Consider the following 143,542-nt stretch of genomic DNA (forward strand, 5'->3'; position numbering starts at 1 on the left):
CTCATTTACTAGAAATCGTGGCTGCAGCTCAACAACTTCAACCCCAATTCTCGTTGGAAGAGCGTATTTTTATGGTTGTGACATTCGGTAGCGCATGGGGTCAATCAGTAAGATCACGTCTTCCATCAAGGCATACAATTACATATAACTATGAGAAGTATGTAAAAAGTATGAGAAATTTGTTAACAGAAATGCTGGCAATAGTGGTCGCCCCAGAACAGCTAGAAGCCCAGCTGAACTTAATTTCAAAATTTTATCGTTGTGTACTTTATGGATAAAAAAACTGTTCTCAGTTTTACCAATGATATCTCAGGGATATGAGAAATTACTTTATCTATAAGATAATTTGAAAGAATTTTCATGACTTCATTTATAGAGTTAAAGAAATATCATATTACTTGTTATTAAGTTGGTGTTAATAATACGAAGAAACACCACTTATAATTCTATTGTGTCAGTTCTTTGATGTTTAATGCACGATAAGCATATCTACGCGGTTCAAACTTGATATATGCACAAACATGGCAAAAGTGGCCCAACACGTTTTCTGGACAATTTAATTAATCGGACATAACTTTTGAACCCAATCTAGTAAAGAGACCAACTAAACTTCTTCTTTTAGCCAAGATATTACTGATTGTATTGCATATAACATTTGTGCTTTAAGGGGTGTGTAAATGTTTAAAAAAATTGTCCAGAAACGAGAGAAATTTGCCATGTTTGCTGTGAATTTTTGACTAGCAATATTGATCATAGGTTCAAAATTGATGGTGCATATCAATGACCAAACTCTCTAGTTTTATATTTGAGCCTGATCACTTGTGTAAGGTCTTAGGAAATTATGTAAATAGGCCTGTATATATAATGTTCCACATCGGCTCACGCACTTTTTTCACTCAGTCGAGATTTCATAACCTTTTCTCGGGCCGATCTCCGTGTCATTTGGCTAGAATATGTTGGACACTCCCTAGAAAGAATTATGATACTTATTTGGGTCTTCGGACCTCAACATATGCCTTAATATATTTTGTCTAAGCAGACAATGTCATGTGATTTTGCAGGGTCAGAAACGACAATGTCTACATGCTATTTTGTCAATCAAAATTCGCGAATTTCCCCACTTTTAAAACGAAAAAGACTTCTCTGGTAATGGTCACAGCTAGGAAAATCAAATTTGCGTGCATTCATAACCTACTTCATGCTCAAGTCTTTCAATTAAGTGGCGAGTTCTGCTGATATGTCATATCTACAGAATTCGCGTAACGGAAATTTTGAGCATGAATTCATTCATTAAACCCTTACCTTTTCAACTTCTCCTCACAAAATTGGACACGTAAGAAGCCCAACACAAGCCTTGCACTGTGGTTATATTCATATTTCCGATTGGTATCTTCTGTTAGATATATTCCATATTTTGCTGGCAAAGGTTCCTCGCAATACTTCGTAAATGGCACCAACTGTCAGTATAACAAGTTATTCAATCTCAATTTCATCATTTCAAGGGTTCTCATTGTAGGTTGTCGATGTACGCTTAATGTTACTGAACTTAGTATCTGGTGGTGATACTAAAAGAAAGATTAGAAATATTTTCTTATAGCATTGCGACTGACACATCGACTAATCGCGCGGGACCGTCGTTTTCTATACAGTTATTGTGATATGTGCCAAGGAACAATGGGAAAGCGTGTATAGCTTTGAAGATCTATTCAAGTATAAACCCGCCCGATCTAAATCAGTAAGTGAGAAGGACAGATATGCTAGTTTAAAACGACAGTAAAATTCCGTATTTCATCATGTATAGTTTTTAGTGACGAGTTATTAATAGAGTTAGAGCAGAGTGGGGGTATTTGGGGGATAGGAGTGTGTTTGTCGATGGACTGTGGATTTGTTGATGTGGGTGCTGCGGGGTACCGGTATGTGAGGTACACGTGTGTGTGTTAGGGGCTGTGCAATAATTATGAGCCCTGGGGAGGGTAAAATTGGGGGGGCAAGAAATTTTGGCGAGCCGAAAGGGGGGGGCAAGCAATTTTGGCAAGCCGAGAGGGGGGCAAGCGATTTTTGGCACACATTCACGGGCGCCTTTTTAATAAAATGCTCTAAAAAGGCTTAAGAAAACAGTACGGAAACGCTTAAATATGCAAATTTTCCTGCTCGCTGCGCTCGCAACATACATATTGACCATTTAAAGTTTGCAAATTGGGATCCCAAAAATTTGGCATGTTCAAAGGGGGGGGGCAAAGATTTTTTGGCGGGCCGAGAGGGGGGGCAAGCGATTTTTGGCGGGCCGAGAGGGGGGGCAAGCGATTTTTGGCGAGCCGTTTGGAAATTTTACCCCCCCGGGGCTAATAATTATTGCACAGCCCCTTAGGGGATTGGCATTTTCTTCGGAAAGGGGGTCCCGGTGAGCGGAGTCAATATTTTATGACACCCCCCCTGATAACACAATGCCGTCGGCCCGACGTTGGCGACTGGTCGGCGAAGTCGGCAAGGGGTCGGGGTCCTGCTGAAGTAGTCGGGCGGACATCGGCCCTACGTCACTAAGTGAACGTCGGCCTGCTGACTTCGGGGGCGACGTCGCACAGTGTCGACTTCCTATTCGATAAATATAAATTTAATACTCCATTGGTGAGCGACGGGCGACTGGTATTTCACCGAACGCAAGAAAAGGAGTTCTATCTGATTGGCTAGCAATCGATCGCTTAGGTCGCTTAGTAGTCAACTACAAACTCAAAACTGAGCATCGTATTCAATTCGATTGAAATCGATATTCTATTATTGCCGTAGATAAAGAGAGTGATAGTGTGTCAATAATGTACATTGCAGCTGGATTTTACATGCATTCTTTTATATAAATTTTTTCTCAAAGAGTTGAATGTGATCAAAATTTTGACTCAGGATTTCAAATTTTTTACCCGCAAATTGCAGTTAAACATATCCACAGCAAAATACCGGTCCTCACTAATTAGTGTATTTAATTTCCAGTTAGTGTATTTAAGATAAAACCTGACAACAAATAAAATTTTCTTGCAATAGAAATATCATATGGGATACTGATATGGTAGGCCGCAACCGCCACAACGTGGAGCTGCTACGCGTAGCTGACTTTTTGCTCCGTGGAGCCAAATTGACCAATCATGATCATGTTAGAGTTTTTCATTACTCGGAGGTAAAACTGACGACTTACTCATTACGTGAAGCGAATTTATTCATTAAGAATTTGCCAGACGAGCGTCACGTAGTTGCAAGATATCCTCGGTCACGAAAGTTATGATTCAAAAAGTAGTTTATGAAAAGTACGAACTGACTTATTATTAAGATGGACATGCACTCATAAGAAACTCATACAGTATTGTACATAACTATATAGCTAGGCAGAGTGGTGGTAAACTATGCACACAGTTCTGCGATCTGCAGTGTATCGCCGGGAGCTAATTTGTATAACTTGCGCGGTGTCCCTGCGGAATTCGACCTTCAGCAAACTGCAAACCAGTTCGGATTTACTTTATATGCTAGTAGTAGGCCATACATACTGTAGTTACTGTCCGTTTTCCTATACACAATACTCAGTGCGCTCACCATTGACGCGTGACCTCTACAAATAGTGTATGTTAGAAGTATAGGCCATTGCCTAGTTGACGTCACTACTGTGTAAAAAATAACCGGCCAATATTTAAAGTATTCTCTGAAATTCTAGAAAATATAGTTTTGTAACATGTCCTAAATTTTTAGCTAATTTAGGTGTTTGGAAATATTAGTACTTTTGTACCAAAAAATATGAAGAAATTATTTTTAAACCGTGTTAAGTCATTAAGCTTCTCATTTTCAAGAACGCTGGTTAACAATAAGCAGACTATTGTCTCATTTCGTAAACAAAAGCCCACAGTATTGTTACTTTGCGTTCGCTTTATAATCGTTCACCCAACTGAAACTATAATACCAGCTCATTGCTCATTGCACAGGTAAAACAGACACAAGTGCAGTGTGTATTTAACCAGAGAAGATCTGATGTAACATAGTTGAGCCGTTTTCATTGAGTGTTATCTTGGTTTAATAGCTTTTAATAGGCTTTAAGTCCTTCAAAGGTCGTGGTGAGTTCTACTGTAGATATGACTGCATCATGATTATTTTTAAGTCAACAACATTCAACAATATGATCACCGTGATAGTATGAGAGTATCAGTACCGTGGGTGTCAGTGATCCTGGCCTGACACAGTAGACAAACAAACAAACAAACACGCCACACACATTACACATGCATGCAAGGTAACATTGACTATACACTAATCAAACAATGGTATTGATCCTGTACAACTGGTCGTGGTTTATTTACAATCGATTCATTTAAAATCCCCATAGTAAACATTAATGTTGGCAAGAGTTTTCTCTCTCTGGAACGAGGATGCATCCACTGGCTCCGCGTAATGAAAAGATCTAACATGATTGGTCAATTTAGCTCCGCGAAGCGAAAAGTAAGCTACGCGTAGCAGCTCCACGTTGTGGCGGTTACGGCCAGCCATATATTGATCATGCGAAAATCGTAAAACATAGAATAGAAACAGTGTGGCTGGCGCTCAAAATCTCAAATTGTATGCTTAGCCTGAGTTGCACGGCCTATCTCGAATAAAATCACCATGCGTAGTTGTTGAAAAACGTGAGGATTCATCGTACTATCACGGCAATTTTTAACACGAAGATATAGGGATGATGACGGTGTGCGTCGGGTTGAGGTCGGTGAAATTCCGGTGAATGAGTGCCGACCTATAACGTTGTATGGACGTCGTGCCGACGTCCATGACAGAAGCAAAGATGATAGGGGCCTATATATATTTATTATTATTATTATTATTATTATTATTATTATTGTTCTTTAATAATTAATGTTATTATTATATTAGTGTTAATTATTATTATTTTTAATTATTATCGTTGTTGTTTTTCTTGTGAATTGTTCTCTTATTTTTTTTATTGACCTTAAAATTGCGTGTGATATGGTTATACGTGTTGGGCCAATGTTATTAATCCATCCATTGACCAAATTTTTTATACCTCGGTAGCTCAATCGGTAGAGCACCAGATTTATAAACCGAAGGTCCCTGGTTCGAATCCCGGTAGGTCCATTAAGGTAAGTGACTTGTGTAAATTAAGCTAGGAAATTTGTGTTCGTTGTAAAATAGAGAGTAGGTAAGTGTAAGACTCGGTGTAAGCAGAGTATACGCTACTAAATAATATTTTTGGTTTTTTTTTCATGATTTTCGTCTCATTGGGCTAACTTGCCAATCGTTGGATCGACGTTGGATAATGGTTGGTCCAACGTAGTTCCAGGGTCGGGCCGACGTTGTTGAAGTCGGGTTAGGGTCGGCACCGGCTTTTAAGCAGTCGGCATTACGTCGGCCGGTAGTCGAACCGAAGTCGGGCCGACCTCGTCGGCAGGACATATACCCAATGAGCAGCCGACATCTGAGCCGACGTTCAGCCACCGTCCATGGCGACCAATACCCGACGTCGGGCCAACCTCTTTGTGTTCATAGGGCCTGCACTTTGGCTCGTTTTTTGCAGGTTTACATGGTCCAATAATCACAAGATGACTGACATGTGGTAACAAAGGAAGCAGTCACTGCAATTTGATTATGTCCCATATGATTGGCCATTCAAGACACCCATGTGAATATACTATAGCGGCATTTTCAAAATATAATACCTGTTTGCTTGATTGCATTGACAATACCCGGGAACAATAGGCCTACACACAGTATATGCATGGACAAACTTTTTACAATAAGCATGATAAGTGATTTTGTGACCTCCAGATTTATACATCGTTCGTCTCGCACACTGACAACATTTGATTGAATGGACTGTAGGCTACTGCGCCGTGATTACGGTGAAGGACACTTTTCAAATCCTTTGTTTGGAGCCAATCAATAAAAGCATGCAGGGCCTAACCTATGTCTTGAATACGCTGGCAAAGTTATGTAATAATCGGATTAATACTATATATAGCAGTAGGTAAAAACAAGTTTTGAATAATCCGCGCTACAAAGTCCCATTCAGTGATCCCAGCGAAAGTGAAAAAAAAATCAAATTGTTACGTTTTATAAATTTTGTTAATGAAAAACAAATGGCAAAAAAACAAAACAGGAAAACGACAGTATTGACGAAGTTGAAGTCCCATTCAAATACATGTAGCTAATTTATATACTGTCAGTACCGGTATATAAATTACAGACTCACGTAAATGCATTATGTTTTGCCTTAGACACACGGCTTTCGGCTGAACCACTGCACTAGAAAGCTTTGTTAGCACATCTATGACAATGACGAAAGGTACAAAATCAGCCATATAAGGCCTTTAGATAGCAGAAGACACCAAATGACCAAATTGGTGTTTTATGACCTTTGACATTCTTTTGTGGCGAGTGACATGGTCTTTCAATTCACGCCGAGTGTCCTTGACAGGTTTGAATATGCTTCAGTGGTCATGAAAGAATTCAAAAGATAACCTCTGCCCCAATAATCCCAAGCAATTGTCTGAAACTGCTCCTCGGATCATAAGAACTCAGTCCTCAAATGATAGTCATAGTAATGTCCAAAATATAAAAATTACTGACTATCATTGAAGACCGAGTTCCGCAGTCTAGTATCCAAAATCTGAATTTTGATGATTTTTACGATCGTCGGGATGAAACAAAATAAAAATCACTGAATATTCCTTTAGTTCCCTCCTCTCCTTACCCTGGCAATATAAATCAAAGAAAAATAAATAAAACAAGAAAAGAAAAAAAAAGACAAAGAAAATTTACCAAATTAAAGACTTAATGTACGATCATTATATACTCAAAATGCTGAAATAATACTAGTAATTATTATCGGGAATGGTTTCTGTTAATTTTGAGCTGAAATAATAAGGTAAAGTGAAAGAAACACTGCTTGTTATTTTGGCCGTTTAACACGCAGTTCTATGGGAGGACATTATGACTTTATGTCGAACTTTGCTCTATTTACCTACAAACACAAGCAATTTGGCTGATTCCATTTAGGTGCAAGTTGTAAACATTACAAATATGCTAAAAAATTAGGTTTGAAAAAAATTAACCAAATTCATATTATAAGATCGTAGGCCTACATTATGACTTTAAGGGATCTGGAATGAGCGTTTTGAGCGTTTCGATAGTATTGTTTGTGGGACATGAGAGCACATCAGACATATCGAATTGCATTCTGAATACGAAGAGCCTTTCTGATATCAAATAAATTTCATTGAAATTTATGATATAATACAAATTTTATGACAAATTATTAAAATATGATATTTTTCACATTTTTGATATATAACAGTCCTCGAAGTAAATATCATAAATCTAATGATATATTCTTAAGCAGTCCCTGGTATACCATACATGTATAGTCCTATGTATAGTAATTTTGTTTTATCAAGAAAATTGGAATTTACTACTACTACTACTAGCACCAAAGAATGTTATACGATTGTAAAACGGTACGATCCTTTGGGTGTGTCTGTGTAGGTGTGCGTATATGTGTGTCCTGCACGCGTATTTTTTTCTGTAACTATAATGGGACGCAATACGATACCGGTATGTTATAAGAATCAAACTTACAAGAAAAATGGCTCTTGTCAAATCCTACAATTCTGTCAGAGAAAATATGCATATTTGCATTAAATTTTAATTAATTGACATAATTGATTAATTAATAAATATTTTATTTAATGATTTACCATAATTCCAAACATGTCAAACAATGTGTCAAATTAAAGCTAATGAAATGCTTTATAAATTGGTCAGATAGAGCACATTTTGCAGAATGCATTTAGTATTTTAGTTACATGACTCCAAACATTCTATTCCAATTTTTTGCTATACACGCATAGGAGCTGTACTTTTAAAATCCGCGCCTTATCAATAATAATAGTCTTTCCCTCCACTGTCAAACCTAGAGTGTGGTGGTTTGTAGCAGATGACAGTGCTCATTCAAGCCTGTCAAGGTCAGTTAGTAGCCACTTGCTGAATGGATGGCCATTACCAGCTATCAAAGAGATGCCTTGTACAGCTGCCAATCACAGTAGAGGTTTGATAACATTAATTTTGTTTAAAACCCAAATGTGATATAAGGACAAAGCTGTGCATGTTGGTACTTAATTGTTTCGATTCTTATGTTGAAATGCCCTTGTATTAGTATTTTTATGTGTAGTGTATATTGTTCATAAATTATATAGCTTTTAAATTATGGGCATTTTTGCTCTGTTGATGCACTGTACCATTATGGAATATGAGCAAATCAATTACCGACACAAGCAGGTATACAGTGCATTATTTTATTTTTATTTCGTATCTCAGGAGCACAGCTCACTTGGTAAGGCATCAGAATTTTGTTCACGAGCGCTTCGAACTTTAAATCGGAAGGTGGTGAGTTCGAGCCTCATCATGGTCACATTAATTTTATAAACCAAATATTGTTCGAACTTTTCATATTTGTTTTTCTTTTATTGTTTCTTTTCTTTGTCTTTTTTTTTTTCTTGTTTTATTTATTTATTTATTTATTTTTCTTTGATTCATATTGCCAAGGTAAGGAGAGGAGGGAACTAACGGCCCATTCAGTGATTTTTTCATCCGGACGATCGTAAAAATCATCAAAATTCAGATTGTGTACTGCGGAACTCAGTCTTCAATGATATAGTAGTCAGTAATAATCTTTTGGTCATTATACGACTATCATCATTTGACGACTGATCTTATGATACATCATCCGAAAAGCAGTTTCAGACTATTGCTTGGGATTGTTGGGGCAGAGGTTATCTTTTGAATTCTTTCATGACCACTGAAGCAGAGTCAAACCTGTCAAGGACACTCGGCGTGAATTGAACTGACCATGTCACTCGCCAAAAAAAGAATGTCAAAGGTCATAAAACATCAATTTGGTGTCTTCTGCTAGTGGTTCAGCCAAAAGCCGTGTAGGCCTATTTAAGACAAAAATAAAGCATTTACGTGAATCTGTAATTACAGACAGTATATAAATTAGCTACATGTAGGCCTATTTGAATGGGGCTTCAACTTCGTCGATACTGCCGTTTTCTTGGGTTTTTGCCAATTTTTTCATTAAAATTTTATAAAAGTAACAATTTGATTTTTTTTTTCACTTTCGCTGGGATCACTGAATTGGGCTTTGCAACGCGATAGGCCTATATTCAATACTTGTATTCACCTACTGTTATAGCATTAATCCGATTATTACACAACTTCGCCAGCGTATTCAAGACATCCAATGCAAATAATCACATAGATTATGACGTAGCATACCGTAAATATGGCGGAGTACTCAAATTCATTCAACAAAAGCATGATTACAAGCTATTGCAATCTACCGCGACAGCTCGTCTCACACACATAACAAATGCACTATACGATCAAATAGGTTGACGACAACGTTTGATTGAATGCACTGCATTGCGCCATGATTACGATGAAGGACACCGGTTCAAATCCTTTGTATGGAGCCAATCAATAATTTCACGCACATCCTCTATTATTGCCAAATTATTGCCCGAGATGATTGCACACTGTAAAAGAGCTATTGTTATAATGTTTGATGAAATCGTGTTTAACTATTTGCTTAAGAACGGCACAATACAGATAAAGCAGACAGATTTACTACATGTGGTACATGTATTTACATAATAGGGAATGTGTGTGAGTCGAGTATTACCTAATTATAATAGGGGCGTATCCAAAAATGAATTCACGCCCCTTTCAAATGTCGAGCCAAAGTGCAGGCCCTATGTATCAGGGCCCCTATATATCGCGGGCAAAAGTTTTTTACGACCCCCCCCATCTTGGGTCGAAAATTTGTGTGACCCCCCTGTGCTATTTCACAACAAAGGGTACATCATACAGATAAGGGCGCCCTGCCCGCGCCCATCACCCATCACCATTTATAGGCCCTACGCCACATGAACATGCTACAACACACATAATACGGCCGTATTTTATTTTTAAAACGTAGTTTAAAAACTCTGCAAAGTAAATCACAACTCACCAATACTATATTCCACAAAATTGGACATTAATGTATTCGAATCACTGAGGTGTGTCCAAATGTATATCAATTTCTTTTGGCCTGAACTCAGCAATTGTTATACCGTTACGGTTGGTTCATTCAGTGATAGACATGGAATAGTTTTAAGGTGACAGAGAACAGGTGTGTAGTTCGATTCCAAAACCATTCATACCTATCACCTGTTTTTATCTGTATTATCATGCGATTGGCCCGTGGTACCTTATACGACTGTCAAAATTTTATTTCAATGAATATGATGAGATTGACTGTGCCATGAGTGACATTGTATTGTATACCCTCTATTGCTTTAGACTTGACCAAGTCTTTTGACATGGTTAGAACAGTAAACTTGATTTTCAATTGAAAATTCATGTAGACTGTATTATAATAGGCCTATGCCTAAATTACTAAAGTTATAATGGGTGTGCGACATTATCATTATCAAGATATCATAGGCCTATTATTTTGTATTTAACATATAGGCTCTACTTTACAGTTAACATAGTAGGCCTACTTTATGAAGTAGTGTCAATGAATTATCAAAAATGAAAATTCATGTAGGCCTATATACCAAAATTATTAAGTTCAAAATCTTCCAAACAAGATATAAAAGGTAGGCCTATAACTTACAAGGGTACTATTTTGGTGCCACAGCTGCATGCATGTATAAATCTAAGACCAATTGTAGGATATTGAGTTTGGATCTATGATTTGGTCAGTTTCCTAAAACTTGTGAGTACACTATTTTTGGTCCTACTTGTATGTAATCTAACAGTATGGAAAGTGGTGCCAGGTGCAATGCCAGCCATTTACATGTAAACACTAAAGAAACCACCATGAGGTAATATCAGCACATTTAGACCTATATTTATTGCAAGCTGGATTTGACCAGAGATATGAGACAACACAACGTGGGGGGGGGGGGCATATAAAGCAATTGTTGAATAGGCCTATATTGTGTGCTTTCCTGTGACTTATAGACCCAAAGCCTTGGGCCAAGGCTACTATAATTGCTTTAAGCAATGCGTAATGTAAAGCCAAAATATATATTAGTCAAGGTCTGGCCGTCTGTTAACGACATGACAACAGACACGCCCCCAGTACAAATAGTTGCAGCTTGTAAAAGATACTGTTTATGGCAAAAACATTAAAAATGATACTTTAAGGTATTGTTTTGTTAATTTTTGTATGGCACATCATACATACACATGCATGTGCTGAGGTCAAAAAGGTAACAATTTTGTTTTTGACCCCTGACTCACCTGCCATTCCAAAACACCCCTTAACTCTTTTAGTTTGCAATTGTACACATTTTATTGTTACGCCCTGTACGTGACTTGCGTAATTGGTACTACAAGTTCGTGGATTTTCTTTGCGATGCAGAAGTTTGCATTTTAATATTAATAACCGTATAGTATATTAGGCCTATTACCCGGATAATTCTTACGGTAACTCATACACAAAGCATGATGCTTGAACCACAATAATAGACCCAATATTGATATTATGAATAAGTAAATATAATCTACTCGAACAAAGTTTATTTCCACTTTCACATGATTACTTTAAAGGTGATGTGAAACTCATCAGCGGTTTTTGCCGGGTCGAGAGGGGGCGATTTTTGGCGGGCCTTTCGGAAATCCCCCCTCCCACTGGGAGGGCTCATAACTATTGCACAGACCCTCATCCTAAATTATTACTTGCTTTTGTCATGCGTAAGAAATGAAATGTACTGTTACTTCTAATCACAGCTTTTTGAATTTTTCAAATCAACAGAATAGGCAAAATGCAAGTTATGCAAAAAAAATGATTTGTAATTTTAGGGTGGGAGTATTTCGTTTGAACCCTGTACAGTACCTTTAATTATTGCGGTAAAGAGCCGGAGTATGCATGACTTATCACGTTTATTGACTTAAATCATGAAATAGCTGTACAATCGTCAATTTATAGCAATTATTATGTGGGTTTCAAATATTGATTCAAATAATCTTTTGCATGCGACATGATTTGATTTTCCTTACTTTCCAGTGTTATAAAATAAAATTAAGATATACAAGGGTATATTATTACTTAATTCGTTCTTATTTCGTTCTATTTTTTTTTTTTCGAGGGGGGTTCCTCTTGCCAAATTTAAGGGGCGGGCGTGTGCCGTATGTGCTGATTTTAGGTGCAAACCATAATAATAGTTTATTATTTAGGCATACTCGTAGGCCTTACTTTTCATATACTTAATTTGTGAATTTTGTTTTGTTAAAAATGTAAATGTTTGGTCGAGTGTTTGAGAACAACGCGGGAATTCAAACATAGACAGTGCAGTGGGAGGTTCTCCGTCTAGGCCTATATATGTTTCAACGGACCGCACACATCAACGAAGATAAAGACAATTCTGCCAGAATGATATTCGCATAGTCAGGGCTAGCAATGTAGGCCTACCAGTCCCGCTACCAGTAAAGGGTTAATACATATCATTAATTCAATGACTGGTATTAAAGTAAACCGCTGCCACCGATGATTACGTCAATTAAAAGTGCAATCCAAACGAACATAGTCACACTGCAAAATTTTGTCACTGGCATTGGATCGATTAATAGGGACATGGCTTTGATGTGAACCCTAGAGGTAGTAGGCCTATAGCGTAGGAGCTTGAACTGTTGACTGTTGAAGAGCCGTATTGACTGATATTTAATTAAATCTCTGCATTGCAATATGGCTTTCCAATTTCGTTTGAATTTGCGTTCACAAATCTTGGCCCCAACTTTGACTGTACTACTGTTAGCACTACCACAAATATTACAGGCCTACGATTTAACAATTCTTCATACAAACGATGTTCACGATCGTATGGAACAGTTTGATGTAGGTGGTGGATCTTGCAGTGAGGACGAAGCTCTTAATGGAGAGTGTTATGGCGGAGTTGCACGGAGAGCAACAATGATAAATAACATACGGGGAACTGTTGACAATGTGTTGTTTTTGGATGCTGGTGATCAATTCCAAGGAACGAATTGGTTCTTCCTTTACCAAGGATCGGCGACGTCTTATTTCATGAATAAGCTTGGATATGATGCACAGGTAAGAGCAGGCCGTATATATTGCACACAGCGCCAGGGAAGGGGGTGGTTGGAGGGGAGAAAAACAAAACTTCAGTTTTTCCCCGGTTGCCCTCCCTCCGGCCCCGGCCCCAGTCAGAACTAAGCATCATCGAAAATCCCACTTTTTTGGGGGGACTCTAAATTTTATTTTAACGGATAGGCCCAACTCGTCACCCCGGCTCGTCACAAGCGTACTTTCATCGTGGAAAAATGCAAAAATGGTAGGGCCTACGTTTATGCCATTTCTTGTTTGATTTTACCGTGACTTCTTCTTCGGTAAGCCCGTAAGCCTAAGCTGGCGAATGACGTACAAAGACGTAAAAAATAGGGGTCTTGTTTTGTTGTTGTTGTTTCTTTGGATACCATGTAGTGGTATTTTATATTGTTTAAAGCCCGATAAACGATTTCTGTCTAATTTCAAATTGGTTACTCTTTGCCAAATATTATAAAATATTATTAGTGGCAACTGGTAGGAAAGTTTTCTGGTCATTTTAAGCCAAACTAAAACTAACTAGGCCTATGTTGATTATTAGCCGCTTAATGTGGTGTTCTATGGGTAATTTAAAAGTCATATAATTATGACTTTTAATTCAAACATGCTATGTTGTCCTGAAAGCACCGTGAATTTGGTTGAATCCTATTACATTAGTGTAACTTGAGACATGTGTAAATATTACAAATATCCCCCAAAAAATCAATTTTAAAAAAGAAAAGAAATTACAAAACTCATTTTAAATGATCGTTTATGGCTTTATAATTTGTCATTATATCTCAGATCAACAATTTGAAATTAGAGGTTAAAGTCCGGATTAAACAAGTACCTTATTTGTTTAGCCAACACTGCGTAATTAGACAGCCTATTATCACAGATAAAACATTATTTTTGTATCGTTGTTCAGAAGAGTAAATAAAACGTGTCCTACTTCTGGCCGATCGTTTTACACATATGCAAAGTGTCATCAAAATATACCTAATCTTTTGCATATTCCGGTCCGCAACTTCAAGGTCAAGATGTCTTCACACGGTCCGGTGATGTTTGAAGTGTCACGATATTGGCTATGCCGAAAGCCTCAAACGAAACTGACATCCACACGGTTCGAAACCTGTGCATTCATGCGGGGACACCCCATCAGTCAGAAGCACCGTCAATCCGAACCCCCGTCAGTCCGAAAACCCATTAGGACCCTAACCCTAACCCTTACCCTAACCCTAACCATAACCATAATCCTAACCCTTAGGCCTATACCTTATCCCTAATCCTAACGGGTTTTCGGACCGACTGGGGTTCGGATTGACGGTGTTTCGGTCTGACGGGGAGACACCATTCATGCATGTGTGTTTCCCTTTGTTCACCAACAGGCTCTTGGTAATCACGAATTTGACTTGACACCCGACGGTTTGGCGCCGTTTTTGAAGGACGTACAGTTCCCCGTGATCAGCTGTAATACTGATGCATCGGAAGAGCCTGTAATCGATGGGTTGTTCAACAAAAGTGTCGTACTAACTGTAGGAGGCGAACAGATCGGTGTTGTGGGATACACGTACTCAAGAACTAGCGAAATTTCACAAAGTCGTAAGTTTTTATTCACATTTTTGCTTTGCTGGACCCACAGGTTCAGCCTAGAAATAGCGTCTGTTACTTACTTATTTGCTTATTCCAAATCCTCATAATATGCCTCATAATACAATATAAATCGATTTGAAATCCTCATGAAACAAAGTCAAACTTAAGAATCCACTTTTTCGAGATGCTTCAAGATATTTCAAATCCTCATCGCTTCCCTCACAATACAACTTATAAAAAAAGAAATAGATTTTGAAACAAAACAAAGTCAATTTTGTTTATTTCCATCATAATACACACCAAAAGATACGCGGGTTTTAAAACCCTCATTAAACAAAGTCAAACATAAGATAATTTTTTTTTTGGAGGCGTGTTATTTCAATTCCTCATAAAATTCCCTCATAATACAATACAAAAAGAAAGAAATAGATTTTGAAAGTTAAGTTAAGGTTTTTTTTATTATTATATTGTGAGGGAAATTATCAGAATCCGCTTTTTAGAGATGTTTAATATTTCAAATCCTCATAGCTTCCCTCACAATACAACTTATAAAGGAAATAGATTTCGAATCCCTTACAAAACAAAGTCAATCATATACGAATAATTTTTGAGAAACTTATTTTAATTTCTCATAATTTCCGGTGTACTCAAGCTACAGGAACTGAGCTAGTCAATGCCAAGAGTGTACATTGTGTACAGTGTTTGTAGGAAAGTAGACCATTCAGGCCATTCCCGCCCGATGTAAATCGCCACACGGGGGTTGATAATTCCCGTGCATTCATTTCGTAGCATCAAAGTCCAGATGAGCTGCGCTTTTGATTTGTTCGTGTAAGGGTACACTTCCCGCATGAAATTCCGCTCTTTGATTCTCTCATAACGCCATTTTCCTTTTGATATCCAGTTATGAAAGATGCAACAATAATCATCTTTATTCGGTTTGACGTCACACCAGGGTCCTGATCCGACCAGGCCTGCTTTGATGGGAGGTTTTATTGCAGGTGGCCTATATGTGACTTCCTTTACTCCTCGTCGATCCAACTTTTTCTTTTTCAACCGCTCTTCGATGTTGGATTTCTTTGCTTGTATTTGATCCTGTACTGTTTCATCGCGTTGTATTTTACGCGAATAGATGTCAGATTTTACCATGAGTTTCTTATGTTTACCTTGCTTGGCGAGTTTCGAGTTGAAGTGAAGATCTTTCAGCTGCTTTTGTGATTTAGGTGGATTAGTCTTTCCCTCAGACTGGTGTTGGTTTCCACGCATATACATTTCCGCTATTAATTCACAGTCCTCATCCCAACAAAGGGTTGATACAGGCCGCTGATGAGATGATGAAATTGCGATATAGTCTTTGGCATTAAATATGTCTTCTTTGACTTCATCAGGATCGTATCCGTCATCTTTTATTGTAAAACACAACAAATTGTTCGCCGGTTTAAACTTCTTCTTCTTCTTCTTTGACTCATCGTCTTCCAGTTTCCCCATGGTTGTGACACGCTGTTTTCTGTTTAGCTTTGATGAATGACTTTGTTTCCTAGCCAACATGTGTGGGCGAATCCCTTGATGTGGGAAATTCCCGTAATATGATAATTCCCTAATTGCTCGCCGGAGTCGCCGATTCGCCACTTTCGCATTCGCTTCGTTGAGCTATGTCCTCCGCCCTCCGGTAAATATGTTGCTGTCCGAGGCTACTTTTGGGACGCTGACTGCCCTCATCAAAATAATCTAGGCCTACTTTTCGATTGATTTTATTAATAATTGCACCACACGCGTGTAACATTCGGAGCTATTCAGCGATGAGTTCATTGCTGTTCATGCTCGTCAGTGAGTAATGGCGCTATTACACTATCTGGACGGCATCAGGTGGCATCGGATGTGCGGTCGCAATTTCCATTTTATCACATTGGTATTACAGCATGTGTCGTAAACGTTAAACGTACGCTCTCATTATATTATCTAGACTGACATGATAATGTCCCATGTTATGCCTATACCAAAATATTGGTTAGATCATACGTTATTAATTAATCTACTCGTAGGCCTATATAGGCCAGATACAATTTTTGATGTTCATATCAAAACGTTAGGGTACATGATGCAGTCATGTCTACAGTAGAATTCATCTCGACCTTTGCAGGACTTAACCCCATTAAAAGCTATTAAACCAAGATAACACTCATTGAAACAGCTCAACTGATTAAATCGGATCTTCTCATTTGTGCACAAGTGACTGTTTTCATGTGCGATATATATTTAAAACATGTTGAGAATGTCATAAGGATCATTGCATTTAAATTTCAGCTCAATTGGAGCATTTAAAAAAACTTGACCTTTGACCCATTTATGACCCCGTAATGACCTTAAATGAATTTTTGAAACATTTTAAACATGTTTTTGAATGTCATAAGGATCATTGCATTTAAATTTCAGCTCAATTGGAGCATTTTAAAAAACTTGACCTTTGACCCATTTATGACCCCTTAATGACCTTAAATGAATTTTGAAATATTTTCAAAATGTTTAGAATGTCATATGGTGATTTGCATTTAAATGTCAGCTACATTGGAGCATTTTGAAAAACTTGACCTTTGACCCCTTTATGACCCCTTAATGACCTTAAATGAATTTTGAAATGTTTTCAAAATGTTTAGAATGTCATAAGGATTATTGCATTTAAATTTCAGCTAAATTGGAGCATTTTAAATAACTTGACCTTTGACCCCTTTATGACCCTTAATGACCTTAAATGAATTTCAAAATCTTTTTAAAATGTTTAGGATGTCATAAGGATCATTGCATTTAAATTTCAGCTCAATTGAAGCATTTTGAAAAACTTGACCTTTGACCCCTTTATGACCCCCTTAATGACCTTAAATACATTTTAAAATATTTTAAACGTGTTTAGAATGTCATAAGGATCATTGCATATAAATTTCAGCTCAATTGGAGTATTTTCGGTTAAGATGACCTTTTTTGACCCCTGTGACCCCTTGGATGACCTCTGACGTTAAACAACCCATACCTCTTGTAGCCAGCTACCCAATACTGCTTGTGACTGAGTTTGGTCGAAATCCGATCAACGATGTGGAAGTAGTAGCAAATTGTGAGAAGAAAGAAGAAAGAGGAAGAAAGAGGAAGAAAGAAATGGCAACTAGAGCAACTGTGCCCTTGGCAAGGGCACGAGGTAAGTTAGGCGGATGACTGTGACGATCTGATCCAGCAGCCAATGTGCTGGATTGTATTAATTTTAATAAGACTGTTTCGTTAATTGCCGTTTTAATATACCTTGATCGTGGAAAGCTGGCATTTTGAAAACTTTTAAAATATTTAAAACATGTTAAGAATGTCATAAGAATCATTGCATTTAAATTTCAGCTCAATTAGAGCATTTTGAAACACTTGACCTTTGACCCCTTTATGACCCCTTAATGACCTTAAATAAATTTTAAAATATTTTCAAAATGTTTAAAATGTCATAAGGATCATTGCATTTGAATTTCAGTTCAATTGGAACATTTTGGAAACTTGACCTTTGACACCTTTATGACCCCTTAATGACCTTAAATGAATCTTACAATGTTTTTAAAATGTTTAGAATGTCATAAGGATCATTGTATACAAATTTCAGCTCAATCAGAGCATTTAAAAAATTGACCTTTGACCCCTTTATGACCTTAAATGAATTTTAAAATATTTGTCAAATGTTTAGAATGTCATAAGGATCATTGCATTTAAATTTCAGCTCAATTGGACCATTTTGAAAAATTTGACCTTTGACCCCTTTATGACCCCTTAATGACCTTAAATAAATTTTAAAATGTTTTAAACATGTTTAGAATGTCATAAGGATCATTGCATTTAAATTTCAGCCCAATCGCAGCATTTTCGGTTAAAATGACCTTTTGTGACCCCTGTGACCCCTGAATGACCTCTGACATTAAACAAATCCATAAGTTTTGTAGCCAGCTACCCAATACTGCTTGTGACTGAGTTTGGTCGAAATCCGATCAAGGATGTGGAAGAAGTAGCAAATTGTGAGAAAGAAAGAGGAAAGAAGAAAGAACTAGAGCAACTGTGCCCTTTGCAAGGGCACGAGGTAAGTTAGGCGGATGATTGTGATGATCTGATGAAGCAGCAATACTGTGCTGGATAAGATAAGGATCATTGCATTTAAATTTCAGCTCAATTGAAGCATTTTGAAAACTTGACCTTTGACCCTTTATTGCCCCCTAATGACCTTAAATGAATCTTAAACTATTTTAAACATGTTTAGAATGTCATAAGGATCATTGCATTTAAATTTCAGCTCAATTGGAGCATTTTGAAAATCTTGACCTTTGACCCCTTTGTCCCCTTAATGACCTTAAATGAATTAGAAATATGTTTAAATTGTTTAGAATGTCATAAGGATCATAGCATTTAAATTCCAGCTCAATTGGAGCATTTTCAAAAACTTGACCTTTGACCCCTTTATGACCCTTAATGACATTAAATGAATATTAAAATATTTTAAGCATGTTTAGAATGTCATAAGGATCATTGCATATAAATTTCAGCTCAATTGGAGTATTTTCGGTTAACATGACCTTTTTGACCCCTGTGACCCCTTGGATGACCTCCGACATTAAACAACCCATAACTTTTGTAGCCAGCTACCCAATACTGCTTGTGACTGAGTTTAGTCGAAATCCGATCAAGGATGTGGAAGTAGTAGCAAATTGTGAGAAGAAAGAAAGAAAGAAAGAAGAAACTAGAGCAACTGTGCCCTTTGCAAGGGCACGAGGTAAGTTAGGCGGATGACTGTGACGATCTGATCCAGCAGCAACACTGTGCTGAATGGATAGTATTAATTTTAATAAGACTGTTTCATTAATTGCCGTTTTAATATACCTTGATCGTGGAAAGCTGGTATTTTGAAAACTTGACCTTTGACCTCTGTATGACATCCTTAATGACCTTAAATGAATTTTAAAATATTTAAAACATGTTAAGAATGTCATAAGGATCATTGCATTTAAATTTCAGCTCAATTGAAGCATTTTAAAAAACTTGACCTTTGACCCCTTTATGACCCCTTAATGACCTTAAATGAATTTCAAAATATTTTCAACATGTTTAGAATGTCATAAGGATCATTGCATTTAAATTTCAGCTCAATTGAAGCATTTAAAAAAAACTTGACCTTTGACCCCTTTATGACCCCTTAATGACCTTAAATAAATTTTAAAATATTTTAAACATGTTTAGAATGTCATAAGGATCATTGCATATAAATTTCAGCTCGATTGGAGTATTTTGGGTTAAAATGACCTTTTTTTTACCCCTGTGACCCCTTGGATGACCTCTGACTTTAAACAACCCATAACTTTTGTAGCCAGCTACCCAATACTGCTTGTGACTGAGTTTGGTCGAAATCCGATCAAGGATGTGGAAGTAGTAGCAAATTGTGAGAAGAAAGAAGAAAGAAAGAAAGAAAGAAAGAAAAAGAAATCGCAAGAAAGAAATAAGTTAGGCTGCCCGCCTAACTTAAGAAGAAAGAAATGGCAAGAAAGAAATAAGTTAGGCTGCCCGCCTAACTTAACTAGAGCAACTGTGCCCTTGGCAAGGGCACGAGGTAAGTTAGGCGCATGACTGTGACGATCTGATCCAGCAGCCAATGTGCTGGATTGTATTAATTTTAATAAGACTGTTTCGTTAATTGCCGTTTTAGGGGTTTTAATATACCTTGATCGTGGAAAGCTGGCATTTTGAAAACTTTTAAAATATTTAAAACATGTTAAGAATGTCATAAGAATCATTGCATTTAAATTTCAGCTCAATTAGAGCATTTTGAAACACTTGACCTTTGACCCCTTTATGACCCCTTAATGACCTTAAATAAATTTTAAAATATTTTCAAAATGTTTAAAATGTCATAAGGATCATTGCATTTGAATTTCAGTTCAAACTGGAACATTTTGGAAACTTGACCTTTGACCCCTTTATGACCCCTTAATGACCTTAAATGAATCTTACAATGTTTTTAAAATGTTTAGAATGTCATAAGGATCATTGTATACAAATTTCAGCTCAATCAGAGCATTAAAAAAATTGACCTTTGACCCCTTTATGACCTTAAATGAATTTTAAAATATTTGTCAAATGTTTAGAATGTCATAAGGATCATTGCATTTAAATTTCAGCTCAATTGGACCATTTTGAAACATTTGACCTTTGACCCCTTTATGACCCCTTAATGACCTTAAATAAATTTTAAAATGTTTTAAACATGTTTAGAATGTCATAAGGATCATTGCATTTAAATTTCAGCCCAATCGCAGCATTTTCGGTTAAAATTACCTTTTGTGACCCCTGTGACCCCTGAATGACCTCTGACATTAAACAAATCCATAAGTTTTGTAGCCAGCTACCCAATACTGCTTGTGACTGAGTTTGGTCGAAATCCGATCAAGGATGTGGAAGAAGTAGCAAATTGTGAGAAAGAAAGAGGAAAGAAGAAAGAAGAAAGAAATGGCAACTAGAGCAACTGTGCCCTTTGCAAGGGCACGAGGTAAGTTAGGCGGATGACTGTGACGATCTGATCAAGCAGCAATACTGTGCTGGATAGTATTAATTTTAATAAGACTGTTTCATTAATTGCCGTTTTAATATACCTTGATCGTGGAAAGCTGGCATTTTGAAAACTTGACCTTTGACCTCTGTATGGCCCCCTTAATGACATTAAATGAATTTTAAAATATTTAAAACATGTTCAGAATGTCATAAGGATCATTGCATTTAAATTTCAGCTCAATTGAAGCATTTTGAAAACTTGACCTTTGACCCCTTTATTGCCCCTTAATGACCTTAAATGAATTTTAGAATATTTTCAACATGTTTAGAATGTCATAAGGATCATTGCATTTAAATTTCGGCTCAATCGGAGCATTTGGAAAACTTGACCTTTGACCCCTTTATGACCCCTTAATGACCTTAAATAAATTTTAAAATGTTTTAAACATGTTTAGAATATGTCATCAGGATCATTGCATTTAAATTTCAGCTCAATCGGAGCATTTTCGGTTAAAATGACCTTTTTTGACCCCTGTGACCCCTGGATGACCTCTGACGTTAAACAAATCCATAAATTTTGTAGCCAGCTACCCAATACTGCTTGTGACTGAGTTTGGTAAAAATCCGATTAAGGATGTGGAAGTAGTAGCAAATTGTGAGAAGAAAGAAAGAATGATTGTGACGATCTGATAAAGCAGCAATAGGCCTACTGTGCTGGATAGTATTAATTTTAATAAGACTGTTTCATTAATTGCCATTTTAATATACCTTGATCGTGGAAAGCTGGTATTTTGAAAACTTGACCTTTGACCCCTTAATGACCTTAAATGAATTTCAAAATATTTAAAACATGTTAAGAATGTCATAAGGATCATTGCATTTAAATTTCAGCTCAATTGAAGCATTTTGAAAACTTGACCTTTGACCCCTTTATTGCCCCTTAATGACCTGAAATGAATTTAAAAATATTTTCAACATGTTTAGAATGTCATAAGGCTAATTGCATTTAAATTTCAGCTCAATCAGGGCATTTTGGAAAACTTGACCTTTGACCCCTTCATGACCCCCTTAATGACCTTAAATAAATCTTAAAATGTTTTTAAAATGTTTAGAATGTCATAAGGATCATTGCATATAAATTTCAGCTCAATTGGAGCATTTTAAAAACTTGACCTTTGACCCCTTTATGACCCCTTAATGACATTAAATGAATCTTAAATTTTTTTTAAAATGTTTAGAATGTCATAAGGATCATTGCATTTAAATTTCAGCTCAATTGGAGCATTTTGAAAAACTTGACCTTTGACCCCTTTATGGCCCCTTAATGACCTTAAATAAATTTAAACATGTTTTAAACATGGTTAGAATGTCATAAGGATCATTGCATTTAAATTTCAGCTCAATCGGAGCATTTTCGGTTAAAATGACCTTATTTGACCCTGTGACCCCTGGATGACCTCGGACGTTAAACAAATCCATAACTTTTGTAGCCAGCTACCCAATACTGCTTGTGACTGAGTTTGGTCGAAATCCGATCAAGGATGTGGGAGTAGTAGCAAATTGTGAGAAAGAAGAAGAAGAAGGAAAAGAAAGAAATGGCAAGAAAAAAATAAGTTAGGCTGCACGCCTAACTTAACTAGAGCAACTGTGCCCTTTGCAAGGGCACGAGGTAAGTTAGGCTGATGATTGTGACGATCTGATGAAGCAGCAATACTGTGCTGGATAAGATAAGGATCATTGCATTTAAATTTCAGCTCAATTGAAGCATTTTGAAAATTTGACCTTTGACCCCTTTAATGCCCCCTAATAACCTTAAATGAATCTTAAAATGTTTTTAAAATGTTCAGAACATCATAAGGATCATTGCATATAAATTTCAGCTCAATTCGAGCATTTTGAAAAACTTGACCTATGACCCCTTAATGACCTTAATTGGATTTTAAAATATTTTTTAGATGTTTAGAATGTCATAAGGATCATTGCATTTAAATTTCAGCTCAATTGGAGCATTTTGAAAAACTTGACCTTTGACCCCTTTATGGCCCCTAAATGACCTTAAATGGATATCAAAATATTTTTGACATGTTTAGAAAGTCATAAGCATCATTGTATTAAAATTTCAGCTCAATTGGAGCATTTTTCAGTTAAATGACCTTTTTTGACCCCTGTGACCCCTGGATGACCTTCGACGTTGAAAAACCCCATAACTTTTGTAGCCATCTACCCAATACTGCTTGTGACTGAGTTTGGTCGAAATCCGATCAAGGATGTGGCAGAAGAAGCAAATTGTGAGAAGAAAGAAGAAAGAAGAAAGAACTAGAGCAACTGTGCCCTTTGCAAGGGCACGAGGTAAGTTAGGCTGATGATTGTCACGATCTGATGAAGCAGCAATACTGTGCTGGATAAGATAAGGATCATTGCATTTAAATTTCAGCTCAATTGGAGCATTTTGAAAATTTGACCTCTGACCCCTTTAATGCCCCCTAATAACCTTACATGAATCTTAAAATGTTTTTAAAATGTTCAGAACATCATAAGGATCATTGCATATAAATTTCAGCTCAATTGGAGCATTTTGAAAAACTTGACCTTTGACCCCTTTATGACCCCTTAATGACCTTAATTGGATTTAAAAATATTTTTTAAATGTTTAGAATGTCATAAGGATCATTGCATTTAAATTTCAGCTAAATTGGAGCATTTTGAAAAACTTGACCTTTGACCCCTTTATGGCCCCTAAATGACCTTAAATGGATATCAAAATATTTTTAACATGTTTAGAAAGTCATAAGCATCATTGTATTAAAATTTCAGCTCAATTGGAGCATTTTTCAGTTAAATGACCTTTTTTGACCCCTGTGACCCCTGGATGACCTTCGACGTTGAAAAATCCCATAACTTTTGTAGCCATCTACCCAATACTGCTTGTGACTGAGTTTGGTCGAAATCCGATCAAGGATGTGGCAGAAGAAGCAAATTGTGAGAAAGAAGAAAGAAGAAAGAAGAAAGAAGAAAGAAAGAAACGCAAAGAAAGAAATAAGTTAGGCTGCCCGCCTAACTTAAAGAAAGAAAGAAACGCAAAGAAAGAAATAAGTTAGGCTGCCCGCCTAACTTAAGAAAAGAAATAAGTTAGGCTGCACGCCTAACTTAAGAAAGAAATGGCAAGAAAGAAATAAGTTAGGCTGCACGCCTAACTTAAGAAAGAAATAAGTTAGGCTGCCCGCCTAACTTAATGAGAATGTACTGCAATTTATGATCGCCTCGGAAATAATGTAGATGATATTGTTTACTCGCCAATAATTTTTATTCACCTCCACCTATGTATTGAAAATGCTTCGTTCTCTGCCTGAGATCCGCGTTTTTCAGCTTTTCTACGTATTTTGACCAGTCATCTCAAAGCGTTACAACGACATGGGACCATTGTATACCTGGTCGAGGTATCCAATTGAAGCTTGTGATGTTTCCAAGCTTATGATCTAAGAAAGAATTTGATTTGTCAAGTATCTCACTCGCCGGATCGCATACAGCGAAAAATCTGAAAAAATTGGTGCAAGCAAAACCCCAAATCACCTCTGTTTGAACTAGGTATATTGGTCTGTACACAGTCCGTGCACAGTCCGTGCAGTGAGCCGATTGCTATGTTGAGGTTTCACCAAAGGTTAAAGATGGTAATCTGAGACTGCATTGAACTACACACAGAGATCGCGTTTGACCTTGTGATCCCTATAAGCAGTGTTGGAAAGAAGTAATAAGTCGCAGTTTGAAATGGGTCTCTCATAGCTAAAACGTTTTGATATGAGGACCAAATTGATTAGGGGTTGTGCAACAATAATGAGCCGGGATGGGGGTAATATATCCAAACGGCATGCCAATTGCTTGCCCTCTTCTCGGCCTGTCAAAAATATCCCACCCCGCCCAAAAATATTTGCCCTCCTTTGCAAATGCCAATTGCAGTTAGGAACCCAATTTGCATAAATGCGAGTGTAGCCAGCAGGAAATTTTGCACATTTGAACGTTTCTGTACTGTCTTCTTAACTTAAGACGTAAGCATTCTTAAGACTTAAGCATTTTTAAAGAGTCTTATGGAAAAAATTTGCCTCCCCCAAGTTGACATACCAAAAGTTGCTTGCCCCCCCCTTTTTTTTTTACTTGCCAGATAATTTTTTAAGGAATCTTTTGGAAAAAAAATTGCCCCCCCCCCCGACATAATTTGCTTACCCCCCTTTTATTTTACTTGCCATATAATTCAAAGTACCCTCCCAAGGGCTCATAATTTCTAATATTGCACAGCCCCGTATATTATCCTTCATTGGTGCATTTTTGGGTAGGCCTAAGGATTACGTTCGTGAACAACGGTGATGGAGAAACACATTGACTGATAACCATGATAACAACCGAATTAATACTATAAATGTGTGTAACGTGTGCCGGGGACGTGTGATTCATCAAACCCAACGGGAAATCTTCGAATGGTTTCCTGAATCTATGGTCATCGCATAGAGGCAATTTTACTACACAGCACAGCTGAGGCTATTCTAGAAAATAAATGCATACCCCCTACATGTATGTAGGAGTTTGAATTTCCAGACTTTTTTACTTTTTATTGTTGCTGGAAATCCAGACTCTTTTAAAAAGTGTCTAAATACAAGAAAAAACAATCCAGCAAAAGTAGTTCACAATCGAAAGTCCCAAATTTGAGGGTCTCATTTTACTAAATTTGAGGGTCTCATTTCGGACAATTCCGACATTTTTTACAAATTTATTTCTCTACAAGGTGTGTGCCGGGAACAGTCAAATTACACCATTGTCACAGTTCCTGTTTGGCTAATTATAACATTATCTACTGTTTTCAATTGATTTAATTCAATTATTGCAACACAGGCGTGTAATAAATTGGCAATCATGAGTGAGATTAGTCTTGGGCCCAGACTGCGTATGGTTGAACTTCGCGAACCGAATGTGAAGGACACTATCCAAAGCTATACGTCTAGCACTCTTCTTTTGTTCCATTATCTATTGTATTTCTTTTGTTCAAAGTCTGGTCAACTGTCCATTATATCAAGTAATGTGGACAGGTCAAGATAATCTTGGTCAGGTCAAGATAATCTTGGCCAGGTCAAGATAATCTTGGTCAGGTCAAGATAATCTTGGTCAGGTCAATAAATTTTGAACAAGAGAAGAAGATGTTCATATTTAGAAACACTAGCCACATTACTAGACTTTTTGGACATTTCAACAAACTTAAAATGCATCAAATTGCTTTACGAAGTGATCAAACTATAGAGGGCTCTAATTTTGAATTTAATATATTTTACACGATAAGCACAAATTATTATGCAAGTTTATGCATATTAGATTTAAATGAAGATGGTAAACATACTTGTGTGTATTGAATGACACCAAGAACACCTCTATGGAATAATGCAAATTAGTTTGTATTATGTCTCTTAACTTAAGCCTGTATAATTAGGACGAGGGTGTCAATCTACCTTTGTCCCCCCTCTCCCAACAAAACGCAGATTCCGACAAAGTAGGTAACAAAATAAGAGCCATGAGGTCTTAGAAATTAAGTTCAACCAAGGATATTTTGCACCTAAAATGCAGTACATTACAGGCCACAAGTATAGATGTAGAAAAACTACAACAATCCGCGGCCTAACCCCAACCAAAATAGGTCGAGGAGGGTACCCAGGAATATGCGTTAATTCGGTTAAGGACATTTGTTCTAAAAGTATATTAAAGATAAATATATATTCTATGGTGTTAAATGAGTTACCGTCATGTCTAGATAAAACACACCCACTTTGCTAATTTGACCTTTGAACTATTTACATATTCATTATTAATATTACGAATATGTATAAGGAATTAATAAGGCTATCGAGTGGGATAGGACCACAAGTGAATTGAATAGAATCTCCCGTAAAATCAATTGAAATCAATTCTGTATTGATTTGATTAAATCACTTGCATTTGTCAATAGATAGACTCATAGACTCGAACGCAGGACACATGGGAAGAATATTACACTGTCTCGGTGTGTTTTTATTTTGGGAAAACCTTAAACTTTTACAAGATAATCACATCAGCTTTTCCTTTTTTGTCTTTTGGAAAATGAATAAACCATAACAACAAATTCGTTTATTTTGGCTCGCCGTATGTGTAAGATAAACGGTTCAAAACAGACCATTACCATAGATAATCGGTGTCTTGTTGAGGTATGGTTCTCACCCTTTATCTACTACATAATCCATTGTGTACGCTAGGATAGTTATACAGTTGCTTTTGCCCAGCTCCCGACCATACGCCCGAACGCCCGGACAGCTAACCAGTGGCGGGCGCCATGGGTGGTGGGGGAGGGCATGGGGAAAAGGCCCCAAAAACCAGAATTACGAAAATTTCCACTTTTAGCGGCAATTTTACGCAAAATTTGCTGATTCTGCCCCCCCCTGAAATTCACTCCCCCCCCAGGCCCCCCCCGTGCAGCCAACCAACTATCTACAGAGTGTCCCAGAAAAAGTGGGCCCCCACGATGAATTGCGAGATATCTCAGCAAAAACGTATAAATGTTGGATTATATAATTCAGGGTTGCAAGACTACTCCCCATTCCAGAAAAATACAGCACTTTTTTTTGGATTAAAAAAATACTATCCTGTTTTGCCAAATGAAAAATTGCTAAATCCTAATCCTTAAGTTTGTCCTAATTGGCAAAATATTTATTAATATTATTGCAATTTGAAGGAATCTGGTCCAAAAACATGCAATTTTGCATGTTTTCTTACAATTGTAGTCACAAAAATGTAAGACTTGGCACAAGTCTAAGCATTCAAAATCTTGAGTATAAGGTAAATGTTAGATCATAATTTTAATATTATATATTATTTTTGCTAATTAGTTTATGAAAAAGATTGGAAAATGTGTTTTCCACAAATTAGAATGCATAACTTGAAATTAGTCTTTGATTGTCACAGAATACGAAAAAGGTCGAAAAACACCCTACAAATGCGTGTTTTTGGCCCTTATTACCAAAAATTGACCAAGTATTAAAATGTTCCTTTCTTTGCCAGTTAGGACTAACTAAAGGATTAGGATTTAGCTATGTTTCATTTGGCAAAACAGGATAATATTGTTTTAATCCAAAAAAATTAGTGCTGTATTTTTCTGGAATGGGGAGTAGTATAATATAATGTGTTAATAACATTCAAAAAACATTTTCGAAAACATTCTAACAAAATATTATTAAAATTGGGCAAAAAATTGCTTGCCAATAGTATAGCACCCTCTATTATTTTGGACCTACTAGAGTACCTGTAGCTGTGAGGGCTCTGTAGCTGTACGTGAGAGCACCACCAGCATCAGATAGTGATGCTGTTTTACCCCCAATGACCCCATATGACATCTGACCCTAGATGACCTTGGCTTGATACCCTTTGACCTTTGATGACCTCAGTTTTATTTGATACATCCGTTTGAAATTTAGAAATCATTTTCAGCTATGAATGCTGGGAAGACATTGCAATCCTCACAGGGAGTGGTGACATCTTCCTGTTCCTGTCATATTGAGAATTATACCATGTTTAAGCCCTCGTATCAAGGATTCCACCCACCAAGTCTGTGCCCGATCGGACAAAGTTTGAAATTTGACCCCTCCGTAATGACCTTTGACCTCGGTTGACCTCAATGGTATTTTGCGCATATATTCCCTCGTAGCAAGGATTCCATCCACCAAGTTTGAGCCCGATCGGACAAAGTTTGAAATTTGACCCCTCCGTAATGACCTTTGACCTCGGTTGACCTCAATTTCATTTCGGGCATATATTCCCCTCGCATCAAGGATTCCACCCACCAAGTTTGAGCCCGATCGGACAAAGTGTGAAATTTGACCCCTCTGTAATGACCTTTGACCTCGGTTGACCTCGTTTTTATTTCGGGCATATATTCCCTCGTATCAAGGATTCCACCCACCAAGTTTGAGCCCGATCGGACAAAGTTTGAAATTTGACCCTTCCGCTATGACCTTTGACCTCGGTTGACCTCGATTTTATTTCGGCATATATTCCCCCGTATCAAGGATTCCACCCACCAAGTTTGAGCCCGATCGGACAAAGTTTGAAATTTGACCCCCTCCGTAATGACCTTTGACCTCGGTTGACCTCAATTTTATTTCGGGCATATACTCGCCTCGTATCAAGGATTCTACCTACCAAGTTTGGGCCCGATCGGACAAAGTTGAAATTTTGACCTTTGACCTTGACCTCCGATGACCTTTCAAACCACCCCATAAACATGGAATGCCCGATCTCTATCTATATCCGAAATATCGGAGCGATGCGTCGAAGCGTGGCGAAACGCATTGCCGGACAGACAGACACACAGAGCTTATTATTTTATTAGTACTAGTGCACCTGCAGCTGTAATGGCCCTGTAGCTGTAATGGCCCTGTTAGGGCACCAGCTGCATGATAGAGATACTGCTTGACCCCTGATGACCCTTTTTGACTTCATGACATGTTCCTTACATATCAATGATTCTTTTTACCATGTTAAGCCCAATTGGTCATACTCTAACATTTGACCCCATACGACCTTTAACCTCGAGTGACCTCGGTTTGATTTTGTTCATGATATAAAGAATAGCCAGATTGGGTGAAGTTTGAAATTTTGACCCCATATGACCTTTGACATGACCATGGATGACCTTGATGTAATTTTTTTCATGCTCCCCTCATACAAAGGATTCCACCCACCAAGTTTAAGCCCAATAGGGCCAACTTTAAATTTAGCCCCTAGACCTTCGGTTGACCTCAATTTTGTTTTGCGCATATATTCCCCTCGTATCAAGGATTCTACCCACCAACTTTGAGCCCGATAGGACAAAGTTTGAAATCCATGACCTTTGACCTTGGATGACCTCGATGTAACATTTTTCATGCTTCCCTCATACGAAGGATTCCACCCACCAAGTTTGAGCCCAATCGGACAAAGTGTGAAATTTGACCCCTCCGTAATGAACTTTGACCTCGGTTGACCTCGATTTTATTTTGGGTATATATTTCCCACGTTTCAAGGATCCCACCCACCAAGTTAGAGCCCGATCGGACAAAGTTTGAAATTTGACCCCTCCGTAATGACCTTTGACCTCGGTTGACCTCGAGTTTATTTTGGGCATATATTCCCCTCGTATCAAGGACCCCACCTACCAAGTTTGGGCCCGATCGGACAAAGTTTGGAATTTTGACCTTTGACCTCCGATGACCTTTAAACCCACCCGGTCAACATGCTTTACCCGTTACCTATCCATATCCGAAATATCGCATCGATGCGTCGAAGCGCGGCGGAACGCATAGCCGGACAGACAGATAGAGACCGCTTATTATTTTATTAGTACTAGTGCACCTGCAGCTGTGAGAGCCCTGATGCTGTGAGAGCACTGGCATGATAGCATTTCTGTTTGACCCCAGATGACCTTGGTGTAATTTTTTCATGCCCCCCTCATACAAAGGATTCCACCTATCAAGTTTAAGCCCAATATGGCAAAGTTTAAATTTAGCCCCTACATGACCTTTGACCTTGGTTGACCTCAATGTTATTTTGCGCATATATTCCCCTTGCATCAAGGATTCCACCCACCAATTTTGAGCCCGATAGGACAAAGTTTGAAATCCATGACCTTTGACCTTTGACCTCGGATGACCTCCATATAATGTTTTTCATGCTTCCCTCATACGAAGGTTTCGACCCACCAAGTTTGAGCCCGATCGGACAAAGTTTGAAATTTGACCCCTCCGTAATGACCTTTGACCTCGGTTGACCTTGATTTTATTTCGCGCATTATATTCCCCTCCTATCAAGGATTCCACCCACCAAATTTGGGCCCGATCGGACAAAGTTTGAAATTTTGACCTTTGACCTTGACCTCCAAAACCACATGGCCAACATGCTTTTCCCAATACCTACCTATATCCAAAATTTCAGCACGATGCGTCGAAGTGCAGCGAAACGCATAGCCGGACAGACAGACAGATAGATAGATAGATACACAGATACACAGATAGACAGAGACCGCTTATTATTTTATTAGTATAGATACTAGTGCACCTGCTGCTATGAGAGCCCTGATGCTGTGAGCACTGGTTGACCTCAATTTTGTTTTGCACATAAATTTATATTCCACTTGTATGAACGATTCAAATCACCAAGTTTGAGCCCGATAGGACAAAGTTTGAAATCCATGACCTTTGACCTCGGATGACCTCCATATAATGTTTTTCATGCTCCCCTCATACGAAGGATTCCACCCACCAAGTTTGAGCCCGATCGGGCAAAGTTTGAAATTTGACCCCCATCGAAATGACCTTTGACCTCGGTTGACCTCAATTCTATTTTGCGCATATATTCGCCTCGCATCAAGGATTCCACCACCAAGTTTGGGCCCGATCGGACAAAGTTTGAAATTTTGACCTTTGACCTTGACCTCCGATGACCTTTGAAACTACCCGGTAAACAGCGCCTGCCCGGTACCCATCTATGGCTACAATATCGGAACGATGCGTCGAAGCGCGGCGAAACGTATAGCCGGACACACAGACAGAGCTTATGATTATTATCGTATAGATAGATAGTGCATCTGCGGCTATGAGAGCCCAGATGCTGTGAGAGCACTGGCATGATAGCGATACTGTTTGACCCCAGATGACCTTTGAACTTGGATGACCTTGGTGCAATTTTTGTCATGCTCCCCTCAGTCATACGAAGGATTCCACCTATCAAGTTTCAGCCCAATAGGGCAAAGTTTAAATTTAGCCCCCTACATGACCTTTGACCTCGGTTGACCTCAATTTTGTTTTGCGCATATATTCCCCTCCTATCAAGGATTGCACCCACCACGTTTGAACCCGATAGGACAAAGTTTGAAATCCATGACCTTTGACCTTTGACCTCGGATGACCTCCATATAATGTTTTTCATGCTCCCCTCATACGAAGGTTTCGACCCACCACGTTTGAGCCCGATCGGACAAAGTTTGAAATTTGACCCCTCCGTAATGACCTTTGACCTCGGTTGACCTCGATTTTATTTCGCGCATTATAGTCCCCTCCTATCAAGGATTCCACCCACCAAGTTTGGGCCCGATCGGACAAAGTTTGAAATTTTGACCTTTGACCTCGACCTCCGATGACCTTCAAAACCACATGCCCAACATGCTTTTCCCGATACCTACCTATATGCGAAATTTCAGCGCGATGCGTCGAAGCACAGCGAAACGCATAGCCGGACAGACAGATAGATAGACAGATAGACAGATAGACAGACAGATACAGCCCGCTTATTATTTTATTAGTATAGATATAGACTAGTGCACCTGCGGCTGTGAGAGCCCTGATGCTGTGAGCACTGGTTGACCTCAATTTTGTTTTGCACATAAATTTATATTCCCCTCGTATGAAGGATTCCACCCACCAAGTTTGAGCCCGATAGGACAAAGTTTGAAATCCATGACCTTTGACCTCGGAGTCGAAGTGCAGCGAAACGCATAGCCGGACAGACAGACAGATAGATAGATAGATACACAGATACACAGATAGACAGAGACCGCTTATTATTTTATTAGTATAGATACTAGTGCACCTGCTGCTATGAGAGCCCTGATGCTGTGAGCACTGGTTGACCTCAATTTTGTTTTGCACATAAATTTATATTCCCCTCGTATGAAGGATTCCACCCACCAAGTTTGAGCCCGATAGGACAAAGTTTGAAATCCATGACCTTTGACCTCGGATGACCTCCATATAATGTTTTTCATGCTCCCCTCATACGAAGGATTCCACCCACCAAGTTTGAGCCCGATCGGGCAAAGTTTGAAATTTGACCCCCATCGAAATGACCTTTGACCTCGGTTGACCTCAATTCTATTTTGCGCATATATTCGCCTCGCATCAAGGATTCCACCCACCAAGTTTGGGCCCGATCGGACAAAGTTTGAAATTTTGACCTTTGACCTTGACCTCCGATGACCTTTGAAACTACCCGGTAAACAGCGCCTGCCCGGTACCCATCTATGGCTACAATATCGGAACGATGCGTCGAAGCGCGGCGAAACGTATAGCCGGACACACAGACACACAGACAGAGCTTATGATTATTATCGTATAGATAGATAGTGCATCTGCGGCTATGAGAGCCCAGATGCTGTGAGAGCACTGGCATGATAGCGATACTGTTTGACCCCAGATGACCTTTGAACTTGGATGACCTTGGTGCAATTTTTTTTTTTTCCCCTCAGTCATACGAAGGATTCCACCTATCAAGTTTCAGCCCAATAGGGCAAAGTTTAAATTTAGCCCCCTACATGACCTTTGACCTCGGTTGACCTCAATTTTGTTTTGCGCATATATTCCCCTCCTATTAAGGATTGCACCCACCACGTTTGAACCCGATAGGACAAAGTTTGAAATCCATGACCTTTGACCTTTGACCTCGGATGACCTCCATATAATGTTTTTCATGCTCCCCTCATACAAAGGTTTCGACCCACCACGTTTGAGCCCGATCGGACAAAGTTTGAAATTTGACCCCTCCGTAATGACCTTTGACCTCGGTTGACCTCGATTTTATTTCGCGCATTATAGTCCCCTCCTATCAAGGATTCCACCCACCAAGTTTGGGCCCGATCGGACAAAGTTTGACATTTTGACCTTTGACCTTGACCTCCGATGACCTTCAAAACCACATGGCCAACATGCCTTTCCCGATACCTATCTGTATGCGAAATTTCAGCGCGATGCGTCGAAGCACGGCGAAACGCATAGCCGGACACACAGACACACAGACAGACAGACAGACAGACAGACAGAGCTTATGATTATTATAGTATAGATAGATGTAGAATGGTTGTTGAATCGATCTAGAGACCTGTCTCTCTAGCTGTGTTCACACATGCACTTATTACCGGTAATATTTTTATCTAGGCTTATGTCCGATCGAATTAAATATTTCCGCTAATCCCTTAGCGCGTCCACATTTATCGGCAATAGCGCTATACGCTGTCGAAGTTACGTAATAATCGGATTAACTACCATAGCAATAGGTGAATCGTGCTGATTACTTGCACCTGTAAGATTAGTATCTTTGAAAAGACCAGTATTGTATTCAATCTATATGTTCAAAATTGTTTTCACCTATTGCTATGGTAATTAATCCGATAAATTGCGTAACTTCGCCAGCGTATGTCCGACGTGTTATGTCCGATAAGCCTATTACCGGTCATAAATCCCTCCTTCTACATGAGCATCATCAGAAAATTTAACCCGATTTTAAATTTTTTCACTGAAAATTCACTTTCAATAAACGCCCCTCTTTAGAAAAAAATTACAGACAATGCGATAGGTATGTCATGTAAGAAAAATGCAAATTCAAAAGTTCCAAAATTCTGACCAATTTTGTATTTATGTAGGTTCTATTATTATTATTATCATTATTATTATTATTATTATTATTATTATTATTATTATTATTATTATTATTATTATTATTATTATTGTTATTATTAATATTTTAGTTTGACAAAGTAGTCCCATTTTACAGTAGACTTAGCTCTATATCGCATTTTATACATGTAGGCCCTACATGGTGGACATCTTTGAAAAAATGACAAAAATAAAAAAATAACAATGACTCCCATCATCATGCTATTTTTTTTTTCTTGGCAGGGGTCCCAAATTTACAAAAAGTCGGCTTCAATAAAATTGCGACCTCCCTATTTCGTCAGCACCCCCACACCGTTTGCACCCCCCAAACAGGTTCAGTCTTTTGGAATAAAATAAACACACTATCTGTAGTCATGTTGTGTTGTGACTCCCTACATTTTGGTCATCAAAAATATTTTATGACACCCCCTCTTTTTTCTTTCCGTATATTTGGGACCCCCTAATCATCTTATAAAATCCAATTACATGCCTTTCTGTTATCATGCTTATGGCTTAATAAATGTCATCTCCATCTACTTCCAGGGCCATACTGCCCCCAGCCCTCTGGAGGGTTTACATTTGCTACCCCCCCCGAAACTCATGTAGGTCATCCCAATAAGGTCAATTGCTCCTGCGCCTGAACTTTTTACCCGATCATGGAGGGTGCGATGGAGAGTTTTCAGTGCCTTTATCGTAGCATGTATCTGCTCTCCCGACCGTATGGGGAATCCCCCCTTGTCATTATATAGCATGGCTATCTTCTCCCAAAGCTTTTTTTTTATCCCAGAAATACTTTCCGTGTCTCTCCAAATTTTGAGGATAGCCAATGTACCCTTGTCATTCCAATTGACCCCTCTATTGCGTTTATTTATATTAATATTTGCAGCTGCAGCCATGATGACATCACGCAGTAAATTACTCTGCTCAGTGGTGTAGATTTCTTTTTGACATGGGGGGGATGGAGTGGGAAAAAATTCAAGTATAGACAATCTAGCACCTTTTGGCGACAGAATAAGTTTTTGGCTCAATTGTGCGCGAAGCGCGCGAAAATTTTTGCTATTTTGAATCTAAACTGATGAAATAATGGTGTAAAAGTAGAATAAATTGAAGCGCGCGAAAATGTGCACTTTTGGGGCAAAAAATGGGCAAATATGAGGTTAATTTGGTCAGAAACCCATTATCAGACGTCAACATGGGGGGGTGATTGTATGGACCATCCCTCCTGGCAAAGTATTGGGGATTTACCCTGCCCCAACCCCCCCCCACCTCCCCCCCCTGGGATCTACGCCTATGACTCTGCTTAAAATTTTGCGCGAGTGGTATAGGCCTACAGTTATATCCGACAGCCCAATAGTGCTGCATGTCCACACGTAATTACTATTACCGGACGTAACGTTTCGATCGGTCTTCACAGCTCTTAACCCTGGTCATCTTCAGCCTTAAATTTTCGGATTTAAAGCACATTACGTCGGATATAGTAATTTTTTTATATCCGACGCTCATTCACACTGCCACTTATATCCGATACTATTACCGACGTAATTTAAGTCCGACTGTGTGAACAAATTGTCGGATTTAAAGCACATTACGTCGGATATAGTTATATCCGACGCTAATTCACACTGCCACTTATATCCGATACTGTTACCGACGTAATTTAAGACCGGTAATAAGTGATTTAAGTCCGACTGTGTGAACACGACTTTAGTCATCTTCAGCTATCGTAGAACTGTATTCAGTATCGAAGTTACGTAATGTTACTATGTCAACGGGATCACGCGCTAGAGTAATGAACCACGATCGAAATGATCACCACATAAAGTATATGGCACTCGAAGGCATACCAAAGTAGCGTGATCCGGTAACCAAGAGAATTACGTAACCACTTCGATGCTGAATTCCTACATGACTGTCATTTCAATTGTTATACCGTTCCGGTTGGTTTGTTGCATACACTCTATAGGTGTGACAAATTGTTCCACTAATATGGAAGGCCAACAGGGACAAAAACGTATCCAAAAAGAGACAACCAAATATGGAAGGCCATTAAAGTCGTACGAAAAGACAAATTAGCAAAGCGGCAAAAATACACAAAGGCCTATTGAAAGGAGGGACTGTCCCCACCACAGACACACAGAACAACTTGGCACAGCCTATAGGAATGTGCAACAAGATTTTCCACAGGGCTGCAAAGAACCACAAGCCGTGAAATTTTGATAGCCAACAAGCTTAAGCTATTTAATTAACCCTCGATAGAGAGCAGGGCTTGAAGAATCAGGGAAATTAAAATCACAAACCGCGAAAGACCGCCAACAACCGCCGCTCAATAGGGATGTCAAACTAGATTGCCCCACATGGTTACAAAGAACCACAAACCGCGAATTTAGGATATCCACCTAAATTGCCCCGCGGGGCTACAAAGAAGTATGGTTATCGAACAAGCTTAAGCTATAAATTATGCCCCCCCCCTCCCCTAGAGACTGCAGGGCTTGAAGAATGAGGGAAATTAAAACCACAAATCGCGAAAGACCGCCAACAACCGCCGCTCAATAGGGATGTCAAACTATATTGCCCCGCAGGGCTACAAAGAAACCGCGATATCCAACCAGTTTAAAAGACAAATTAGCCACCGATATAGGCCAGGGCCTGAACAAGTAGAGAAATTAAAACCACAAACCGTGAAAGAACGCCAAAAACCGTCGCTCACTAGGGATATCCAACTTGATTGGCCCGCAGGGCTACAAAGAACCACAAATCGCGAAATTTGGATATCCAACAAATTAAAACCACAAACTGCGAAAGACAACCAACAACCGCCGCTCAATAGAGACATCCAGGTATATTGCCCCACAGGGCTTCAAAAACCACACACTGTGAAGTATAGTTATCCAACACGCTTAAACTATAAATTAACCCCCGATAGAGGGTACGGCATAAAGAATGAGGGAAATCAAAACCACAAACCGCGAAAGACCGCCAACAACCGCCGCTTAATAGGGAAATCCAACTAGATCTATAAATCTAAATAACTATCAACTGCGAAATTAGGATATTCAACTAGATTGCCCCGCAGGGCTACAAAGAACCACACACCGCGAAGTATAGTTATCCAACAAGCTTAAACTATAAATTAACCCCCGATAGAGGGTAGGGCATAAAGAATGAGGGAAATCAAAACTACAAACCGCGAAAGACCGCCAACAACCGCCGCTTGATAGGGAAATCCAACTAGACAACTACAAAGAACTATCAACCGCGAAATTTGGATATCCAACTAGATTGCCCCGCAGGGCTACAAAGAACCACACACCGCGAAGTATAGTTATCCAACGAGCTTAAACTATAAATTAACCCCGATAGAGGGTAGGGCATGAAGAATGAGGGAAATTAAAACTACAAACCGCGAAAGACCGCCAACAACCGCCGCTTAATAGGAAATCCAACTAGATTGCCCAGCAAATACAAAGAACTATCAACCGCGAAATTTGGATATCCAACTAGGCAGGGCTACAAAAACCACAATCATTAAAACATAATTATCTTGCTAAGTCGTGGCACTTAGACGCTTCCGTAGTATAAGCCTTGCTACATGGTTTCAATTTGAAGTAATTCGGACTGACTCTGTGTCTCGCTGGCATCGTCAACATTGGGTATTATGTTGTTCATATTTACATTTTCTTAGTTGCCTTGAATAATTAAAGTATATTAACATGTATATGTATCCCTATTAACATTACAGTCACGCGGTAGCAGTGACCAGCAAGTTTTCAAAATAAACGGCTGATAAAGTTTTATTAAATTATTTACTGTCATAAATCAAGGATAACATAATTTAAAACATTTATTTTTCGTTTTATTCGTTTTATGGAGTACTTCGTAACCCGATGACTTTCCAAGCTTAGAGCTGCTTGGCTACATTCATAAAAAGAAAGAAAATCCACCAAAAAAACGTTGACAAAGTAAAAAAGCAGCAAGTTTAAAAGCCCCCACCTCGGCTCACTTTTTGAAACTTGGTCCCATTTTGAATATCAACAGCAAATCGGTGTTTTTAACGTTTAAACAATAGCATCATTGCCATTAACATGCCTACTTGTTATTCGTTTAATTCAATCATTGGTCATGAACTTAATAATTATTATAAAATAAAACATATATAGGATATTGGCCAAGAACAACATAATAACCTTTCTGATCGTTCCAGAATGTTAACAACTTAATATCGCATCGGCACATTAAAGATACATTATACATAACACTTCTGGAAATGTTTTAAGTTGATAATTATGACAAAGATTAAATCAGTATCTTTTACAAATGGGACCAAGTTTCAAAAAGTGAGCCGAGGTGGGGGCTTTTTAAACTTGCTGCTTTCTTTACGTTGTCAACGTTTTTTGGTGGATTTATTATTAGCATTAATTTACTATGTTCGATTGATTTTATTCAAATAATTGCACCACAGGCGTGTAACCGCAAAGATGTCATTTCCGAGTGTCTTTTACACACTCACTCGTTAGTGAGTGATGGCGCTGTTACATTAATCTGACGTCGCCAGGCGGCAGCGGACGTGCGTTCTCAATTTCCATTTTATCACATTGGTATTACAGCATGTGTCGTAAACGTACGCTCTCATTTATAGGGGACGCACCTTTTAAAAAAGAAAAAATTAATGTATACCTTTATACAGATTTGGGTGGAGAATTATTTTCTTTTTTACTAATCAGGGAGGCAAACAATTTTTTTTCATCTCACTAGTGGGCAATTTTTTGGCTCACTAGTGGGCGAAGTTTTTTTTCCAAAAAACTCCCATGTCACCCCCTGGAAATCTAATGGTGCGCCCCTTATTATCTAGACTGACCTAGTGTGCCATGTGTTTTTTTGCTGAACCATGAAATGGTATCAGCCTATATTAGTGTATGTTACTTACTTGCTTACTTACTTTTTATCTGGTAGTAGGCCTACTTTGATTGGTGGCATAATTATGACTCTTTGGATATACGCCTATACCAAACTGCTGGTTAGATAACGTTATTGATTAAACCTACTCGTATATACCAGATCAGTGACAATTTTTGATGTTAGACCAATGATTGATTAGTGGTTGCGCAACAATTTTGAGCCGGGATGGGGTAATATATTCTAACGGCATGCCAATTGCTTGCCCCCCTCCCCTTCTCGGCCTATCACCCCCCCGCCAAAAAAATATTTGCCCTCCTTTGCACATGCCAATTGCAGTTGGGAACCCAATTTGCATACCTGAAATGGTCTAATGCGAGTGTTGCGAGCAGGAAATTTTGCACATTTTGAACGTTTCTGTATAAGCATTTTTAAAGAGTCGTATGGAAAAATTTGCCCCAATCCCTTGACATAGGCCTACCAAAATTGGCTTCTATCCTTTTTTTTGATTTGCCAAATAATTCTAGCCCCCCCCCCTCCTCTCCCACAAAGTACCCTCCCAAGGGCTCATAATTTCTAATATTGCACAGCCCCGTATATGATTCTGTTGGTGCATTTTTGGTAGGGCTAAGGATTATGTTCATGAACAACGGTGATGGAGAAAAACATTGACTGATAACCATGATAACAACCGAATTAATACAAATACATTTGTGATTCATCAAACCCAACGGGAAATCTTCGAATGGTTTCCTGAATCTGTGGTCATCGCATAGAGGCAATTTTAATACACCAACACAGCACAGCTGACTAGACTATTCATGAAAATAAATGCAATTTAAACAAATAAAATGGATTTTGAAACCCTCATAAAACAAAGTCAAACAAAAAAATACGTTTGTTTGAGACGTTCATACTAATGCCTCAAAATTTCCCTCTTAATACAATTTTTATTCTTATGATAGACCTTGTTTTATGACATGTTCAAAATATATTTCTTGTGTTTTGTATTATATTATATTTTGTCTCAGATATTACGAGGGAAATCATAAGTAGCCACTTTTTCAAAATGCTTATTTCGAATCATGATATTTCCCTCATAGAATCATATACAATATATAATAAGCGAAATAGACTTTGAAAACCCTCATTAAACAAAGTCAAACATTTTGATTTAATTCCAAACTTCAAAGTCAAACAGTGCATCACATACTGGTCTATCTTGAATTTTTGACTTTTTTGAGAAAATTGGTATATAGTTCTTTTTTACGGAGCTCTTCCAATACAACAAATTACAGACCTCAATTTTTCCTAGATAATTAGTTATAAAATGTTAAATTTAAACTATCAATGATTTTTTCAAAATACGTATTTTCACATACTGATCTATCTCGAAAAAACACGCATTTCTAGAAAATCGCAATTGAAAATCTTCGTATTAAGTTTACCTTTCTATAATTTAATTAGACTATGGATTTTTATGAAAGTGGTTTTAAATTAAAGCATATACTTAACATATTTATTTAAGTGGAATCTTTAATTATATTTACGTATGTAATATTGCTTAAAACTACACTTAAGTTGTAGTTCTGTATGTGAAATCGTTAATTTCCCGATATCGTATTGAAAGTGCATTACATACTGGTCTATCTCGAGATAGACCAGTATGTGATGCGTCTAAAGTCACGTCTTTGTCATGATTGTTCGCGAAATCAAGATAGCCCCCAAGATAGACCAGTATGAAACGCACTTTAAATACGATATCGGGAAATTAACTATTTCACATACTGAACTACAACTTTAGTGTAGTTTTAAGCAATATTGCGTACGTAAATATAATTAAAGATTCCACTTAAATAAATCTGTTAAGTATATGCTTTAATTTAAAACCACATTCATGAAAATCCATAGTCTAATTAAATTATAGAAAGGTTAACTTCATACGAAGATTTTCAATTGCGATTTTCTCGAAATGCGTGTTTTTCAAGATAGACCAGTATGTGATGCGACCGATTTAGATTCCACTCCTTCGAGATGCTTAATATTTGAAATCCTCACAGCTTCTCTCACAATACAACTGATAACAAAAGAAATATATTTCGAAACCCTTACGAATGACCTGTTTTAATCCCTCATAATTCTCTGCATAATACATTATATAAAAACAAAAGAAACTAGTTTTTAAAACTCTCAAACAAAGTCAAACATAATTGGTTTTTTTTTTGGAGGCGGGTTATTTCCATTCCTCATAAATTCCCTCATAACAATACAAAAAGAAAAACAGATTTTGAAAACCTAATAAAACAAAGTTAAACAAAAGAGTACGTTTGTTTGTGACGTTTATATTTTTACCTCATAATTTCCCTCTTAATACAATACTATCAAAACAACTTATTCTTATGTTAGACTTTGTTTTATGACGCGTTCAAAATGTACTTCTTGTGATTTTTATTATATGAGGGTAATGATAAGAATCCACTTTCTCAAGATGCTTTTTTCAAATCCTCATAATATGCCTTCTATCTACTATACTAAAATAACCGGCGAAGTCTGTCTGTCTGTCTGTCCGGCTATGCGTTTCGCCGCGCTGCGACGCATCGATCCGATATTTCGGATATGGATAGGTGTCGGGAAAAGCATGTTGACAGGGTGGTTTTGAAGGTCATCGGAGGTCAAGGTCAAAGGTCAAAATTTCAAACTTTGTCCGATCGGGCCCAAACTTGGTGGGTGGGATCCTTGATATGAGGGGAATGTATGCGCGAAATAAAATTGAGGTCAACCGAGGTTAAAGATCATTACGGAGAGGTCAAATTTCAAACTTTGTCCGATCGGGCTGAAAGTTGGTGGGTGGAATCCTTGATATGAGGGGAATATATGCGCGAAATAAAATCGAGGTCAACCGAGGTCAAAAGGTCATTACAGAGGGGTCAAATTTCAAACTTTGTCCGATCAGGCTCAAACTTGGTGGGTGGCATCCTTGATATGAGGGGAATATATGTGCGAAATAAAAGCGCGGTCCAACCGAGGTTAAAGGTTATCACGGAGGGTTCAAATTTCAATTTTTGTCCGATCGAGCTTAAACTTGGTGGGTGGAATACTTGATATGAGGGGAACACGTAAAAAATATAATCAAGGTCATCCAAGGTCAAAGGTCATCCAGGGGCTACATTTTAAACTTTGTCTGATTTGGCTTAAACTTGGTGAAAGTAATTCTCCATATCACGGGAGCATGAACAAAATCAAACCGAGGTCACTCGAGAGCGAAGGTCATATGGGATCAGTATGCCCAATTGGGCTTAAAAGCGGTATAAAGAGTCAAAAAGTCAAAAGGGGTCATCAGGGGTCAAATAGCATCGCTATAAGTTACTCTCACAGCTACAGGTCAAGGTCAAAAGTCAAAATTCCAAACTTTGTCCAATCGGGCTCAAACTTAGTGGGTGGAATCCTTGATACGAGGGAAATGTATGTGTGAAACAAAAACGAGGTCAACCGAGGTCAAAGGTCATCACGGAGAGTCCAAATATCAAACTTTTTCAGATCGGGCTCAAACTTGGTGGGCGGAATCCTTAATACGAGGGGAATATGTGTGCAAGACAAAATTGAGGTCAGCCAAGGTCAAAGGTCATCTAGGGAGTAGCGAAATGAAATCAAGGTCAAAGGTCATCATGGAGGGTTCAAATTTCAAACTTTGTCCAATCTGGCTCAAACTTGGTGGATGGAATCCTTGATATGAGGGGAACACATAACAAATAAAATCGAGGTCATCCAAGGTCATAAGCTAGAATACACTATAAACATTTACCAGAAGTACAATATAGGCCTACATGTACAGTCACTAGGCATTAAGTTATTTAAAAATTTATTATAAAATACACTAGCCAGAAGTACAACATACAGTCACCAGGCAATTAGTTTTAAATGATATTATTTATTATAGCATATTAAAATCCTGATATCAGTGTACTGGAGTGGTACATGTATTTTGTTTTAATCTGTATCAAGTTACTTCTATGCTTTTATACACCACAGATCCTGCTACACTCATATTTCTATTTATAAGCAATTTGGGTTAATAGGTCGATGTGCACCCCAAATGTGTGTCTGGTTGATGTATTGACAATATAAGTTGCTAACCCTTGACACTGGCTATTAAATGGATATAGCCTATATATTAATCATTTCTATGGGTCAAAACAAAATGTACTTTTTATAGTATTCAAAACCACCTGTACTGTGTCTAAACTTGATTTTCATCTATGAGATCAAATTACTGCTGACTGTGATGTGACATTGTTCTATTCAACCATAGCTAGCAGCTCAGAATATTGGAATCACCCATCTACTGACTTGGGCCAGCGGTACATTACTACACCAAGAGTTTTTATGTTCAATTATACATTGGTGTGCAGTATTGCGATTTGAACCGGGGAAAATCACTCAAGGAGCTTAAGGAATAAAGCTCTATAAGCCTAATCCTTCAATGGAATATTTGTGATAGGCTAATTCCATGCATTCTTCCACAAAGGATAAACCTGATATTTGGGGAACATTTCTGATATATTATACCGGATATTATAACATACACTTATTGTTGGAGTTTTTATGTTCAAGTATTATATACATTGGTTATGTTGTTATGCAGTGTTTTAAGATTTGAACCAAGGAAAATCATTCAAGGAGCTTACGGAATAAAGCTGTATAGGCTTAATCCTTCAATGGAAGATTTGTGCCAGTCTAAATCCATGCATTCTTACACAAAGGATAAACCTGATATTTGGGGAACATTTCTAATATTATATTAAACATACCCTTATTCATGTTGCAAACTTTTCCGGGAAACTTTTATCAGGATAACAGTCATAACACAGGCCTAAGCTTATATGTATTTGATGTTTTTTGTCATTGATTATTGAAGGAGAAACAAGGTAAGACAATATTTCAATTTTATTAGGTTAGAGCTGCCTACTGATGGAATAATTATTTATCCATCAATACGTGTCGATGTTCATAAATATGTCAATTCAACAATTTAAAACTGAATGAGGGCTGTTAGCCCAACATAATGTGTGCATCTTTTAATTTTTTTGTGGTTTTACATAATAATGTTTTAATGAATGTAGCTCCATTTCATATGGAGAATAGTACAGAATTCTGTTGTACAGAGCCGTAGCCGTACAATACATACAAACTTAACTTGCATATTTGCATGATTAATTAGCATTTATGCAAATTAGCTCATTAATTATGCAATAATGTACATGTAAATTAGGGGGTGGCTAGATAATATAATACATTAGAACATATTAGAAACACTTTGCCCAAGGCACTTTAAGGCAAAAATATGCAAATTCATGCATAGATATTTAGCAAAATATTGACAGAAATTACATATTAATGAGCTTTTACAGTCATTTTAGCTCATTAATTACATTGATTATTGTTAAAAACAAAGAGATACAAAGAATATATAAATTTATGTAAATTATGAAAAATTAGGCAAATTCCCCAGTCAGAACTCTTGCCCCCCCTTGTTGCCAGGGGTGTAGCCAGCTTTTTTGTTCGGGGGGCGGGGGTACAAAATAAAATTTGGAGGGGCACAGACGAAAAAAGTACAGTTGAATTTGTTATTTTACACTATTTTCGCCCATTATCCGGATGGAAATTGGTTAATCTTTACAATGTGCGCGCCTAGCGCGAAAAAAAAATTGTATTTTACACTATTTTGGCCCATGATCGGGCTGAATTTTGGTAGAAAAGGGGCTCCTTGCCCCTTTTCTTATCCTTTGCCCTCCTAATTTTCTCTTTCATTTTTTTGTCAGAGGGCACTTTTTCTTTCATTTTTGTCAGGGGCACTCTGCCCCCTGCCCCCCTCCCGCTGGCTACGCTACTGGCTGTTGCCCTTCAGTAAAAACCCCAAATTACACAAATTTCACCTTTTGTGGTAATTTTGCCCCCCGAAAAAAAAATCCTGGCGCCGCCACTGTGCGTGTTAAAAACGTGTCGCATAAAGAGCGTGGTGTGATGTGCTCGGCAAGTACAATCGCGCAGCAGTTGGCGCGCCAAAGAAGCATTTATGTGTACACGCATTGCACTGAAATAATTATTCTCATACCTCCAGTTTCCGAGGTCTATTTACTTTGTACTTTTGTCCCGGACTATAGTATCCAGTCTTTAAGGCTTTTGTATTATTATTTCTTTCCTTCCATATCCATGTTTGGTTCGATCTTCATAAGGCTGCTGCTACCATTCATGCCATTCTGCATTTGAACCACACTTACTGTTTACACCAGCATCTACAATGTAATATCTTTGCCTGTATTATAATTGAACCAGTAACATGCCTCCAAAAAGGAAACTGTCATTAAGCACATATAGTAAACCTGCCAAGCAGGAAGCAGCACGTAAAAGAGCAGAACGACAACGTGAAGATGATCAGAAAAGGCAACGTCGTCTGCAAGTAGATGCAGCACATCAAGCAAGCGCTAGGGCAATGGAAGAGGATGAACACCGACAACGCAGGCTGCAATTGGATGCAGCCTGCCATGCTAGAGCACTTGCTATAGAAGAAGATGAACACAGAGAACAGAGGCTGCACTTAGATGCTGTACGTCAGGCAAGCGCTCGAGCAACAGAAGATCAGGAACACAGAGGACAGAGGCTGCAATTAGATGCTGTACGTCAGGCAAGCGCTCGGGCAGTAGAGGATGAGAAACAGAGAGAACAGAGGCTGCAGACAATGGCAGCATGTCACACAAGCGTACGAATAAAGGCACACAAGAAGGGCGTTCATTCACTGCAAGAGTACATTCTAGGAACATATATTCTGCCATCTGTATTGAACATTGGCACTATGGACATATCATGTTGCAAATGTAATGCCAAGATGTGGAGCAAGGAGACCCATACCGGTTCTGTACAAAATAACGCAGCCAAGTTCTCAACGTGTTGCTCACAAGGCAAGGTTCTACTCCCACCATCACCTGAGCCACCACGTGTTCTGAAAACATTGCTAACTGAGTCAGGTGCAGAGTGCACACATTTTAGGAACAACATCCGTGCCTACAACTCAAGCTTAGCGTTCACATCTCTGGGGGTTAATGAACAGTATCTTGCAGGTCGTGGGCCCCTACTTTCAGGATTCAAGGCACCGTGTGTCATAGAACAGGGCAGCTTTTACCAGAAGAGGGAGACCAACCAAAGTTCAGCCAGATTTTTATTTATGATGTGGAAAATCAACTGATGAACCGAATGAAATGGAATAGTGGTCTTGATAAGCAATGCTTGCACCAACTACAAACCATGCTGCATGATGTCAATCCATACATCAAAGAGTACAAACATGCTGCTGAAGCTATCTGTACAGCAGGTGACGATGCTGGGAATATCTGCTTAGTTTTGAAGGAAACTGGACGTGATCCCCGCAGGTATAACTTGCCTACAACATCAGATGTAGCCCTAATAATGCCAGGCAATGGTGAAGAACCAGGACACAGAGACATCGTACTCTATAGAAGAGCAAGTGATGATCCAAGGGGACATGTTCTAAAACACATTAACGAAAGTCACCAGATGTATGACCCTCTCCTGTATGTTCTACTCTTCCCATATGGAGAAACTGGGTGGCAAATCGGCATCAACTTACCTCAGGGGTCCAAACAAAAGATGTCTCCCATGATGTACTATTCATACAAACTTATGGTCCGCGATGAGTTCAGTACTCTGCTGCATGGAGGCAGGCTGTTCCAGCAGTATGTTGTAGACATGTATGCGAAGATTGAAACAGAACGCCTGTCATTCCACAGATATAATCAGGATGCACTGTATGCTGAACTCTACCAAGGTCTCTGTGATGCTGTTAACAGCGGAGATTATGATAGAAAAAATGTTGGTCGGTTGGTTGTCCTACCTGCGACATTCACAGGTAGTCCTCGATCTATGCATCAACACTATCAGGATGTCATGGCTATAGTCAGGAGATTTGGCAAGCCGGATCTTTTCATCACAATGACATGCAATCCTAACTGGCCAGAGATCAAAGAAGCTCTTTTTCCACATCAAACAGCAAGTGACAGACCAGATATTGTAGTGCGGGTATTCATGATGAAGATGAAGCAATTAATTCACGAACTGACTCACAAGCATATCCTGGGAAAAGTAATTGCTTTTGTGTATGTCATTGAATTCCAGAAGAGAGGGCTACCACATGTGCACATTCTAACCATCCTTGCACCAGACGACAAACCTCAGAGCGCTGATGATTATGATAAATTTGTCGCAGCAGAGATACCACACAAGGCACTGCTCCCAGCACTTTACACTTCTGTTACGAGTCACATGATACATGGTCCTTGCGGTCATCTCAAGCCTACCTCCCCATGCATGAAGGATGGAATCTGTTCCAAAGGGTACCCAAAGGAATTCTCTGAGGTATCACAATGTAATGACGATGGCTACCCGGTGTATAGGCGAAGAAATGATGGCCGTTCAATTACCAAAACCATCACCCAAGCAGGTGGAAATAAGGAACAGATCCCAATGGACAACAGATGGGTAGTCCCCTACAATCCATACCTGACTGCATTTCTAAACACGCACATAAATGTAGAGATCTGCAACACTATCAGAGCCGTGAAGTATTTGTACAAGTATGTGTACAAGGGTAATGATATGATCACAGCACAAATCGGTCAACAGCAAGCATCACAACAACAAAGCAGTGGAGAACAGCCAACAAAAGTGATCGATGAAATCAGCAATTATGTCAATGCACGCTTTATTACACCTCAAGAAGCATGCTGGAGAATTTTCCACTATATACTGCATGACAGATCGCCTGCAATCCAACGACTCAGTGTACATCTCGAGGGTCAACAGCAGATTCTCTTCAAAGAGGGCCACGCCACTGATGCACTAGAAAAAGCAAAAGACACTACACTGATGGCGTGGTTCAAAACCAACCAAAGAGATCATGAAGCAAGGAAGCTGCTATATACAGATTTTCCAGAGAAATACACATGGAATGCTCAAAGCAGACAGTGGAAACCAAGAAAGGCAGGTGGCACTATAGGACGAATGTCTACAGCATCTCCATCTCAGGGAGAAAGATACTATCTTCGAATGCTTCTCACTCATGTTCGTGGAAAAACAAGCTTTTTGGATATACGAACACTGAATGATGGCACAATATGTTCAACATACAAAGAGACAGCCCTGAAACTCGGACTCCTAGAGAGTGACACTGAGTGGGATACCTGCTTCACTGAAGCAGCCCAGTACAAGATGCCTAGCCAACTGCGTCACCTATTTGCCATTATCTTGGTTTTTGCATCACCTGCAGAACCAGGCAAATTGTGGAGCAAGCACAAAGCAACACTATGCGAAGACATCCAGTACCACAGGAATGGGAAAACAGACATTGGTCCCAGTAATGATGTCATCAACACTGCACTTCTTGACATTGACCATCACCTCCAGATCCATGGCAAGCACCTAAGTGATTATGAAGGGCTCCCTGAGACACAACAAGAGCAAGCAGTCTCAAATCTCATCCATCATTTCACATCTTTTTCAGTACCTGAACAAGCAAGAAAAGCTTCAACAAACATAGAGATGATGAATGCAGATCAAAGGGCAGTCTATGATGAAATCATTGCAGCAACATCAAACCCTGATATGGCTGATCACACAGCATTCTTCATTGATGGTCCTGGTGGAACTGGCAAAACATTCATATACAACACATTATCTGCCACACTCCGATCTCAGAACAAGATTGTCATCCCTGTTGCCACATCGGGTATTGCAGCTGAAATGTTAGATGTTGCACGAACAGCACACAGTGCATTCAAAATACCCATCCCAATTCAGCAAACTTCAACCTGTAATATCGGACGAAACACTGACCTGGCTAAGCTCATCAAAGATGCAAGCCTGATAATCTTTGATGAGGCACCCATGGCACACAAACAGGTCATTGAATGCCTTGAGAGATCCCTTCGCAGCCTCACACAATCTGACAAGCCATTTGGTGGAAAGGTTGTGGCATTCGGAGGAGACTTCCGACAAATACTTCCTGTTGTGCGGCATGGTAACAGAGCTACCATTGTGCAGTCAACCTTCAAAAGATCAACATTGTGGAAACATGTTAAAATACTCCACCTCACATGCAATATGAGAGCAGCAGCATCAGGAGACTCCACATTCCCTGACTATCTTCTCCGAATTGGTAATGGTGTTGAGCAAACCTCCATGCACTGTGGTGAAGAGGACATTGTGACGCTTCCTCCAAAAATTTCCCTCCAATCAAAAGATGGATACCTTCAAGACCTCATCACTCAAGTGTTTCCAAATATGCCATCCAATCATCTGGACAGTAAGTTTCTATGCTCTAGAGCAATCCTCACCACAAAGAATTCCACTGTAGATCAAATTAATGCAATGATGATGGAGCAGTTTCCTGGACACCCGTTCACATAATTATAGCAGTGCAGATAGTGTAGATGCAGAGAGCCAGACTTCACTCTATCCTACAGAGTTCTTAAATTCACTCACACCTTCTGGACTTCCACCACATGAACTTACCCTCAAGGTACATGCCCCAATAATGCTTCTCAGAAACCTAGACCCGGCACGAGGACTACTCAATGGCACTCGCTTAATAGTCCACAGTCTAAATCAACATGTCATTGACTGTGAAATTTGCACAGGGCGTCATCATGGCAATAGAGTATTAATACCAAGGATCACTCTGTCACCTTCAGACACAGGCCTCCCATTCACCTTAAGACGCCGACAGTTTCCTGTGAGAGTCGCATTCTCCATGACCATCAACAAATCTCAGGGTCAAACTCTAGACTATGTTGGACTTTATCTGCCAGAGCCAGTCTTCACACACGGACAACTTTATGTTGCCCTTTCCCGAGCTAGATCTTTTGAAAACATCACTGTCCTCACACCAAAGCGTACACAGAATATGAATGGACAAGTCAAGTGTCTTACCAAGAACATTGTGTACACAGAAATCCTGTAGGCACCTCAGCACAAATCAGTCCACAGCAACCATCACCGCAAGAACGAAGTGGAGATCAATTCAGCCAACAAACGTGATCAGCTAAATCAGCAACTATGTGAATGCGTGATGTATCATCATCTCATCATCACATTAGACAAATATTTGCATTGATCGGCATTTAATTGCAACACCATTCCCTTGCTTCATAAAAAATATTAGGAATCATTAATATGAGGTGCAAACACTAATAGTGTAATAGCTTATTCATAATGATATAGGAAATACCTACATGTAAATGTCAGTACTGACACAAGCTGCATTTCATAAGGCCTTAAAAAATAAGTTTTTATTAGTACAAGTGAAACTTGAAATTAACCTACATGTATAACTGCAACTTGAATGAAATCAACCTATAACTGCAACTTGAATGAAATCAACCTATAACTGCAACTGAGTGTGTCTGTCTGATAACTGCAACGGGGTGTGTGTGTGTGTGTGTGTGTCTGTCTGTCTGTCCATCTGAGGTCAAAGGTCATCCAGGGGCTAAGATTTAAACTTCGCCCGATTTGCCTTAAACTTGGTGAAAGTAATTCTCCTTATCACGGGAGCATTAACAAAATCAAACCGAGGTCACTCGAGGTCAAAGGTCACATGGTGTCAAAAATTAGAGTATGCCCAATTGAGCTTAAAAAGTAAAAAAAAAAAAGAATCCTCAATATGAGGGGAACATGTCAAAAAGTCAAAAGGGTTATCAGGGGCCAAACAGCATTGCTATCAGTTACTCTCACAGCAACGGGTGAACTAGTCTATACTATAATAATCATAAGCTCTGTCTGTGTGTCTGTGTGTCCGGCTATGCGTTTCGCCGCGCTTCGACGCATCGTTCCGATATTTCAGACATGGATGGGTATCGGCCGTGCGCTGTTTACCGGGTAGTTTCGAAGGTCATCGGAGGTCAAGGTCAAAGGTCAAAATTTCAAACTTTGTCCGATCGGGCCCAAACTTGGTGGGTGGAATCCTTGATAGGAGGGGAATATAATGCACAAAATAAAATCGAGTTCAACCGAGGTCAAAGGTCATTACGGAGGGGTCAAATTTCAAACTTTGTCCGATCGGGCTCAAACTTGGTGGGTCGAAACTTCGTATGAGGGGAGCATGAAAAACATTATATGGAGGTCATCCGAGGTCAAAGGTCAAAGGTCATGGATTTCAAACTTTGTCCTATCGGGTTCAAACTTGGTGGGTGCAATCCTTGATACGAGGGGAATATATGCGCAAAATAAAATTGAGGTAAGCCGAGGTCAAAGGTCATGTAGGGGCTAAATTTCAACTTTGCCCTATTGGCCTTAAACTTGATAGGTGGAATCCTTTGTATGACTGAGGGGAGCATGAACAAAAATTGCACCAAGGTCATCCGAGTTCAAAGGTCATCTGGGGTCAAACAGTATCGCTATCATGCCAGTGCTCTCACAGTATCTGGGCTCTCACAGCCGCAGGTGCACTAGTACTACTAAAATAATAGCCGTTAGATGTCTGTGTGTCTGGCTATGCGTTCCGCCGCGCTTCGACGCATCGAGCCAAAATTTCGGATATGGATAGGTGACGGGAAAAGCATGTTGACCGGGTGGTTTTCGAAGGGCCCCCTCCAGGTCAAAGGTCATCTAGGGGGGAATATACCCCAACTGGATAGCAAAAGCAGCAGCAAGTGGATACAAAGATGTGTACTGGGCAACTCTGGACATGTTTCATTCAGCTTTTGGCTGTCTGCCCAATTTGAAATGCACTGTAATGTCTACCCAGAATGCATTGCTGCAAATGAATCTTAAATTTCAAACTTTGTCCGATCGGGCCCAAACTTGCTGGAAATGAATTCTATAAGTGCCCATACCCCAATAAGTGCCCACACCCCAATAAGCACCCACACCACAATAAGCGCCCATACCCCAATAAGCGCCCATACACCAATAAGCGCCCATACCCCAATAAGAGCCCATACCCAATAAGTGCCTACATACCACAATAAGCGCCTACATACCACAATAAGGGCCCACATACCCCAATAAGCGCCCACATACCCCAATAATAGCTATAGGGCTATCACTGCTACAGGTGCACTAGTATAATACAATATAAGACAAAGGAAGTAGATTTTGAAATCCTTATAAAACAAAGTCAAACATAAGAATCCACTCTTTCGAGATGCTTCATATTGCAAATTCTCATAGCTTCCTCCACAATACAACTTATAACAAAAGAAATAGATTTCGAAACCCTTACAAAACAAAGTCAATCATGCGAATATTTTTTGAGAAACTTGTTTTAATAGGCCTACTTCATAATTTCCCTCATTATACATTATAAACAAAAGAAACGAATTTTTTTAAACCCTCATTAACCAGAAGTCAAACATAATTTTTTTTTTTTTTGAAGCGGGTTATTTCAGTTACTCATAAAGTCCCTCATAATACAATACAAACAAAAGAAATAAACAAATGATTTTAAATTTTCAAATCCTCATAATTTCCCTCACAATACAATCTATAACAAAAAAGTCAACCATACAAATAAGTTTTGAGAAACTTCAATTCCTCATGATGTTGAAACCCTCATAAAACAAAGTCAAACATAAGAATCCACTTTTTCGAGATTTCAAATCCCTATAGCTTCCCTTATAATACAATATTATAACAAAATAAATAAATTTTGAAAAGCTCATGAAACAAAGTGATAGTCAAACAATAGAATAAGTGTGTTCAAGGCGTTTTTATCAGTGCTTCATAATTTCCCTCTTAATACAAAAAAAAATTCTTATGTTAGAGTTTGTTTGATTAGACTTTCAAAATCTATTTTGTTTTGTATAATTGTGAGGAAAATTATAAGAATCCACTTTCTCAAGATGCTTATTTCAAATCCTCATAATTTACCTCAAAATGCAATATAAAACAAAACAAATGGATTTTGAAACCGTCATAAATCAAAGTCAAATATAAGAATCAACTTATTCGAGATGGTTTTCGAATCCTCATATTATCCCTCATAATACAATATAAAACAAAATAAATAGATGTTGAAACCGTCATAAAGCAAAGTCAACCATAAGAATATTTTTCGAGACGTTTATTTCATTTCCTCATAATTTGTATGTATTTGATATGGAAATAAAAATGATGAATGAATGATGAATTTCCTAATATAGGCCTAATCATTATAAAACAAAAACAGAAAAGAGAAATTTTAATGCTTGATGTATATATTATTGCCAAACCAAAACCTATGTTCTTATCGATAGAGAGCGTGAATGTGAGTGAGGACATAAAACCTCATAATAAATTCACAACTATATCGTGATCGTGCCATAACACAAAACCCAAAATCACACATCTTTAACAAAAGTAAATTTCCTAAATGGGACCAAGTTTAAATCTAAATTAGCTGAAAACTTCCTCATGATAAAATATAAAACAAATGCAAATATAAACCTTTATAAAGCAAAGTCAAAGATGAGAATATTTGTTCTTGTCGATAGAGAGCGTGAATGTGAGTGAGGCCACAAAACCTCATAAAAATAGTATGTCACCAGCAAACACAAAACGTTTTCGATATCATTCGCAAAAGGTTAGAAAAGGTTGCCAGAAAACGTTTAAATGTCGGGTTATATAAAGGACATATAAAGGGTATAAAACGTTTTCATAACGTTCTAAAACATTTGTTGAGAACCTACTTCCAATAATTATTCTAACATAATGTTATTTAAGTGTTGACAAAATATTTTGCAAAAATGTTTGCAAACAATATTTTACAATAACATTTTGAAAACATGTTTAGATAGTGTGTTTTCTTACAAAACGTTTTAAATCGTTTCTATGACTTTTATATAACCCGACATTTAATGTTATTAAAACATTTTTATCTAAACCAAAACACGAAATATAACATGTTTAAAACGTTTTAAAAACATTTTTGTGTTTGCTGGGTCTTTAACACAAGCAGCTTTCCTAAATAGGACCAAGTTTGAAAAACTTTAAAAAAGACATCAAGAAATTTAAAGCATTTTTCAACTTTGGCGCTTCTACGTTTTGAAAATTGTTATGGTAGATCTAAATAGAGTTGAAAATTTCGACACAACTTAGTGGTTTTCATCATGTTTTCATACAACATGTACAATGATCTGAACTGGGTATGGAGTCGCACATCAATGTCTAGTCCGTGGTTTTTTTGAAGCAAACTTTACACCCAATGACCTCCCCTTGTCATCAGCTTACACCTCCAGAGCCCCCTTTCGGTTTTTTAAATAAATTTTACACCTAGTCTGAGGTTTAGCTTTAAAATTGCACATTTTTGCCCAAAAATGTACTTTTCACGGTTATTGACACGCTCCCGCTCTGAATGACCAACATTTTCTTGAAGCACACACTGAATGACCCCATTTGTTCGACAAAAATCATACACCGATAGACCCCTACGTCACTTTGATATTCCGCCACCCCCCATACCCAACCCCACCCCACCACCCAACCCGGTACCGGTGCATTCACGTTAAAGGAACTGAGCATTCAATGCCAAGAGTGTGCATTGTGTACAGAGTTTGTAGAAAAGTGGACCGTAAAAGCCCATCTCGCCCGCTGTAAATCATTCCCCTGTACGAGTCACTTTGGCGTTCATTTTGTATCATCAAAGTCCATATGATCTGTGCTTTTGATTTGTTCGTGTAAGGGTACACTTCCCGGATGAAATTCAGCTCTTCGTGTCTCTCATAAAGCCACTTTCCTTTTGAAAGATGCAACAATAATCATCTTTATTCGGTTTGACGTCACACCAGGGTCCTGATCCGACCAGGCCTGCTTTGATGGGAGGTTTTATTGCAGGTGGCCTATATGTGACTTCTTCTATTCCTCTTTTTTCCAACTTTTTATTTTTTAACCGCTCTTCGATGTTGGATTTCTTTGCTTAATTGTATTTGATCCAGTACTAATTCATCGGGTTGTACTTTACGCGAATAAATGTCAGATTTTACCATGAGTTTCTTATGTTTACCTTGCTTGGCGAGTTTCGAGTTAAAGTGAAGATCTTTCAGCTGTTTTAGCGCTTTAGGGGGGTTAGTCTTTCCCACAGACTTGTGTTGGCTTCTACGCATATACACTTCGGCTATTAATTCACAGTCCTCATTCCAACAAAGGGTTGATAGGTCGCTGATGAGATGATGAAATTGCGATATAGTCTTTGACATCAACTATGTCTTCTTTGACTTCATCAGGATTGTATCTGTCTGGTTTAAACTTCTTCTTTGACTCATTGTCTTCCAGGTTCCCCATGGTTGTGACACGCTGTTTTCTGTTTAGCTTTGATGAATGACGTTGTTTCCTAGCCAACATGTGTGAGGCGAATCCCTTGATGTGGGAAATTCCCTTAATATGATAATTCCCTAATTGCTCGCCGGAGTCGCCGATTCGCCACATTCGCATTCGCCTAGTTGAGCAAATGTCCTCCGGTAAATATGTTATGGTCTACTTTTGGGACGCTGACTGCGTCAAAATAATCTACTGTTCGATTGATGTTATTCAAATAATTGCACCACACGCGTGTAACATTCAGAGATGATATTATTGCTATTCACATACTCGTTAGTGAATGATGGCGCTATTACACTAATCTGGACGGTCTCAGGTGGCAGCGGATGTGCGGTCGCAATTTCCATTTTATCACATTGGTATTACAGCATGTGTCGTAAATGTACGCTCTCATCTCATTATATATCTAGACTGACCTGGCAATGTCCCAAATATATATTTCATAATAACTTTAATAACCACATTTTTTTTTAAAATTTCGCTGTAGTGTTTTTCATAAACTGTTTTAAAAACGCTTTCACGATCTTTATATAAAAAGTTATTAAATAATTTTGAACAAAAACAAAATACGATTATAACGTTTTAAATTTTTTTTGTGTGTTTGCTGGGATATATCTTTTGGAATTTTTCTGAGAATTTCAGATATTTCATAAACAATTCGGCAGAATTGGTCAAAATAATGTTAATGTGTGAACTAGGCAGCATAAACGGCTCGGACCGTAGTAAGTGCATACGACTTCATCGGTTCGGCGGACAAAGCGCTTTATATTTTACCACGTTGGTTTTTAAGTTTCTTAGAGGTGGAGGTAGGTGGGGGGGTCAAGGGGTTAGGGAGCCTCCCCCGACAAAAAAAAAAAAAAGAGAAATGTGCCCTCTTTGAATTAGGCCTACATATTGTGTCCAAAGTATATAATTGCGTCATATAAAACCTTATTGTGGCCTTATTGTGTGTATGCTTTATGTATAAATCGACGGAAATACGGAAGTATGTCAATGAAAACGCATAATCTTTCCAAAGGTACGGAAGGATTGTCGACGAGGATTTCCAAGGAATCTAGAAACACGGACGGTAACTGCATGATCGTTAGTTCCGGGTGCTTGCGTTGAATCAAAGTCCACATAAGCTGCGCATTTGATCTGTTAACGTTTTGTGGTAACTCCTCTTCCACGAGTGCAAAGGGGTGCAATGGCACTTCCCAAATGAGTTTCCGCACTTCTTCCTTTCCATAGGACCATCTTCCTCTTGATACTTGCTTACAAGAACAGTGAGAGAACTTGCTACATGATGGCGGGAGATATTGAGGTTTTATAGGTTCAAATTTCTTTACACCCCTTCTTTCCAACTTGTTCTTTTTCAACCTCTCTTCGATGTTGAATTTCTTTGCTTGTATTTGATCCTGTACTGTTTCATCGCGTTGTACTTTGCGCGAATAAATGTCAGATTTTACCATGAGTTTTTTATGTTGACATTCTAGAGACTGAATATGCTCAATATTTAGCAGATTACCCAAATGCCATTTTTATTATTGTTGGTGATTTTAATGGAAGAACAGGTATTCTCAATGATTTCATTGACTCGGATGAATGCCCCGAGGGTTGGGACAATGATGTGTATGATGAAGATGTCCCCCTCCCAAAAAGATCAAACCAGGACAATTTTGTAAATAGATATGGTCGTGAATTGTTGAATTTTTGCTGTAACACGGGTATAAAAATTGTAAATGGTAGAATTAATGCTATTCGATCAAGCTTCTATACATTCATAAGCCATCAAGGGAAAAGTGTTGTAGACTATGTGTTATGTAATGTTTCCACCTTTCAAAAGATCTGCAATGTTGATATCCACTCAAGAATTGAATCGGATCACCTCCCAATTACCTTTTCATTCATAGTGGGTAATTCTTCTGTACCGTCTGATATGCCGGACCCATGGCAACAGACAGCATGTAGCTCGTTACATAGATATGTGTGAAACCAAATCTACTCAACTCTTTTGTTAACAGGTGGAAGCATACAAAGGTGAATGAAATGAAACATGCTTTTCAAAGAGCTCTAGACTTGGTACAAATTGACAAAGCATTGTCTGCTTTGACAGATATCTTTGCTTATGTAGGAAAGCTATGCAACGCCCTTTTATGAACAACAAAAGTAAGGCACATTGTAAGTCTACGTGGTTTGACGATGAGTGTATCAGGTTTAAAAATAGAGTTCAATACAAACTCAGATTATTCAGATTAAGTCGCTCTGAAGAAGCTTTAACTGATTACAAAAATACGAAGCATGAATATAAAAACTTCATTGAGGAAAAGAAAACAAAATTCAAAAACCAGCAACAAAAAGAAATTTTGGACTGTTTGAAAAATCGCGACAGTAAAGGTTTCTGGTCAAGATTGAAGGAAGTCAAACATCAATTTCCAGTGAGATTTCATCAGACAATTGGTTTCAATACTTTGAAAATCTATTTCGAGTTGATATACCAGGTGGGGAGCCCACGTTGCAAAACCAAGTTGAGGGTGAACTAAATCACCATCCAGATTGGACTGCATTTTTGATGCCGAGATAACACCCGAGGAAATTAAATCGAGTATTGATGCTCTTAAAAATGCCAAGGCTCCCGGTATTGATGGTTTTCCACCCGAATTTTTCAAAAACAGTCCAATTAATGAGTTGAGTGATATTTTGGTGAAGTTTTGCAACCTGATCTTGACCACTGGATCATTTCCACTCCAATGGGCATCCAGTCTTATTATTCCTATTTTTAAAAAGGGGAATATAACTGATCCAGCAAATTACCGTGGTATTTCTTTACTTCCTATAATGAGTAAAGTTTTTTTTTATTTTTGCTCGAAAGGTTAAACTTTTGGGCTGAGGCTGAAAATGTTTTCCATCAAGAACAGGCCGGCTTCCGTAAAGGTTTCAGAACCACAGATAATGTTTTTATACTGGATACAGTTATCAATAAATATCTTTCATGGAAGCGTGGAAGGGTCTATATAGGCTTTGTAGATTTTCGTAAAGCTTTTGATTTAATAAATCATGATGCTCTATTATTTAAGCTGAAACGATATGGTATTACTGGTAATGTTCTTAATGTTTTGAGTTCAATGTATATGCAATTAAATGCTTGTGTCAGAACATCTACAAGTATAACAAATGTTTTTTCTTGTAAGGCTGGAGTTCAGCAAGGTTCTTTGCTGTCACCATTTTTATTCAAACTTTTTATAAACGATTTGAGTACACGACTGAACTCTGACGACACTGAAAAAGTGCAGATAAATCAATGTTTTATCAGTCATCTACTATTTGCTGATGACTTAGCTCTTATAAGTGGCACTATCTTTGGTCTACAAAACAACTTGATGTTCTAGCAGAATATTGTCATGAATGGGGCCTTTCAGTAAATATAGATAAAACTAAAATCATGGTATTTAAACGAGGTGGTGTTCTTAAACGTACTGAGAAATGGTTTTATAAGGGAACAAGAATAGAAGTGGTCAATACCTTCAAGTACCTAGGTAATGTGTTTTCAAGTAATGGGAACTGGCTTAATGCACAGAAATCCACTGCATCGCAAGCTAACAAAGCTTTCTTTGGTCTCATAAAGATTTTGAAAAGCTATAGTCCTCTCCCTGTGGATGTTCTATTCAAGATTTTTGACACAAAAATAAGACCTATACTCCTTTTCGGTAGTGAACTTTGGGGAACATCTGAGTCCCAGATAATTGAAAGAGTACATATTAAGTTTTGTCGTTATGTTCTTGGTGTATCTAAATCATGTAAATCTATCCCACACTGTGCCATTCGTGGTGAACTTGGTAGAAATGCACTGTTGGTAAATTCACTTATTAACTGTATTAAGTATTGGTTTTACATTTTATCACTGGATAATAACAGGTTTTTAAGACAAAGCTATGAGTTTCAATACAAAAAGGCAGAGAATGGTAAAGAATGCTGGGCTATGAAGATCAAAAATATTCTGTACTCTTACGGTTTTGGTGAAATATGGATTGCTCAAGGTGTTGACAATGTAAATTATTTTATTGATGTTTTCAAACAGAGATGTAAAGATATTGATATACAAAATTGGCGAAATGCATTAAGTACATATTCATCACTTACTTTTTATACTCAAATCAAAGAAAATCTAGTGGTGGAAGACTATTTATTGTGGCTGGAGAAACCATTTCATAAAATACTTCTGACCAAAGCCAGATTGGGTGTTCTTGAGTTAGAATATGTTCGTGGAATATGGTTTAAGGTTCCTCGAAATTTACGTATTTGTAAAATCTGCCACACTGGTGAAATTGAAGATTTGTATCATTTTGTATTAAAATGTCCTGCTTATGCTAATGAAAGAAATCGCTTATTGCCAGAGTGTATTCCAAATTTCAATTATTTTATTACTCTATTTCAGTCTAGAAATCAACAAACTATAATTTCATTATCAAAATTTATTTTTAATGCTCATAAAATCAGGCAAACTCTTTTGCCCCCTGGTGATGGGTAAATATATTGTACTGTACTTTATTGTATTGTAAGGCCGAAGGCCTATATATACTGAGAAATAAAATCTCTCCATATGGAGAGAACTGAACTGAACTGAACTGTTTACCTTGCTTGGCGAGTTGTGAGTTGAAGTGAAGATCTTTCAGCTGCTTTTGTGATTTAGGTGGGTTAGTCTTTCCAACAGACTTGTGTTGGTTTCCACGCATATAGACTTCGGCTATTAATTCACAGTCCTCATCCCAACAAAGGGTTGATACTGGCCGCTGATGAGATGATGAAATTGCGATATAGTCTTTGGCATCAAATATGTCTTCTTTGACTTCATCAGGATCGTATCTGTCATCTTTTATTGAAAAACACAACAAATTGTTCGCTGGTTTAAACTTCTTCTTCTTGGACTCATCGTCTTCCAGTTTCCCAATGGTTGTGACTACACGCTGTTTTCTGTTTAGCTTTGATGAATGACTTTGTTTCCTAGCCAACATGTGTGGGGCGAATCCCTTGATGTGGGAAATTCCCGTAATATGATAATTCCCTACTTGCTCGCCGATTCGCCACTTTCGCATTCGCTTTATACTTGAGCTGTGTCATTCGGTAAATATGTTACAGCATAGACTGTCTTCAGAGTCTATGACTACCGTCTACATTTGGGGCGCTGACTGTTATTGGATTGAAGTTATTTAAATAATTGCACCACACGCGAGTAACATTCAGAGATGATGTCATTGCTATTCACATACTCGTTAGTGAGTGCGCTATTACACTAATCTGGACGGTATCAGGTGGCAGCGGATGTGCGGTCGCAATTTCCATTTTATCTCATTGGTATTACAGCATGTGTCGTAAACGTTAAACGTACGCTCTCATTATATTACTAGTATCTAGACTGACATGATAATGTCCAATGTGATTTTTATCTGGTAGTAATTTGATTGATTGCATATAGTGACTCTTTAGATATACGGCTATACCAAAATATTGGTTAGATTACGTTATTAATTAACCTACTCGTATACGTCAGATACAATTTTTGATGTTAGACCAAATTGACTAGGGGTTGTGCAACAATTATGAGCCGGGATGGAGTAATATATCCAAACGGCATGCCAATTGCTTGCCCCCTTTCTCGGCCTGTCAAACAATACCCCCCCGCCAAAAAGATTTTCTCTCCTCTGAACATGCCAATTGCAGTTGGGAACCCAATTTGCATGGTGTAATGCGACTGTTGCGAGCAGGACATTTTCCCGGGAAATTTTGCATATTTGAACGTTTCTGTACTGTCTAAATAAGCAATTTTAAAGAGTCTTATGGGAAAAAAATTGCCCCTCCCGTGACATAAGCCTACCAAAATTTGCGTTCCCCCTTTTTTTTGATTTGCTAAATAATTCTAGTCCCCTCCCCCAAAGTACCCTCCCAAGGGCTCATAATTTCTAATATTGCACAGCCCCGTATAATGATCTTTCATTGTGCATTTTTTGGTATGGTAGGCCTAAAGATTACGTTCATCATTAACAACGGTGATGGAGAAACACATTGACGGATAACCATGATAACAACCGAAAGACTACCGAATTAACACAATAAATTTGTGTGACATGTGATTCATCAAACCCAACGGGAAACCTCGAATGGTTTCCTGAATCTGTTGTCATCGCATAGAGACAATTTTACTACACAACTGACTAGGCTATTCCAGAAAATAAATGCAATTTAAACAAAAGACATAGAATTTGAAACCCCCCGGGGGGGGGGGCACTTCAATATGGAATGGATATAGGTGTAGGGCTGGCACTTCCGCACTAAGGGGCATTCGGTGAGAGCAAAATGTAAAAAATATGGGGTCATTGGGTGAGAACATGACCATTTTTTTAAATGGAATCTTTGGGTGAGAGCCGAAACAGCGCCACAGAAACCTCAAAAATCGAGTTTGTATAGTTCTAAATGGCTTCAAAAATCTTTGTTTTTTCAAAATAAGTAACAAAATCAGTGATAAATTAAAGTTGCTGTTCAAACTGAACTTGTAAGGGTCTTTGGGTGACAGATCAAATGAAAAAATAGGGGGTCTTCGGGTGACAGAGCATGTGTTTGAAAAAATATGGTGTCTTTGGGTGACAGCGACGCTGAAAAAGGGGGGCTTAACAGCCCTACATACGCGTCACCTCCAAAGATGGAGTGCCCCCCGGGTTGAAACCCTCATAAAACAAAGTCTTTGTTTGAGACGTTCATATCATCAGTGCCTCAAAATTTCCCTCTTAAAGGTCATATATATTGCTCGGACAACATCATATCATTGACAAGCTAATATTATGAGGACAATTATGAAAATGACTCCTTTTCTGAAAAAATAAGACGTTTAAAATTGATGTTCCGCAAAAACCAACTTAAGCGATGAGTTCCTTCGAGCGAGACAGATTTGCCCTAGAAAAAAGTTGACGTCATGAAATGAGATGTGCCTGCTTTTAGAGAAGTGACTATAAACATTCTCAATGCACAGAACGTATACTGTTGTTGTTCTCAGAAAAAAAACTCTGAATTTAGTATTACAAATTTAGTGGTTTTTAAACATATGGATAAATCAGCCGCTTCTTTTTTTATATATTAGTAAATTGTGATATTCCAATTCATATTTATATCAATATCATGAGAAATATTTGGACTAAAAAATAAAAAAAATATTTTGAGCTTAGAATTTCAGCGTGATTAATCTGAGACTGTAAACCTTGTTAAGTTCACAAACTCATGTATCTGATTTCCTTGTGCGATATTGCAATGCTATAGGTATTATAGTTTCAACAATTAGTGGGTTTTTAGCGGGTTCGCCGTCGGACAAGTTTATAACTGTCAAGCTTTCGTCAGGAGTAGCTCTGACTTCTTCAGGACAAAGTACCTAAGAATGAGACATATAGACCGCCCCTTGTCTACTGATGACTCTGTAAAGAGCCGTTCACTGAAGACTGCTCCTTGTCAACAGAGAACAAGCAGATCTCGCCTATCTGCTAATATAAAGGTTTTGGTGGCTCTGAAAAGATCCGTTCACTGAAGACTGCCTCTTGTCTACAGAGAACAAGCAAATCTCGCCTATCTGCTAATATAAAGGTTTTGGTGGCTCTGAAAAGAGCCGTTTACTGTTTACTGCTAAACTAAATTTAGCAGATAGGCGAGGTCTGCTTGTTTCTGTGGACAAGGGGCAGTCTTCAGTGAACGGCTCTTTTCAGAGCCACCAAAACTTTAAAAAAATCAGCAGACAGGCGAGGTCTGCTTGTTTCTGTAGACAAGGGGCAGTCTTCTAAGTTTAAACATTTTGAAATTTTTGGCTAAAATTTTTGAATGTCTAAAAATTGTGTCAAAATACTCTACAACACTTGTCCGATACTTAAAAGTGGTTTTTTATTTTGAAATTCGCCCAAATAACGAAGTTCAAAAATTTTGAAATTTTTGGCAAAAATTTTTGAATGTCTAAAAATGGTGTCAAAATACTCTACAACACTTGTCCGATACATTAAAGTGGTTTTAGGTTAAAATTCGCCCAAATAATTAAGTTCAAAAATTTTGAAATTTTGGGGTCAAAAAAAAAACGGTCTCAAATGACTCCAGTACCCTTGATCGATACAGAAAAACGATTAAAAGTGTAATATTCAACGTAATAACGAATGTCTAATCTCTAATTTCGAGTCAACTTCACCGTGCCACGGTATCAGGTGGCAGCGGATGTGAGGTCGCAATTTCCATTTTATCTCATTGGTATTACAGCATGTGTCGTAAATGTACGCTCTCAAATATATGTGACGTGTCATGTCAAAATCAGACATTTTTGGGCAGGTTATAAATTTTGACGTTTTTACATATCTTAAATATAGAGATATTTTGCGCCATAACGCCATTTTCCCCAATGAAATCGGACATTCCTAAGCGAAGATAATGAGTTCGTAAGTTATGGTAATATAAAATTGGAAATTGAGATATCGGCCTTTAAAAATATTATTGACAATGTTGAGAGTAGGAATTACCTTAAAAAATGTCTCAAAAATTGAAATACAAGATCTAGTCTTGATTATAACTCTCTCGATAACTCGATATTATAAACTCGAAACTCGAAATTTGACACTCGATACTCAAAACTTCAAATATGAGACTCGAAACTCGAAATTTTACACTCGATACTCGAAATATGAGGCTCAAAACTCGAAATATGAGACTCGAAACTCGAAATATAAGACTCGAAGCTCGAAATATAAGACTCGAAACTCGAAATATGAGACTCGAAACTCGAAATATGAGACTCGAAACTCGAAATATAAGACTCGAAACTCGAAAAATGTAACTCGAAACTCGATATATGAGACTCGAAACTCGAGACTCGAAAATTTGACTCGAGACTCGAAACTCGAAGATAAGCAACACACCGACCTTACAACTCCTGAACTAAGCACTGTAGAAAAATATGACAATTGACTTTTTGGGGCGCCAGCTACGGCTGGGCCCCTATATTGGCATGACTATGTAAAAAGCTTCTAATTTCACTCTTGCAATATTTACTTTGCAAATATTTTGCTTAAAGTATGCCCAGCTTAAAAAAAAACCCACAATTTGCTTGGATTTGATTTTATAATTGTTTACTAATCTGCACGGGATGAAATCTTGGATTTATAAAAACACCAAATAAACCGAGACCTTTGTATGGCTTAAACCAGTTTACCGCCTCTTAGAACCCGATTGACGGTGACATTTGACCATAAGGTTAATAACGAGGCAGTGAAACGCCTCTTAAACCGATGGCCTTTGTTTGTTAATGACCATACAATCCATATAGTGGTTATTGCCAAAGTTGCAATATGGTGGCCCAATTGGGCGACAAACTGTATGCAAACAACACGACATACCAATTATACATGTTCTGCATTGTTGTATTGTAAAACACTGAAGACCAGAATCAACGTAAATGCCATCGAAACTGCGTATGTGTTTAGTTGAGTTGTATTCACATTGATTTGCTTTACGGTAATTCATGAGTGATTCGGGAATGGGTTTAATTTCATGGCAACCAGCGTTTTGTTATGAATACATTTGGCACACGTGCATGAGAACTTCACATGTACAGATATACAAGAGCATGTTACCTAAGGTCAAAGAAGAATGCCCTAATTCGTCGGCTGTATTCCATAGTGGCGTATAGTGATTTTTGGTCATTTTTTTGAAAATTGGCACATATGTTTTTAATGATGTTCTCTTTCATTTTTTCTATCAGTCATAATTAGCTAATTAATTAATTAAATGTGGCGTATAGTTACAAAGTGACATTTTTTGTATTCCATAGTGGCGTATCGACCATACGCCACTTTTTATACACATTTTATAATTATGAAATATCGACAAAATGAAAAACATCGTATGTCATAGTGGCGTACGCGTATCGGACCTATACGCCACTATGGAATACGAACGACGAAAAGTAACGCCATAGGGATTACACGGCGACCGAGGTGGCGTACGGTTAACGTTAGTTTAGGGTATTGCGTTTTGTTCGTTTTCCATAGTGACGTATAGTTTTATTTTTAGTTTGCCAGCAATAGTATGTATTTATTTCTTTTGAAAATATATAACAATAAAATCTATTTAGTTTACTACAGAAATTTCACATCATTTACAAAATATAATGAATGTCTGATTTACACAACTCGATTTTAAATTGGCATTTCTTCAAACCCGATTTTCTCGAAAAGTTGTTTATTCGCGGCGCCCCACTATACGCCACTATGGAATACGGACGACGAATTGGTCTATTTACGAGGTCATGCATTGATCATGCACTGGTCATCCAAAAATCGGACCTTATTATCAGCCCGACAAATCAGGCATGTATTCTATGACGTTACTTAAGGGCGTACTACACCCATATATTGGTTTGATTGGTCTAAAAAAATATTTTGTCATTTATAGCTAGGCGATATATGCACTGATCATGTGAAAAAAAAAAATGAAAAACATCGAGAAAATGTCGTTTTTCACCTATTTGTCTTAAAGTTGACTGGTTGTTAAGGACGCTTATTTTTAGCGATCCACGTAGTCTCCTTCACAACCGGTTTGTTTCTGCCGTTTCTAACATTCATCGATATTCACATACAGTATTAGACTCGCTACCAGTCCAAAATACGACCTGCCTATGTATATTTAGGGCTGACACGTCATGTGTATTACCAATAGGAAATACACAAGTCAGACTTTTGAAAATAATTCTTTAAGATTTGGTCAAAAATTTGGTAGCCGCCTCATTATGTTATATCTAATGAGACATTTTGTCGAAATAAAATTAAGGATCGAATGCGTTTTAGTGTCCAAAAAGGCAAAATTACCGTCAAACTTTCGCCGAATTCTGCACTATTGCGAAGCCCTCGAGCGGGTGCACAGTTAAATCGGGAATAAAAATATCCGACCTTTGTGATCAAAAACAACAAATTACAACTTTGGACCATGTTTGGACGTACTATAGGCAAAAAGCACTAGTGCCAAATAACATAGAATAGAACATTTGACATCAACTTGACAAAGTAATGAAGAAAATGTGCTCCATAAACATTAGATAAGTGCGCAAAATAATCCCTATTCAAATGCGTGTATAAAACTGAACAGGGCCGGACGGCTACTAGACTACCGCATAAGTTCAAAGTTCTCGTGTTGCCGATTCAAACATCAGCATGTATGCCTAGCGCCTTCTCTTGGTAAAATCCCTGATAAAATCAAGATTGTGACCGTCGTCTTATTAAAATTGAATTTTAAGCGTTGGAACTTAACACAAATGACCATACGGGTATGCTCTCCCGGAAAGACCCCTCCATTTTTTGGATTCCGCAGCTCCAAAAGACCCGTGACCAAAATAGAGCTATTATAGCATACGTAAACACGCGCACGGTAACTTGACAATTTCAGCTCTAAAAGACCTAAATTGCTCGATCATTCTTCACATTTCTGTTTTTTTTGTGTGTGTTTTTTTTTGGCGTTATTCAACCAGAAAGCGAAGAAAGACCCAATTTTGACTATACGCAGCTCCAAAAGACCCCCTTCTATATTTGTTGGCAGCTCCAAAATATCCCTTTCCGCGCATGACGCCGTCAGCTCCCCCGGCGCTCCCCGGGACCCATCACCTACTAAATTCAGAGGGAGCACACCTCAGGAGCATACCCACCAGAAATACATGTTGTGCCCTCCCCGTGAGGTGGCATCATGGGCGTAGCTAGGACTTCTTAGGGGGTCAAAGGAGTCAAAGGGGCAACCCTCATTCAAGGGGGAAATCTTTAACGAAACAAAATAGGCTCAAAAGTAGGCCTACAAAAAAGACCCTAGTAAAATGCTTCAGGGCGACCGCATCCAAGGGGGCGGACTTCCCACAGGGGTGGGGTAGCTTTCCCCATTGCCCCTTATGTACGGCACTGGACGTATGAGAAATTTGCTTAATTCCGCAATTTGGACATTTTAACAAATCCGCATTAATTTTAGACATTTTAAGACATGGTAGTTTAAATAAAGTGAGTAGAAAAAGTGAACATATTAAATAGTATAGGCTAGTAGGACTATACCCCGGGGTCGGACCCGGGGTATATTAATACTTGGCTTTTGCAATAATATAGGCCTTCGTGCCAAAACTTGCTTGCCCCTTCTTGGCCTGCCTAAAACTCAATACCGGCTGCCATGTAGGCCTAGGTAGGCTATAGGGGGACAATGTTTTGGTATGTCGATAGAGGGGGATTGGCATGTCAAAGTGGAGACTGGCAAAGATTTGCTGGCATGATTGATGGGGAAAGCAATTCACCACCCCAGATGGCGAGTTGCGATAATATAAACTGAATCAGCGGTGAAAAGCACGAGTATAGGCCTACAATTCCGCAAGTACATTTTAAAGGTGACACGGGAAAATGAAAGTTAAAGGTTATAGCCCGGTGTCATGGGCCTATAACACTACTAATATATTAGATGATGAAATAAGCATGATAAAATTTTAAAAAAGGGTCTCACTGGGGGATTTCCAAATGGTATAGGCCTACCAACTGAAATTTCTTACTCCTTCCCCGGCCTTCATAATCGCCTTTGTTGTCCCTGTTTGTTGTTATTTAGTATACGTAGAAATGCTAACATAGCTTAGTATTAGTGGTTTAGCCAAACGCCGAGTATTAAAGACAATTAATCTCATCCCGGGAAAAAATCAGACTTTACACGAATCTAATTAGCTAAGCCTAGGCCTATAGGCCACCTACATTATATCGGGCTTCAACTTTGTCAATTGGCCTACTGCTGTTAGGAATATTAGACTTACATTTCAAAAATACCTATAACGACAATTTAAATGACATATCCTTTACTTTTAGACATTATAAACAATTTTGATATTTCATTCTTTCCTGGGATCACTGGATAGGCCTTTAAAATTGTCTAGATGGAATGTCTAAATGCGAGCGTAGGGCCTACGTTATATAAGAGCGTGTCGGATAACGTGCAGGAAATTTCATATTTGACTGCGTTTCTAACTTTCTGTAGGCATATGCCTGGCGTGACGTGATTCCAAAGCCTTGAGCATGTTATTTAAAAATCAGTCTTGTCCCATTTAAAGGAGTATTTCGTGATCCTAGCATCCTCTATTTATGTCATTTTGCATTAGATATCCACGAAAAAACCATAGGGCCTATTCCCAAAATTTCAGTTGATTCCGATTTTGTCCATAGACAATGCGTTGTAATTTCGTTCTGGTGCTCCATATGTATCTTTGCTAAACGAATTAATCTGCAAGAAATATTTTGTACATAAACATTATGTAGCCAGAGGTTTATAAAAATCTCAACTTTTTTTTGAGAAAAGTGGGGGGATGAGGCTGTGGATCACGAAATGCCCTTTTAATGTGCGCCAAATATCGCTTTCCCCCCTTCGATCTGCCAAATTGTCCCAAATTCCTTGCCCCCTCCCGTCTTGGCTTGTCCAAAATTGGTTTTTTCCTACTCCATGGCTCCGGGATTTGAGCTTAAAAATACCTAAATATATACATACACTAAAACACGGCAACGGTTATAACGCAATGGATTGTGGGTGACGTAGCAAAATTAGCGTGTGTCAAAATTCGGAATACCGTGGCGACGTGCATAATTCTATGGAATATATTTGATTTTTTTGCCTTGGATAGCGACAATCATAGGTAAGACACGAATAACATTATTCCACTTAAAATATTATATCACTGTATCAATTTTGGAGTTCCTAGTTGAAATGGATTAGAAAACAACGGTAAAATAGTTACCAAAATAGGGATTTTAAGCTTTAACGAGCCTTACGGAATGTGGTGGTATAGATGACGAAAATTTTTTTTTCAATTTTGCTGTACTATGGTTGTGATAACCTGTTACCTTGATTAAGTTTCAGTGAAATAATGTCGCTAGTTAAAAATACAAAATATAGCTCAACATTGAAAATAGAAGCATTTTAACTAGTTCGTTTTTGATAGATGTGGAACACTGAAAATCACCAAGTTCCTGAAGCCATCAGGAACCACTTATTCCCATTTTACCTATCAACATTATTTCTCTAATGCGTTAGCAACACGTATCCAAAATTTTAACGAAATCCGTTGAAATTAAGCTTTCCAAAATGAAGTGAATTTAAAACACCAGTGATGTACCACCTTTTGGCTTCTATCTAAAAAAGCATGTAAGCTACGTTGATACCGATGCCACCAATAGAACGAGAAGATTTGCCCCTTCATTTTGCATACCACTTTGGCCAATTTTTTTTTCTCTTTTCTTCACAAAATGCAAAAAACCGCAAAAAAAATGCAATGGGTGTAGTACCCCTTAACATGTCAGTATATTCTCATTCAATGCCTAACACTGCATATTGAATGAACGTGAAACATTCACTGTCAAAACCCATAGTTACTTTCCACATTAACATACATTTTTATACTTCGTTTTATTAAGCTAAGTTACTTCACATATGTGTATGATTACAACGTTTACAATTTCTACTATTAATACATATTGTTTCACAAACATACCTCAAAATTATTCCTTTTCAAACCGCTCTCATACCATGTTTATTATCGATACCCTGTATATATTTTATATCGATGTCAATTCGAAGCAATTCAAGTACCATCATTTACAGTACGTACATATTTTAAGTTTAAGGTAATAGTTTCACCATCTATATAACTACTTATACCATGTAGGCCCTATTATGTTTTATATCAGATCCAAACAGTTCTAACCAATTGACAAACCATCATTATACAATATACACTTTTTAAGCATTTTAATACTAGACTGAATGGTTCCAGCAGCTTCAAATGTCTGCCTCTTCATACAATGTATATGTACAAAATTAGAATTAATATATATTTTTGCACAAACATATCTCAGGATTAATGTCAAGCTTTCACCTTTTTAAAGGTAAAAGTCTTTCATCATGTTTATAACTGACTTGACAAACACATGTAACGTTCCATGCACCTTTACTACAACTCTAGTCTAATATATTGTTATGTCATTTCAAATTTAACACTTCTAAGAAATTACTTCAAATTATTTACATACTATGTAAATGAACGTTACTGCGGGGTCTACGTGTACTTCATAAATTATGCACAACCACCAGTAACCAACCAGAATCTACAACACAAAGCAATATTATCCATTCCTTCTAATGACATCCATGTTTTGTGCTTATGTACTAAATGTTTATGTCAACGTAATAACTACATTACAACTACAATACATGTGTCCATCGTACTTATTTGCGTTTTCTATACTATCCATCATACCCCCCCCTAACGAAATTCAACAATATCCTCCCCCCAAAAAAAAAAAAAATCCCCCACCCTACAAGATCAAAAAATTTAAACGGAAGGTTCGATCAAATTCCATTTAGTTCATCCAAAACAGCCCTGTCATACACCTTCCCCACTCAAACACATTTCTCTTGCATTTATTCATCTTCTACTCTTTCCCAGAAAAAAATCATTAAAATACCAAATCTAAACACCATGAATTTCGCCATATCACGTCCAGACTCACTTTGGGCGCCCCATTCCCTTTTTAAAGGATTTTTGATTATTTCCTGTAATGAGAAGAACAATTTGAGATACATAATAACATGATGGGACTGTTTTTAAGTTTTGGCCCCACTGTCACCTTCGACCCCTCGTGGGAACCACAAGGGGCATAGAAAAAAAAATGGAACCAATCAAATTTTTATCCTTTCAGGTTTAAGCACAGATTCTAGAACCTCTGGTTTAAGGATGCAAAAAAAACATTGGTTCCACTAATGTAGCAAAAGAAAATCACAAACCCATACCGCTCTAAACTACATAACTGTTGTCGCGAGCATCACTTGCTACCTTACCTCTACAAACTTACAGAAATCTTGGCAAAATGTGAATCTAGCCATATATTTTCATCTCTTCAGACGAGTTAGAATGACAATGATTGCAGTCAACACAGTTGTCAAGAGAATTTAATATCCCAATGCATTGCCATTTATTGCGATCCTAACACGTACTAAAAATAAATAAATGTAGATATTTATATAGCGCTTTATGCCGTAAACAGCCTCAAAGCGCTTTACATTTATTCCGCCGTTATTAGAATATGTCGGAACCACGTTTGCAGCCTACAAGTGGCGCAGGGTCCATCAGTACAACGACTGTGACTACCCCTAACAGCTTCCCATTGCACCTGGGTGGGGTGAGGCAAGCGAGGCAAAGCGCCTTGCCCAAGGGCGCAACACGGTGGTGGGATGGGGAATCGAACCCACGCACGTCAAGCAAGCTCTCAGATTATGAGTCCAAGGCCTTAACCACTGAGCCACCGTGCCCTCACTACATGAAACTACATCCTTACTACATCAAATGCATGGGCATCGAGCCTTCGAGCTACCCATCTAGCTAAAGACCAATAGTTAACTGCTTCATACAATCCAATACAATTGATCTACTCATGTTTTTAGTCAAAAACGTTTCAAGTAATTTCCTGTAGTCAATACGGGATATATAAGTTGATGGTTACGCAATTAATACAATAATAACTATTCATGTTGCCTACAAGAAAACATTTTCTTAAGCCGTTTTCGGAACAACGGATTTGTTGCGACATAGAGAAAAGGATTTATTGCCGAATTAAGCCAAATTAAATATTCAGTAAAAAATGCAAACGCTGTTATTACACTGTTAGCGGACACAAGTTCCAATATGATGACTATATTATACGGCGTATAACAGAGTAAAAAAGTTACAACTAATAGGGTGAGAGTTATCGCGGCTTTGCGATCTTTATGAAGGCTTTGTCTTGAAACATTGACAGAAATATCTGCTTCATTCCTCGCTGGCATTGGCAATTGGTTTTGATTCCTACCCATATTAGTGGAAAGAGTAGGAATTTGAACATCTCCAGGTTGTACAGATTGTGCTCTTTTGCGAATGATATAAAATAGTTTGATATTAAAATATGCAAGAGCAAAGACAGGAATAATAAAAAGTACGTTGATTTCAAATATGGTTAAGCTTATATAGTAATTTGCTGGGAAATCACAGTCGACAGTATAATCAATGTTGCGCTCTCCTGTTATGGGCTCTACAAGAAGCACTGTGAAGAAGCAGAATCCGAATGAAAGGACCCAAGAAGCGACAATGATCAAAATCACACGGTTTCGTGTTTGTGAACGCATGTAGTTTTGAATATCGTTAACCATGAAATGTCTATCCCAACTTATTATCATCATGGTGAGCGTGGATTCAATGGTTACGCCATAGTCGATAACAATCCACCACTTGCACACGTATTCACCGAAAATCCAATCACCATAATGCATCCACAAATTAAGCCACGGTAAACTCAGCAGGCCAACGTTCAAATCTGCTAAGGCAAGATTCATAATCAGAATGTTCCCAGGTTTACTGTAAATATTTTTGTCGCTTAAAAATACAATAATTGTCAGTAAGTTTCCACCCGATGTCAGCACAACATTTAGCCACAACAGGAAGAATACAGCAGGATGAAGAGTGTCGCTCGCGTGTGTGTTTTCTTCCAACGATGATTCTGTCGGAGTTTGGTTGTTAAAGCTTAAAATAAGCGAAGCCATGTTTGAGTAAACTTGGTAGAGGCACAAACATGTAGTAATGACACTCGAATGGAAGTTACTATCTATCTACGAACCGACTTGTAATGCAATGATCAAGATGATAGTTTATTATTAATATACGACTGCTTGAAAACGATATTTGCAATTGAAGACCTGAGCGCAAGAAGACGGTAAGTCCATTTGGCCCCTCAACATGTATACACTAAAGATACGTATAGTTTCTAAGGGCGAGTTTCCCGACAGGAGTCTTATTAAGCCGTAGTCTTAAGGTGGCCTTGAGGCTACTAAGCCTAGCCCGCTCTCGAAGCCGGAGTCTTAACTCTAGTCGGATTTCTTCAACGCAAATTCAACCTAGTCTTAGTGGCCTAGCAGGCTTAACGCTTGACAACCTCGTCCCTTTCAATCAGCGACTTAATTGTATAGGCTGTTGGAGGTAGATGTACATAAGCTGTGGTCCTCACGGTTTACCGTACTAACAAGGTTGCCGTCTCATTATCGCAATGTTCCCGGCGCAAAGACTAGCCTGGACCCGCGGTCTTGTGCTTGGGCTTATACCGTACACAACTTGATGCAAGAATATTGTGTCTGTTTTTGTGTCTTTTATGTATTATTTGATTTCCACTTGACTTTTTATGAGTCCAACTTGTATGAATGATACGCCTATGCTTTATACTCGTGATTTTTTTTTTTTTTGCATCCCAAAAGGGTAAAACTGTCAAGTGTGCTGAGGCTTGTGGATCAACGTCTAGGCGTTGTGCCTGTGCGTAGCGCACTATAAATCCCTGCGCTTTTATTTTTTTAAACTGTAAGCCTAATGGAAAGGAATCTGTGATTCCCCTAAAAAGGAAAGCAACCAACGTGCTATCTACTGCTGATAACAATAGTCTTCTCAGATCTCACATGAAGTTATCTGTTGGTACAATATTTATAATTATTTAAGTAGAAGATATAGCAATATTATATGCATCTTATCCGTAAATTCAGTTTTAATACTGCATACATGATTGTTTCGTGTCAAATATTTACTATATCTTTACCAATTTTGTCCTTCTTCTATTGGTATAATATAGGCACTCCAAAATAATATTGTAATAGGCCTACGTATGAAAAGTACGAGTATCAAACTATACTATTAAGGCTTGGATAGGGACAGGTGGTATCATATAGGTCTTCATAATGATGATGATGATGATGATGATGATGATGATGATGATGATGATGATGATGATGATGATGATGATGATGATGATGATGATCATGATGATGATGATCATGATGATGATGATGATCATGATGATGATGAAAGATTTTTTTTAAAATTATATCGTTGTTAAAAACCATCATTCAAAATGCGTAGGTCTTATGATAGCAACAGCTACTTAAAAAAATTCAACTAACTCAAATGAACACTGAAGTAAAATGCTGAAATGTTCAACTAAATCGAACAATTACTTACCCACAGTGGCGTAACTAGACATTTTCATTTGGGCTGGGGTGGGGGGAAAGCGGGGGAAAACATAATAAATGAGGGGCAGGCATCGTTCATGCTGTTTGGGTTTGTAAGGGGTGGAGTGGGTCTGAGGAGTTATGGGATCTGCTTGGAATGTGTCCCCGGAACATTGGCGTAGATTTCTTTTTGACATGGGGGAGGTGGGATTGAAAAAAAATTATGGTTAATGCCATATTTAAGGTATTAATGCTGGTGACATATAGGCCAATGGTACAAAAGTGGGATAAATGCAATTTATTTAACCTTAAAAATTGAGTTTTTAGGTTAAAATGACCAAATAATGAGGTTAATTAATAACTCTCAGAAGTAGGCCTAATTTACCTTTTTCATGGGGGGGCAAGAGCTACCTACTCATGTTAATTGAAAGACCGTCAAAAATATGAAAGATAAACTTTGCGTTACAATTTAAATAATTTGTAAATTGAAATAGACCAAGGCTTATGACCTAAGACCTGCTCTGAGGCAGGGCCAAGAAAAGCCGCTGTAAGCCTGGTCTAACAGGCTTGCGTAGACTACGGCTACAGAAGACTGATTTCTATAAATGCAAATTTTACTGAAGCCTGGGGCTAATCCTACAAGCCAGGCCCATGGGCTAACGAAGCCTCGAGGCTATGGTAGCCGTGCTTCGGGAAATACGTTTTCAGTTAAGCCTGGTCTTACGACCTCTTAAGCCTTGAGGCTAGACAAGCCAATTGCTAAGCCACCCGTCGAGAAATTCGCCCTTAGGGTTTTATAATGTTTAATACATAAGGTTGTGAAAGATTTGTTTTGGCCCCTGAACATGTATAAAACATTACCAAACTATACGAAACTATGCGGAACTTTAGTGTATACATGTTGAGGGGCCAAGTGGACTTACGGTCTTCTTGCACTCAGGTCTTCAATTAATAATAGCTAGTCATTCAATCTGCGTAACTTGAGTGAGTTTTGATTTCTTTAGTTTACTCTGTGGTAATGATCAATGAACCGTCAATGTACAAAGTCTTGAAATCGAAAGATTTGTACAAAGAAATGTAAAGGAATTAGAAACACTAAAAGGCTACTAAATACCTCGAATATCTATCTTTGATGAGAGAATATCCATGCAATTTTCTTAAATCAGCATGATAAAAGTACTTTGTTATCGCAACCCTGACGGCATGAAAACTTGGCCTTGGTTACATGTTATTTAATATAGACAGGCTTGGCAATCAAGTAGGCATGATTGCAAAAACATGACTAAAGACTTATTATTCAATAGTACCGGGGACAAATGCAATGTATGTTTTAATTATAGCATGACTAGCTAGGAAATTACAAGGTTGTTGAAAATGTTTATACTGCCACAAAGGGCTTGATTATCCAATGTAGCATGTTATGTAGACACACGCGATTTTATTTTGTACTCTTAAGGGATCTGGAATGAGCGTTTTGAGCGTTTCGACAGTATTTTTGTGGGACATGAGAGCACATCAGACATATCGAATTGCATTCTGAATACGAAGAATGTCTTTCTGATATCAAATAATTTTCATTTTTGAAATTCACGATATAATACAAATTTTATGACAAATTAATAAAATTTGATATTTTTCACATTTTTGATATATAACAGTCCTCGGAGTAAATTTTATAAATCTAATGACATATTCTTAAAGTGTATGTAGCTGGGAGGAAAATTTTCAATTGATCGTCGGCTTTTCATCCTACCTACATACACTTTAAGTATACATCATCAGATTTATAAAGTTTACTTCGAGTACTGCTAAATATCAAATATATCAATTTTTAATCATTTGCCATAAAATGTGTATTACATAGGACATTTTTCGTATTCAGAATACAATTCGATATGTCTGATGTGCTCTAATGTCCCACAATAAATACTGTCCCAAAGTTAGACAGGCGCCCGCCCCCAACCTCCTCAAAAAAAAAAAAAAAAAAAAAAAAAAAAGAAGAAAGGAGAGAACAGAAGAGAAAGGGGGGAAAAAAAGGAGAAAAAGCGGGAAAATATAATTACGTTATTATACTCGTATAAAGAGAAATTGTAATACTTGATGTAGATATTATTGCCAAACCAAAACCTATGTTCTTATCGACAGAGAGCGTGAATGTGAGGCCACAAAACCTCATAATAAATTCACAACCGGTAGCTGTAAAAGACAGAAAACAGAAATGACAGAAATGACAGAAAAGTTTGGAGTTATGAATTAGAGAGTTGTCTGGAAGCTATGGGAGTTAAAATGTTGGGAGTTAATGTTTAAAGGTGCAGGTTCCCATTAATTGATAGTTTGCTGGATTGCCATCAAACTTGGTGGATGCGACTACCATCGGGTGCCGAAAATTGTCAAGGTCATCCGAGTATAGATTGTTGGATTGCCATCAAACTTGGTGAATGTGACAAAATTTAGTTTCTGTAATTAAACAAATTTTTGAGCTACAGGCACCTTAACAGTGCCACCCTTATTTTCAGCTTCATGAATGCCTCCTTACCTACCATGTCCGTGCACGGATTACTTTCATCATTTCATGCACTCAGATCAACAGTGGCATGTTTTCATCTAATTGTGGGTAACTTGTGAACTTTGCTTATTTTTGGAATGGATATAGAGTCTTCAATTGTGTCTGCTTTATCACAATTTGTTATGCCATATAGCCTAAATAGTAAAAGCTAATAAAATCTAATTGTGATGATTTGTGGGGATCAGCATCCACCCCTCTCCATGTACTCCACCACCACAAAGTTCTCGCCAACATCACATGCACTTCAAAGAAAGTAGCTTAGGGACGCACCATTAGACTTCACGGGGGGGGGTGGAGGAAGTTGGGGTCAGGGCAAGATTTTTTTTCGCCGCCAAAGGCGGCATTTTTTTTTTTTTCATGCATTTATACAGTTTGGTGAGGAAAGTTTTTTTTTTTTATAGTTTTTAGTGTTGTAGGGAATTTTGTTTTGCTCATGTAGTGGGGGAAGTTTTTTTTTTCAAAAACTTCCTCCCACCCCCTTGAAGTCTAAATGGTGCGTCCCTTATACTCACTGCGCCACTAAGAAACTCTAAAAATATGCATATGCAAAACCAACCTGCTGTGTATCAGCAGGTCCTGCAGCTGGTCAAGGCTTTCTGGCTTTAGAGCATAGACCATTTAAAACATGCTTTGAGGCACAGTCCAGACTTTTGTGACAGCGTTACATTAGGACCACATAGAGTGTATGGTCAAACTGATTCATTTCGGCTCATTCTCACTCATTTGCATTCATTACTATCAATAACTACTCTCTAATTCATAACTCCAAACTTTTCTGTCTTTTCCGCCATTTCTGTCATTTCTGTTTTCTATCTTTTACAGCTATCGAATTCCCAACTAAATCGTGATCGTGCCATAACACAAAACCCAAAATCGCACATCTAGTCCAGGAGCAAACTACCCAGTTTATAAGTCCCGTGGCCTTTTGATGAAGACAATGTGCCACCTATCCTAGCATGTTGTTTGGGTCCCAAGTAACATATTTATACATGTTCAAAATGGCCACCAAAAATTCAAAATGGCCACCGAAATCAATTTATTTCCTTCAAACATACAATAAGCCTACATCAATCTGTTAACATCTGGTGACATGAATATTAAAATAATAACACACACAAATAATAACACACACAAATCCCATTTTTAATTACTTAATGTACACCCCCAACACATCTCACCACACCCTCCCCCTGCGACCTATATATGTTTATCACATTGAGATGATGACTTCATTTCGTATATTATAACATTTTAAAGTGCCATAGAAAATGTATCAGAAACATTTCTTGGCTCATACGGGTATCCTTTATACAAGATCAAGACAGTTAGTGGAGCTAGTTACTACATCCATAAGCACACGGCAGAGGGGCGGGTGGTTTTTCAAAAAATTTTGAACGCATTTAAGGGCACTTTTGCCCAAATGTGTCCAGTTGGTTGCACTGGTTTCCACTGAAACCCACCCATCGATATACCAAAATCGCTGAAAAAGGTACCCCAAAACCCGGCCCCAAAACCGTGGCACCTTCCTGTACACCTTCAAACAGGAAGACCCCCCCGGACATGGTATTGGCCAGACATTGAAGGTATTGAAGGGTATTGAGAACAGGGTGAAAGGTACCAAGTGGTCCCAGAAATGGGTTATGGGTCCCGGGGATGGACTTAAACGTTTTCTAGGGATGGGGTTAGGGATACCAGGGATGGGGTAAAGAGTACTAGTAAAGGGTATCGACGCGGTCCCAGGGACAACAGTTTATGGATCCAGGTGAAGGTGCTAGGGTTCCAGGGATGAGATTACGGGTATCAACAATGGGGTTTGGGGTACCAAGGACAGGGTTAGGTGTTCAGGGGACGGGGGGGGTCCAGGAATGGGGAGAGTCCCATGGTCGGTGTTAGGGCACCTAAAACAATTCCTACTGTACCAATAAATTCACAATGGGAAGGGTCAGTTTGAAAAATATTGGATAGGGTGAGGGGTACTGGAGATGGAGTTTAAGGGTCCCAGGGTTTGGATAATGGGTACCGGGGACAGAGTTAGGTGCACTGAGGATGGGCTAGGGGTACTGAGGACAGGGTAAAGAGTACAACGGGTTGTGAGGCCCGGCGAAGGGGCTATGGGTTTCACTCCAGGGAAGACCGGTCATGGGTTCCAGGAATGGGGTTAGAGGTCACATGGTCGTGTTTGAGGTCCTAGGGATAAGATATGGGTTACTGTGATTGAGTTAGGGGTCCCAAAGCTGGGGTAATTGGTACCAGGAACTGGGTAAGGGGTACTGAACAATTGAACATTGGGTAAGGTGAGCCGGATGTGGGCTAACAGGTTCCGAAGATGGGATTAGGGTCCCAGGGATTTTGCATGGGTCTCAGGGACGGAGTTTGGTGTTCCATGAAATGAGTTAAAGCCCACATAGTTGGTGTTAGAGGTCCCAGGGAATAGGGTAATGAGTGTGGAGGCTCAGGGTTAGGGATATGAGTACCAGGAACGGGGTAAGGGGTACCAGGCATTGGATATGGGGAACCAGATGTGGGGTTACAGGTACCAACAATGGGATTAGGGTCCCAGGGATTGGTCATGGGTATCGGGAGTGACTGAAGTGTTTCCAAGTGAAATGAAAATTGCCAAGGTCAAACCATTATATAAAAAGAAGAGCAGGTTGGAAGTACTACAGACCTGTTAGTATTTTGTCTGTGGCCTCCAAAATTTTGGAGAAGGCAGTGTTTGTACAATTTAACAGGTATCTCACGGAAAATAACATCTTATTTAAATTTCAGCCAGGTTTTAGAGGTAAATATTCCATAGACACATGTCTTATCTATCTTCAAGATCATATCAGAAACCAAATCAGTGCTGGTCTGTTTACTGGAATGGTGCTTCTTGACATCCAGAAAGCATTCGACAGTGTTAATCACTCTATTTTATGTCAAAAGCTTACTGCTCTGGGAATGAACTCCACTAAATGGTTTGAGTCATATCTGAATTGCAGATCTCAGATTGTTAATGTTAATGGCTCAGACTCCAACTCTATGGCTTTAACATGTGGAGTTCCACAGGGGAGTATCTTGGGTCCCATTTTGTTCCTTTGTTACGTGAACGACATGCCCAACTGTGTTGATTGTATGCTCCTTCAGTATGCAGACGATAGCGCTCTTTTGGTTTCTGATAAAGATCCGTTAAAAATTGGGCAGCAGCTTAGCAAAAATCTCGAAAGCTGTAACAAATGGCTCATAGATAATAAACTTTCTCTCCACATGGGCAAAACAGAACTCATTCTCTTTGGAACAAAACGTAAATTAAAGAATTGGCAAAATTATACCATTGAGTGTGAAGGGCAAACAATTCATGCTACTCCCTCAGTCAAATACTTAGGTCTTACTATTGACCAGTGCTTGAATGGTAACGAAATGGGTCTTGGTGTCATAAAAAAAGTAAATTCTAGACTCAAATTTCTTTCTGCTCTTGTCCTTTGTTTGTTTGATTACTCTATTTCTTCTTGGTATGCTGGCACACATAAGCAGATGAGTAAAAGCCTTCAAATTGCTCAAAACAAAGTTATCAGATTTATTTTAAATAAGAATTGCATGTATCATATTACAGAAGATGATTTTAAAGATCTTAATTTCCTTAACATACAAAATAGGGCAAAACAACTCAGGTTGAACCATGTTTTTGACATTTTTAATGAAGTTGGCCCAGACTATCTTATACTAAAATGCAGTAAACCTTTGACGAGCGCGTATTGTAAGGATACATTTACTGCGTTGCACGCACTTGTCTCTGATTGGCTGCTGAGGCGATCTGTTGTTGCCGAGTGGAAATTTATGAATGAACTGTGCGCCGTACGCGTTGTTAGCGCCGAATTTGCAACATCACGGTAGTCGCGCTCGTCAAAGGTTTGCTGCATTTTAGTATAGTTCAAATTTTACCAGAGTTTCAAACGTGCACCAATACAGTACTAGAAACAGTGCTCAACATTTTCGTGTTCCAAAATCCACTACCATCACTTCTGGCTCTTTTTATTATAGTGCCATTCAGGACTGGGCCAACTTACCAAGTGCAATCAAATCAATTTCTAATAAACCAAGTTTCAAAAAGTCTGTAAAAACTCATCTTTTTAACCAAATTTAGTTTCTCATGATTTTAATCATGTTTAAAAATTTGATTTTACTTTTAATATTCACTTGTATATATTTCTTTGTATGTTTTTATATGTTTTTATGCCTTTGTATAAAGGACCCCTTCGGAAATAAGCCTTTGGGCTTAAAGGGCTATCCTGTGATATCTCCTTGCTTTGTTTTTTGTGTATTTTATGTTATTTATCTTAATGCATTTTATATCTATTTACCTTGTATTGTTGTATGTGCAATATGGATATACCGAATAAAATCAAATCAAATCAAATCAAATAATGAAGCCAATTCTATATACATCAAACAGCCGTGCGGTAATGGGTACCAGGAAAGGGGTTAAGGGTACCGGGCATTGGGTAAGGCCTGGGTACCGGATGTGGGGTTACAGGTACCAAAGATGGGATTAGGGTTCCAGGGACGGGTCATGGGTCTCGGGGACTGAGTTAGAGGTTCTAGGAATGGAGTTAAAGGTCCCATAGTTGGTGTTAGGTGTCCTGGAGATATGGTTAGGGGTACTGGGGATGGAGTTCCGGGTTTCCAGGTTTGGCGTTAGGAGTCCCAGGGATGGCGTTAGGGGTACTGAGGACTGTGTAAGGGTACTGGAGTAAGATACTTAGGGTACTAAGGATATGGTTAGGGTGCCAAGGATGTGGTTATGGGCTGGTCCAAGTACATCAAACTTAGTCGGAACATATCAGGTTATGGGCCACTGGGCAGTGGATTATGGGTCCCAGTGTTGTGTTAAGGGGTTCCTTGCATGGGTCTAGGGGTCCCAGGGATGGGTAGGGCTATTGGCCAGGGATGGGGTTAGGGGTACCAAGCATACAGGGTTATGCGAACCGAGGAGGGTATAAGGGAAGGACATTTGGGTACTAGTGCGTGATACATGTTATGGGGTATAGATATCAGAGTACTATGTACGTTTAGCAGGGTAGGCCTACAAGGTTATGAGTTAAGTACCGAGTTAGGGGTGATCGGGGTAAAGATTAGGATTACGGGTTGGGGTACGGTATGGGTATGGGCTGGCTCCGGTACATCAAACTTAGCAGGAACATAATTATTATTATCATATCCAGATGAGGAGACATGAAGACATTTAAGGAGGAAGTTACAGATCTTAAATTCAGGAACTATTTTATAATAAAATGTTATCATAAAGAGTGAATTCATAATTATAGGTAAGCATTTGTATGTGGGGTTGGGTGCGTGGGGGTGGTGGGGAGTGTATTTGCAGTGTAGTATGGAGCTTGTGTATGTGTTGGTATATTAATTAACATGTTACTTGCTTAAAGTTATATTTTACAATGCTCATTGTATGTTTAGAGGAAATAAGTTAATTTGGCGGCCATGTTGAATTTTTGGCGGCCATTTTGAATATCAAAATCGTCAATATTAGTGCATACATGTCATGAATAATATCCTAGGCCTAAAACATTTGCTATTGTACCAATAAATTCACAATGGGAAGGGTCAGTTTGAAAAATATTGGAAAATTATTGCCAAAATGGGCGCCATTTTGAAAAACATAATGGCCGCCATATGCTGCATCTGGATTTTTGTAAACATGTATAAATATGTTACTTGGGACCCAAACAACATGTTAGGATAGGTGGCACATTGTCTTAAAAAAGGCCACGGAATTTAGTTTGCAACCTGACTAATCTTTTAACTTTTTATCTTTTTTTAACAAAAGCAAATTTCCTAAATGGGACCAAGTTTAAATCTAAGTTAGCTGAAAACTTCCTCATGATACATTATATTAAAACAAATGCAAATATATTTTTAAACCTTTATAAAGCAAAGTCAAAGATGAGAATTTTTTTTGAGGTGTTTATTTCAATTTGTCATAATTTCCCATTTGATATATTAATTATATAATAAGAAAAAACAAATTTTAATACTTGGGGTATTTTTGCCAAACCAAAACATTTGTTCTTATCGATAGAGAGCGTGATGTGAATGAGGCAACAAAACCTCATAAAATAGAAGTTACTCTTTAGCAAAAGTAACTTTCCAAAGTTTGAAAACCTTTAAGAAAGACATCAAGAAATTTAAAGCAATTTTCAACTTTGGCGCTTCTACGTTTTGAAATTTTTTTATGGTAGATCTAAATAGAGTTGAAAACTTCGACACAACTTAGACTATGACAAATATTCTGTATGAAGTACAGCAGCTGGTACAGCGAATATTGTTAAAGTGGTTTTCATCATGTTTTCAAACAGTGATCTGAAATGAACTGGGCATGGAGTCGCACATCAATGACTAATCCGAGGTTTTTTGAAGCAAACTTTACACCCAATGACCCCCCCTTGGCATCAGCTTACAACCAAAGAGCCCCCTTTTTTTTTATTTTTTTTTTAAATTTTACACCTAGTCCGAGGTTTAGCTTTAAAATTGCAATTTTTTGCCCAAAAATGTACTTTTCACGGTTATTGACACCCAAGTTTTAGCGCTCCCATACTGAATGACCAACATTTTCTTGAAATGACTGAATGACCCAATTTGTTCATCAAAATCCTACACCGATAGACCCCTACGTCACTTTGATATTCCGCCACCCCCATACCCACTCCACCCCACCACCCAACCCGGGTCCGCGGCCCGGTACCGGTGCACCCGGCGGTGCACTCAGGCTACAGGAACTGAGCTATTCAATGGCAAGAGTGTGCATTGTGTACATAGTTTGTAGAAAGGTGGACCGTAAAAGCCCATCTCGCCCGCTGTAAATCATTCCCCTGTACGAGTCACTTTGGCGTTCATTTTGTATCAACAAATCCCATATGATCTGCGCTTTTGATTTGTTCGTGTAAGGGTACACTTCCCGCATGAAATTCCGCTCTTCGTGTCTCTCATAACCATGATAACGCCATTTTCCTTTTGATATCCAGTTATGAAAGATGCAATCATCTTTATTTGGTTTGACGGCACACCAGGGTCCTGATCCGACCAGGCCTGCTTTGATGGGAGGTTTTATTGCAGGTGGCCTATATATGACTTCTTCTATTCCCCTTCTGTCCAACTTTTTCTGTTTTAACCGCTCTTCGATGTTGGATTTCTTTGCTTGTATTTGATCCTGTACTGTTTCATCGCGTTGTATTTTACGCGAATAAATGTCAGATTTTACCATGAGTTTTTTATGTTTACCTTGATTGGCGAGTTTTGAGTTGAAGTGCAGATCTTTCAGCTGCTTTTGTGATTTAGGTGGATTAGTCTTTCCCACAGACTTGCGTTGGCTTCTACGCACATACACTTCCGCTATTAATTCACATTCCTCATCCCAACAAGGGGTTGGTCCAGGCCGCTGATGAGATGATGAAATTGCGATATAGTCTTTGGCGTCAAATATGTCTTCTTTGACTTCATCAGGATCGTATCCGTCATCTTTTATTGAAAAACACAACAAATTGTTCGCCGGTTTAAACTTCTTCTTCCTTGACTCATCGTCTTCCGATTTCCCCATGGTTGTGACACGCTGTTTTCTGTTTAGCTTTGATGTATGACTTTCTTTCCTAGCCAACATGTGCATGATGTGTGGGTCGAATCCCTTGATGTGGGAAATTCCCGTAATATGATAATTCCCTACTTGCTCGCCGATTCGCCACTTTCGCATTCGCTTTATACTAAGCTATGTCATTCGGTAAATATGTTACAGCATAGACTGTCTTCAGAGTCTATGACGACAGTCTACATTTGGGGCGCTGACTGTTATTGGATTGAAATTATTCAAATAATTGCACCACACGCGAGTAACATTCAGAGATGATGTCACTGCTATTCACATACTCGTTAGTGAGTAATGGCGCTATTACACTAATCTGGACGGTATCAGGTGGCAGCGAATGTGCGGTCGCAATTTCCGTTTTATCTCATTGGTATTACAGCATGTGTCGTAAACGTTAAACGTACGCTCTCATTATATTATCTAGACTGACATGATAATGTCCCATGTGATTTTTATCTGGTAGTAATTTGATTGATTGCATATAGTGACTCTTTAGATATACGCCTATACCAAAATATTGGTTAGATTACGTTATTAATTAACCTACTCGTATAGGTCAGATACAATTTTTGATGTTAGACCAAATTGACTAGGGGTTGTGCAACAATTATGAGCCGGGATGGGGTAATATATCCAAACGGCATGCCAATTGCTTGCCCCCTTTCTCGGCCTGTCAAACAATACCCCCCGCCAAAAATATTTGCTCTCCTCTGAACATGCCAATTGCAGTTGGGAACCCAATTTGCATGGTGTAATGCGACTGTTGCGAGCAGGAAATTTTCCCGTCAAATTTTGCACATTTGAACGTTTCTGTACTGTCTTCTTAAGCAATTTTAAAGAGTCTTATGGGAAAAAAATTGCCCCTCCCGCCCGTGACATAAGCCTACCAAAATGTGCGTCCCCCCTTTTTTTTTTTTGATTTGCCAAATAATTCTAGTCCCCCTCCCCCAAAGTACCCTCCCAAGGGCTCATAATTTCTAATATTGCACAGCCCCGTATATGATTCTTTTGGTGCATTTTTGGTAGGCCTAAGGATTACGTTCATGAACAACGGTGATGGAAAAACACATTGACTGATAACCATGATAACAACCGAATTAATCCCAAAAATTTGTGATTCACCAAACCCAACGGGAAATCTTCGATTGGTTTCCTGAATCCAAGGTCATCGCATAGAGGCAATTTTGAATTTTACTACACCAAAACAGCACAACTGACTAGGCTATTCCTGCAAATAAATGCAGTTTAAACAAATAAAATGGATTTTGAAACCCTCATAAAACAAAGTCAAAAAAAAACAAAAAACGTTTGTTTGAGACGTTCATATCATCAGTGCCTCAAAATTGCCGTCTTAATACAATTCTTATTCTTATGATAGACCTTGTTTTATGTTCAAAATGTTCAAAATATATTTCCTGTGTTTTGTATTATATTATATTTTGTCTCAGATATTACGAGGGAAATCATAAGTAGCCACTTTTTCAAAATGCTTATTTCGAATCATGATATTTCCCTCATATACAATATATAATAAGCGAAATAGACTTTGAAAACCCTCATTAAACAAAGTCAAACATTTTGATTTAATTCCAAACTTCAAAGTCAAACATCAGATTCCACTCTTTCGAGATGCTTAATATTTCAAATCCTTATAGCTTCACCCACAATACAATTTATAACAAAAGAAATAGATTTCGAAACCCTTACAAAACAAAGTCAATCATACAAATAATATTTGAGAAACTTATTTTAATTCCTCATAATTTCCCTCATAATACATTATAACAAAGGAAACGGGGGTTTTAAAACCCTCATTAAACAAAGTCAAACATAAGATAAGTGTTTGTGTGTGGGTTTTTTTTTCTTTAGGTGGGTAATTTCAATTCCTCATAAATTCCCTCATAATAAAACCAAAGAAATCGATTTTGAAAACTTAATAAAACAAAGTTAAACAAAAGAGTACTTTTGTTTGAGACGTTTATATCAATGCCTCATAATTTCCCTCTAAATAAAATACTATCCAAAAACGTATTTTTATGTTAGACTTTATTTTATGACACATTCAAACTCTACTTCTTGTGTTTTTAATTATATTATTTGTGAGGGAAATTATAAGAATCCACTTTCTCAAGATGCTTACTTCAAATCCTCATAATATGCCTCGTAATACAATATAAAACAAAGGAAATAGATTTTGAAACCCTCCTAAAACAAAGTAACACATAAGAATCCACTTATTCGAGATGCTTTTCGAATCCTCATAATATGTGACTGGACACCGCGAATCAGCCGTAAAGTCGGCCCCGCGGCCCTGATTTGGTAAAATGATCTAACTTGAAATTAAAATCGCTGTTTCGAGAAAAAGAGCTTTTGAAGTTTGAACATTTGACGTTTTTCTTTTTGAATGAAACAAATTATTAAACAGATCTAATGTCTTAGAAAATATAAAAATCTCATTATTTGGTGGCATGGTGGTGATTTTAGGATGTCACCAATGGAACGAGCGCCCTCACATTACCCATGATATGGATTTATCTCAAAATGTCTAAATTTCAAGTTAGATCGTTTTACCAAATCAGGGCCGCCCGGTCAATTGTGTTTTATTTCGTGTTTAGAAAATATATATCATAAGCTTTAAAATGGTATAATATCATTTGACTTCAAACGATATCCAGAAGCGGGGTTATGGTTTGTTGAACTCTGTTCCTTCAACAAAATTGTATCTTTTATCGGTTCTACATGTGTCTCTTTTTCCACATTTATGGTAATAAATATCAAACAGTCATAATTGGCGGTCATTTCAAATCAACCCCAAGTCAACGAGGTTCAGAAATGTCCTCTCATTGTTAATTGTTGATTATACATACCTAGACAAAATACAATGCTTTGTTATCTACCACTTGAACAGGATTTAGCCAAAGTAAAGAAAGACAAGAACTATGCTATAGAAATAGGTAGAAGCTTATTATCCTCTTCAGCAATAGTATTATTGATTGATTTAAACAGTGTTTGATGAGATACTTGTCGCACTGAATTGTGATAGCTATGAATACGACCTTCACATACATTTTACACTGTAACCCGGAATACAATTTGCCGAGTTTACGGCTCATTCGTAGTGTCCACTCACATATCCCTCATAAATTATGAGAAATTGGGATAACCAAAACAAAAGAAATAGATGTTGAAACCCTCATAAAACAAAGTCAAACATAAGAATATTTTTGGAGACGTTTATTTAATTTCCTCATAATTTCCCAATATAATAATTATAAAACAAAAACAGAAACGAGAAATTTTAATACCTGTGGTATTTTGCCAAACCAAAACCTATGTTCTATCGACAAGGAGCGTCAATGTGAATGAGACCACAAAACCTCATAATAAATCATGATCGTGCCATAACACAAAACCCAAAATCGTACGTCTAAATCTAAATTAACTGAAAACTTCTTCATGATACAATATAAATATAAATATATTTTGAAACCCTCATAAAACAAACTCAAACACAAGAATATTTTTCGAGACGTTTATTTCAATTCCTAATAATTTCCCAATATAATAATTATAAAACATAAACAGAAAAGAGAATTTTTAATACTTGGGCTATTTTTGCCAAACCAAAACCTACGTTCTTATCGCTAGATGGCGTGAATGTGAGTGAGGCAAAACCTCATAACAAATTCATCCCTAAATCGTGATCGGCCATTACAACAAAAACAAAATCTAAAAAAAAAAAAAAAACCCAGATGCGTACGTTTTAACAAAAGTAATTTCTGAAAGTACCGCGAATATTGGTCAAATGGGTTTCATCATGTTTTCATACATTGATCTGAACTGGGCATGGTGTCATACGTCAATGCCAAGACCCTTCCCCTTTTTTTAAATAGAAATTTACACCAAATCTGCAAATTTTTGCGCGCTTCATGCACATTTTGAATAGATATAACATTTTGTTGCATTTTTAGCTTAGTTAATTTTTGGCAAAATTTTGGCCCAAAAAAGTACTTCAACGTTCTAATTTTTAGCGTTCCCACACTAAATGACCAACATTTTCTTGAAGCCCATGCTGAATGACCCCATGTTTTCGATAAAAATCCCGATACCGGTGCACTCAGGCTACTGGAACTGAGCTAATCAATGCCAAGAGTGTGCATTGTGTACAGAGTTTGTAGAAAGGTGGACCGTAAAAGCCCATCTCGCCCGATGTAAATCATTCCCCTGTACGAGTCACTTTGGCGTTCATTTTGTATCATCAAATCCCACATGATCTGCGCTTTTGATTTGTTCGTGTAAGGGTACACTTCCCGCATGAAATTCCGCTCTTCGTATCTCTCATAAAACCATTTTCCTTTTGATATCCATGCGCAGTTAATATGATGGCCGAAACCTGATCCACACAGGCCTGCTTTTATTACAGGTGGACTATATGTGACTTCTTTTATTCCTCTTCTTTCCAACTTTTTATTTTTTAACCGCTCTTCGATGTTGGATTTCTTCGCTTGTATTTGATCCTGTACTGTTTCATCGCGTTGTACTTTGCGCGAATAAATGTCAGATTTTACCATGAGTTTCTTATGTTTACCTTGCTTGGCGAGTTTCGAGTTGAAGTGAAGATCTTTCAACTGCTTTTTTGATTTAGGTGGGTTAGTCTTTCCTTCAGACTTGTGTTGGCTTCCACGCATATACACTTCGGCTATTAATTCACAGTCTTCATCCCAGCAAAGGGTTGATACAGGCCGCTGATGAGATGATGAAATTGCGATATAGTCTTTGGCATCAAATATGTCTTCTTTGACTTCATCAGGATCGTATCCGTCATCTTTTATTGAAAAACACAACAAATTGTTCGCCGGTTTAAACTTCTTCTTCTTTGACTCATCGTCTTTCGATTTCCCCATGGTTGTGACACGGTGTTTTCTGTTTAGCTTGATGTGGGAAATTCCCGTAATATGATAATACTTGCTCGCCGATTCGCCACTTTCGCATTCGCTTTATACTTGAGCTATGTCATTCGGTAAATATGTTACATGTTACAGCATAGACTGTCTTCAGAGTCTATGACTACAGTGCCTCATTTCAAATATATAGTTTTAGTTTTGGTTTTGGTTTTGGTCACGTGGTTTCCTATTGTCCTGCCTAACCACTTGAATCACAAGATATCGAACTCTTTGTTTCTACCTTTTGTTTAAAACTAAACATTTGTGACAGGTAGTTTCGGTTTTGGTTTCAGTTTCTTACAAGTGGTGTGACGAATAAAATTACAGGATTTTCGAGTTACCTGATCTAAGTATACAAAAGAAATGTTTAAATTTCGCAGTGCAATATTCACGAGCAGAGAAGTCGAACAAAACAGTCTACATTTGAAAGCATTGACTTAGTTTGAAAGCATTGGCTTGAGACTACGAAATAGCCTAATCTGATTTCACTGTGAAAATATATAGACCATCGAAATATTTGCATTCGACATTACAAAAGGGGCCACTACTGTAATTGTATAGGTGCTATAAACAAAATCGATTCATGTCCTTAATCCCATGTATACCAGAATCGATGGAAGGCCATTATATGACCTCTAATAACCTAATGACTTTTACTGAAGCAATTTTTACTGCAAAAAGTAGAAGATAGAGGGGAGAAGAGATTGGGGTGGGTGTGTGTGTGTGGGGGGGGGGGGGGGTTGGAGGGCAAGGGGGGTATGGGCCGGGGGGGAGAGAAACATATGAGAGAGAGCATTGGAAGGGAAAGAGAAGGGGGGGGGGGCGCGAGGTGAAGATATCGAATGTAAGGGAGGAGGAGGGGGAAAGGGGTAATTTAGGAAAGAGGTGGTTATATAGGGAGGGAGCCCCTCTTAAAGAGGTATGGGTTGTGCTTCCTGGGATAATAAACTAATTCATAATCAAACCATCTCCATGCATCGTGTATGTTTCATACAAACAAACAAATTCCCCCACCCCACCCCATCCTTCAGTATACGCGCATGTACCCGGTATATGATTTCTAGGCCTAGAACTCGTGAGTGTAATATGCCACCTACCTTCGACAGAGAGCATCAACTGTCGTCCGCGGATAGATTTCCGATATCAATCATGATAATAATTATGTTAGCACAATAGGCTATTGTATACTTCTGGTTATATACCCTATACTGTGTCCTCCCAGCATAATAGTGTTATGATTGCAGATCAGATCAGCTCTACTTTTTAATCCCTTGATTTTTGGTTTCTGAACAAAAGAGAAACCAAAACTATATATTTGAAATGAGGGAGTGTACATTTGGGGCGCTGACTGTTATTGGATTGAAGTTATTCAAATAATTGCACCACACGTGAGTAACATTCAGAGATGATGTCATTGCTATTCACATACTCGTTAGTGAGTAATGGCGCTATTACACTAATCTGGACGGTATCAGGTGGCAGCGGATGTGCGGTCGCAATTTCCATTTTATCTCATTGGTATTACAGCATGTGTCGTAAACGTTAAACGTGTACGCTCTCATTATATTATCTAGACTGACATGATAATGTCCCATGTGATTTTTATCTGGTAGTAATTTGATTGATTGCATATAGTGACTCTTTAGATATACGCCTATACCAAAATATTGGTTAGATTACGTTATTAATTAACCTACTCGTATAGGTCAGATACAATTTTGATGTTAGACCAAATTGACTAGGGGGTGTGCAACAATTATGAGCCGGGATGGGGTAATATATCCAAACGGCATGCCAAGTGCTTGCCCCCCCTTCTCGGCCTGTCAAACAATACCACCCCCCCGCCAAAAATATTTGCTCTCCTCTGAACATGCCAATTGCAGTTGGGAACCCAATTTACATGGTGTAATGCGACTGTTGCGAGCAGGAAATTTTCCCGGTAAATTTTGCACATTTGAACGTTTCTGTACTGTCTTCTTAAGCAATTTTAAAGAGTCTTATGGGGAAAAAATTGCCCCTCCCGTGACATAAGCCTACCAAAATTTGCGTCCCCTTTTTTTTTTGATTTGCCAAATAATTCTAGCCCCCCTCCCCCAAAGTACCCTCCCAAGGGCTCATAATTTCTAATATTGCACAGCCCCGTATATGACGGTTTATGACCCTTCATTGGTGCATTTTTGGTAGGCCTAAGGAGTACGTTCAGTGAACAACGGTGATGGAGAAACACATTGACTGATAACCATGTCGATAACAACCGAATTAATACAAATACATTTGTGATTCACCAAACCCAACGGGAAATCTTCGATTGGTTTCCTACATCTATGGTCATCGCATAGAGGCATTTTGAATTTTACTACACCAAAACAGCACAACTGACTAGGCTATTCCTGCAAATAAATGCAGTTTAAACAAATAAAATGGATTTTGAAACCCTCATAAAACAAAGTCAAACAAAAAAAATACGTTTGTTTGAGACGTTCATATCATCAGTGCCTCAAAATTGCCGTCTTAATACAATTCTTATTCTTATGATAGACCTTGTTTTATGTTCAAAATGTTCAAAATGTTCAATGTTCAGGATTACGTTCAAGAACAACAATTACTTCTAATAATTGCTATTGTTGAGTACTGTAAGAAAATGAAAAAGAATAATCTTTCCAAAGGTACGGAAGGATTGTCGACGAGGATTTCCAAGGAATCTAGAAACACGGACGGTAACTGCATGATCGTTAGTTCCGGGTGCTTACGTTGAATGAAAGTCCACATAAGCTGCGCATTTGATTTGTTAACGTTTTGTGGTAACTCCTCTTCCACGAGTGCAAAGGGGTGCAAGGGCACTTCCCACATGAGTTTCCGCACTTCTTCCTTTCCATAAGACCATCTTCCTCTTGATATTTGCTTACAATGACAGTGAGAGAACTTACATGGTGGCGGGAGATATTGGGGTTTTATAGGTTCAAATTTCTTTACACCCCTTCTTTCCAACTTGTTCTTTTTCAACCTCTCTTCGATGTTGGATTTCTTTGCTTGTATTTGACCCAGTACTGTTTCATCGCGTTGTGCTTTACGCGAATAAATGTCAGATTTTACCATGAGTTTCTTATGTTTACCTTGCTTGGCGAGTTTCGAGTTGAAGTGAAGATCTTTCAGCTGCTTTTGTAATTTGGGTGGGTTAGTCTTTCCCACATACTTGTGTTGGCTTCTACGCATATACTTTTCCGCTATCAATTCACAGTCCTCATCCCAACAAAGAGTTGATACAGGCCGCTGATGAGATGATGAAATTGCAATATAGTCCTTGGCATCAAATTCATCTTCATTGAAGTCATCATGGTCATATCTGTCATCTTTTATTGAAAAACACCATGAATTGTCCGCCGGTTTAAACTTTTTCTTTGACCGATTGACTTCTTTTTTCGGCATAATTAATTATGACACGTTGTTTTCTGTTCATGTATTTGCCACAACCTTGCGCCGTCTGTGCTATAATGCGGAAATGCCCGTATAATTCCCAACTTGCTAGCGGCTACTTTTACAAAATACGCACACTATCTTTCCTCCAGTACTATAAAATATTTGTTGGCAATGACTGTCTTCAACACGGCTGCATAGCATTAATCTACTGTTTTCAATTTATTTCATTTATAACTCTTGATATTATTGCACCATATGTGTGTAACTTGAAGGAAATATAATGTCATCGCCGCATATCTATTGGCACATGTCAATGTTTATACAGCTGAATAATGACATCATTGCCGGGCATCATTGATGGCCTGTCATCACAATGTGTCAAGCGAAAGAGGAAGAAGTAAAGAATATAAATAAAAATATTTTCCTATCCGGGGTGACACTCATCATAAGACCCGGGTCAATATTCATATTTAAAAATGCCAAGAAGGTATGAACCCCTGTCAAATGAGAGAGAAAAAAAGTAAAGAATATGATTATTAAAAATTATTTCCCCACCGGGGGTGACACTCCTCAAAGGACCTGGGTCATTATTCATATTTTGGGTCCTTTTCATATCTCTAAATGCCAAGAAGGTCTGAACCCCTGAGTGGTGCCAAATGAAATAGAACAAAGTAAAAAATATAATAAAAATATTATTCAATACCCGGGAGACACTCATCGTAAGATCCGGGTAAATATTTATATGGGTCCTTTTCATATCTCAAAATGGCAAGAATGTATGAACCCGAGTGGTGTCAAATAAGGAAGAAAAAGTAAAGAATATATTGAAAATAATTTCCCCACCGGTGGTGACACTCTTCATAAGACCTGGGCCAGTATTCATATTTGGGGTCCTTTTCATATCTCGAAATGCCAAGAGGTATGACCTCCCGAGTAGGGTCAAATGAAAGAACAAAGTAAAGAATGAAATAAAAATAATTTCCCCACCAGGGTAACACTCCTCATAAGACCTATACCGTTATTCCAATAAGCAACAATATCTTTAACACTGTCGTAATATACCAATAGGGGGGGGGGGCACTCGACTTTGGAAGTGACGGGGATGTGCGGACAGAAGTTCGAAATTAGAAGTCTTTCGGTGAGAGCATAGAAACCGAAAAAAATGGGGAGGGGTCTTTCAGTGAAAAGGCCCCCAAAAATTGGCTCTTTCAGTGAGACTGGGGAAAATCTTACCAAAAAAGGGTGGTCATTCAGTGAGACTGGGAAAAAGTTTGGGTCAAAATATAAAATTTGATACAAAATTGTCAAAAATTCATTAAAATTTTGAACAATTTTGATTTTTTTTTTTAATTGAAGAAAAATATGGGAAAAGGGAGTCTTTTGGTGACAAGAAAACCAAAAAAGGTGGTCATTGGGTGAGAGGGAGTTCAGTAAAACAAAAATGGGATCATTACGTGAGCGGGAGTGGAAAAATGGGAGTCAATGTGGCCACACATCATCCCGTCAACCATTTTAGTAAGTGCCCCATCTAAACCAGACTAATTTCTTTTTCATCTTTTTTCAACAAATTTTTAGGAAAGACGATTTTCCACGACGAGATCGAATCATTACAAGTTGAGGTGAACAGACTCACGTCACAAGGAATCAACAAAATTATCGCTGTTGGACACTCTGGGATTACGAAAGATTTGGAAATAGCTGCAAAAGTGAAAGGTGTAGATATTGTTGTTGGTGGGCACACAGATACTTTTTTGTATACAGGTAAGCAATTTTTGAACATGTTGAATGTATTGCCCTGCACCAGACGTACGCTGTACCTAACAATTATAAAGACATGGATCGTAATTCTATAGAAATGTCACATTGTTAGAAATGTTCCGTAAATTTTACGGTAAATTACCTGGCAGTTCTATTGCCAACCTTTTCCGTAAAAACGATGATTTAACACGTATTTTACCGTAAAATTAGCATACTTACGATATATTGCCGTAAAATATACCTGTAATGCGGCATACAATACGGTAGAAAGACCGTAATTTGTACGGCAAAATACCTGGCTGTCCTATTGCTAACGTTTTTCCGTTAAAATTACAGTAACACCGTACATATACACGATAAATGATATGAAGTAGTCTTTAAACACAATCTTGAAAAATGTGAACGATGCAACACATTACAAAATATTCAAATCGAACGGTACTAACATGCCTATATGTAGAGAAATAGTAATTCAGTTTACGGTAAATTACCGTAAAATTTTACCGTGTGTGCCGTAAAAACGATGATTTTTAAGGGTGTACATTATGTTGAGTCTAAGATATTTTGCAATCTGGGTCGGTCGGGCCCGTATAACAGGTTTTTGTCGTCGCCTTACATGCCTTACTACAAAAATTATTTACTTAATTTATTAAAGTTGGTTCAAGTTTAGTAGCTTAGTAGTACATTATACTTTGGTCAAAGTTGGTCACATTGCTCAATACATAGTTTGTTTTGCTATGTAGTGGAAATGGGGGTGAGTAGCCTATTTGGTTTATATTTCAGGTAGCACGGTTGTTTGATGATAGGTAGAACTATATTTATTTTAAAGCAAAGTTGAGCACTGATGGCGCTATTAATCTTTAATCATGTTTGCATCTTGTATTATTGAAACATCATAAAAATGAGTAACATAATTATGGCAAGATCGTTTTCAAAGTACTTTTTATCATGAAATTACCGGAATAAACTATATTATTGGGCTAAACTCAATTTAAATTAAATGTAATTAGCGCCCTTAATTTGGACACAAAATATACAGTTAATAGAATAAAAATTACCACAAAAGGCAGAAAAAGATGAAAACTTTGATAAAAAAAGAAAATCTAAATTAAAAATAGCTAAAAACTATGTGTATATACATGTATTAGTGAGACAGCTGTTGGTATTGTAAAGGTCTAGAATTGAGAATTATGCAATACTTTGTTAGAAACATTAAAGATAATGATCACATCAAAAATCCGTGCAGAACAGTACAAAGATAAAACGTTTAATAGTATTTTGTTTATGCTTTTATTTTAATAAAAAAAATAGGTACTCCTCCCGATCGCGAGGTTCCGTACGGCGAATATCCAACAGTAGTGACGCCAGATCAAGATCCGGATGGTACCGTGCTGGTGGTAACAGATTACACCTTTGCTAAATATCTAGGAAGATTGGACATTGTCTTTGACGATCTTGGCCGTGTCACAGAATGGTCTGGCAATCCAATTCTTCTTAATAAAGAGGTTGAAGAAGGTACGTATACGTTTTATTACGTTTTGGGCTCTTATATACGTGCAGTGTGTATAGTAATTGGTATAAATTTAGCTTTAAATGTAAACGGGGTGTTTTTTTGGTGAAGAGTTTGCAAAGGTAATTCCTATCTGAAGCAAAGGCAGATATGATTTTTTCGTAATGGTGTTTTGTACCTTGCATGGAGACCACAACAATTTGCTTTCAAATCCAGCGATTATCGTTATTCGTTAACTTTCTTTTGATGATACTTCATTATACAGGGTGGGTAAAAAAGTGCAATAGAGAAAAGACTCCATTTTTATTTAAGAACCGAGTTGCACCTGTTAGGTTTTAAAACATTTTATATATGATATATCCATCAGGGATCCTGTGTGAAAAAAGCAAGGAATTACCATTTACCATTTTGTTTTTATGACACATTTTATAGCGATACCAAATTTTAATGTTTGTCCAAGAGACATCTAAAATTTGAAAGTCAGCCCACTCAGTGTAAGGTACCGGTAGATTTGGAACAACTGCCATTTCCGCCGCCATGTATAGAGCTGATTATAGGTAACCTTCTATATCTAAAACATTACCTGACCAAAAGTAATCACATTTTTCTTTCAGATCCAGAGGTGCTCGCTGAAATCAACGAATGGGGTGAGGCCGTACGAAATTTAACCAAGGAAAGAATAGGCTCTACGCATGTCTATTTAGACGGTGCGCGGGAAAGTTGTCGTCTTAAGGAGTGTAATCTAGGGAACATGATTGCTGATGCCTATATATGGGTCATGGTAACGTTTCCTGATGAAGAGAAATGGAACGATGTCAGCATTGCGATACAGAACTCTGGTGGTATTAGATCGTCGATAACACAAGGTATTAATTTTCGGCTATCCCAGGAAATTAATTCCACCCCTGTATACAAACAAGTTATAGGCTAGAATTTTAGCAGGAGGGTGGAAGGGAAGTATATAAGGCAACTTGGTGAAACGCGTAGTCACAACGTTAACTACAAGCAAACACTATATAATTATGCTTTATTCTAAGGTAGGGCCTACAGTACATTCAGATTTAGATACATTGTCACTGACGTTGCCAAATTCCTGCGCCTGGTCTTCCAAACAATGTCACTGTTCAATGAATGTTCTTGATTTGGATAGTCGGTAGCTTCCGGGGAAGTCTTGAGTTTTCTTCTCCAATATTCCCAGTCTAATTTGTGCGTGCTTATACTGCTTATTTATATTCTTGGATAGCCGATTCAAATCCAGCATAGTTCGACTGATGTTCGGCTCGAAGCTGCTCCTCAAGTATGTCAAGTTCAACAATATATACCAAAAGGACTGCGCAGTATGAATCCAGATTGTACAATCCTATCTTTGTTTGGATTGCAATATCAAAACGAACACTTTGACCCCTCTTTTGTCGCGTTTTCTTTTTACATTTTTGACCTTCATATGGCCAAAAGTTTGACTTTTAACGTTTCCGAAAATAACGCGAGAACGGTACATCTCATAGATGGGTCAAACTTTGCATTTTCTGAATTCATAAATTAGAAGTAACTAGATTAGAATTTAGCTACGTTTCTTATGATAAATCAGGATAATGTTTTGTTAATCACAAAAAATTAGTGCTGTATTTTTCTGGAATAGGTAGTAGGTCAAAAAAAAGGTTACTATCATCGGCTAGCTAGAAATTGCGGAGAAATATTGCATATTCTGTAAGTCATAAATAACGTAATGTAGATTGTTTAAAGACTACTTTCTTATATAATTTGCTATGGTTACAGGTGATGTGACATTCGGAGATGTTACCACTGTTTTACCGTTTGGTAGTACCGTTGATACAGTGGAATTAGAAGGCAGATACGTGAAAGAGATGCTAGAGAACTCTGTGGCTGAATATAGTCCGGTTGATCTACCGGGGAGGTTTCTTCAAATGTCAGGTTTGTAGAGTAAGATATTAGGTACTGCGTCCAACTGGGTTCGCACGGTTGTTTGATGGGATCATTTATTAGTTTTTCAAACAAAACATCATGTACAACCAAATATTTGGCTTAAACAGCTAAATGCGATATCATAGCTAATGTATACAGATGCTTTTGATTCATTCTCAACTTTAATTTCCCCTAATTTAATTATTCACTTTTATAGCATTTTTTATAGCTTTTTCGTATATAAAATGTATCTATTAATGACAAAATGGGTGGCGCTATTTAGTTACTGGAAATCACTGTTTTAATCTTTTAACACAAATAAAATTCCTTTTATTGTTTGATGAAATATGTTTATAAAATTTCCTTGTTGCTTGTTTTACCTATTCCAGCTGTTTTAATGGCAGTATTAATCACCTGCCCCTTGCAAATAGAGAAATGTGATTTAGGATAAATAGCGCCATCTATAGTTTGCATTCAGTTAATAATGAAGCCAATTCTATATACATCAAACAACCCTGTTCGATCTTGGGATCGCATTGGATGCGGTGCTTTTTAATAGTAGTTTATTCGTATTTGTATATTGTTGAATGTATCATACAGATATGGTCCTTATGATGTATTTTTGTAACTAAAAGATCCACCACTTGTTGATGAAATGGCAATCTTCTTAAAGTTTTCTATTGAGCTGAGGCTGAATTGAATATTATGATAATTAACAACAGGGAGCTTTTAGTTTGTAGAAGGTGGATGTAAAATTGAAATCGAGAATGAAAAGTAATGCGGGCCCTACGGCCAACTCCAGGAACGCTGCAAAAATATTTTACTCAACTTGAGTAAAAAATACTCAAATTGAGGAATTAATACCCAACATTGAGCTCATATTGATAAACAATACGAACATTGTGGGTATTATTTATTAATATGAGCTCAATGTTGAGTGTTATGTACTCAATTGGTTGAGTTGTGACCTTTTCACTCAAGTTGAATAAAATATTTTTAAGAGTGAAAGGAAGTGGGTATTCTCTCAGATTAAAACGATCATAAAAGTCGGATATAAATATATAGCACCATTGAATAATATGATCAAATTATATCTGTATGCTTTTTGTTCTAAATTTGGTTTTGTATTCCTCTGTTACACAATATGATCATTACTTAATGTGATAACTTAAATATCATCAGGAGTGTATCTTCATATTTCAGGAATGTGGGTAACCTATGACATATCGCGTGAACCAAATGACCGTGTAGTTGATGTACAAGTCCGTTGTACGGAGTGTAACATTCCTGAATATTTGCCTTTAGAGGAAAACAAACTGTATAAGATGGTCATGCCGTCATTTGTTGCTGATGGAGGAGACGGATATGACATGATTGCAGAACATGGACAAAATCGCTACTCGGGTAAGATAAACTGCTCACAAAAAGTACCATTATATTTGGAATACACGTCCTGATTTAAATATCAAAAATGCCTTAAGGCGACGCGATCTTTTGTTGGTCGAAGCAACCAAAATAGCAACCGATTTTCATTGTCTAAATCAATATATTATTGAAAAATAACATTTTGATATTTTGCAAAGTTCATTCTACAAATCATATACTTTGAAAACTTGATTAATTTATTGTTGTTAATGAGCTATGTACGTTGTTGTTTCAGCCCTCTTTACAACATAACTCAATAACCACAGGACATACAAAAGTATATCTGTGATATTTGAATTCTTCTACACGCTCGCAATGAAATGATCAATGCAAATTTTGCCAAAGCTCACTACCATTCGCAATATGCCGTGAACTACCAAATCACAACAGTTTGAAATAAAGTCTGCACAAAAAGTAACTCAGCTGTTATAAATACGCCTATAGATTCAGAACTAATAATTGTTTTCACAAATTTTCAACATAGAGAGAAGGATGATTTATTTACACGCATTTTGATACCCCATTCGTTAAATGTCGTTCAATATTAACAACACAGTAGTGCGTTTACAGAAAAATACCCGAATTTAAAAGTTGCAGTTCAACAGCGATCAATGGTTATTATGCCAGCACTGTAACACGTAAAGCCCGCCATTATCTTCGCGCTTACTTCAAATCAATACAAATAACTGCAACTTTTTAATTGGGGTATTTTTCTTTCAAAACACTGCTGTATTGTCAATATTGAACAAAATTGGACAAATGGGGTATCAAAATGCGCGTAAATAAATCATCCTTCTTTTTATGTTAAAATATTGTGAAAACAATTATTAGTTCTGAATCTATAGGCGTATTTATAACAGCTGAGTTACTTTTTGTGCAGACTTTAGTTGTTAACCTTAAGTAAATTAAAATGAGTAAATTAATACATTAATTGGATGCAGCCGTTTGTTCTGCGAATTTTGACACTTCTTTTGTTACGCGTCGGTGTCATTGAACAAAGTTGAAGGCATTTGTGGGATGAAAGGTCAGATTTCAAAAATGTTAGCCAATGTCGTGCCACCCTCTGGCACGGCTGTATTTCCCGGGCAGTGTTTCTAGTCATAAAACGAACAAAATCTTACAAAATATTTGAAAAGTGCCCCAAGCAAGCACAATAGGATAGAATATGCTGGAAATTTAGTGTTGATTTTTACGGTTAAAATTTACGTTTTAAGTTCATGCGCTATTAAAGAAAAAGTACTGATAGAATGTCCGAATCGTTTGGATGGAAACGTTGATCCCGCTTTCCATAAAAATCAACACAAATCTGTATTCTTGTGCATAAGTTTTATAATCGGGCTATTGAAGTGTTGCAAATCAAATGTATGGACAGTTCGTGCTGTCCACGTGCATTGGGGTATATGACGTCATTCTCCGAACACGGTTAATACCTTTTTCGGAGATGCTAAGATAACTGCTAAGTACATAGTTCGTACATGCTCCTTACAAATGAATGGTCTTTTAATCAATTATGCCGTTATACGAATGATGCAGTCATACTGATTAGAACATGATAAATTATTATTACATGTATTTTTATTCTTTCCTCCTTCTTCTAATTTCATTTTTGTAAACTACAGGTAATCTTGACACAAATGTAATCAGTGACTACATCGAGAAATTTAGTCCAATCTATTCAGGCATTGAAAGACGGATCACATTTGCTACAGATAGAGCAACATCAATTGTACCAAAGTCCAGTATCTTCGGTATTCTGCTAGTGGCATCGCGACTGGTATTTCCACTACTCTGGTCATGATACTGGTATCTCAACTGTTGAAAATGTCAAACGGAATTCTACTCACTTTTATTATCACACTTTCGGAATTTTGAAAGTTTCCATTTCAAAATTCTACAATTCAATTTATAGTTTTTATCTGCCGCTGTACATGTAGGACATTGGTGTTCTGAAAATAAATATTTCTACAAAATATAGTTGCACTGACTTGGGAGTATTTTGTTTTTCGGTTAAAGACATATTGTAACATTTGCTGAAGAGGACGCACTCAATAGTTTTTAAAATTCTGTTTTTTACACGATTGTAATGTACTTTATTAAAATAACATACTCTGCAAAAATCAAGACTGTAGGTGCTGTAGTTTTGTCAAAATCCGAGATTTTTAATAAAACGCAGGAACTATCGTGTAATTATTACGATGGAAATATTAGTCGAACGAGTACGCTATGTTCATAGCACAGTACGTACATGACGTGTGGGACGATCATAAACACATCAATGGACCGACAGTGCCGTAGCACGACCGACGGAGTGATACGCAGTGGCGACCTCGGCGTTGGTACTGAATTCCGATTTTCTTTGCTTTACATCAGTTGTTCGGCTCAAAATTAAAAGGGGACATATCTGACAGTACAAGGTAACATTTTATGGAAAAGAAATACTAATTAATTTTTTTATGAAAACATTTTACTGTTCCGTATTAAATAGAGTGACATAATGTAAGGGATGGCTTCAAAATCTATCTGCCGGTATACCTGGTTTCTATTGCTCGAAACAACAGAATGAGGTAAAACCCCGGTTATGACAGGGCGCCGGGGTAGACCGGCGATTGTGTTTTGGAGCCATCCCTAAGAAACCTTAAGGGGTCGGCCATCGTTTGAAAAAAAAACTGCCATAAATAGGAGTCTGCCATGTTTACTTTGAATTTTGCCTAAAAGTATTGGTCACAGGTACAAAATTTATGGTGCATGAAAATGAGAAAATTCAAATTTTTACATTTTAGCATGATCACTTTTTTAAAGTCATAAGAAATTATAAAAAATAGGCTTGTATATTTGATGTTGCATTTCCGCTCACGCTGATTTTTGCGCAGATGTGATTTTATACACTCCCGGTATACACTTCCCGTGAGCCAATTCTCCTCTAATAGCTTCTAATATTGCGTTGGTGTGTTGAAAACACATACCTTAACACTAGGAAATATTTTTCCGTGAAAAATCTGTGACTGGTTAAAATATCCGTGAAAAATCTGTGTCATCTGAATAACAGATTTTTCACAGATTTTTTAGCTCGGAATCGTCTATTTCAACTTACTATTTTGTAAATTAAAATTCGCAAATTGTCCCACAGACATTCCGGCAGCGAAGAAAATCAAATTTGCGAGTATTCAGTACATGCTTCCTGTCAAAATCGTTCAGTTTAGTGCTTAGTTCTGCATAAAAAAGGATCTACCAAATTGATGTTACGGAATTATTGAGCAAGAATTCCTTGATTATAAGCTTACCTATTCAGCGTGTCGCCACGAAATTGAACACGTAAATAGGCCAAACACAAGCCTTGCTCTGTGGTTTCTATTAATAATAATAATACAAAGTACTTTATAGCGCATTACAACAGAAATGCTCTCAATGCGCTTTACAAACATCTTTAACATCTTAAAAATACAACAAAAAGCATGCAAGGGAAAATATGCATGATAACAACAACTTTAAAAACCACAAACATAATTAAAGTGCAAAGTATAATAATTAAGCATGCAAGGCAAAATATACATAGCATGCCCAACAATAGCTTCAACTTTAAAACAACTATAGTAATAAAATACACACGTAAAAAGCAACATAAAGGCAAGTAACTATTACAAAATCAGTTTCAACAACATAATATACATAAAGAAACAGTAGATGCCGATGACAAGGAAACTACAATCAGTCTGTGGTGAACAAATGTGTTTTCAGCGCGGATTTGAACCGGTCAATGGAATTAGAGTCCCGAATGTGTAATGGCAGACTGTTCCAGAGTCTGGGGGCTGCAACCGAAAAAGCCCGATCACCGTAAGTCTTAGTATTGCACTTAGGAACGACAAGAAGGTTTTGCGAGCTTGAGCGAAGATTGATTTTTGGTTGATTTTTGGTTGATATGGCACATTATACTCACGATTGGTATCTTGTGTTTGTATATTTCACATTTTCCCTGTAAAAGTTCGGTGCAACAATTGGTAAGTGACATACGTTAGTCACTCTGTTAAAACCTCAATACCTATAGGTCAATATAATAGTGTTTCTTCTTTTTATGGGCTTTCAATGTAGATGTGAACTGAAATAAGTCTCTGCTGGGATGTTGTTTGCAAGGTGTTCATACATTGTTCAGGGACTGGTCTATAGATATGCTACACTGTTCAGTAGCCTTATGTAATTCTGGTGGGAGTTTCAAAAGCACATGCCCTGAACAATGTTGCGAATGCATACTGCCGGGCAAGAACAAATGGGAGCAACGTCACACGTCAACTCATATCGCGTTTTTATCTTAACATCGCTTTGAGGATCGGTTGAACTAAAAAAAACCCGATCTAAATCCGTGTAAATCATTGTGTACGACAACTTATTTTCCCTATTCTAGTCTTAATTTCAGAGTTATTGTATTAGAGTGTGGTTGAAGTCGTGTGGTGGATGAGGGTATGTGTAGAGGATGGAGTGCGGTTTGTGGATGTCGGTGCGGCTGGGGTGTATGAGGTGTGCGCGCGCGTGTATTAAAAGTTGCAAGGTGGGACGTGTGGGTGAGGTGGGTGAATGTGCATAACTTGTGTTTTAATGTAAGTTAATTCGTAATTCAAATCGGCTAGATGCGTGCATATTCGCAGTCATAACACTATTAATGTATAATTCAGTACCGGGTGGAGATATTCTAATTGTGGATTGATTCAGTGGTATTGATCAACAAACCATGCAGCTATGTGTTCTGTGTGTACGTACCAATTCAAGGCTAACATCCAGTAAATATAGTATATATATCGTCCACAAAATATGGTAAAATAAAGACCAATATCTCGGCAACACAAATATTTTCACGTTACACGCACATAAAACATTAAAATAACGTACAAATGCAATAAAAACGGCAGCAATCCGTTAAAAATCAAACCGACGGTGCTGGCATCAATCAATCAATTATTTTTTTTATTAAAAGTTATAAAACAAATGGAGTTGCTTAAAAGTGATACAAGAAATGGAGTTGCATGATGTTGTGGCGATCTCATGGGAATAATCATACAAGTCTGTCCACCGGAGTCTTGTCCAGTCCAAATGCTCTTTCAGTATAATTGTTCCATAAGTATATATTCAGCGGCGTTAAAGAATATAATTATTGTAAAATACGCTCATTCTCCCGCCTCTTTTTTCTTTCTTTCTTTCTTTCTTCCCCTCTCTATTCTCTTTTCTTTCCTACCCATATCTTATTTTATCTCAAACCTCCTTGGTTTTGTCGCTCTCTCCGTCAATCGTCAATAGCATACAAAAAAGTTGGTATTGCATCTCGTGTAGGATTTCTACCATAGCTAAATATTTGGATGCGATTCACCGTGCTTTCATCCCTGTCGGGGTTATCAGTGTCAGGACTACCTAACCGAGAATAAGCTGCAATGCTACCAGGCGATGATGGTGGACTTAGTGGAGTGTCAGAAACTCTTTCGCTAGGCGTTGATTGTAAACTGTTCGTGCTTCCATAGTCTGAAGATTGACTGCGTAACTGAGAATAGCTACCAGGCGAATATGTCAAACTAGGCGTTGATTGTAAACAGTTCGTGCTTCCATGGTCTGAAGATTGACTGCGTAACTGAGAATAGCTGCCAGGCGAAGATGACAAACTTACTGGAGCGTCCAAAATCTCTCCTTTGCTAGGCGTGAATTCAAAACTGCTCTTGTTTTCATGGTCTGCAGATTGACTATAATAGGCATCAGGTGAAGATAATGAACTCACTGGAACGTCAAAAACCTCTCTTTCGCTAGGCGTCGACCGAAAATCGTTTGTATTATTTCTTGTAATACGTACTATCTGCATGTAACGGGTCTGAGCCTGCAATAGGTGATGGAATAGAATAGTATGAATTTGGTAATTACAAATTGTATTTCGATGGCAGATGGCCACCTTTTTTACATACGTCATTCGCTCATGCTTTCTTTGTTACGAACCACTGATCGAAATGATCACAACACATAGCCTATTGCATATCATAATTCGGAACTGGTGTATTAGCCCAGGCTTGAACCAGTAACCAATTGTTACTAACTTGCACTACGGCAGCGAATAGTCCTTGTGTAGTCTCGGTCCCAGTCGGTTTGTGCTCTTCTGTCACTAAACAAACCGTCTGGCGATCTCCAGCTGGCGACAACCTCATAGTACGTCTTTTCTGATTGGCAGAACATCATTCCGGTCTGGGACTGGAATGGATTGGCTGTCATTCAAGCACTGGGCTACAGTGGTTGATAGACAGCCACGCGGTGATATAAATCCACACAATGCACGTGAGTTCGCATTGTAATTTATCTGCATAGTATCCGACAATTGGCGCCTCAGTGGCTGCCGCCTCTAGTCTAGTCCCCTTTTCTTTTCTTTTTTTAACTATTGGAAATTTGGCGCTATTGCCTTAATTTTTTAATAGCTACAAATCTGGGCGGTACAATGTTAAATGTCATTCCTTCACAAGTCATGTCATAATTCCGCAGTTACGTGGTTCTATTGAAAACCTCTTTATAATGGAAATTGATTAACCAATCGGCGGTTGTCATTTTAAGGTTATCGCCAGACGGGTTGTTTAGTTACGTAGGAGCACATAACGGCTGGAACCGAGACTAGCTTAAATGCGGGATCATCAGTTGATTGCCACCTGTCTTGAGGAGTTTCGGCCCTCCTATAACACTGTCCCTCGAGGTGGGGGCCAGTAGTGAAAAACAGCACCTCTAGCCGGTGAGCTACTAATCAGTGGCATATAGCTAGGGGTTGTGGCGCCCAGGGCTAAGGATAAATAATGACGCCCCTCCCCAATTCTTGAAACGCGCGCGGAAATTTGCACAAATAGGGCTTATCACTCATTTTGGTTATAATGAAGTTGAATATCGGTCTTAAATTGATCTTTCAAATGATTCTGTGATAAAATGCGCACGAAGCGCACGAAAATTTTGACTTTCATCGCTAGGATGGGCGCAGAATCGATGCTGAATTGGCCAATTGCTAGTAATGAAACTAAAATTCTGCTTCAAGCATCTGCTGCTTATTAAATAATATGCTTCTCAGAAAATGTATCAGGTACATGTTAGTCGACCAAAAGAAGAAGTCAATTAAACGAGGGATCTGTGAATATCATTGAACTCCAGATGACCAGACTAATTATAATCAGTTTAATTTATTAAGCCCTTCTTGAGGTTAGTTAAGATTACCCACTCTGAAAGTTATCACACAATGGATTCCCATATAGTCTATTACGATAGGAGAGTACAACGTGGGGTTTAATGTTTTTATACCTCACATTTACACAATTGATATTACAGCAGCCCGCCCTCATCCGTAGGATGCTTATTTATATTCTTGGATAGCCGATTCAAATCCAGCATAGTTCGACTGATGTTCGGCTCGAAGCTGCTCCTCAAGTATGTCAAGTTCAACAATATATACCAAAAGGACTGCGCAGTATGAATCTAGATTGTACAATCCTATCTTTGTTTGGATTGCAATATCAAAACGAACACTTTGACCCCTCTTTTGTCGCGTTTTCTTTTTACATTTTTGACCTTCATATGGCCAAAAGTTTGACTTTTAACGTTTCCGAAAATAACGCGAGAACGGTACATCTCATAGATGGGTCAAACTTTGCATTTTCTGAATTCATAAATTAGAAGTAATTAGATTAGAATTTAGCTACGTTTCTTATGATAAATCAGGATAATGAATATCCAACAGTAGTGACGCCAGATCAAGATCCGGATGGTACCGTGCTGGTGGTAACAGATTACACCTTTGCTAAATATCTAGGAAGATTGGACATTGTCTTTGACGATCTTGGCCGTGTCACAGAATGGTCTGGCAATCCAATTCTTCTTAATAAAGAGGTTGAAGAAGGTACGTATACGTTTTATTACGTTTTGGGCTCTTATATACGTGCAGTGTGTATAGTAATTGGTATCAATTTAGGGGCTGTGCAATAATTATGAGCCCCCGGGGGGGTAAAATTTCCAAACGGCTCGCCAAAAATCGCTTGCCCCCCCCTCTCGGCCTGCCAAAAATCGCTTGCCCCCCCCTCTCGGCCCGCCATAAAATCTTTGCCCCCCCCCTTGCGCATGCCAAATTTTGGGATCCCAATTTACAAACCTTAAATGGTCTATATAACTGTTGCGAGCGCAGCGAGCAGGAAAATTTGCATATTTAAGCGTTTCCGTACGGTTTTCCTAAGCCTTTTTAGAGCGTTTTATTAAAAAGGCGCCCCATGAATGTGTGCCAAAAATCGCTTGCCCCCCCCTCTCAGCTTGCCACCAAAATTGCTTGCCCCCCCTTTGGCTCGCCAAAATTTCTTGCCCCCCCCAATTTTACCCTCCCCCAGGGCTCATAATTATTGCACAGCCCCTTAGCTTTAAATGTAAACGGGGTGTTTTTTGGTGAAGAGTTTGCAAAGGTAATTCCTATCTGAAGCAAAGGCAGATATGATTTTTTCGTAATGGTGTTTTGTACCTTGCATGGAGACCACAACAATTTGCTTTCAAATCCAGCGATTATCGTTATTCGTTAACTTTCTTTTTGATGATACTTCATTATACAGGGTGGGTAAAAAAGTGCAATAGAGAAAAGACTCCATTTTTATTTAAGAACCGAGTTGCACCTGTTAGGTTTTAAAACATTTTATATATGATATATCCATCAGGGATCCTGTGTGAAAAAAGCAAGGAATTACCATTTACCATTTTGTTTTTATGACACATTTTATAGCGATACCAAATTTTAATGTTTGTCCAAGAGACATCTAAAATTTGAAAGTCATCCCACTCAGTGTAAGGTACCGGTAGATTTGGAACAACTGCCATTTCCGCCGCCATGTATAGAGCTGATTATAGGTAACCTTCTATATCTAAAACATTACCTGACCAAAAGTAATCACATTTTTCTTTTCAGATCCAGAGGTGCTCGCTGAAATCAACGAATGGGGTGAGGCCGTACGAAATTTAACCAAGGAAAGAATAGGCTCTACGCATGTCTATTTAGACGGTGCGCGGGAAAGTTGTCGTCTTAAGGAGTGTAATCTAGGGAACATGATTGCTGATGCCTATATATGGGTCATGGTAACGTTTCCTGATGAAGAGAAATGGAACGATGTCAGCATTGCGATACAGAACTCTGGTGGTATTAGATCGTCGATAACACAAGGTATTAATTTTCGGCTATCCCAGGAAATTAATTCCACCCCTGTATACAAACAAGTTATAGGCTAGAATTTTAGCAGGAGGGTGGAAGGGAAGTATATAAGGCAACTTGGTGAAACGCGTAGTCACAACGTTAACTACAAGCAAACACTATATAATTATGCTTTATTCTAAGGTAGGGCCTACAGTACATTCAGATTTAGATACATTGTCACTGACGTTGCCAAATTCCTGCGCCTGGTCTTCCAAACAATGTCACTGTTCAATGAATGTTCTTGATTTGGATAGTCGGTAGCTTCCGGGGAAGTCTTGAGTTTTCTTCTCCAATATTCCCAGTCTAATTTGTGCGTGCTTATACTGCTTATTTATATTCTTGGATAGCCGATTCAAATCCAGCATAGTTCGACTGATGTTCGGCTCGAAGCTGCTCCTCAAGTATGTCAAGTTCAACAATATATACCAAAAGGACTGCGCAGTATGAATCTAGATTGTACAATCCTATCTTTGTTTGGATTGCAATATCAAAACGAACACTTTGACCCCTCTTTTGTCGCGTTTTCTTTTTACATTTTTGACCTTCATATGGCCAAAAGTTTGACTTTTAACGTTTCCGAAAATAACGCGAGAACGGTACATCTCATAGATGGGTCAAACTTTGCATTTTCTGAATTCATAAATTAGAAGTAATTAGATTAGAATTTAGCTACGTTTCTTATGATAAATCAGGATAATGAATATCCAACAGTAGTGACGCCAGATCAAGATCCGGATGGTACCGTGCTGGTGGTAACAGATTACACCTTTGCTAAATATCTAGGAAGATTGGACATTGTCTTTGACGATCTTGGCCGTGTCACAGAATGGTCTGGCAATCCAATTCTTCTTAATAAAGAGGTTGAAGAAGGTACGTATACGTTTTATTACGTTTTGGGCTCTTATATACGTGCAGTGTGTATAGTAATTGGTATCAATTTAGCTTTAAATGTAAACGGGGTGTTTTTTTGGTGAAGAGTTTGCAAAGGTAATTCCTATCTGAAGCAAAGGCAGATATGATTTTTTCGTAATGGTGTTTTGTACCTTGCATGGAGACCACAACAATTTGCTTTCAAATCCAGCGATTATCGTTATTCGTTAACTTTCTTTTTGATGATACTTCATTATACAGGGTGGGTAAAAAAGTGCAATAGAGAAAAGACTCCATTTTTATTTAAGAACCGAGTTGCACCTGTTAGGTTTTAAAACATTTTATATATGATATATCCATCAGGGATCCTGTGTGAAAAAAGCAAGGAATTACCATTTACCATTTTGTTTTTATGACACATTTTATAGCGATACCAAATTTTAATGTTTGTCCAAGAGACATCTAAAATTTGAAAGTCATCCCACTCAGTGTAAGGTACCGGTAGATTTGGAACAACTGCCATTTCCGCCGCCATGTATAGAGCTGATTATAGGTAACCTTCTATATCTAAAACATTACCTGACCAAAAGTAATCACATTTTTCTTTTCAGATCCAGAGGTGCTCGCTGAAATCAACGAATGGGGTGAGGCCGTACGAAATTTAACCAAGGAAAGAATAGGCTCTACGCATGTCTATTTAGACGGTGCGCGGGAAAGTTGTCGTCTTAAGGAGTGTAATCTAGGGAACATGATTGCTGATGCCTATATATGGGTCATGGTAACGTTTCCTGATGAAGAGAAATGGAACGATGTCAGCATTGTGATACAGAACTCTGGTGGTATTAGATCGTCGATAACACAAGGTATTAATTTTCGGCTATCCCAGGAAATTAATTCCACCCCTGTATACAAACAAGTTATAGGCTAGAATTTTAGCAGGAGGGTGGAAGGGAAGTATATAAGGCAACTTGGTGAAACGCGTAGTCACAACGTTAACTACAAGCAAACACTATATAATTATGCTTTATTCTAAGGTAGGGCCTACAGTACATTCAGATTTAGATACATTGTCACTGACGTTGCCAAATTCCTGCGCCTGGTCTTCCAAACAATGTCACTGTTCAATGAATGTTCTTGATTTGGATAGTCGGTAGCTTCCGGGGAAGTCTTGAGTTTTCTTCTCCAATATTCCCAGTCTAATTTGTGCGTGCTTATACTGCTTATTTATATTCTTGGATAGCCGATTCAAATCCAGCATAGTTCGACTGATGTTCGGCTCGAAGCTGCTCCTCAAGTATGTCAAGTTCAACAATATATACCAAAAGGACTGCGCAGTATGAATCCAGATTGTACAATCCTATCTTTGTTTGGATTGCAATATCAAAACGAACACTTTGACCCCTCTTTTGTCGCGTTTTCTTTTTACATTTTTGACCTTCATATGGCCAAAAGTTTGACTTTTAACGTTTCCGAAAATAACGCGAGAACGGTACATCTCATAGATGGGTCAAACTTTGCATTTTCTGAATTCATAAATTAGAAGTAACTAGATTAGAATTTAGCTACGTTTCTTATGATAAATCAGGATAATGTTTTGTTAATCACAAAAAATTAGTGCTGTATTTTTCTGGAATAGGTAGTAGGTAAAAAAAAAGTTACTATCATCGGCTAGCTAGAAATTGCGGAGAAATATTGCATATTCTGTAAGTCATAAATAACGTAATGTAGATTGTTTAAAGACTACTTTCTTATATAATTTGCTATGGTTACAGGTGATGTGACATTCGGAGATGTTACCACTGTTTTACCGTTTGGTAGTACCGTTGATACAGTGGAATTAGAAGGCAGATACGTGAAAGAGATGCTAGAGAACTCTGTGGCTGAATATAGTCCGGTTGATCTACCGGGGAGGTTTCTTCAAATGTCAGGTTTGTAGAGTAAGATATTAGGTACTGCGTCCAACTGGGTTCGCACGGTTGTTTGATGGGATCATTTATTAGTTTTTCAAACAAAACATCATGTACAACCAAATATTTGGCTTAAACAGCTAAATGTGATATCATAGCTAATGTATACAGATGCTTTTGATTCATTCTCAACTTTAATTTCCCCTAATTTAATTATTCACTTTTATAGCATTTTTTATAGCTTTTTCGTATATAAAATGTATCTATTAATGACAAAATGGGTGGCGCTATTTAGTTACTGGAAATCACTGTTTTAATCTTTTAACACAAATAAAATTCCTTTTATTGTTTGATAAAATATGTTTATAAAATTTCCTTGTTGCTTGTTTTACCTATTCCAGCTGTTTTAATGGCAGTATTAATCACCTGCCCCTTGCAAATAGAGAAATGTGATTTAGGATAAATAGCGCCATCTATAGTTTGCATTCAGTTAATAATGAAGCCAATTCTATATACATCAAACAACCCTGTTCGATATTGGGATCGCATTGGATGCGGTGCTTTTTAATAGTAGTTTATTCGTATTTGTATATTGTTGAATGTATCATACAGATATGGTCCTTATGATGTATTTTTGTAACTAAAAGATCCACCACTTGTTGATGAAATGGCAATCTTCTTAAAGTTTTCTATTGAGCTGAGGCTGAATTGAATATTATGATAATTAACAACAGGGAGCTTTTAGTTTGTAGAAGGTGGATGTAAAATTGAAATCGAGAATGAAAAGTAATGCGGGCCCTACGGCCAACTCCAGGAACGCTGCAAAAATATTTTACTCAACTTGAGTAAAAAAATACTCAAATTGAGGAATTAATACCCAACATTGAGCTCATATTGATAAACAATACGAACATTGTGGGTATTATTTATTAATATGAGCTCAATGTTGAGTGTTATGTACTCAGTTGGTTGAGTTGTGACCTTTTCACTCAAGTTGAATAAAATATTTTTAAGAGTGAAAGGAAGTGGGTATTCTCTCAGATTAAAACGATCATAAAAGTCGGATATAAATATATAGCACCATTGAATAATATGATCAAATTATATCTGTATGCTTTTTGTTCTAAATTTGGTTTTGTATTCCTCTGTTACACAATATGATCATTACTTAATGTGATAACTTAAATATCATCAGAAGTGTATCTTCATATTTCAGGAATGTGGGTAACCTATGACATATCGCGTGAACCAAATGACCGTGTAGTTGATGTACAAGTCCGTTGTACGGAGTGTAACATTCCTGAATATTTGCCTTTAGAGGAAAACAAACTGTATAAGATGGTCATGCCGTCATTTATTGCTGATGGAGGAGACGGATATGACATGATTGCAGAACATGGACAAAATCGCTACTCGGGTAAGATAAACTGCTCACAAAAAGTACCATTATATTTGGAATACACGTCCTGATTTAAATATCAAAAATGCCTTAAGGCGACGCGATCTTTTTTTTGTTGGTCGAAGCAACCAAAATAGCAACCGATTTTCATTGTCTAAATCAATATATTATTGAAAAATAACATTTTGATATTTTGCAAAGTTCATTCTACAAATCATATACTTTGAAAACTTGATTAATTTATTGTTGTTAATGAGCTATGTACGTTGTTGTTTCAGCCCTCTTTACAACATAACTCAATAACCACAGGACATACAAAAGTATATCTGTGATATTTGAATTCTTCTACACGCTCGCAATGAAATGATCAATGCAAATTTTGCCAAAGCTCACTACCATTCGCAATATGCCGTGAACTACCAAATCACAACAGTTTAAAATAAAGTCTGCACAAAAAGTAACTCAGCTGTTATAAATACGCCTATAGATTCAGAACTAATAATTGTTTTCACAAATTTTCAACATAGAGAGAAGGATGATTTATTTACACGCATTTTGATACCCCATTCGTTAAATGTCGTTCAATATTAACAACACAGTAGTGCGTTTACAGAAAAATACCCGAATTTAAAAGTTGCAGTTCAACAGCGATCAATGGTTATTATGCCAGCACTGTAACACGTAAAGCCCGCCATTATCTTCGCGCTTACTTCAAATCAATACAAATAACTGCAACTTTTTAATTGGGGTATTTTTCTTTCAAAACACTGCTGTATTGTCAATATTGAACAAAATTGACAAATGGGGTATCAAAATGCGCGTAAATAAATCATCCTTCTTTTTATGTTAAAATATTGTGAAAACAATTATTAGTTCTGAATCTATAGGCGTATTTATAACAGCTGAGTTACTTTTTGTGCAGACTTTAGTTGTTAACCTTAAGTAAATTAAAATGAGTAAATTAATACATTAATTGGATGCAGCCGTTTGTTCTGCGAATTTTGACACTTCTTTTGTCGGTGTCATTGAACAAAGTTGAAGGCATTTGTGGGATGAAAGGTCAGATTTCAAAAATGTTAGCCAATGTCGTGCCACCCTCTGGCACGGCTGTATTTCCCGGGCAGTGTTTCTAGTCATAAAACGAACAAAATCTTACAAAATATTTGAAAAGTGCCCCAAGCAAGCACAATAGGATAGAATATGCTGGAAATTTAGTGTTGATTTTTACGGTTAAAATTTACGTTTTAAGTTCATGCGCTATTAAAGAAAAAGTACTGATAGAATGTCCGAATCGTTTGGATGGAAATGTTGATCCCGCTTTCCATAAAAATCAACACAAATCTGTATTCTTGTGCATAAGTTTTATAATCGGGCTATTGAAGTGTTGCAAATCAAATGTATGGACAGTTCGTGCTGTCCACGTGCATTGGGGTATATGACGTCATTCTCCGAACACGGTTAATACCTTTTTTTTTTTGCTAAGATAACTGCTAAGTACATAGTTCGTACATGCTCCTTACAAATGAATGGTCTTTTAATCAATTATGCCGTTATACGAATGATGCAGTCATACTGATTAGAACATGATAAATTATTAGTACATGTATTTTTATTCTTTCCTCCTTCTTCTAATTTCATTTTTGTAAACTACAGGTAATCTTGACACAAATGTAATCAGTGACTACATCGAGAAATTTAGTCCAATCTATTCAGGCATTGAAAGACGGATCACATTTGCTACAGATAGAGCAACATCAATTGTACCAAAGTCCAGTATCTTCGGTATTCTGCTAGTGGCATCGCGACTGGTATTTCCACTACTCTGGTCATGATGCTGGTATCTCAACTGTTGAAAACGTCAAACGGAATTCTACTCACTTTTATTATCACACTTTCGGAATTTTGAAAGTTTCCATTTCAAAATTCTACAATTCAATTTATAGTTTTTATCTGCCGCTGTACATGTAGGACATTGGTGTTCTGAAAATAAATATTTCTACAAAATATAGTTGCACTGACTTGGGAGTATTTTGTTTTTTCGGTTAAAGACATATTGTAACATTTGCTGAAGAGGACGCACTCAATAGTTTTTAAAATTCTGTTTTTTACACGATTGTAATGTACTTTATTAAAATAACATACTCTGCAAAAATCAAGACTGTAGGTGCTGTAGTTTTGTCAAAATCCGAGATTTTAATAAAACGCAGGAACTGTCGTGTAATTATTACGATGGAAATATTAGTCGAACGAGTACGCTATGTTCATAGCACAGTACGTACATGACGTGTGGGACGATCATAAACACATCAATGGACCGACAGTGCCGTAGCACGACCGACGGAGTGATACGCAGTGGCGACCTCGGCGTTGGTACTGAATTCCGATTGTCTTTGCTTTACATCAGTTGTTCGGCTCAAAATTAAAAGGGGACATATCTGACAGTACAAGTTAACATTTTATGGAAAAGAAATACTAATTAATTTTTTTATGAAAACATTTTACTGTTCCGTATTAAATAGAGTGACATAATGTAAGGGATGGCTTCAAAATCTATCTGCCGGTATACCTGGTTTCTATTGCTCGAAACAACAGAATGAGGTAAAACCCCGGTTATGACAGGGCGCCGGGGTAGACCGGCGATTGTGTTTTGGAGCCATCCCTAAGAAACCTTAAGGGTCGGCCATCGTTTGAAAAAAAAACTGCCATAAATAGGAGTCTGCCATGTTTACTTTGAATTTTGCCTAAAAGTATTGGTCACAGGTACAAAATTGATGGTGCATGAAAATGAGAAAATTCAAATTTTTACATTTTAGCATGATCACTTTTTTAAAGTCATAAGAAATCATAAAAAATAGGCTTGTATATTTGATGTTGCATTTCCGCTCACGCTGATTTTTGCGCAGATGTGATTTTATACACTCCCGGTATACACTTCCCGTGAGCCAATTCTCCTCTAATAGCTTCTAATATTGCGTTGGTGTGTTGAAAACTCCAAAGAAATACTAATGGTACTCACTTCCAACTTTGCAGAACAACACATACCTTAACACTAGGAAATATTTTTCCGTGAAAAATCTGTGACTGGTTAAAATATCCGTGAAAAATCTGTGTCATCTGAATAACAGATTTTTCACAGATTTTTTAGCTCGGAATCGTCTATTTCAACTTACTATTTTGTAAATCAAAATTCGCACAAATTCGCACAAATTGTCCCACAGACATTCCGGCAGCGAAGTAAATCAAATTGAGTGTATTCAGTACATGCTTTGTACATCGTTCTGCATTCAAAAAGGATCTACCAAATTGATGTTACGGAATTATTGAGCAAGAATTCCTTGATTTATAAGCCTACCTATTCAGTGTGTCGCTACGAAATTGAACACGTAAATAGGCCAAACACAAACCTTGCGCTGTGGTTTCTATTATACTCACGATTGGTATCTTGTGTATGTATATTTCATATTTTCCCTGTAAAAGTTCAGTGCAACAATTGGTAACTGACATACGTGAGTCACTCTGTTAAAACCTCGATACTTATAGGTCAATATTCTAATAAAGAACTTTGGGAATAGGACTCGCTAAATATTTTTTTGCCTGCGAGGTAGGTACCAGGGAATAATCACACGGCTTGGTAGATGCGTCTTGGTTCACTCGTCTCGGCTAGTCTCTCTGATTGGTACTTCTGTTCCTCGGCTCTTCCTCGTAGATTTGGCATGAGTAGGGGCGCTAATATAAAGTTCTTCATAGAACCAGAGGTTCAACCAGGGACTTATTTAGGCTTTTAGAATCAGCCAAGCACGAATATTATCACACAAACATGAAGACAATCACAACCACAATTTACGGATAATTAAGTTATATTTATTACTTACTACATCTTCTTCATTCGGTATGAAACTTTATATTAAAACTAACACGTGAACTAGGAGTAGAACAAACTCCATTATCAAGTAATAATTAGCGAGAATTGTTCTCGCTCTAAAATAAGAAGTTGTGTTCAAATCTTGACGCACACGGAGAGTTTATGGAGAGGTGTTAACCCTCTGAGTGAATGCCACAGACTACAATTCATTCTCAGTTTGCGTCGTCCACAAAACCTTCGTTCACAAAAGACCATTGTGACGTTTTACGATAGTCTAATCGAAATGATACGAGAGAGTGATCTCACTCGGGGTGAATGACACCATAATTTTGAATAAATAAATAAATTAAAATAGAAGGCACGGGATATAAAATAATATATCGCCACAACATACGCCCTCCCTAAAGGTTTTGGCGCCTGACAAAAGTAAATTTCTTGAACACCAAATTTGTTCTACTTTCCAGTTCATAATTGAATTGCAAATTTCATTTATGTTTATACAATCATTGACTGTCTCTGATAACAATTCAGGACATTTTTATAATTCATTGATTATTAAATAAAATTTTATGAAGGTATATCCATGCGATATAAATCCTCTTATCCTCGTCAGTGTATCCTCGTTGTGTGATGATTTTAATATGCGAAGATAATATAAAGTTCTTTATAAAAAGCAGCGTATAGCTTTGTTTTGCTGTTTTAAATACAATGTTTAAATGTTCAACATAATAATAGTTATCGTAGATCATCAAATTAGCGTAGAAAATCGTTCTTCATCATAATTTTAAGTTCTTCTTCGCTTAAATTGTTTCCTTGTTACGAAATGTAATTCATCAATGCATTGTCGTATCAGCATCTGTGGAACTCCTGATACCGAATTTACCCGAAAATTTATTAATAAGGCCTAATTTTCAGGTAATTTTGGTTTCACGGAAAAAGTCAAGACTACATTGTATTTACATTACACAAACATTCCCTTACATACCCTTTCACGTACTTAGGCAAAACTCTTCTCCGGGGTTCCAAAATGATTACATCGAGATGGGAATGTTTCTTTTGAGGATTTTCTCTGACTGATTTCCTTCAATATCGCAATACATTGTAACACGCTGAAGTACATATCGCGAAATACATTAATATACCTTACTTTAATTGAATCAAAATAAAATGATGGTGGCATCATCATTACAATTCTACATTTCTTAATTTCTTAAATGTTTCATTACTTTATTACCTACAAACAATTTGTTCCAATAATGTACAAATCCACAACATACGCGCCAACCAAATATACATTCGGGTTCATTGTCATTATAATTCAAAATACATTATTTTGTGATAATCCAATTCCACACAATTACAAATAGTACAATTGTGACAAACTTTCAAATTACAATTCAAAATTAATTCAACATATAACTTTCTACATTTATCAAATGCCAAATATATTTGTTTTCATTTTGACGTCCTTTGACTTTTATATTAGTCATTCATAAATTTGTAAATGCACAAAATTCTTTGATAATTACAAATTACATAATAATTATAATATTATGCCTAATTTCACATTTTTTAAAGACATATTTTTCATACAGCCTTTTGATCGAGTTGCTTACAACTGATCTAACAATGATACTGATTCCATAGTCTGGCCTTCACAGTTCACCAGTAATTTTGACAGGGTTGGTCTTCAGAGACTCAAGAGCAGCTGCGTTCAAGTTTGTCTCTGGTTCCCAAGTGTTTCTTGATTTTGGAAAATCCCGCCACTTTATGAGATATTCTAGACGCCCATTTCTATAGCGTCCTCTGATAATATGCTCAATCACATATTCAGGAGTTTTAGCCTGAACTGGTGGCAGACCTAGGATGATTGGAACCTTTGTTTTCTCAGATTCTTGTGTTGCCAAAAGAGGAAGAAAAGAGTCCTCAGGACAATCGTCCGGAACAAGTCCTGGAATTGGATCTCTTTGTTCTAAATCTGTTGGTTCAGTATCATTGCTTGGTCGGACATACCTATCATATGCAAATTTCATACGATTGACGTGGATTGGTGTAGTAATCAATTTGTTCTTTTCTAGATTACGTACACGGAAATTGACTGGACCTGTTTGTTCAACAAGCAGGTAAGGACCCGACCAGAATTTCTGAAGTTTGCGTGAAAGTCCTTGCTGCAATGCAGGAATATATATCCATACTGAATCTCCAACTTGATAAGGAACTTCCGTTGCACTCTCATCGAAACGTTCTTTCATCTTGTTTTGATTTTGCTCTGCGTGACGTTGTGAGATCTTCCTTACAATTTCCAATTGAGAGATTAGATGATGAATGTGCTCTCTGAGATTCTGTTCTGCATAATTGCAGTCTGACGTGAGCGTTACATCTAAAGGAAGTCTCGCTTCTCTACCATACAAGAGAAAGAACGGACTGAATCCAACGGAGTTTTCAGCAGGAGTTGTACGGTATGCAAACTGTATGGCTGTAATATATTGATCCCAATCAGTATGGAATTCATTTACATAGTGTGAAATTGTGTCTAAAATTACAGCATTGTACCGCTCTTGTATCGCGTTGCATTGTGGGTGATAACTTGAGGTATTCAATTTCTGTGTTCACATGATTCGACACACTTCCAAAACGATCTTGCTCAGAAAATTTGTTCCTCTATCGCTTAATAACGTTTCTGGACAACCGTGGACACATATGACATTATCGAAAAATGCTCTAGCTATTGTTGAAGCATTTGTTACTTTCAAAGGTACCAAATGGGCCACCTGGTGCAGTGATCCGTAAAGCAAAGAACATAACGGTTGCCAGAGGTTGTAATTGGTAAAGGTCCTAAAATATCAACACTAACGCGTTGGAAAGCACCTGGTACTTTCATGATTTGCATTGGGGCGATAACTTTGTGCCTATGCGTTTTGCGTTGAGAACAGGATATGCAAGATCTAACCCAGTTATCTACATCACGATACATCCCTTTCCAGAAGTACCGCTGACGAATTTTGCTGTAAGTTCTTTGAAATCCAAAATGTGCAGCTAACAAGTGATCATGGCAGTTGTTCAGAACTGTATCAACAAAAGTAATTGGAACATACAACTGATAAGTATTCCTTTCTGGCATGTGCCTCTTTGCTGGAGTATGCCAAATGTGATATAATAATCCTTCATGGACATAATATTGATCAGCCTGTAACAACAGATTTCTAGCTTTAAGAGCATCATCTGGCAATTTGTCGTGCTCTAGAAAATTCAACATAGAACTAGCAAAAGTATCGGTCAGCAGTGCTTCTTTAAACCCTTGTAAATTGATTTCAGCTGGAAGAGTCGGTACATCTTTGTTTTCCACCTTTTGGTCATTCCCAACACGTTTACCATATTGATAACGTATATTTTTGACAACATTCACTTCAGGTTTTGTGTCACTTCTAACATCACTATCTACATTGTCATCAGGCAGCTCAGACAAGACGTCCTCCGAAATCTTGTCCAAGTCTGAACCTATCCATACATTGCTTAATTCTTCAGAATTTTGTGAATCAGACTTTAAGTGTTTAGAGAGTCATAGTTTAACCTACTAAGTGCATCAGCGTTACCATTATTGCGTCCCCTGACATGTACTACATCAAATGTATATGCTTGAAGTTTAATTGCCCACCTAGCTAAATGACCAATTGTTTGTTTCTTGCTGAAAAGCCATTTCAGTGCACAATGATCTGTGACTACTGTAAATTTTACACCATGTTGTAGATATGGGGCATATTTTTGACTCCTTCAACAACTGCCAAGGCCTCTAATTCTGTGGTCGTGTAATTCTTCTCACCTTTGTGCAAAGCTCTACCACCATAAGATATGACTCGTTCTTTTCCATCCTGATTTTGAGCCAAAATGAATCCTAACCCTACCCCACTGGCATCGGTTTGTAAAATGAATTCCGTGCCATCAAATCTAGGATAGGCCAAAATTGGTGGTTCTTGCAACTTTTGTTTGAGTGTTTCAAAAGCAGTTTTGCACTTTTCATCCCAAACGAAGTGCACTTCTTTTCTTGTTAAATTGGTGAGGATTCTGCAATCTTACAAAAATCTTTGATGTATTTTCTGTAGTACCCTACAAAACCCAAAAATGACCTGACCTCAGAGACCTTGGTAGGTGGGGGATACTCCTTTACAATTTTGACTTTGTCAGGATCTGTCGCAACACCATTTTCACTCACTATATGACCTAAGTATTTCACTTCTTTCTGACCAAATGAACATTTCTTTGGCTGTAGTTTTAGACCAGCTTGACGAAAACGGTCAAACACTTGTTTTAGATGACATAAATGCTCAGAAAATGAATTACTGAAAATGATGACGTCATCAAGATAACATAGAACAAACTGCCAGTTAAGACCTCTCAAAACTTCTTGCATTGCGCGTTGAAATGTCGCAGGAGCATTATGAAGGCCAAATGGCATTCTTTGAATTCAAATAGACCATCTTGTGTCACAAAAGCGGTGAGAGGTTTTGAACTCTCTTCTAAGCCTATTTGCCAATAACCTGAAGCAAGGTCTAAAGTTGAGAAGTATTTGGGTTTGGCAGCGCCTAAGCTATCTAGTGCGTCGTTAATGTTTGGCAAAGGAAAATTGTCACGTGGACAAATATCATTCAATTTCTTGAAATTTATCGCAAATCTATAAGAACCTGGAGAACCAGCCTTGGGTACCATACATACAGGAAAACACCATGGACTAGTTGACTCTTTAATAATTCCTTGATCTAACATTTCATTGACTTGTTTCTTGATTTCCGCTTGAATATGTGGAGTATATCTATATGGTCGAGATCTAATTGGTGGACGTCCATTTGTTTTTATTTCATGTTTTACACCAGAATAATCTCCATGCGGACCTCCTTCCACTTTAAATATATCAATGTATTCGTTGAACAAATTAGTAATTTCTGACATTTCTGAAGATGACAAATGATCAGTATTTACAGATACTTTAGAAAGTACTTCTTGAAGCCTAGGATCCTCATCCTTACAATCTATTGGCGATGAATGAATTTCATTGACAAATTCTTCCTTCAAGTTAGGAAATGGAACTATTTTCTCAGATTCCATCAGTGTAAAAGTGCCTAATTTAGTCCTAGGATACAAAATGATTGGTTCATCCGTTGTATTCATTACAACTAAATGAGCACATTGATCAATTACACTTGACACCGTATTGGCAACTAAAATTCCCAGGGCAGTAACACGCCTACCACCTTGACAGAGACCAATGGTTTGTACTGGTAGCCTATTGTTTATCTTTGCACAAACTACAGACTGAGTGTGAGGGGGAATTTCTTGTTTCTCTAGCACTCTAATCTGACTACGCTTTTTGAGCTTCAACTTACTTTCACCACAACCAATAATGGCACAATGTTTCTTCAAAAACTTCTTGCCTAAAATGATGCAAGAACTAAGATTGCGTGCAATATTCAAAGGCACCGGAAAAAGTACACCATTGACAGATATGACCAAAACAATAAATCCTGTTACCTCTAAATCACTACCATTTGCTACTCGAGCAGATTTAATACGAGGTTTTTGTATCATATGATGAACTGAATGCAGGTTTGAATACAACCAATCATGGTTTATTAGATTAATTGAAGCACCTGTGTCAACCAAACATTCAACTGGATTACAATTTATGGAAGCCGAAATGGTATTTGAATCAGACAAATTAATTTCAACAAATAAATCGGAATTGTTCATATCACTCTGTCCAAAAGGTGGTAAAGGGCTATGTCCTCCCTTTTTGTCACAATTGGCAAATACATGTTCATTCTAACGACTATACTCACTCCCACCTGCATGTTTTTGAACATGTTTGTTTCTCTTACGATCCCTCGCAGATGGGTACATTAGTTTAAAGGTTTACCGTCAATTCCCTGTTTTGCATAACATGTTCTCCACCCATGGCCTATACGTCCACATCTATAACATGTTATGTTTCGTTTGGTAGACCTATTGATGGGCACATGATCTTGGTTTGAGTTTGCAAAGAAAACCTTTTTACTATCTTTGTCACTTTCTAACTTCCCCAGTCTAGTACTTATATTAGAAACCATGTTTGCTACAGAATCCAATGTTACATTTACTTCATTCACTGAATTACTAGAGTTTTCTATAGTTTTAGTACAAGAAGTGTCACTTTCAGCGGTTTGCTGCACTGCGATACCTAATCGTGCCGCGTCTAAGGCATTACGGAATGTCTTAGGTTCTTTGGAAAACACAAATCCACGCAAAGAAGGCAATAGACCTCTGACAAAAATTTACATTTGCTCGGAATCTGTTTTACCAACTTGTCTGCACCAGCGCATAACATCTGACGCGTACACATCCAAAGTTTCATTGGTGAGTTGTTTACGCGACAGCAATTTTGATTCAATTCCCCAACGCCACGAATCACCCTCAAAATTCTCTTTAAGAAGAGCCTTAATCTTATCAACCGTATCCTTATATCCTTTCGGGTATTGACTCAAGAAAGACGTTAGCATTGCCCTCAATTTTAATTGTCAGAGCCAATGCTGCTTTTGGCGCAGTATAATCTCGCAGTGCAGCATAATTTGAAAATTTGATAATAAAAGAATCTAAATCATCTTCAGGATTTCCTGAATATTTGATTTTTAAATCGTACATGTCGTATTTAGTAGCCATGTTTAAATCAGAATCTAATATTTCATCATCAGAACTACTATCAGATGTATTAGAAATTTCTTCAGAGCTATCATTCAACTTTTCTTCTAATTTAATTTCATCATCACCAGAAGCCATGGATGCTTACAAAAATTAAATCCATCACAATATTGGCAATCCAAATAAGTTCATAAATTGACTCGCTTTAATAAAGCAAACTAATTTCGAATATTTTCAAAGTCAACTTATTAATTCACATCAACAAAGTTTTGCAAATAACCTACATAAAAGTTTTCCACTATCTATTTACATTTAATTCATTGATCAAATAATTCATATTAGCAATCATAGTAAACTACAAACATGATGACCATCAATGAACCCGGTTGACTGACAAAGAAAGCATATTCAATTGAATGAGTAAATGCGCGCGAATTTTAAATACATGCCACGCCACAGTTTATGACGGCTGAATGAACAATCAGACACAATACAAAGCCAAGCTTATAAGGACTGACTAAAGAAAGCAAGCTTCAATTCAATGAATACAATTGTACACTCCATTGATTACACATTAAAGCAAACCCGTCACATACACAGCTGGTATCGATTGGCAGCCAACGCCCATGTTTAGCGCAAAATTACTCAACTCGCCAAATTTTGACATAGGCCTACCTACTACGTGCCTAGACTATAGATCAAACATACAATATATGTTGATGCCACCAAAAACAAAACTTACCACCATCATATTAACTTACCAAAATAAAATTTGAAACAAAAAATGGTAAGGGTAGCCCGCAGCATCACTCAGAAACTCCGCTGACGTCTTCGGCCGGCGATGAACAAGATGTATTAATATATTGGGTAAAAATTGTCTCTTGTAAGTGTGATCTTTAAAATAACATTGATATAAAGATATCAAAACGCCTTGGCTTTCTCCACCATTTCTAATAAAGAACTTTGGGAATAGGACTCGCTAAATATTTTTTTGCCTGCGAGGTAGGTACCAGGGAATAATCACAAGGCTTGGTAGATGCGTCTTGGTTCACTCGTCTCGGCTAGTCTCTCTGATTGGTACTTCTGTTCCTCGGCTCATCCTCGTAGATTTGGCATGAGTAGGGGCGCTAATATAAAGTTCTTCATAGAACCAGAGGTTCAACCAGGGACTTATTTAGGCTTTTAGAATCAGCCAAGCACGAATATTATCACACAAACATGAAGACAATCACAACCACAATTTACGGATAATTAAGTTATATTTATTACTTACTACATCTTCTTCATTCGGTATGAGAATTGTTCTCGCTCTAAAATAAGAAGTTGTGTTCAAATCTTGACGCACACGGAGAGTTTATGGAGAGGTGTTAACCCTCTGAGTGAATGCCACAGACTACAATTCATTCTCAGTTTCCGTCGTCCACAAAACCTTCGTTCACAAAAGACCATTGTGACGTTTTACGATAGTCTAATCGAAATGATACGAGAGAGTGATCTCACTCGGGGTGAATGACACCATAATTTTGAATAAATAAATAAATTAAAATAGAAGGCGCGGGATATAAAATAATATATCGCCACAACAATATAATAGAGTTTCTTCTTTTATGGGCTTTCAATGTAGATGTGAACTGAAATTAGTCTCTGCTGGGATGTTGTTTACAAAGTGTTCATACATTGTTCAGGGACTGGTATATAGATATGCTACACTGTTCAGTAGCCTCATGTAATTCTGGTGAGAGTGCCAAAAGCAGACACCCTGAACAAAATATGATGCGAGTGCATACTGCCGGGCAAGGAACAATTGGAACAACGTCACACGGCAACTCATCTATCGCGGTTTTTTTTCTTAACATCGCTTTGAGGATCGGTTGAACTATAAAACATCCGATCTACATCCGTGTAAATCATTGTGTACGAGACGAAAATTTGTAAGAGCCTTGACGAAACGACAACTTATTTTCCCTATTCTAGTCTTAATTTCAGAGTTATTGTATTAGAGTGTGGTTGAAGTCGTGTGGTGGATGAGGGTGTGTGTAGTGGATGGAATGCGGTTTGTGGATGTCGGTGCGGCTGGGGTGTGTGAGGCGTGCGCGCGCGTGTATTAAAAGTTGCAAGGTGGGACGTGTGGGTGAGGTGGGTGAATGTGCATAACTTGTGTTTTAATGTAAGTTAATTCGTAATTCAAATCGGCTAGATGCGTGCATATTCTCAGTCATAACACTATTAATGTATAATTCAGTACCGGGTGGAGATATTCTAATTGTGGATTGATTCAGTGGTATTGATCAACAAACCATGCAGCTATGTGTTCTGTGTGTACGTACCAATTCAAGGCTAACATCCAGTAAATATAGTATATAAATCGTCCACAAAATATGGTAAAATGAAGACCAATATCTCGGCAACACAAATATTTTCACATTACACGCACATAAAACATTAAAATAATGTACAAATGCAATAAAAATGGCAACAATCCGTTAAAAATCAGACCGACGACGCAAGAGCGACCTGACGGTGCTGGCATCAATCAATCAATTATTTTTTTATTAAAAGTTATAAAACAAATGGACTTGCTTAAAAGTGATACAAGAAATGGAGTTGCATGATGTTGTGGCGGTCTCATGGGAATAATCATACAAGTCTGTCCACCGGAGTCTTGTCCAGTATAATTGTTCCATAGGTATATATTCAGCGGCGTTAAAGAATATAATTATTGTAAAATACGCTCATTCTCCCGCCTCTTTTTTGTTTCTTTCTTTCTTTCTTCCCCTCTCTATTCTCTTTTCTTTCCTACCCATATCTTATTTTATCTCAAACCTCCTTGATTTTGTCGCTCTCTCCGTCAATCGTCAATAGCATACAAAAAAGTTGGTATTGCATCTCGTGTAGGATTTCTACCATAGCTAAATATTTGGATGCGATTCATCGTGCTTTCATCCCTGTCGGGGTTATCAGTGTCAGGACTACCTAACCGAGAATAAGCTGCAATGCTACCAGGCGAAGATGATGGACTTATTGGAGCGTCAAAGGCCCCTCTTTCGCTAGGTATCGATTGCAAACTGTAGGTGCTTCCACGGTCTGCAGATTGACTGCGAAATTCAGAATAGCTACCAGGCGAAGATGACAAACTTACTGGAGCGACAAAAATTTCTCTTTTGCTAGGCGTCGATTGAAAACTGCTTTTGTTTTCATGGTCTGAATAATGACTGCGTACCAGAGAATCATAGACATGGTTATCAGGAGAAGAAGATGAACTCTTGTTTGCATGGTCTGAATAATGACTGCGTACCAGAGGATCATAGACATGGTTATCAGGCGAAGAAGATGAACACACTGGAGCGTCAAAAACCTCTCTTTCGCTAGGCGTCGAACGAAACTCGTTTGTATTATTTCTTGTAATACGTACTATCTGCATGTAACGGGTTTGGGCCTGCAATAGGTGATGGAATAGAATAGTATGAATTTGGTAATTACAAATTGTATTTCGATGGCAGATGGCCACCTTTTTTACATACGCCATTCGCTCACGCTTTCTTTGTTACGAGCCACTGATCGAAATGATCACAACACAAAGGCTTTCTTCGTGTATATTTTAGTCTGCCAGATGAAAAGCCTAAGATATTTGGGGTTGATATAACACCACGTCGCCCCGCCCGTAGGACGAGAGTAAATATATACCAAAATTACTATGTTTTCTTAAGTTCGCAATACTTACTTTTCTGAGCGGAGCAAGTATGTTTATATCCTTCCATTTTTTGCTAGACAAAATGTATTTCTTGGCAGTAATAATGACAAACGCTAGTGTTAATGTAGATATTATAGCGAACACTATAAGAGCTACTTGTCCACCCAATGTCACATCTGAAAAAATTAAATGAAGTTAAAGTTAGTGGCATTTAACTTAATTATTCCAACAATCACTGTTGCAACAAAAGTCAAGCTGTTTAACACCACTTGTGTTACAGTATTGCTCTATGGCTGCGAGTCCTGGGTGATATCTACTGACATGGAAAATAAGATCAACGCTTTTGGTACATCACGTTACAGGATAATGCTGAACATCAAGCGCACCGACCATGTTAGTAATGAAAGGGTCTATACCATCACCAACACTGTGCATCTTATCAACTCTGTCAGATCACGACAACTACGATTCCTGGGACATATCCTGAGGAAGATGAACCATGCAGAAGACATGCTCTCTACACCCCTGGAAGGCAAAGAACATCCTACTTGTCTTATGTGCAAAAACTGTTGGGGGATTTCGACAACTTTCTACTGCCAGATGCCATTGCCACTTTGGCTTCAGATCACTAGTACATGGAGAAACTTTGTAGTCGCCTGCTTCGCAGCCGAATGAAATGAATGAATGAATGAATTCTAATATAATAATAATTGGTAGTTCTTTATGATCATTGCATACACAAAGAAATACACTTGTAATTACATTAAATGTCGTAGATAATGTTACTAAGAAACAAGTTTATTCACCATAGAAGTAATGATGTAACGGGATTAACTATCATAGCAATATTTGATTGATTAGCTACGAAGAAGACGTGTTTTTCTCGACCTCCTATAGCGTATTAAAATGCATTGAGATAAACACATACCCGTGAGGCAAGAATAAAGGGTCAACTACCCGGCAGCTTCGGCGGTCAAAAACAACACTGCACCGCCTATAGTATCAGCGAGTTTCGGAATAAACTTTTAATATGTACTTGATATCTTCATCACTATAATATCACAGTATCGACATGACATCTACAACGTCTTCGGAATTTGTTAGCGAGCTGATAAGCAACGATGAATTCAAATCTTATTTCAAAAATCTAATAAGTGAAGCAGTCTCGGACAAATTAAATCATCTTGAAACAGTCGTCGAAAACTTGCGAACTGAAGTGACTGACTTGAAAGAAGAGGTGGACAAACTTAAAGGAGATAACCATGATCTTAAGTGTAAAATGGATGACCAGGACAGAAAAAATATGCATCAATCAATGGACATCGCTGATATTAGAGGTAAAGTGTTCAAACAGGCAGACACAATTGAAGACCTACAGCAATATACGCGAAGAAACTGTGTGGTGTTAACTGGAGTCCCTGAACAAACTAAAGAAAACACAGATGAGATCATTGTCAAAATAGCTACAGACACCATGAAAATACAACTTGAAGAAGATGATCTCGATAGATCCCACCGCATCGGAAAGTCATATGCAGGTAAACCCAGTAGATATAGACAAATTAAATATCATATTAAGAGGTTTGGCAATAAGTTTAAACAATAAATGTTGAATATATCGCCCTGCATTACAAACAGGTTGTACTCATCACGTGTGTATGTCTGCAATCATAGAGATTGCATACAATACCGCTCTTTTCAAAGATACTAATCTTACAGGTGCGAGTGATCAGCATGATTTGGAATTATGTCCAGGTCTGTATCCCTGTTCTTTGACATATATGGTTCAATTGGTTCAATGCAGCGGTACCGCATGAACGCACTAGTGCAGTGCGAAATATTCAAAAACATATTGCTAATCCTGTTACATCATCAGCGAGTTCCACCTCATAAAACACCTCATAAATATTCATGAGCTAATCAGTCTAACTCTTTAGTTAGGAGGACTATTTATAACGTGAGACAGTATACAAATACTACATGGTTAGAGGGGAAGTAGGACAAATTATTTTTCCCGAGGTACTGGCTGCTAGGCCTATGACCATGAAGCCGAAGGGTGAGGGAACATAATGCTCGTAGCCAGTACCGAGTGGAAAAGGTTACCCCGTTTCTCCGATATAAACCATGTAGAGTTTGTTTTATTACACCGAACTTCAGCTATGTGGATGGGGTTGACATGTAGATATTGGAAAAAAATCGCAAGGTGAAATAGGTCGTGTCCTTTGCGATTGACCAAAAAAGGGGCATGAGTTGCTCATGAATATTTATGAGGTGTAATAATTTTGATTGTTTCCCTGAAATTCTGACAACTAGACAGAAAATATCGTACTGCGCAGATCGGCAACCAATCACGGCGCACCTTTGCCCTGACGTCAGACGCGATTTAGACTTTTTTTTTTATCTCTGTCTTTTATTATAATGAATGTTTTAAAGAACATATAACAGCATAAAATCAACTGACCTTTAGCATGTACGGCAACATTGAATGAGCATTGATTCTCATTTCCTACATCATCCTCAACCCAGTACGTCACTTTAGTTTTTCCAACCGGAAACATACTTCCTGATGACCTGTCTGGGTCAGGGGTCAATGATTTGTTATTAATATCCCATGTTATTGCGTTGTCCCAGAATACCTTGGCTTCCTCCACGTTCTTTTGTACAACGACAAGGATGTCGTCTGGACAGATGATGTACGGTTTATCTGCATCTTTATTGTAAACACAACACATAATTTCACTTTCAGTATGCTAAATCATTCCAAACATAGAATTAATCTACAAACACCTAATAAGAAACAATCTGTTTTGAGAGCCATTCATAATTAGATCTAGAACACCACACACTAGCTGTAGACCTATTCTTAAGCCACACACAGGATCAAATTGTATAAAACAACAAAGCGGAGTTTGTTTAAAAGGGCATTTCGTGATCCACAACATCATCCCCCACTTTTCTCCAAAAAAAGTTGAGATTTTTATATCACTGGAAACCTCTGGCTACGTAATGTTTATGTACAAAATATTTCTTGCAGATTCGTTTTGCCAAGATATCGTGAAATTTGAATTTCATTCTGGTATTTACCAGAACGAAATTACAACACATTGTCTATGGAGCTGTGTAATACACATAATCATGCATAACTCACAAACGCAAAATTGGAATCAACTGAAATTTTTGGAATAAGCTTTTTTCGTGGATATCTACTGAAAAATGTCATAAAAAGAGGATGCTACGATCACGAAATACTCATTTAAATAGGAAGCCCCAGAGCAGTTCTTCTGGGGTGAACCAAACACGTCTGCTTATCATATTAATCAGTGACAAGGTTATATCTGAATTAATGTTTTAATCAATTACCACCTGTCAAATTCAGAGATAAACCTTGTCACTGATTAATGTGATAACCAGGTTGGTTTGGTTCACCCCAGAAGAACTGTACTGGTGGGCTTCCTCTTTAAGGGAACCATTCAAGGTACGGATCAAAGAGGATAAAAGAATGTCACAATAATACCTCTCAATATGCTTAAAATTGTTGCTTCTGTATGTTGCCTTTAAAATAACACCGCCTGTCAAACCCTTCCGCCCTGGCTGTTTTGGGGGATCGCGCAACACTCTTAGGAAGAGCCTTCTAAGCAGAGCCTCAAAAACGCTCTTTAGCTATATGTATGAAGAACCTTATGATTCTACGAAGAACAGACAAGGGTTCTGGAAAAGCTAGGAAGAACCATTTTATATTTGAAAAAATGTTTTAAAATAGACCAAAAGTGTCTTTGTAGGTTAATTGTTCTAGAACCTTTTCGTCATGGCTCTACATACAGGATAGCCAAAAACCTTTTTTTCTGAGAAACAAAACAAGTCTGGTAGCATGGAAGGGTTTTAGCAGTGGAAAATATTATGTTTCAAAATAAACTTACGCTCTGTTTCCAAGAATATTGTTGTATTTTCTTGTCCTGTTGTGCCGTGAAGAACGCCTGTTATGTCAACTTTGTATCGAGTAGAAGGAGTCACATTACGAAAACTGAATTCATTTAATTGAAGTGGACCCTTTCTGCTGATAAGCAGCTTTGCAAAAAAGAGAGAGAAAGAAAGAAGACCGTTTCATCACCCAAATTAACATTTTCACCTATTTATAAGTAACCAAGTTAGCGCATTAGGAAACGAATTTGGAGAAAACCTTCTGTTAATAAAATACTATGCTGAGCCACCAGCATGGGTGGCTCACGCTCCAGTAATTTCAGATGATTGAGCTCAGTAATACATCAAAGAATGTCTTCCAATTCATGAAAACAAATATATTATCAGCTTATCAGATTAAAAGCTTAGAGGGAAGGTCTTGCTACTCAGCGAGTGTTTGTAATTATCGGAAGGTTTTCTCCAAATTCATTCTCTAATGGTAATGACATGGAGTGATAAAACTGAACAAAATTGTTGAAATGAACATTATACAGCCTGAATAATATAATTTACTGACTGGTTTGACGGTTTCGCTTTTCATGAACGAAAAGTATCATCAGAATATTGACTGATGATCACATCTTCCGGTTGGACAATCACGACCAGAGACTTTCACGACCAGAGACCAGGCCATAACTTGAAGGCCCCAAACTCACCATGAAGAAGATATGTGCACTTTAGTAGTCAAGTTTTGGCTTACATAAACTATAAGATCGACAGTGGTGGGGAAGCATTAAAATTTAGAAGGAGATGTGCATATTTTGTGCAGAATTTTACCAGGAAATTTGCGCCAAAAATCAATTTTGGCCCAAAATATCACATGTTGGACCCCTTATTATCACCTATTATCATTCATCATACAAACATACCTCTACGTTACCAGTAGAATTCAATTGATAAAGTGATGCAATATATTCGTAACCATGATATCTATCGTCTAACCGATAGGGAATTCCCGTGCTTTCATCGATATATGGAGTTTCGGGTGCCAAAACGGAAACGAATATTTCATATCTCGTTGTCCTAAAATCTGACAAGACTGGTGGTCCGGTTACAACTGAAACAAGAAGCAATGAGTGTGTCAGTCAGTAAAAATAAAATAAGTTTATTATAAATGTAAAATATTATCACTTTTCTGAATATCCTTAAATTGGGCAACAATTAATTTTCACGAAAATCGGAGTATTAAATATTGCTTCTGATCTTTTCCGGAACCATAGGTAGCATTGGAGAGAAATATACCTTTTTGAGATCCTTGAGCCTAGTAGATTGATTTTATACAGATACTTTACTTTGAAGTGAGTACTTTTAATTTTGGACCCACACATATCCTGAATAAGAATATCTCAAAATATTAACAAAATATTCAAAATTTGTATTCAGCTATTGCTATGGTAGTTAATCCTGTTACATCATCACTTCGACAGCGAATAGAAATGTTACATTATGCTGAGTCCATGTATGTTTTACTTGCACCTGTACGATTAGTGTCTTTGAAAACAGCGGTTGTATTCAATCTATGATTGTACACATACACAGGCATGGCAAACGGTTTATAGTGCGGGGCAATACATTCAAAATAGTTTGCTATGGTAATTAATCCTATTGCATCACTACTTCTACGACGAATTGACACATGGAATAAATATAAAAATATGCTACGGCGAATCAGGGAAGTTGGATCTCCGGGAATTCCGACTGAAAAAGGACACGATCCACACAAGTCGGACCTCATCTCTACGATCTGAATTGACATAGGTCAATTTATTTCCCGGCATGCTTAGTAGGCACATCGGTCTTACCATAGACCCTGGAAGATATTTAATAAATATTTGCTCCACAATTTATCAATACATGTATGATAAAATATAAAACATCGTATTAGAATTATTATATACTAAATTAGTTATACCAAGTTACTGATGAGGTATTAAATATGCAGGATATTAATCATCTTCCTAACAGGCAGACTATGGTACATGTCATAGACGTGACTTTTTACTTCCGCAAATGGCCGTTGGTCGGACCTCATCTCTTTTCAAATTTTGACCTAGGTCCCGACATTTAACCCTATGCAGTCTCATCCCCCTGGGCGAATATGATCAGAGAACGTTGAATTATGGGAAGGGTGACCGGAATTATGTTACGATTTAGGATGATGTATCCTAGGCCTAGACAATATAGTCAATAAATAGCAAGTACCTACCACACACATCCGGCACGATATCGTCATCCACATTACATCCATCTTCGTTAGTTTCGGTTTTTATAATGATTGGATATAAAAATTGACTCAACTTTTCCATAGGTATAATTGGTAGATGACAGAAGTTTGTAGATATATTTGTACACCAAGTTAGTGGGACCCATTCACGGCTTGAGTCACAGCTATAATGAGAAAAAATAAAACGGATGTACAGTAAATACAGAAATTACCCTAGTATAGCGTGTATAATTTCAGCCGCTTACCATATCAGTATTAGATCACATTTTGCAACTACATCACGAAGACGACGACAACAAAAATCCTATACAATAACAACAACAACATCAACGATAGGAATTAAAAATAATAATAGTATCAACAACAGTATAGCTAGAACAATATGACTATCCGAATGAATCGGCCAAGACTGATATGGCTCTGTCTCTTTCTCAGTATGCTTCGATTATATTTATAAATCCATATTTATAAATACGCACATGCCCCATTTGCATGGGCACGACATACCAAGACCAGCAAGCGTGACCAAATTCGCATGCTATTGAAAAGCATATGAACTTTTTAGATAAATATCATCAAATTTAAGTATTAATTGAATAGCAAAATTATTACACATTGGGGGAATCCGAATTTGTATTATGTTATCAAACACAACATTGTGGAAATATTTGCCGACGGAAAAATATTTATCGACGGAAACGTTTGCATTCAAATGTACAGAAATACCACACGTTATATGTAGAAGGTCACTTCGAGACTTACTGTTTACAAGCTGTTATGGCAGCGCGGAAGTGGTCACGTGCGTATTTATAAATACGTATTTATAAATATAGTCGAATCATACTGTTTATCGGGCTAAGCAAAGGGATTTGACAATCAAACATTTCAATTTACTATAAGAAATCTAAAACCAGAAGCTGTATTTATTGTTAGACAATACATAAAACAAACAAAAAATAAACAAATCACACAGGCTTACAACTTACAAATAATTGGAACAAGAACACAACAATCACAACAATCACAGCAAACAGTAACAAGCATACAAAAAATATACATACAAGAATACTCACTATAGCACATTATATTGTTGTTGCTCTCTGCTCGATTTCCATTTCAGTGTCATGTTTAAATTTGTGCAATCTACTATTGTATCTTGACATTTTGTTCTCGATGTATCATTAGGACACCTGGAATCTAAACAAAAGGGTGGGTACAAAAGTCAGTGAAAACAAATTGTGGGCAGAGGGCAAAATCATCGTAAGTACAGTAGAATGTAATAGCTGCCTTATGTAAAGCACATATTGTTTGCAGCACAACCCTCTCATTGTAAATGTTTGATGTTCTGTGTTACTTTCCTGGTGGCTGGTAAGCTAATCCAAGATGTCACTTTTACATGTATTTGGTATTCTTCATGTGCTATTGATCCAAAGTAAGTACATTTATTGAAATATTGCAAATGGCAGCTATTTCATTCTACTTCACTTACGATAGTCTTGCGCTCTGCCCACGAACTGGCCTAAAGTTCTGGAAAGCTGAACTGAACAAGTTGGGAACTAAAGCTATAATATGGTTCACCTCAAGTTCGGTAGTGACGTATGTGCGTATTTTGCTCGCCGCAGTATCAAATCGCGCGCGTAGAGCTAAATGCGCTGAACATGCACTCATGCGTGCCGGCAGTTTGTCCGCACGCTTGCGGCGCAACCGCTACAAAGCACTGACGTCACCATCAACAATAATACAGACAAGCCTAATGTGGTACAAGAGACCACGCTAGTTGTTCAGGGCAAATTGTTAAAGTCTCTAATATCAAGTCCCAACTTCATTTATGAATAGCATCAGACCAGTCTTATAATATGCTGCTAAATATAATGCCAAACGAGAAATGTTTCCATTGACCATTTCGAAAGCAAGTCGAAGTCAAAATTCATCTTTTTATATACCTTTTAGCTAATTTAGATAACTGTTTGCTTTTATCTTTTGTTGGATAAATCTTACTGCAATGAATTATATTAGATATTCTTAAACACTTGAGAACGTTCCTGCAATCTTATTGGTTCTTACCCGTGTGATATGACACGATATCACACGGGCCAGCGCGTGTGCATCGACGCGATACGCGTACTCGCTATTTGAACCAATCAGAGGAGCGCAGCAACAATGGGACTGATCGAGTTTAAGACCTAGGTAATTTCTTGCAAAATGTAGGATTTAATATGATTAAAATTTATACATGTTATATGATATTTTTTATTTGAATTGAAGTGTTTAAGAATGAGAATAAAGGTATTGTTTTTAGCCGCTGTCGTGCATCTATCGTCTCATATAACACGGGCGACATAACAACTCGGCTTCGCCTCGTTGTTTTACTTAAAATAATGATGTCGCCCGTGTTATATGAGACGATAGATGCACTCCAGTGGCTAAAAACAATACCTTTATTCTCTAACTAGAGCCCTCTTAGTGCACCACTGAGCTTAATTTGACAAACAAATACTAATTACTGCTGTCGATAAATAATTATACTGTTATGCATTTTTTTCGATAGTTCACATTAAGCGTAGGAAAATTTATGTGTAATATTTTAAGAAGCCATGCTCGACGAACAGACCATGAACTTCAACTTACCAGTGATAGTAAAACGTTGAACAACACAAATCAGCGAAAATATCGCTCCAGTATATTCCCTCCTCATGATGACAAATGTGATTGTTAATTGTATTTCAATTTGTGGAGGAAATAGCAGAAAAATAAGTATTTTAAGTATTATGTCCTACTGTGCATAAGCGTAGTAGTTTCACACAATAAAATAGACGTTGTACTTGTGTACTTAACCAATTATTTGTTTAGTGTAGTTTAAAGGTCAAAAACATTATAGTATTCAATAGTATTTCATAGAAACTCATGCAAGAACAAGTTTCGAATAGAGTTTCGTTTACTAAACTCACACTAGTGGAAATTTAAAATGAGAATTCTTTCAAAACGATGAGAATTGGACAAAATTATGAGAATTGAAAGTTGTATAATTTCTATGAAACTTTCTTATTCAAATGCATGACTACTATATAAATTAACGTGTCAACAACCTGTCACAAATGACACTGAAATTAATGTGAGCTTCATCTTCTCATATTTATTATGAATAATTTGGATTTATTGGATGTAAAACGCATACAACAATATTTTATTAAAATTTATTATGGGACGCAGTTGATTTTGGCTTGCAAAATTGCCAAAAAATGACACTTGCGATGGTCTTTACTCTGCACACGATTTGTAACAAGACACAGATATTAAGTTCGGGCACAATTCGGACTAAAGGAAATTGCAAAGTAACTAATTATGTTTCTCGCCCAAAATGGACTCAAAACATATTTCAAGGACAAAGATCACACATAACGCTTAAAAATGTAAATAAACTGACTTGGACTATGTACTACACGCACGCACAACCAACTTTACAATTTAATGTACTGATAATATTCCATCATAGTTTTGCCTTCGGAAGGACGAGGATTGAAAGTTTAGTATTTGTGTTAAGATAAATTTTTACTTTTATTTACAAGACAAATATTCACAAATATTGTACTTTCTTAAAATCCTGTGATCGTGCTATAATGAAGTCACTCGACCATATTTTGTTATCTAATTCTCGTTTGTGGTGAGAGTTCGTATCCAACTTTTAGTACCTCAAATCCTCTGTAGTAATAGTGATATTACAAGATTAATTACCATAGCGATAGGTGATAAATAATGTTTGAATGTATTGCCCTGCCCTAATCGTACGCTTTAACACTGTATCGCGCCATTGCCTCATTTCAAATGTTTACTTTTAGTTTTGGTTTTGGTTATGGTTTTGGTCACGTGGTTTCCTATTGTCCTGCCTAACCACTTGAATCACAAGATATCGAACTCATTTTTTCTACCTTTTGTTTAAAACTAAACATTTGTGACAGGTAGTTTCGGTTCTGGTTTCAGTTTCTTATAAGTGGTGTGACGAATAAAATTACAGGGTTTGAAGTTACCTGATCTAAGTAATTAAGTATACAAAAGAAATGTTTAAATTTCGCAGTGCAGTATTCACGAGCAGAGAAGTCGAACAAAGCAGTCTACATTTGAAAGCATTGATTTAGTTTGAAAGCATTGACTTGAGACTACGAAATAGCCTAAGCTGATTTCACTGTGAAAATATATAGACCATCGAAATATTTCCACAGACATTACAATAGACACTTGACAGATTATACATTTGAGTGATATAAACACTATTATACACAACTATATTTATGTGCATGTCGCATGACGGAAGATCAATATCATAGAAAGCTGGTTTAAACTGACTTTTATTCAATTTATTTATTGGAGAAGAGAGAGAGAGAGAGAGAGAGAGAGAGAGAGAGAGAGAGAGAGAGAGAGAGAGAGAGAGAGAGAGAGAGAGAGAGAGAGAGAGATCGTCAGGGAAAGAGGGTGTGTGTGGGGGGGTAAGGGTAAGGGAGAAAGAGAAACAGAGGGGAGAGAGCATTGGAAGTGGGAAGGGAAGGAGGGGGAGAGGGGAGCTCAAGAGTGGAGTGGAATAATAGGGAAGAGTCGATATCGAGTGTGGGGAGGGGGGAGGAGGAGGTTATATGGTCGAATCCAACCAAAAGTGTCCACGGGCCAAAAATAAAAGTCCGAAATAAAAATGTCTCCACAATTTTTCCTTTTGCCCATTGATTGATGACATATTGGCCTTATAGGAACCAAAAGTGCCATTACTAATCTTGAAAAATAAATCCAGGACGTGTGATAGTAAATGTGATATCAAAACCCAATGTTACCTACGAATACCACTAGGATGCTTTCACTATCGCAATACTAATCAACCTAAAACAAATGGAATATTCCCATTAACGCTTTTTTCGTGTAATGTAGACCACAGGGTGTCAGGAAAATGCTAGCTCAACCAGAAAATATTTGTTTTTATTTTTATAACGCGATCAATATGATCTTAGTCAATTTATGCTAGTTTATTTTTAAAATGAAGTTTAGGTCAGTTTCTGTATTTTATTTATCAAATGAGTATGAATCAATTTACACATTGTATAAGAACGAGTAGGATATATGTTTTCAAGAATATTAGGAATTATAAGCATACACCTAACGCTTTATACAATGAAAAGGTGAACAAACCCGGGTATTCGTAGGTAACATGAGCGATTTAACAATATCTATATTGAGTTTAGAGGTTTAAAGTTTGCTATTATGGTAATGAATTAATAAAATGGTAGTTTTAGATCTCTTTCAGATGGTACGTCCAAATGAATAAATGCTATTACCTTAGATCAAAATTTTTTGATGCTTTTAGCAAGATTTTGACCACTTCATTTTGATATACAAGTAGTTAATCAGCAATTTTACATAATAAATAATTGTTGAATGAATCCGTATATGGGTAATAATAGTGTCCTGGAGTACCGCTTAAAGTTTTTGACAATTAATTTCCATTGGTAGCGACACTTCATTACACATGTCATGTATTATGCTGTATTCGTAAGTAACATTTCAGTATTTGTAGGTAAGAATTAGACTTTTGGTGGATATCCCAATCAAAACTTCATTTTATAAAGCACTTTGAATATATCATTTTCTTTATGTGCGTTTATTGATACTTTAGACCTTATCATGTATTAATAATGTCGGTTCACAGCGGTTGAAAGAGTATTGAAGTAAGAAACAAAGGCACTAAAGTGACTTTAATTTGCTTAATTGCACACAACTCGCTTAAAACCGTTATTGCAGACTTGTGAAGTCCATCTTGGAGTCAGTTACGTCTTGTGGCCTTTCGTTTGAGGGCAACTACAATTAGCTTTATACCAGGGTCCATCATTATGTTGTCTAGATCATGAGACAATGAGAACAGTCGTTTTTCCATGGTATTCGTAGGTAACCTTAGCGAAAACGTCAAAGGTTACCTTCGAATAAATCAATTTGGACACAAATTACTCAGACACCAGAAGGTCGGTAAACATTTAAAATGAAGCACACATGACAGTTGACAAATCCAAGTATTTATCCCTTCTAATCTTCTTTGAATCTGATTTTTCTTTCAAATGAGCAGACCGTCGTCTATTTCAGTACATATTTTTCAACAATTAAGCCGTATTCAGTTTTGCATGGTGGGCATGTATGTGAATTCGCAACTTTCATTGACATGTGATTTGATAGCAAACATACAGGCCTTCGTTATGTACCAATATGGGCATTGGCATGAATGGCGGTGTTTCACAATACTGTCATGATGTCAATTGTATTCGTAGGTAACATTCGGTTACCGAAATTTACCTACGAATACTTGGTTTTATTGTTGACATCTCAGAAATATTTAAACGCAGGCTATTGAAACTTGGTAGAAATAAAGAGTGTATTACCCTGCACCTATTGCTTAACTATTGTTTACTATTCTCTCACTTTGTGGAAATGACACAGCTTTTAACATGTATTCGGAGGTAATGCATATTTTTTACCAAACCTACCTTTGTGCCATTTAGAATTTCTGGCAGCTAAACACAATAATAAAGATGCCCGAATGCAATGCATTTCAGTATTGGACATATCAAAGCTTGTATCAATTGCGCATTTATTAGTGATTTCCATTTTTAAAGATATATCTAGTGCTATGAAAAATTGTATTCGTAGGTAATGTAAAAAATACCACTCAAAAAATGATCACAAAAATTCATAATTATGTACAAATATGTGAAAAATTGAACAGGCAATCTTTGAATACACGCCTTTCAGGAAATCAATTTAGATTCAATCCAATGACTTCTTTTCATAACTGATTTAGACGTTTTAAAAATACTTTAAGAAATATTTTGAAAAATGGGTAAAAATAGCATGTTTTGGGGTCTCTGTGTCTAAGTTTTTCACAGAAGGGGTCTTATTATATATGGCGCAAAGCGTATGATCAAGGCGAATAAACACAATACAAAAACGAATGCCAATTGATTAATACTTTTAAGTTATGGCCCTGAACATGCCGTGTACACTTTTCGTTGGATTCGACCATATATAGGTGGCGGAGGGAACATAGGTAAGAGGTATGGGTTGTGCTTTCCGGGGAATAATCTAATTCATAATCAAATCATCTACATCATCATGCATCGTTTACATTTCAGACAAATAAACAAAACACCCCCCTCAATATATGCACATGATTTCTACATGTAGGCCTCGTATATTGAACTCGGGTGTAATTATAAGGTGTCATGGAAGTGTGCCACCTACGGCAGAGAGCATCAACTGTCGCCCGCGTTGATAGATATCGATAATGAAAATGTTAGCACAATAGGCTATTATATACGTATGGTTATAGGCCATTATACTTTTGATTATATATACCCTCTTGTGTCCTCCCAGCACAATAGTGTTATGATTGCAGACCAGTTCATCTCCACTTTTTAATCCCTTGATTTTTGGTTTCTGAACAAAAGAGAAACCAAAACTAATGATTTGAAATGAGGGAATGATTATCAAAAAATATGCCTTAAGGACTGGATTGTAATTATACTGAAATTTCATATTAGGCTAAGTAAAATAAAAAACATGTCTCACGTCCGGGTTTTTGAAAAAAAGGAGGAAGAGGGTGCTTTTTATTTTCTATTTTTTATCGCAAAATCCATGTAAATACCCATAATTAGAGCTGTTTTAGCGTATACAATAATGCCTGGAAAAAGGAGGAGGCCTCTTTTTATTTGTTGTTCTGAGAAGTAGCACCCCCTAAACTATCAAAAAACCTTCACAAAGTGTCTCTTGTATATTAGCAAGGCTATAGAAAACATCTCTACTTCCTAGACATATTTTTATGTTATAACTGAATTTCAAAAAATAAAATATAATTGAAGAAACTTCAAAAAAAGGAAGCGGGGGGATGTGACTCATGTTTATTTTTTTATTTGGCCTTATGTAGAGACCGTGCCCGTTTCACTCGTACATGTACGATTAGTGTCTTGAAAGAGCGGTATTGTATTCTCAGTGCATGGCAATATATTCAAAATTGTTTTCATCTACCTATATGGTAATTAATCCTGTTACATTACTACTTCTGCGGCGAACATAGACAAGATCGACAACCAAATTTATGATTTTTAATACCACCAGGGTCGAAATTACCACAGTTCACAGTGGGCCACGATCTAGGGAAGGGCACATTTTTTGAGAGGAAGATAATAATAATTTTGAAAAATGAAGTCGGAATATTATTACAGTCAACACCCTTTGAAATATAGGGTGCATAACTTATAAGTTCCCCTAATGCTTTTTGAAAGAAATCAGAAACTATTTAACGAAATGTAAAATTGTCACAACGATTCATTTCATTATGTAAATAAAGAGGCAGTTTGAAAAGTTGCACCTTGCTCCATAGGAGTCAATTTTCAAACAATACAGTATGTCAGGTCTGTTTATGTGTTTGTAATGGAAATAAAACTTAAAGTCTAGATGTTCAGTAGGTAATGTGCCCTCCTACACTGTTAACATGTGCATTACAACGTCGGCGCATACTGTTTATTAAAGTCTGGATCCGTTGCTGGTTTCAGCCAAATTCTCTATTGACATGTCCTGACGAACAGACGTGACACGTCCACGCGGAGCTCTCGGCTGATTTTTCACTTTTCCTTTCACCTGAAATTTTGTTCTCAATTTCCGAATCGCATTGGGCGCAACTCCCACACGACGAGCAATTTCTTTCACTGGTACATTTTCATCCAGCAGACCTATTGCTCGACCGCGAAGGAAATCGGGCAAACGTGGCATTTTAAAAATTACTTTTCACATGTGATGAACTACTGGCGATGTATGGTCTATTCTCACCGAAGTACATATCCCACCCAACTCAGCCATTTATCGATTAAGAGAAAATAATTAAACACCTGCTTTGCTTTTGAAAAAGAAGAAAAACAAAGATTAAGTTTTCTTTAACAAACACATGAATATTCCTGGCCTATTGTATTGTTTTAGAGCTAATTGCCTCATATGGACTCAGATGTAACTTTTAACACTGTTAAAAACGGTCTCTTGTTTTTTTTACATAATGAACCATTGTGACCAAACGTAATGACGTGTGACGCTATAATTTGGACCATTGTGTAAAACAAATAGGGCTACCCATACCATTTTACACGCTTGCATTTCGTCAAATATTTTTCGATTTATTTTAAAAAGTATTTAGGGGGAACTTATAAGTTGTGGACCCTATAGCAAATAGCACATTTTTCCCATTTACGTAATTCTGGGAACGGTTCAGCGCGCGGGACGGTTTGAGGGCTGTAACAGGGGCCAGTAAGGTTTAGTTGGCAATGATACCAGCAAAAATTACCCCCCCCCGGAAAATGGTCTAGCGACGGCCCTGGTAACAAAATAATTTAATCCTGCGCATGTTATGAAAATTACAATAAATTGACATGTATAGCACGCGTGGTGTATTCTGGGATGCTGTGAAGATCTTCTTAGTGAGTGAAGATATCTTTTTGTGTTGTTATTTTTG

General features: G+C 37.7%; 4 protein-coding genes across 4 annotated transcripts; 2 read left to right on the plus strand and 2 right to left on the minus strand.

Moving 5' to 3' along the window:
* Positions 1–12,535: 12,535 nt before the first annotated feature.
* Positions 12,536–102,924, plus strand: LOC140143465 (snake venom 5'-nucleotidase-like). The gene is made up of 8 exons (XM_072165297.1): positions 12,536–13,144; positions 14,524–14,737; positions 95,189–95,374; positions 96,683–96,886; positions 97,496–97,747; positions 98,658–98,813; positions 100,008–100,208; positions 101,849–102,924. The coding sequence occupies exons 1-8, from the start codon at positions 12,779–12,781 to the stop codon at positions 102,025–102,027; spliced, it is 1,758 nt and encodes a 585-aa protein (XP_072021398.1). The 5' UTR covers positions 12,536–12,778; the 3' UTR covers positions 102,028–102,924.
* LOC140143508 (histamine H4 receptor-like) lies at positions 71,464–73,673 on the minus strand. The gene is made up of 2 exons (XM_072165339.1): positions 72,700–73,673; positions 71,464–71,595 (listed from the first exon to the last, which is right to left on the minus strand). Exons 1-2 carry the CDS (start codon positions 73,612–73,614, stop codon positions 71,464–71,466), a joined length of 1,047 nt encoding a protein of 348 aa, XP_072021440.1. The 5' UTR covers positions 73,615–73,673.
* A 5,003-nt stretch (positions 102,925–107,927) lies between the features above and the next one.
* LOC140143532 (snake venom 5'-nucleotidase-like) lies at positions 107,928–115,980 on the plus strand. The gene is made up of 7 exons (XM_072165362.1): positions 107,928–108,117; positions 109,162–109,413; positions 110,155–110,313; positions 110,925–111,176; positions 112,086–112,241; positions 113,437–113,637; positions 115,273–115,980. The coding sequence occupies exons 1-7, from the start codon at positions 107,928–107,930 to the stop codon at positions 115,449–115,451; spliced, it is 1,389 nt and encodes a 462-aa protein (XP_072021463.1). The 3' UTR covers positions 115,452–115,980.
* Positions 115,981–126,729: 10,749 nt separating this feature from the next.
* On the minus strand, positions 126,730–135,204 carry LOC140143483 (uncharacterized). The gene is made up of 7 exons (XM_072165317.1): positions 135,093–135,204; positions 134,002–134,183; positions 132,665–132,852; positions 131,756–131,903; positions 130,300–130,548; positions 127,869–128,014; positions 126,730–127,583 (listed from the first exon to the last, which is right to left on the minus strand). The coding sequence occupies exons 1-7, from the start codon at positions 135,143–135,145 to the stop codon at positions 126,996–126,998; spliced, it is 1,554 nt and encodes a 517-aa protein (XP_072021418.1). The 5' UTR covers positions 135,146–135,204; the 3' UTR covers positions 126,730–126,995.
* Positions 135,205–143,542: the final 8,338 nt, after the last annotated feature.

The sequence above is a fragment of the Amphiura filiformis genome, unplaced genomic scaffold (genome assembly GCF_039555335.1).
Source record: "Amphiura filiformis unplaced genomic scaffold, Afil_fr2py scaffold_22, whole genome shotgun sequence".
Lineage (NCBI taxonomy): Eukaryota > Metazoa > Echinodermata > Ophiuroidea > Amphilepidida > Amphiuridae > Amphiura > Amphiura filiformis.

Coding starts and splice junctions, on each gene's coding strand:
- LOC140143465 (XM_072165297.1), top strand. CDS start 12,779: ATGGCTTTCCAATTTCGTTTGAATTTGCGTTCACAAATCTTGGCCCCA. Junction 14,738..95,188: donor TAGCGAAATTTCACAAAGTC/GTAAGTTTTTAT, acceptor ACAAATTTTTAG/GAAAGACGATTTTCCACGAC. Junction 97,748..98,657: donor TAGATCGTCGATAACACAAG/GTATTAATTTTC, acceptor CTATGGTTACAG/GTGATGTGACATTCGGAGAT.
- LOC140143483 (XM_072165317.1), bottom strand. CDS start 135,145: ATGACACTGAAATGGAAATCGAGCAGAGAGCAACAACAATATAATGTG. Junction 131,904..132,664: donor ATTCTACTGGTAACGTAGAG/GTATGTTTGTAT, acceptor TTTTTTGCAAAG/CTGCTTATCAGCAGAAAGGG. Junction 127,584..127,868: donor TACTTGCTCCGCTCAGAAAA/GTAAGTATTGCG, acceptor CACCTATTGCAG/GCCCAAACCCGTTACATGCA.
- LOC140143508 (XM_072165339.1), bottom strand. CDS start 73,614: ATGGCTTCGCTTATTTTAAGCTTTAACAACCAAACTCCGACAGAATCA. Junction 71,596..72,699: donor AACTTGTGTCCGCTAACAGT/GTAATAACAGCG, acceptor TTCTCATTACAG/GAAATAATCAAAAATCCTTT.
- LOC140143532 (XM_072165362.1), top strand. CDS start 107,928: ATGATAAATCAGGATAATGAATATCCAACAGTAGTGACGCCAGATCAA. Junction 109,414..110,154: donor TAGATCGTCGATAACACAAG/GTATTAATTTTC, acceptor AATATCCAACAG/TAGTGACGCCAGATCAAGAT. Junction 112,242..113,436: donor GAGGTTTCTTCAAATGTCAG/GTTTGTAGAGTA, acceptor TTCATATTTCAG/GAATGTGGGTAACCTATGAC.